A 144,179-nucleotide genomic window follows, 5' to 3' on the forward strand; every position below is an offset into this window, starting at 1 on the left:
AGCCTTGTGATGGATGTAAGTAATTCTATCTCTGGCACAAATACTCTTAAGTTTGGTGATGTTGTGGGTGTTCTCCTAAGCGAGGAAATGCGAAGGAAAAGCATAGGAGAATCATCAAGTGCTGCACTATCAGTGGAAACAAGAGGAAGGCTTAAGGAGAGGTTCAAAAACCAAAAGGGTCGTGATCGCTCAAAGCGGAGCAAGTCACGCACAAAGTCAGTTCTTGAATGTTGGAACTGCGGCAAGAAGGGCCACGTCAAGAAGGATTGATGGTCCAAGAAGAAGAAGGAGACAGAGTCTCAAGACAACAAGCCAACATCGGAGGCCAATGTGGCAGGTAAAGTAGAGCAAGATGCTCTAATTCTCTCATTAGACAATGTGTCTAATTCCTGGATAGTAGATTCCAGGGCTTCATTCCATGCGACACCACACAAGCAACATTTCCAAGACTACACCAAAGGTAATTTTGGGTATGTATACTTGGGAGATGATGAAGCTTGTGAGATTGTCGGCAAAGCTACAGTTTCTGTCAAAACTGCTAACGGAAATGAATGGAAGCTTAAAGATGTTAGGCATGTTCCTTCTCTTCGCAAAAATTTGATCTCTACAGGACAATTGGACGATGAAGGTCACAACATTGCATTCGGAAACAAACGGTGGAAGATCTCAAAGGGATCTTTGGTGGTTGCCAAGGGTGAAAAAGTCGGTACACTTTACTTGTGTACTGTTAGCACGCAACCTTCAACTTGTGCAGCAACTACAGAAGTTGACAGTGCGGTGTGGCACTACCGACTTGGGCATATGAGTGCCAAAGGAATGCAAATCCTTCAAACAAAGAAGCTTCTACCAGGTTTGAAAGAAGTGGACTTAGAGTTTTGTGAAGATTGTGTTTATGGTAAACAAAAGAGGGTAAAATTTCAAAAATCAGGAAATGAAAGAAAAAATAAAAAACTTGAGTTGGTTCATTCTGATGTTTGGGGTCCTGCAAGTACACCATCACTTGGTGGCTCATTGTACTATGTAACATTCATAGACGATGCGACTAGAAAAACATGGGTTTATGTCATGAAGAATAAATCCAATGTATTTTCCATATTTCAAAGGTGGAAAGCCTTTGTGGAGAATGAAACAGGTACCAAGGTTAAATACCTCAGATCCGACAATGGAGGCGAATATTGCAGCCAAGCTTTTGAAAGCTTTTGTGCTAGCAATGGCATGCGGAGGCAAAGGACAACCCCAAGGACACCTCAACAAAATGGGATTTCGGAAAGGATGAACAGGACAATCATGGAACGAGCACGAAGCATGCGGCTACATGCAGGCCTACCGCTTGAGCTTTGGGCGGAAGCTGTAAGTACGTCTGTGTACTTAATCAATCGGTCACCCTCAACGCCATTGGATGGGGGAGTTCCAGAAGAGGCATGGACAGGTAAACCGGTGAATTATGCATTTCTCAAAGTGTTTGGGTGTGAGGCTTTCATGCACATAGATAGAAGCCTAAGATCAAAGTTAGATGCAAAGTCCAAAAAGTGTTTCTTCATTGGCTATGGAGAAGAAGACTTTGGGTATCGCCTATGGAATCCTGAAGATGGTAAAATCTTAAGGAGTAGGGATGTAATTTTTAACGAACAAAATATGTACAAAGATTACTTGGAAAGAAAACAAACAAAAGAAACAGGTGATGAGTACATGGAGCTTGAGGACGGTGAAGACTCAAGGACTGCAAATGGTGACATTGTGCAACAACGTCAACCAAATGAGGAGCCTCAACCTATTCCCCGAAGATCTACAAGAGCAAGTAGACCTCCAGAAAGGTTTGTTCCTTCCTTCAACCATCTCTTAATCTCAGATTCTGGAGAGCCGGAATCATATGAAGAATCTATGCAACATGAATCCAAAGAAGAATGGACGAAGAGCATGCAAGTGGAGATGGACTCACTACATCGCAACCAAACATGGGAGTTGGTTGAGTTGCCTAAAGGTAAGCGGGCACTTCAAAACAAATGGGTGTACAAGCTAAAGGAAGAAGAAGGTGGGAAGAAAAGGTACAAGTCTAGGCTTGTAGTAAAAGGTTTTTCTCAAAAGAAAGGTATTGACTTCAATGAAATATATTCTCCTGTTGTAAAAATGAACTCAATTAGGCTTGTCTTAAGCCTTGTGGCTGCTCATGATCTAAATCTCGAGCAAATGGATGTAAATACGGCATTCCTTCACGGTGACTTAGAGGAGGAAATCTACATGCTTCAACCAAAGGGGTATGAAGTAAAAGGTAAGGAGAAAATGGTTTGCAGATTAAAGAAGAGCTTGTATGGTTTAAAGCAAGCATCAAGACAATGGTACTTGAAGTTTGATCGATGGATGTTGGATCATGGATTCACAAGATGCAACTCGGATCACTGCGTCCACACGAAGAATTTGGGAGATGGAAAATTCATCATCCTAATGTTGTATGTTGATGACATGTTGATTGCAAGTGCTAACATGCAGGACATCAAAGACCTAAAAGAGGAGCTGTCCAAATCTTTTTCAATGAAAGATTTAGGTATTGCAAAGAGGATACTTGGTATGAAGATATCAAGGGACAGGACGAAGAAGACAATAAAGCTATCTCAAGAAGATTACATCAAGAAGGTACTAGAAAGGTTTGCAATGCAAAATGAAAAACCAGTTTCTACACCTTTGGCTGGTTATTTTAAACTAACGAAGGATATGTGTCCAAAGACACAAGAGGAGATAGCCTATATGTCTAAAGTTCCATATGCTACAGCGGTAGGTTCTCTAATGTATGCTATGGTCTGGACAAGGCCAGACATTGCACATGCAGTGGGAGTTGTGAGTAGGTTCATGGACAACCCAGGTAAAGAGCATTGGCAAGCTGTGAAGTGGATACTTAGGTATCTAAAAGGGACAACAACAAATGCTTTGTATTTTGAAGGAACTGATATTTTTCTAGAAGGGTATGCTGATGCAGATATGGCAGGTGACAAAGATACTCGAAGGAGCACTACTGGCTATGTGTTTACGGTTGGAGGCACAGCAGTAAGCTGGGCTTCAAAGCTGCAGAAAGTGGTTTCACTTTCTACCACGGAAGCAGAGTATGTAGCAATGACGGAGGCAAGCAAAGAATTCTGTGGCTTCACAGATTCTTAGAAGAGCTTGGATTCAAACAAGACAATTGTGTCTTGTACAGTGATAGCCAAAGGGCTATCCATCTTGCTAAGAACTCAGCCTTTCATTCAAGGACAAAGCACATTGAGGTGAGATATCACTTCATACGCACTCTTTTGGAAGAGGGACAACTACAGCTAGGAAAGGTGCATACAAGTGAAAATCCTGCAGACATGTTTACAAAGGTGGTCAACAAGGAGAAGTTGAGCTTTTGCTCATCTTCAATGGGCATTCAAGGATAAGAAGCCAGAATGGAAAGCAGTCACAGGTTTGGTTTGGAGATCAGTCTCCAAGTGGGAGATTGTTAACTATGGAGCCTGATTTACCCTTGTAATTTTCTGTGGTAAAAGCGCACATTTGTAAGGCCCCCATTATGAGGAGAAGCCATCGTGCGTGAAGGAAAATCACTCACCGGAAACCAAAATTTTCACGGATAACAATCAGAGGCAACTTTAAAGGCCGGAATATTCTTTTTCGCCGGAATATTATGGCCGGACGGCGGCCGGAAAGTGGTCGGAAAACAACCGGTCGGTTGGCCGGTGGCCGAATTTAAAAGCGGAATTGTCTTCTCAAGGGCGGCCACACATGGGCGGATTGGAGGGTCCGATTTGGACTTATTCGCACAAGGGCGGCTACACATGGCTGTCTCTCATAAGAGAGGGCAGCCCTTTGGCCTATAAAAGGAGGCCATTTCTACACACATTTTATAGTGTGAAGTTGATGCAACAAGGTGAGTGTGAGGTGGTGAGAGTGAAGCAAAGCGGGAGCTCCATTAAGGGTATAATCCCTTTGTAAACTACTTCTTGTTTTGAAGTACTAAAGCCATTGAATGGCTGCTTTCCCGTGGACGTAGCCCACATTGGGTGAACCACGTATATCGTGTGTACTCTCTCTCTCTCTCTCTACTCTACAATCTCGTGTATATAAATCTGTCTCTCTCCATTAAGTAATCTACTCAATTATCTATTTAGCTACGTCTTATTTCCTAACACAACTAAAGTGGATGCAATACAGAGGATGAAGAAATTATGCGTAAATATCACGGAGGTGTTCTAGGTGCATGTGTCTTCTATCTCATATGGATTCCACATTATGCACATGTCACAGATCCTCTTTCTCAATTGCTAAGGAAGAACCAAAGGGTTCAATGGAATGATGTACATGTAAAAGCTATGAGAAAGTTGAAGCAATTGTTGTTGTCTTCACGAACTTTGAGGAAGATTGACTATGAGTGTGGAAGATCGGTGATTGTGACAGTGGACACTAGTCCAACGGGAATTGGATGGGCAGCAGGACAAGATGATGAAGAGAAACACAGGTATGTGGTGAGGTTTGGGGACAAGGTTTTAAACTCTCGTCAAAGACCATATCCAGAGGTCAAAAGGGAGTTATGGGGGGTGGTTACAACATTAAAGTGTGACAAAGAGTACTTCATTGGAGCATCTGTAGTTGTGGAGACTGATTTCTTACCACTTTTAGGGATGATTGCAAGCTGCTCTACTCTTGATATTGCCATGCTTAGGTGGATTTCTTATATAAATTCCTTGAACCCAGAATTGAATCACATTGCAGGAAAAGATAATGCAATGGTAGATATGCTTTCAAGGGCAAGATATGAAGATGAGGATGATATGATTGATGAGGAAGAAGATGTGGGCACAAAATTCTACACCATTTCTCATGCAAAGTGTGATGATATATGCATTGATGAATGATTGCTCATAGGTCGCTACCTGAGTACTTTACAAAAGCAAGATGATTGGACTGAATCAGAATTCAAAAGGATCAGAAAGAAATCATATGGATTCTTCTTGAGGGATGGCTACTTATGGAAACATCTTAAAAGAAGAGATGGGACTCCATTACGAGTAGTATGTGATAAGCCTACTCAGCTCAAAGTTATCAAAGAGCTTCATGAAAGCCTATATGTTGAACATCGAGGTGTATGGGCTACTTTTTTCAAAGTGAAAGAGAGATATTGGTGGAAAGGCATGTATAAGGATATAGCAGATTTTGTGGAGTCTTGTGCCACATGCCAAATGTATTCCAATGTACGCCATCGTGATGGATGGCATCCTACATACCCATTAGCCATGCACTATAAATGGGTTGTTGATCTAGTCAAAATGTCTTTAGGACTTTGGCAGATGAGATACTGGGTACTTGCACAAGAAGACTTGACAAACCAAGTGGAAGGACGTGCATTGAGGACAAAAACTACAGAAGCTGTTTGTAAATTTTTACTTAAAGATGTAATTTGTCGCTACGGCTGTGTGGAAAAGATAGTTGCTGATAGAGGTGAGTTAGATGCACATGAAGCAAGGATTTCTTGAATTGGTATCAAGCTAGCCCTGACTTGTACTTATAATTCAGAGGGAAATGGGAAAAGTGAAAGTGGACATCCTCCTATTGTCAAAGCTTTGGCTAAGGCATGCAAAGGTAGAATGTGTGAATGGCCAAGGTTGCTACCATATGCTTTATAGGTTGATCGTACAACTCATAGCTCAGTGACTGGTTACATGACTACTGAATTGATGTATGGTCAGAAGCCAGGCATGCCAATTGAGAATATAGTTCCTACTTGGAACATGTTACTTTGGGAAGATGGTGTAAGTAGGGAAATCTACTTGCTTTGCGCATAAAACAATTGGAAAGAAGACAGGAACACATAAACATTGCAAAAGCTCGATTGAAGGATGCAAGACTAAAGAATAAAGATAGGTTTAATAAAAGACATAGGCTTCAACCAAATCCTATTGAAGAGGGTGATTGGGTCCTAATGTACGACAATAGCTTTGACAACCAACACACCACACAAAGAAAACTTGCAAAAAGGTGGTTTGACCCCTATGTTGTCAAACATGTGCATGGAAATGCTACATATACTTTGAGGGAGCTCGATGGAGCAGAGCTTAAAATTCCCATAGTAGGAAAAAGAATCAAGATGTTCAAGAGGAGACATGATAATGATCCTTTTGATTCACAACAAGATGATGATGAAAAACCTAATGACATTGCTACAGATGAGGATGAAGAAGCAAAGGATGATCTTCCAGACTTTGCAGAAGATGAAAATGACATCCAAATATTTGTGGATCTTAATGAAGATTAACCTACCTAGGAAAAATGTTGCCACATGCCGAAGGATGTGCAGGTTCAGAGAGGTTGGATGTCGTGCCGTGACACGTACATAGTGTGAAATAAAAACATTCACCCCACTTTTGACACTTCTCGATGCATAGAAAGAAAAGCAATAATGTACACATCGTGATATATGCTAAAGCGGCGACTACAGTCGCTATCATGTACATACCTATGCGAGGAGTCGTGGCCCTAGATGTGGCGCACTTGCGTGCTTTTCCACTTGACAAGATGCTTAATTTGGTTTGATAATGTACATAGTCCAAGTTTTTCATGGTGGCACACTCATATCGCCTATAAAGCGTGATGCGGACAAAAACTGCCAAAAATAGCAGCTAATAAACGCCGTTACAGAATTGCATGGAAAGTGACCCAAAATGGTATATTGATGAAAAATGATATCTATGCTTTTTATGCTTATGCGAGTGATCCCACAAATTTAAGGATTTTTCTAACTTCGTTTGGTATTTTTCACATAAAAAATAGCATTTTTGGATCAGAAATTAGCTAAAAATGACATAGTTTTTGTCCAAAGTGGCAAAATGGCCCAAAAATTGACACATCAACTCATATTTCCGTGGGGAAGAGAGAGAGGGCTTCTTCTTAGAGAAAAACCTGCAATTTTGCACTACTGTTAAATAGCTTCCATGGTTGCCCAATCTATGTGTGCTGCAGTCCCTCCTCTTCGCAATCTTGTATCTGAGCTTGTGAGGGAGTGAATTAAGGTTTCCCCTTATTAAAATGGTGTGTGGGCTTCACTTTAAAAGCTCATAAATCTCTGCAAAATCAAAAAATTGTCGTCATGAAGGTGGAAGCTCAAGCATTCCTTTCGACTGTTTGATGTTACGACTATGTAATTGGAGGCGAGGCTATATGATACCATGAAAGAGGTTTGGGTTTTGATTGAGAATTGTGCTTGTATGAGCATTGAGGTTTCATGGCTGAAACTTCAGTGTTTTTAAATGATCTTTTAAAGTGCAATTGAACATGATTTGGTGATCCTCTCATCATAATTTCGACTACGAAAACAAGCAAACTCCAAGCACGATAGGAAAGAGGGTTTGTGACTTTGCTGTCACGAACGCTCTTAAATTTTCAGTCACCCCTTAGAAAGAGGGTTGGTGATTCTCCACTAACGCTTTTCAGAGTGTTTGTGACTCTCATCACGAACTCTCACAGCCATAGGTTTTGCACCTTTCCAACTAGACCGCACACATTCCGAAAGCGTTCGGTCAGGCAGGGTTGCCCTCTTGTTCCTTCTCTCTTCATGTTCTATGTTGAGGCGATGAGAAGATTCTTGACTTCTCATCAGGTGGCCTACCTCTGGCCTTGAGCTCCCTATTAGGGAAGATGAGCTTCTTGATGATGAGTTTGTTGATGACTCAGCCTTGTACTTGGAGAGCCAGGAGGCCAATTTGCACAGGTGTCAACAAGATCTCGAGGTGTTATGTTGGGCATCAGGTGCACTGATCAACTGGAGGAAGACAGTTACTTTCTAGGTTGGCAATGCTCCGAGTGGTCGCCAGGTGTGAGTTTCACATGGATTCCCCCAAGGACTGCCGTTCGCCACTTGGGCTGTTAGGTAGGCCTCGACTTGTCTCCTGAGCATCCGACTGCTCCTCTCCTCTTGTCCATCAAGAGGAAGTTGCTACATTGGAGCTCAACAAGGCTCTCTTTGGCAGGCAAAGTTGAAGTGTCCAACCAGGTGTTGGTGTCTACTATGTGGTACATTACATCTTGTTGGATCTTCTCGAGTTCCAGTATCAGCCAATTGGAGAGGCTGATTTGGTCAGGCGTGAAGTCAGTCAACCCAAGCCAAAGTAGCCTAGCAGGTCACCACTCTGCCATGTTCTCAAAGTGGTGGTGGGGGGCGGGGGGGGGGATTATAGACTCAGCACAACAAGAGATCCCTTCTTGGGAAGTTTGTTGTTAGAAGACTGCTTCCAAGGGAGGAGCCCTGAAAGGAGTTGTTACTTCAGCGGTTGAGAGCATGAGTGCATCATGCAAGAGGCCCTTGGAGTCCATCCATTAGGTCGATCTTTATAGAGATGCACAGAGTTGTTCTAAGCAGGAGACTAGAGGATTGATTTGCCATAAGTCTGCTTCGCTCTTGGGAGTAGCTGCGGAGTGGCCTGGAGCAACACCAGCCCACATGCATGGAGGAGCGTTTGCGACACAGCGCCTTGTTTGGAACCCCATGGTAGCACTCAGAGAGGCCACTTGGTTGGTAGTAGGCCTCATGTTTCTTGGGGTCCCATGGCAAGGGGTCCAACATGCACTTTAGGCGACTAGCTGCAGTTTTCAGCTTTGGTAGAGGAGATTCAGAGCATCCAGCTCCATCCATGGCATGAGAGGGGTGCAGAGCATGTGCCAAGACATCACAGAAGCCTTACCAGCTGAGTGGCTCACTCCTCCACAGACACTAGCTCCCAGATGGATGGGGGCCTTCATGCGACCTGAGTTCCTCATTGCAATTGGCGCTTGCTCAGAGTCTGTACCCTCCATGTTTTTCAAGATCCAAGGCGAGGGTCGACTACACAGAGTCTCAGTAGAGGCTCCACAAGTTGGAGAGTGTTGTTTCAAAGGATATGACTGCAATGGGACCCTGGAGAGTGGGACCCTGGAGAGTGGTTTTAAAGAGACCCCTTCTCTTCATCCGACCACCCTAGGATCCCTTTCTTTCAGTACACCGTTCGACTGGCACGTTACACACTAGCATCACGAAGAGAGGCTCATCCTACTGCAACACTTAATTGGCAGGAGGAGGGTCTCACAACTGAGTTCTTGTCAGACTTTTGGGCACAATTGTGGGACTCCAGACAAGCGAGGCGAGCCACTTTGTTTCAATGGCTAGTTACACACAGAGCTACAACAATTGGGAGTTGGCTAGTGCACATTGAATTTTCAACAGCCAGTGCAACTTGTGGTCGGTCACCCCTTGGAGAGTCAAAGACATTGTCTATGGGACTGCCCCATGGCACAACAAGTTTGGCTTCAGGTTCTTCGTCTGATGCCGGCTCTCTCCACAACCCAACAGTACACTTGGATAGAGCGAGAGCAGCATTACATGTGATGGTGCCAATTATATCATGAGATACGGGGAATGGTTTCATTCTCTTCAAAAAGGGATTTATGCCTTAGCCTTACGTGATGGATTACACTAACCAAAGATGCCTTGGGCTATTCTTGTTGGAGCTTCTCAAGTACAAACATGCTTTATTATGGAGTTCTACGTGCTCTAGCAAAGGGCCCACTCAGAGACGGGTGAAATTTCTTTCAAAGCAGCAACTCCAACAAGACCCCAAGATATAAACTCTCCTAGAGAGCCATAAAGATTAGTAGATCTCAGGATCCTCGTACCTCTCACAAAAGTCACCAACAAATTATCATCATCACACCCAAGCAATTAGTGACAGACAGAGCAGCTCCTACAAGATTCTTTCCAACGGAGATTGACATCATGATGTAACGGCCATGAGAGAGTTCATGTAGTGATCCTTATATGGGCAGCTCAGTGAGGAGATTGGGCTTTGGCACATAGACCACAAGCTCCTCAAACCAGCTCACTCTATTGAGGAGCTCACTAAGGAGATCATGCTTTGGCATATAGACCACCAGCTCACACAATTGACACATATATCATTTTAGCATTTGTTACTTTGGCCGTCTGCATTTTTTGTATACTGGACATTTGGATCATGTGACAACATGTAATTTTCTAGTCTCGTAGGTCTTTTACGCCTTTTGTGGGCGTAAATAAACATTCCACCGCTCATGTCAGTCTATTTTAGTTTGTAGCAAGTTTATTTTGAGCACTTACGAGGAGACACACGTGTACATAGTTCTGTCTCATAGGCCGACTTCAGCATTCAGAAGACGTTGATAAAGCCCCCCCCCCCCCCCCCCCCCCCCCCCCCCCCCACACACACACACTTACAAGCCCAAAACTTTGTTATCAAGTTACAATGTGGAAAGCTTTCATTGACTCATACGATCTAAGGAAGCATGCCTAATATTAATGTGAATTCCTATGAAAATCTGGGGGTAAAAAGGCACTTTCTGCAAGATCAATTGCACGGCCCAGACCAGCCGCTTTATTAACACATTCATTGTACTCATCTTCTGGATTACTATCAGCCACTATTCCAGCTCCAGCTTGCAAGTGCACCACCCACTCTCGTCGGTTATGGATGTCTCCATATGTGTACATTGTATCATATCGTGCAGAGGTAGGGAAAACCATTGTTCTGAGGGCAAGAGCGATGTCCATATCCCCAGTGAATGAAATTCCCCCAATGCCACCACTGTATGGACCACGCCGTGTCTTCTCCAATTCATCTATCAGCTCCATTGCTCTCACCTGGTAAAGGACCCCAAATTACCATAACCATCAACCAAAAAAGTTTGTGACCCTTCAAATTACATAAAAATCAACCGAAGGTCCGTATACAATTAATATGGGAAAAGCTCGGAAAGATACACAATGAGATCATGGGAAAAATACCCATACAACCACAAGATACATCAAAGGATAAGATACTCAATTATGAAGTGGTGAAGAAGCTCTATCTGGCAGTCGGAAGCAACATGGGGGGAAAAAATAAACAAAAAAAGGCTCACTTATTGCTCCCCCCCGCAAAAAAAAAAATCAATAAAAGAAGAATTTAAAACCTCACAAAAAAGGGATTCTTTTTTAATGTGCTAAATGAATCACAGAGATTACAATGCAAGTTACCTCAAGGCTCGCAATCACACAGCCACTAATCACTTAGCTTAACAGACACCCCCTTCCCTCAAAATAATCCAAAGACATAAGCAAAAACTGACCTTTGGAGCCCCACTGACTGTTCCTACTGGCAATGCTGCCTGAAGCACGTCCCAGGATGTCAAATCATCCTGAATCTCACCACTTACCTGTAAAATGTATGATTGAGCATGAAATGCATGTGTGCTCATCAATCAGAGTGCCAGCACTCTTTAGATTGCACACGTTTTGTTAAAAATAAAAATCTATAGGTGCTACAAGAATAAATTAAGTGCCAGCAACACACTTTTTGGCCTACATAAGGCCTCAGTATAGCACGGAGCTCTGGGGAGCCATTGTGGACCACTGGATAGAGCTTGTCAATTAGTGCCACATAAGGCCTTGGCAATGCAGGGAGCAATTGTGGACAGTTGAATAGAGCGTGTCAATTAGTGCCACATGGCAAGTTAATGATGGCAAACCCTACATAAGGCCTTAGTAAAGGATGGAGCTCTGGGGAGCAATTGTGGATTAGTGTCACATGGCAAGTTTAATGACGGCAAAGCATTTTTCTGCCTTTTTCTTGCAAGAGGGGTATTAACTAAGCATCGACTAATGTATACGTAGAAATATGTTGTCCTATTTCTATAAAGAGAGATGTTGACTACTGGGTTACACACTAAGTCTCTTGCTCATCATCTTCTGTAGGCCAATGTGACTTTTCTCCTTGTTAGACTGCACACACGTTTACTCAAATGTTCAAGGAAGACGACCAATGACTCTAAGCTTTTGGGATTCGTAGCATACCGTGGAGCTGATGTGCATGACATGAGAATACCGTTCAACGTCCATAAGCCTCTCAACCTTCACAGAGCCAGCCTTAGCAACCTGGAAACAACAATATGATCACCCACTTAACAAAAAAAATGTCCTGTGTTTGGATGAGGCTTGAAGGTACAGCATGCTCTCGTACATTCAGTACCTTCCCAACATCATTTCTGCCCAAGTCCACCAGCATCACATGCTCGGCGCACTCCTTTTCATCCTTCAGCAACTCCTCCTCTAGTCTTAGGTCTTCTTCTCGATTTTTTCCTCGTCGCCTTGTTCCGGCAAGAGGTCTGTTAATAATCTTCCCCTGTGAAAGTGAAAAGTTAATTGCTTCCTGCTTTTAGGCCTGTGATTTGGCTGTTCTTTTCAAGAGCCGCGGTATACTTCTTGACTGCGTGAAATAGTGAACCTTGTTCTTGCTCCTATCTAAACCATAATTGAAAGGTATAAGTGGAACACAGACTTGTGTGCTTGTGGCGTGTTGATTGTGTGTGTGTTTTCGAGGGAAGGGCGAGGGGGCGGTGCGGATCTTTCTTGGCTTTTGTAGTGTGCAGGGGTTTAGACTTTTCCCCTCTACAGGAATAAAACTAGTCTGTGTCTACTGAACTGGTTTATGGCTTATGTCTGTTTTTGCAGGCGTAATCGAGGGCGATTGCCACTTATAGTGCAGAATACAGGTCATTCCAAATATAGCATTGCAAAGCAGTTTGACATGCTCAAGAAAGAGCAAAATTCAGGAATAAGCACAACTGCCCATCGAGATGATTTTCACTTGGCATGTTTGCCATAGATGGGACAACAAAGATTATAAAATGCATCATGCTAATCTAAGGAAATAGAAGGTGATTCCACAAGATCATGAACTGAGCAGTTTGGTTCACTTTATTTGCAGGTGATATTTCAGTAGAAATTTAGTGCAGTTTTATCAAAATTGTCATAAATTGCTTATAACTACTTAGAAAATATAGATTTTGCATACGTTTTATGATTTGTGAATGGAAATACACTTATTTTGACAAGAACTTAAATTGTGCAACTTAGTTACAAAAAACTCAATTATTGAAAATACTGACAGAGCCAATTTTTGGCATTTCAAAGCCTCTTTTCCCAAGATGATGAGGTTCTTGTGAAACATCTATAGGTCAACCAAGCATTTTTCAAGGTCTCGCATCTTGGATATCAAACTCATTTTAGATATTTTGCGTTGCAAAAATTTATTGCAAAGCCAACATTCTTACAAAAAACCAATGAAAGTGTGCTTAAAGTTTCCTCAAATGCATCCAAATGAAGTGCTTGTACATATATAACTAGTATGAATAAGAAAGTTTAATGACAGACTCAATTTTGAGGCTTATTTCTCATTATATAAAAATGAGAATTTCAAAATGTGTAGTTTTGAGGATTTGATGTAATTTACCAAATGTAGCTTAGTTAAACATCGAATACTAATACCTTAAGTAATGAATTGATAGATTTGATACATAAATAACATAAAAGACTGTAAAGTTGCATGAAAGACATGTTTTACCTTGTCAAGAATTGAATTCACAAAAGTTGTGTATCGATCCCACACAACTTCCCCTATTTAATTCAAGTCAAAGAAAAAAATTTCTTTTTGCATGAAACTTTCAAAAATATGAAGCACAAACATAAGTAGCTAACATGGATTATTGCATGTATCTTGTTTATTTTTTTGCTATGGTTGAGTGACTAGAACAAGAATACTACTACTACAACTAGAATCCATCCTCATCTGCACTTTGGATGTCGAGAGAGTGAGTGAGAGGAAAACTGCACTCCCTCCCCAAGGTGGTACTGCTACCTAGGGTGAGTGGGGGATGGATCAGACAGAGTGTGAAGTATTCGATTCTCCTGAACCAGTGTTTCATTTGCAGACAGATGGGCCATTTGGCAAAGGCATGTCCTCGCAGGAGACCTCAACCCACAGCACATGCACAGCCTCCCAAGGCTGAGCATGCCAAGCAGCCAGATACACAGGACGCACAGGCTGGTACATCGACAGAGACCAGTGATCAGACAGCTGACGGTTGGCAGCAGGTGCCTGGCCGCCGCCGAGACAGGAAGGGCTCGCCCCACTGCTCCCCCTGGTGGCTGACCTTTTGTAGCTCAGTTGCACTGAGTTCCGACTGGGAACCGTTTTGACCCCCTTTAGCAGGACCTGCCTGAGGAGGCCCCGTCCGCTTCAGTTCCTCCACCACCGCCTCCTCCTCCCTCAGACGCTGCCGCTCCGCCTCCTCCCTCCCCCCCCCTCCTCCACCTTCGCCTCCCGCCCCTCCTTTCTCCTCGATGGGGCCCACAGCCTCATCTCTCGACCCTTCTTCCGCCTTAAGACGCAGGGTATTGGACACGCTTCTGCCGCGAGGCGTACTCTTGGTAGTGCTTTCGCTACGAGCCGTGTGACTCAAGTTCGCTACGAGCTGTGTGACTCGAGAGGGACAGCCCCACCTGAGGCCGCCTTTTTTGGTGCACACTTCTCCCTTTGCAGTCCTCCCTAGAGGTCTAACTAGCTTCGACATTTACAGACGCTGGGACTTCTTCGACTACAGCTTCACTCGGTTTCTAGGTGACTCTTCTCCTGACTTGGAGGAGGCCAGCTTTCGAGTCCACGTCCTCTTTCTTGTAGCTAGAGGTAGCGAGACCCTAGACACAGCGGTGGGTTTCTCCTTTCCGATGTGTGGTAGGGATTACACAGAGTGGACCCAGCACAGTCCTTGACTGGCTCCAGATTCAGGCGACTGAGTTCTCACACCACACAGGGGACTTAGTGGTGACAGATCTGGTGCAGACACTTTGGCCTCTTGCCAAGTTCAGTGTGACGCTTCCAGATGCAGCGGGTTGCATGCACATTGTGGTGCATTTGTTTGCTGACACTCATTGACCTCCTTGTTATGTATTTGTGCATGAGGATTCTTGGACAAAGGATGTAGCTCTTCGGGCTGCACGCTCGGCTTGGGCCTGGGCGGGACAGTCACTTCTTGCGCGCTTGTCTAGAGGTCATTTGGATGCGGATTAGTCTCCATCCAAACCGGCCTCAAAGATAGCGAGCGAGGTTGACTGCTGCGACAGCATCTATTTCTCTCACTGACTCCATGAGGATCATCTCATGGAATGTGCAGGGATTAGGAGGGCCCCAGTTTTCGCGTCAGAGGGTTCGGCTGCGTCAAGAGTTGCAAAGATGCCTTGTGGGTGGTGAGCTTGACATTCTTATGTTACAGGAGCATCATCTTTGTGAGAGCCGCATTCGGCGATGTGGTCAGATGTTGCATGGTCACTATGAGACGTTTTGGTCAGCTCCTTTTGGACCTAGAGGCATCCAGGGTGGGGTATGTATGACCATTGCGGATTCTTTGCAACAAGCCATTGTGGGTAGAGGGATTATTGTGCCAGGCAGGGCTCAGTGGATTATTATGCACGTTCAGGGTTGCCTCATGGGCTTCCTGAACATCTACGCGCCCAATGTGGCGAGCGTACGTGCAGTGTTGTGGGCCAATATTGTAGAGTCTCTGCCGCAGGCAGAGCAATGGTGCATTGGGGGAGACTTCAACATGTTGGAGGACCAGCTGATAGGATTGGAGGTAGCCATACTACTGTGCATGGAGATGAGTTGGCAGCTTGGGAGAGGTTATGTATGACTCTATGGGTTTCAGATGTGTGACAGCATTCTAGCTTTGTGAGGCTACTTGACAGCCTGGCCTTCTCTCGTTTGGACCGTAGAGTGGGAGGAGTGAATCTATCTCGGATAGATCGCTTCTACACTAGTGATCACTTTTGTGGACTTGGGTGGGACTGTTGGCATTTTGGCTGGGACTTCCTTTTCGGACCATGCACCAGTGATCCTCACAGTGACTGATAGGCTGAGGAGGGGAACCATGATGCTATGCATCCTTGAGAGGGTCTTGCTGGACTCTGCACTCAAAGAGCGAGTGGAGGCTCTTTGGACAGAGAGCTTAGACATGCAAGATTCTCCTGCTGATAGAGTGGCCTCAGGACTTGCTCAGCTTAGTCGACTCTTTCTTCAAGAGTCTTCGGCTCGCCTGGCCGCAGCGAGAGAGGAGGAGCAATGTCTCCGACGGGGCGTTGCTTCCCTACAAAGGATGCAGGAGCAGTATCCAGACAATCCTTGGTTGGAGGAGCAGTTGCAGCAGGCTCGTCATCAGCACAGAGGAGAGGCGCCATGAGTTTGCTTTCCATTGACAAGCATCTCAGTGGACCCAGGTAGGTGACAGAGTGACAGGAGCTTTCTTTGAGGCAGTGGGACCCCAGTATACGCATGCCAAGGTCAGTCAGTTGAGGAGGCCCGACGGGTCAGTTGCTTTAGAGCCAGAGGATATGCGTACAGTTGCTACTGACTTCTACCGAGATCTACTGTCTGCAGAGCCTCAGTTAGAGCGCCAGGATGCATGCAGAGAGAAGGTGTGGGCACAGATGCCTTGTCTTGTGACAGAGGAGATGTGCCAGAGGCTTGAGCTTCCTCTTCAGCTAGAGGAGCTACACGAGGCTCTTAGCGCACTCCCCCGTGGTAGCCGTCCTGGTGAGGATGGTTTGACTCCCAGCTTTTTCTTGGAGTACTAGGACTTGCTTAGCTCAGATCTCGCAGACCATCCAGGTGTCCCTTTCTTTCAGTACACTGTTCGACTGGGACGACACATACTGGCAACGCAGAGAGAGGCTCGTCCTGCTGCACCACCTCATTGGCATGAGGAGGGTCTCACAGTTGAGTCCTTGGCAGCTTTTTGGGAGAGGTTGTGGGACTCCAAACAGCCGAGGCGAGTCACTTTGTTCCAGTGGCTGGTTGCACACCGAGCTACAGCAATTGGGAGCTGGCTTGTACATAGTGGTCTCTCGGCAGCATGTGCAACTTGTGACCATCTTGTGGAGAGTCAGCGTCACTGTCTTTGGGACTGTCCTTTGGCACAGCAGGTTTGGCTTCGTGTTCTTCAGCTGATGCCAGCTCTTTCCACTGGTCGACAGTACACTTGGGGGGCAACTGCTTGGTCCACTCTCACGGGCCCAACACTTCAGTTTGAGCTATCCTCCACCAGCAGGATGATAGTGATGCAGGGGGGTCGACCTACACTCCAGCCTGCTATTCAGAGCTTACGCCACAGGAGTGGTGCAGTGAGAGAGAGGAGTGTTGGGAGCTCATCTGCGGCCTGACACTCTGGTTCATCTAGCGGGCACGTTGCTTCCGCATCTTCGAGGCTCGCCATGTACCACCAGTAGAGACTGTTCGGGATCTTTCGCTAGAGCTGATCCATACTCTCAGAGGACAGTTCGAGAGACTCAGGGCAGCTCCGACCGCATGCGGGAGCGCAAAGAGGCTTTCCTTCGACTCTGGCGCCCTGGGCCTTTCTTCACCATGTTCCAGGGTGTGCTCAGATGGCACTACCGACCACCTCTGTGGATTTTCCCTCCTCCCATCTCTTGATTTAGCCTCATTGTACTTATGTTGTTTTTCCATTAGGAGAGTCTCCCACATGATTGTTGTAGCCCTCTCTTGTAGAGGTGGTTGTAGCCCTATGGGCAGTTTCATTAACTAATAGAAGGATCTTTTTCTCGGAAAAAAAAAACTTTTCTATCACCTAAGCGAGGTATATCGGTTATCCCGTTTCCCTCTGGAGTAAGAGGTCTTGAGTTCAAGACTTGTCGGATAGAGCTATGGGGAATGTTCTTACGACGTTAAAATTTCTCCTCTATTCTTCTTCTTCTACCCACAAGGCACGCTTCCATAGCATTGCAGTCTTCATATGCCATTTATTAAGAGGCTTCAAGGGATTGACCTTTGGATCAGGATTTTGCAAATGACTTGCATTATGATGCTATGCTCTTGGAGATGTCACCGATTTGGCGGCTGCCCATTACTGTGGGCAGGTTTGATCATCCTATTGAATGCATTTGATATGCTTGCTGAATTTTTGCAGGAGCTTTTGACAGAGTATTTAATGCTTGGAAGCTGCAGGAGCTGGAGGTGATAGCTGGGGCGCCTAGGGAAGATGAGCTTCTGGTGCTCAATAGCCCAAAATAGCAGCAGCGGAAACATACTAGCACTCGATGCAAGGCACGAGCCAGGGTGACCCTCTAACTCGCAATGCGACACTTGGTGACACATGCAAGGCAACTGGAGCTCATGCATGAGCAGGTGGCAGCTCATGCAAGGCAAGTGGAATTCATGCATATCAAGTGGCGGTTCATGCAAGGCAAGTGGACACTTAGATAGTTCATGCATGGCAGGTGGCCACACATGCATGGCAAGCGGACACACATGCAAGGCATGCATTCGAGTTTCATGGGACTGTGAAGTAAATTATTCGCTATACCCGACTCTACAAGAATTATCTCAAGTGCACCTGCAGTGCACATGCACAAGCATCTGATAATTTTGTTGTTTACTCAGAAAGAACTATGTGAGGTGAGCCATAAGCAGCCCAAAATAAGAGAACGCATCTCCATTGGCTAAAATCTGAAATTTACACCAATCCCTTATGTGAAGAATTTTGGCACCTTGGCATAATTTTAATAGTTGACTGCACTTTTTATATTTCAATATTTTGTTAGAATGTTTTCGATATTTGAAAGCACTCTCTGATGAATTGTGCCAACCTTCAGAAGTAAAAAATTAATAGATATAGAGCAAGGCCCATCTGGAAAAAGCATACCTTCTTTATCCGTGTCAGTATCTCTGGACTAGAAGCAACTAGAATACAACCTCGGGTCTGTAATCACCATTAAAATTAGAGAATACAGATAAGTAACTCATAACATGATAAATAAAGGAAAAAATTACCCATAAGCTTGTATGTACCTGCAAATAAATCATGTAGGGGCTTGGATTGACAACACGCAATGCTCTATATACCTCAAAAGGATCAGCATATGTACGACGCTCAAATCTCTGACTTAGGACTATTTGAAATATATCCCCAGCAAGTATATGGTCTTTTGCTTTGTGAATGGCTGTGATATACTCATCCTTGGTCATATTAGACTGATTTATTGCTGAACCGTACTTGCCAATGGCCATGTCAATGGAGCCGGGGAATAATTTTGGCCTGGATACGAGTGTACCAACAAAAGTTATGCGTAAACGCCACATATTCTATCTGTAGATGTCATAACATGAATGAACTGTGTAGCTGCACTTGGATGTGCTTAATTGGCATAAGCTAACATCTTCATTAAAGGAACATGGAGTCAATAAAAGCCACATCATGTCAAACAAGATCTGCAAAAGTTTATACTTACATATTAGTGTTCTGCAATCGTGCTACCAAATTATCAAGCTGTTTCAGTCCATTGGCATACGCGTCTTCCAAGGAGCTAAAATGTTCGGTACAGACCCAATGCAGTATGTAAACAATCTATACGCAAAATTTGCAAATGGTATAAAGAAACAACCTAAGGAGAAACAAAAGCAGAGAAACAATTTTCCTACTTACCTTCGAAACATGATCAAAAACAACGACATCTTTATAAAGACCCAAATGAATGTCGGGAAGAGACCTATCATCAAAAGGAGCCTTTTCAACAGGCAGCTTCTTTTTTTCCGCATACCTCACTGTATCATAGGAGAAAAACCCTACCCAACCACCTGCAAATGAAATTGGTCAAATCTGTCATAAAGTGGCAATCATGAAAGACATTTTCCAGCAACAAGACACATAATTGCCTCGGGATGTGAGATTTTCTGTGCATTGTGGGACAACTAAAATGAAGGATCTTTCAATTGCTCAGAAAAGAAAGAAACTATAACATGCTACATAGTGCGTTATGAAAACAATCAGAAGTAGCTAATATAGTGCAGCTATCACCTTCAGTTTACCAAAAATAGATTGACCTTAACATCTTTTAGCTAGCACTAATACAATAGCAAATGCAAACTTACCACAAAAAACGTTAGGAAGCCCCTCACTTGCTGCCACTTTCCAATTTGAGGCAATTTCATATGGTGCTTTCATAGGATCCTCCATCAGTCGCTCAGTCCTAGATCCCCTTTCATGATTCAAAATTATAACCAGTTCGCCCTTGGCAATGACTTCTATTGCAGGTTGTGCTCCCAGCATGCTATAGCGACCCTGAAAACGTTGAGGTCACAAACTTGTATCAATGTAGTCAATGGCCACTTGGCATGTCCTTGATTGTTCTTGTTGGATTTACATCTTTAGCAAGGCCCTACACTATGCAAAGTTCAAATTATTACCACATTGTTACCAGTGTCACTATTCTCAACCGATTCAAGTAAAAAGCTTGGAGCTTCACGATCGTCTTCTTTTACAAGGCATCGATACGCGGAGACAGGAGTCAAATGATCTGAAAAGATGCGTCTAAACAAAGGCACAAGATTCCCCTTGTGAGAAGCCTCCTTGAACTTGTCAAACTCTGAAAATGGCATCAACAAGAAGCATTAAGAGAAACCAAAAGCAAAAGAATTGGCAATGTATGCCTCTACAATTGTTACTACATGCTTCTACTTGATTTTCAAGAGCTAAATTGAAACTGGTGGTGCAAGGGATAATTTGTATGTTTTCTCATTGATTATGAGAAGGAAACTGAATGAAAATGCTTGATATGAAAACACAATAGAGCACCATTAGAAAAGAAGTCTAGCTTCTACAAATGCAATTGTCCTAGGAATGATGAGGAGCGTTTCTCAAACAAGACCAATGTCTCCTAAGTGGAGAGGTGGGAATAAGTCAGATGAGTGCGCTGCTAGGAGGCTGGGGATAAAGCAGACACCTCTAAAGAAGTAGAGAAACTGTAACAATGTCAGTCTTTTTCAATAATTAATTTATTTAATAGAAAATAATTATTTAATTAGTTGTGTGCACACCAGAATAGAACTAGTAGTTCTAAGGCTTAGGTGTGCCTAAATGCGAGCTAGAGCACCTCAGGGAGACCCTAGCACAAATATACCCTGAAGCCACAGTGATTGGAAAATCGGGCCTTCAAAAGGGGTAGACAACAGCCTCAGATTTTAAGGCTCAAAAAAATTACGCACGTCAATGCGAGCAAAGGAATGAGATGGGGTCCTTAGAACAGTGATCCTGAGGCCTGGATTATTTTTAATAAGGCCTTAGGATAAGCCAGTTTAATCAAGTTTAATTATTTGTGCCCGGGCCAAATGGCCGGACAAGTGTGAACAGGTGATGGAGAAGCAACGTCGGTATGGCGTTGTGTCGGGGAGCATCTGAGGTTTTCATAAGTAGCATTCATGTGTTCAGTTGTGAGTGAATTGCACATTTTATTAATGACCTAAGAACTTTTAAAAGTTAAAAGTTGAATGATTTTTAAGTCTTAAAGTAAGTGTGCCACTTTGCATACTTACCCATGCAAGAACTCTCTCTCTCTCTCTCTCTCTCTCTCTCTCTCTCTCTCTCTCTCTCTCTCTCTCTCTCTCTCTTCCTGCTGGCTACATAAGAGCAGCACCTCTCTGACTTGAGAGGTTAGCAGAGCTCCTACCCCTCCCCCACCCATTGTGAGTATGCTCTACACGATGGAGCTCTCGAATAGAGCTTTAGAGTAGCCTCTTGTAACACGTGGTAGCTATGAGCTCCCATTGTCTAGAACAAGGACTCTCACAGCCATAGCCACCTTCCTGAGAAGTTTCGTCCCAAGAAGTTGCAGCAGACGCTCATTCCCTAGAGCGTAGTGGCTGTAAACTCTCTGTTTTCAGCCCCTAATCCCCTCTACTAGGGTGAATTTCAGCAGAGCATTCATAGAATCTCATTCTTCTCTACCTACCCTACGTATACACAAATTCTGGTGCAATTCCATCCCGAAAAAGGCCTTCGCATAAGTTAGACTTTCAGGTTATGTACAGAATATTACAGCAAGCGTGTGTGTGTGTGTGCGCGTTTTGCGTGTTTCTTCCTTGTGTTCATTGCAAGAATGATTACGTATGAAGGTAAACAGTTAGCGGAAGGTAGACTCTTATCTTTGAGAGCTTCCGAGGAGGTTTGTGGAAAATAGACTCTCATTTTAGAGAGCTTCCAAAATCTCACAAAAGAGGGGAAACTCCTCTTAGCAATTAGAGAGTAGTTCACTCACTCTCTCAATCAGAAGCAGCAAAAGAACAAAGAAAGAATAGAGGACGGGCGTTTGCCCCGTATCTATGCATGTAAAGATTCTCCGTTAGTAATAAAGATATTCGCTTTATGGGGAGGGACCAACCAATCTTCTGGTCCCCAATGATGTGTCAAGCTCTTCTCTCTCATTTCAATTCTCTTGAGTTTATGAATTGCACTTAAAAGTTGATTGACGACTCTAGGCAAACTGTAGAAATGGAAGGACGTGAGATAGAATTAGCTCTCCTCCAGCAACAAGTGGTGGCACAGGGCGAGCCTCAAAGATGCGGAAACAGCGGGCCCGCCAGATGAACCAGAGTGTCAGGCCACTAATGAGCTCCCAACACTCCTCTCTCTCACTGCACCACTCCTGTGGAGTAAGCTCTGTAGCAGGCTGGAGTGTAGGTCACCCCCCCTGCATCACTATCATCCTACTGGTGGAAGATAGCTCAAACTGAAGTGCCGGGCCCGTGAGGGTGGACCAAGCCGCTGCCCCCCAAGTGTACTGTCGAGCCGTGGAGAGAGCAGGCATCAGCCAAAGAACTCGTAGCCACACCTACTGGGCCGAGGGACAGTCCCAAAGACAGTGACGCTGACTCTCCACCAAATGGTCACAAGCTGCACATGCGGCTGAGAGACCACTATGCACTAGCCAGCTCCCTACTGCTGTAGCTGTGTGCGCGACCAGCCACTGAAACAAGGTGACTCGCCTCGACTGTCTGGAGTCCCACAACCTCTCCCAAAAGGCTGCCAAGAACTCGACTGTGAGACCCTCCTCCTGCCAATGACGTGCTGCAGCGGGGCGGGCCTCTCTCTGTGCTACTAGTATATGACATCCCAGTCGAACAGTGTACTGAAAGAACGGGACTCCTCGGTGGTCTGCAGAAGAGAAGGGGTCCCTCCATAGCCACTCACCAGGATCCCACTGTACTCGTGCCAGTGGAAAACACTCCCAAGCCCACAGTCTCCAGTGTCCAGTCTCAAGAGCTGCTGGGTCAAGGTCTCTAACGCAAGTCCTCCCACATATGCCCACTACTCGGATCCTCTGAAAACAGCACTCTGCTACCTGCGGGTGTCACAAGACGGGCACCACGTGCCAATAGAAAAGAACAGACTGAATAGACTTTTAGCACTTCAATAACAATTGAATTGAAAGAGAGAGACAACACGCGACACGGAGTGGCAGAATTCCACCCTAAAGAGTATTGGCCCCAAACCTTGGCGCCCCTTTCGGTATTTCTTTATATTACTGCCGATTCACAAAGTACAATAGCCGAGGAGCACCTACTCTGCATTCTGCACGCTAAAAAGTGCCAGAGAGGGCCCCCAAGGCTCTATTTAAAGGTCCAAAGCCTAAAAGCATCAAATATGAAAAGCTGACCCCAAAAAATCACTTTCCTAAAATTTCGGGATTTTCCTAAAAATCCGCCGCGAATTCCGGGACGTCTATACAAGTGCCACATCATCATATTTTGATGTGCAGAGTCTTTTGAGTGTGTTCGGCTTTATTTTTTAAGCCTTTATGTCACTTGGGGCCCCACGAACGGGGTCCCCATAAGTTGGTAGGACTTCTTCTTCTGTTGCTTGTTCTTCTTAGGGTTTATAGAATTAGGGTTTGCAAGTTTTAGGGTTAGGGTTTCCAGAATTAGGGTTTGCAAGTTTTAGGGTTAGGGTTTTTGGCAGAAATTAGGGCAGCCACATCATCTGTAAGATGGCTCTATTCTTTAGGCTTTGACACGTCAGTAGTTTGTTACAGCGGGGCCTCTACTGCAACTCGTTGTAGTCATCCCCCACCCTGCAGCTCGAAGAACAGGGTTGGGACAGTCTCTGAGCAGGCCCTGACTGAGATGAGAACCTCCGGTCGTGTGAAGGCTCCCATCCACTGGGGTGCTAATGGCTCGAGAGGCGTGAGCCACTCAGCTGGAACTGACTCTGCGATGTCCTGACACATGCTCTGCACCCCTCTCATGCCCTGTAGGCTGGAACCCCTGTACCTCCTCTGACAAACCTGTGAACTCTAGCCAGTCACCTAGCCAGTTAGAGAACGAAATTGTTCCACAATATGTGGATAAGTTTTGGGACGTTCTCTTGAAAGTTACCCCATTCAAGAAGATTAAAGATTCAGAGAAGATGAGGAAGTTTGAAGCTGGGTTGCATGAAGCCTTGCAGAAGGCTATAAAGCTTTACCCACGAGGCAAAACCTGCTTTTCTTGTTTTTTCTCCGCTTTTTCTAATTCTCTGCAGTTAGGGGACGACGAATTGTTGGAACTCTTTGAAGACAAAGAAAAATTTGGGTCATCTATTACATGAAAAGCATTAATCTAAAAGCATTTGGAGCCGCTTGTTTTTTCTAACGCTTGCTGCATGTTGTGCTTGCCCACCCCTCACCCTCCCCGCAGCCCTCGCGCTGCCCTGCCCTTCCTCTTCCGTCCCACGCGCTGATCCCACCATCCCTCCCGCTGCTGCCCGCTTGCCCTCAGCCCGCCATCCCCTTCACCTGCTATCCCTCAGCCCCGCTGCCCGCCCACCCCCTTTGCGCACCATGCATTGCCCCTTCCCCCCCTTTAGGCCTCACTCTATTTAGCCTCGACAATGGTGATTCTTGGACATTACTCGCCAGAGATTCTCAGAGGGTTGTCTTCACTCGGCCCGTTTCCATCACAGCAGCAGACACAGATGGAGGCTCATGCTCCACCCCAGAGGAACTCTCAAGAAGCCCCCTCGCCCAACCCTGCATAGCCCACCATCCGACTTGCTCTTTCACCGACAGAGCAAGCGAACCTTGCAGCAGAGGTGGAGCGTCTCCAAGCGACCTCCGTCATCTGTAAGATCATCGGCACCCAACCTAGCAGAGGAGAGCTGTGTGATCTCCTTCAGGCCCACCTCTTAGCAGATGTGGGCAAGATCCTCGACATTCGGCTTCTCGGACGTGGCTACTACCAGATAGAGACCCCGAGATGGCGTCCAAGGTCATTGCGATGAGTCCCTTTGAGCACTTCGAGCTCATTTTCAATAGTGGTGCCATGGTTTCGACCCAGCTACCGATGTTCTTGTCGAGGAGGCAGACCTTCCCATCTGAGTCTGCTTCCAAGGCAGTACCTGCCGCTCCTTTCCAGGATTGGCTCAGAGATTGGGATTGTCCTGGAGACACCTCGTACGGCAGCCTCTGTAGCTGCCAAGGCAGATGGCATACCCACAGTACACGTTCTGGTTCGGAATATCCACACTCTCCTGAGGGTCATTCTACTACCTCGGGTGAATGGTGGTTGGCTCCGCCAGAGTGTGGAGTATTCGGGCCTCCCGAATCAGTGCTTCATTTGTCGACAAATGGGCCATCTTGCAAAGGCCTATCCACGGAGGAGGCCTCGACCTTCACCTCAGACTTAGCAGGAGGCTGGCCACCATCAGCAGACAGAGACACAGGGTACTCAGGAAAATTCACCCTCCGAGCCTAGGGCCCACGCAGAGGAGGGATGGCAGCAGGTCCATGGTCGGCGTCGACAGGGGCCACCACGTCAACCTAGCCCTCCGGGTGGTCGCCAGGCTCCAAGCCAACAGTAGTGGGTTCCCACAGGAAACCGTTTCGATCCTCTTCAGCAGCACGAGGCCCCGGCTCCACCCTCCACCTCAACCTCACCACCGACAACCCCTCCTCCCCCTGAGTCCTCCGCCCCTCCCTCCTCGCCTCCATCCTCTTTCCTGCCTCCCCCCATCCCCCACGTTGCTCCCCGCCCCCCCCTCCTCCATCCCCACCCACTAGCTCCCTTGCTTCCACATCTCCTCCTACTCCTACCCCACCGCCAACCCATGGGGCACGACCTTCCTCAGCTGCTAGGAGATCTCTTCGCAACGCACTTGCCACGAGTCACTTGACGAAAGAGAGACTGCCTTTCTTGCAAACCTCACTTCTAGTGCAGACGTCTCTCCATTTGCAACAGTTCCTCGTGGACTGACGAGCTTCGACATCCGCCGTAGGTGGGACTTCTTTGCCTACGACTTCACACGATTTCTCGGTCACTCTTCACCAGAATTTGAGGCGGCTTGTTTCAAAGTTCATGTAATGTTCGTTACAGGTAGAGGGATAGAGGCCCTGGACACAACAATTGGCTTCTCTTTTCCCTTATGTGGCAAGACCAGTCTGAGTGGACTCTGAACTCAGTGATGAATTGGTTGCAGGCCTAGGCCCTCCAGTTCTCTCACCACATGGGAGACTTGGGGGTTACAGATCTTGTACAGACTTTGTGGCCGTTGGCCAAGTTCTCAGTGACACCTCCAGACTGTTAGGTGCAGCGGAATGAATGTTTGAACTTTGCTCAAGATGAGTGCTCCGAACTCTGCTCAAGGTTCCTTTTACTTACGGAAGAGAGAGCCTTCCGTTCCTTTAGTGAGAGAGTGCAATGGACACAAACAAAGTGAATGGACACTATCAATGGAAGTGCATGAGACTGAGAGATAGAGAAGAGAATACGACACCAAAGATGTTGTAAAACCCTCCTCCGAAGACCCCACTCTCTATGGCGAGAGCGGTCTACTTATGATTGCACAAATCTCTACAATGCTTGGACTTGCCGACGATGTCGACGAGGATGAGGACGACGACGAGACGGGCTGAAATCTGGAAACGTTAAGGGCTGAAATCTGCAAATCTTGTATCTGCTGAATTCTGACTCTATGTCGTCGAGGACGACGATGCGACGACGACGCAGATGCTGAAATCTACGTTTTCCGGGCTGAATCTGTAAACCTTGCGGAATCTGACCGTGCTACGAGGATCTACTGCGGGAAGGTGAGGTCTGCGAGGTTCGGGGGTTGTTCTACTGTGTCTAAAGGCTGAAAACTGAAAATGCTGATGCTTCTTGGTGTTCCATTGCGGTGAAACTGCAAAACGCTATGCTGATGCAAAAACGCTAGGGCTGAAAACTGTCTTTTGCTGCTTCCGGTGGCCTTGCAATGCCAAACGCTAGGCTGATCTGCTGTGGTCTGGTCGCCAAGCTGATGCAAAAGCAAAACGCTAGGCTGATCTTGTCCAAAACGCTAGGTCATTGCTGGGGATGCAAAAACGCAGGCCATCTGGGGGTGTCCTGCTGAGAAGTTGCCTATTGAACAAGGTGCTCCTGTTGCCTCTTCTGCCAGAAAGTGTTAGCGCTAGGTTTGCTTATATACAAACTTAGCAAAATTGCCCTACCTACTTTCCAACAAAAGTCACTTAAAAATAATAAGTGAAAAATGTCAAAAATAGGGAAAATAGGTCTATGCACTATAAAAATGCTATCGATGGGATCTGACTGGAATCTGATGGTCATGTTGTGTGCAACCAGAGGATATGCATCTAATCTAAGTGTCTGGACATGCACGGTCTGCGAACAGACTCACAAAAGTGCCAGATCACTTTCTACTCTAGACTGACTTGAGTGAACTGAACCTTGGTCATGCTGTAGCTTGTCCACGGACACATAGGGCTGGATGTGTCACGTGACATCCCCTCCTTTTCAAAGTGAGGTACTGGTACCGAACTGTATGGCGTCGAGGGAGATCGCCAATAGCATCCGGAATCCTAAGAGGGGCTCTTCGCCGGCCCACTCTGATGTGTGGGTCGTGCGGTACTTGAACTTCATAAAGGTCTGCAACGCTTGCTTCTTTGGGACGCGCCGGAAGCGACGCAAAGTCATATGTGTCTCCTTCGACGCTTCAACTTCGTCTAGAGTCATGCTTCTTCCTTCTTCAAGAATCTCCATGGTTGAAAATTCTTGAAACCACTTCCAACACAAAAACATGAACATACCTATTCCATGTAAAGTGAGTGGAGAAAATCTCGTCTTCTCAAAAGACTGTGCATGCAATGTAGATGAACAAATAGACGGAGTGCCAACCCATTCATCCAAGACATGCAAACAATGAGATCGAATCTTTTCTTTCTGACCTAAATCAATCAACTGTGGCAATTCACAACAGAAATGCCGATGCTTGGTGGTCATACTTTCATGTGCTTTCTCGACAGCTGTCGTGCCAAGGAAGAGAGATAGAATGTGACTTCCTTAAATGCATACTTTTCAGCTTTTCATGAATAATCCGCATATATCCGTGCTCATTCATGAGTGAAACGTGCTCAACGTACAATATGTCATGCCTAGGAAAAGGGATCACATAAAGACGCTGACTAAAATACAAGAAACGATCACGAATGAAACACTCGTACAATGCGTGCTGACTAATCATGCGAACACATAATACTTCCTGTGAGGGTTCTTTAGACCTAGGCTCGAGAACCAAGATTGGTTCTTTGTGTTTGATCGAATCTTCCTATGGGGGTTCTGTGGACCTCGACTCAAGAGCCAAGATCGGTTTTTCGTGAATGATCGAATCTGCAATGAGGTTAGGTTCACTAGAGAAAGTATCAACTAACACATCATCCTTCTGAACAATCACATCATCTTCATGCAAACCATCATGCTCGTGAGAAATCACATCTTGATCATGCAAATCATCATGCTTTTCATTGTCATGCAATGCTTCATGCTTGTCATTGTCATTGAAATCATCATGCTTATCATTATCATTCAATTCATCATGCTTGTCACTATCATTCAAATATTGTGTGTCTTGCTTTGGAGAAGAAGAGACTAAGAGAGTCTCCTTTTCCCAAATCTCTTGCATCTGTGCCTGAACTTGAGAAAAGAGTCGCAACATCTCTTGCATTCTTGCTTTGTTCTCGCAATCAAATCTTGTTTGTCTTTCTTTGTTCTCGCGCTCGTGCTCACGGTCTATGGCTTCCATTTTTGCGTCGTATTCACGATCTATGGCTGCCATACTTTCTTCGTAGGCCTTTCTTTCTGCTTCTCTTGCTTCGCGTTCGAACTTGTTGTCCATAAACAACTGCGTCAACTCCTTCATAGGAGTTGGTGCAATCCTTGGCGTAGATGGGAAAGGCGGAGGGTCGGAAAAACCTCCTGGTGGGGAAAATTCTTCTTCGCCTCTCCAAGTGGAAGCATCGTCATGAGTCCCAAGCTACTTGGGAGTCAGCTAGATCGCTAAGGAATCGTTTTCCTACTCTTATAACCGAGGATATTGCTGAGGACAGCAATTAAAAATAAGGGGGGAAGCGTTACGTCCCTAGACATCTGGATGGACGCCTGTAGCCATGTCCGGCTAGTGTGAACATGGCCCATTGGTTATGAAGTCCTATAAATAGGACTTGAGTCTCATTTATGAGACATCTAGTGTGATCACCACACTTGGATTCTTGACCCTTGGCAGCTTTGGCCGTCATAGTTACCCGGAACGGGAAATCAGAACGGGGAATGGGAAACGGCAACGTGCATGAAATGCCATTCCCTGTTTCTGATACTCACGTTTGAAACACGGAACAAGGATCCGGAACGGGAAATTGGGATGGGAACGGAGAACGCAAACCTAAAAATGGCCATTCCCTGTTACTATGTTGCCCGCACACCCGTATTGGTGTGGGCACGGTGGTATGGGACACCGGCCCTTGTGGCAGAGGCTAGCTCGCTTGGCTGCATGCTCCCAAGCTTGGGGGTGAGCCCGTATTGGCTCTATGGCTGGGAGATGAGCCTGATGTCCACTCACAATGTGTGTCTAGGTGTGAGTTTGGCTTGTGTCATGTCATGTTTGCGAGATTGGATCCGACGAGGGACTAACATTGAGGAGGAGGCCGAGTTGTCTATTTCGATCTGCTTCCTAGGCCTGAGGAGAGAGTATCTCCCTTTACTTCCCACGATTGGTTCCATGTTCAGGACGGTTCTGGAGTCACCGCACATTGCAGCTTCCGTTCGCACACTGCAGCTTTCGTTGTGGCCAAGGCCGCAGGCTTGCCTACTGTGCGGGTTCTTGTTTGCGACACACACTCCCTCCCGAAGGTGATAATGTTGCCTTGGGTGAGTGGAGGTTGGATCAGACAGAGTGTGGAGTATTCGGGTCTCTCGAACCAGTGTTTCATTTGCAAATAGATGGGCCACGTAGCGAAGGCCTGTCCTCGCAGGAGATCTCGACCCACAGCACCTGCGCAGCCTCCCAAGGCCGAGCAAACCCAGCAGACAAATACCTAGGACACACAGGCTGGTACCTCGATAGAGGCCAGCAATCAGCCTTCTGATGGTTGACAACAAGTGCCTGGCTGCCGTCGACAGGGACGGGCTCGCCACACTGCTCCCCTTGGTGGCCGACCTCCTGTAGCTCAACAGAATTGGGTTCCGACAGGGAATTGTTTTGACCCCCTTCAGCAGGACCCCCCCATGAGGAGGCTCTCTCCACCTCAGCTCCGCCGCCCTCACCACCTCCGCCCCCCTCCACCCTCAGATGCCTTCATTCTGCCTCCTCCGCCTCCCCCTCCCCCCTCCCTTAGTACTATCTCACACGGGCATGGGCAAGAAGGGATCAATGGCCCACGCCTTTTTCAGGGAGCGCGGGCATCGTGGGCCGGTGATCTCGCGGCATGAACCGAAATTACCAGTTTGCCCGAATCTACTAAAGCTGACCCCATTTACACAGCGACGGGTTTATCATAAAAGAAACCCTTCTCCCAATGCTTTCCACGAGCACACGCAAGTGAGGTGGTTAAGGTGATAGGCTTGCAAAGTGTCACGTGACACATCCCAACCCTATGTGTCCGTGGACAAGCTACACCACAGCAGGGTTCAATCAGTTCCTTCAAGTTAGATTAGCAGTGATCTCGCACTTTTGTGAGTCTATTCGTAGACCGTGCATGCCCAGTCACTTAGCATAGATGCATATCCTCTGGTTGCACACAGCATGATCATTGGAATTCCCATCAGAATCCATTAGCATCAGTTAGGGGAATTTTCCAGTGCATTTAGCCTATTTTCCTATTTATTGGGATTTTCACTTATTATTTTTAAGTGGCTTTCCTACAAAAGTAGGTAGGGCAATTTTTAAGTTAATATATAAGCAAACCCAAGTTAGCACTTTTTGGCAGAAGAGGCAGCAGGAGCTTCCCGCTCAACAGGCATCTTCTCAGCAGTACCCCCCTTATGACCCCGCGCCATCCTCCCACTCCCCTTAGCGTTTTCAATCCACAGCAGAACCTCAGCTTCATCAGCGTTTCCAGCCTTGGAATACCTGTAGATCCCAGCGTTTCCAGCCTTGGAATACCTGCAGATCCCAGCGTTTTCAGCAAACCCTAAAAACGCAGCAAACCCTAAAAAAATTCCAGCGTTTTGGGATCAGAAATTCCAGCGTTTTTGGATCAGAAATTCAGCAGTCGAAACACAGGTTTTCAGCCTTAGCAAAGGTAGCAGATCAGCCCAAAAAGGTTGCAGATGGTTCCCCATTTTCAGCCATAAGAACACAGCCCAAAACAGTCATTTTCAGCCACCGAAACAGTCCCAGAAATTCAGCATCAAGAAGATCCCAGATTTCAGCCATCGTCGTCGTCGTCATCGTCATCGTCATCGTCATCGTCATCGTCGTCGTCGTCGTCATCGTCATCGTCATCGTCATCGTCATCGTCGTCGTCGTCATCGGCATAGACCAAGTTGCATAGTCCATTGCATACGCATTGTATCTCTTCTCTCAGTCTCATTCACTTGCACGCACAATATCCACTCACTTTGTTCGTGATCATAGCATTCTCCATAAGACGGAAAGCTCTCTCTTTCCCTATGAACTAAAAAGGAACCTTGAGCAATAAAGATCACTAATCTTGAGAAAATACTACATTCATTCCGCTGCACCTAACACAAAGGTGGCGTCCGGGGTTCAAGTCCGGGAGATGAGAGGGGGGCGGGAGACGGCGGCGCCCGAATTTACAAGTTTTGGTGCACCCGAATCACCTGTTTTCCCGAATTTACACAAGTCACATCGGACAGCTCATATCGTACCCGATCCCGAAATGGGTGTGGTCCATTGATCCCCTCTTGCCCATGCATGTGTGAGTCTTGAGATAGTGAGGAGGCTCCCCCTCCTCCACCCTCACCCCCACCTCCCGCTCCTTCTCTCTCCCTGGTGGGGCCCTCAGCCTCGTCTCCCGACCCATCCCACACTCCTCCTCAGACGTAGGGGATTGAACACACATCTGCAGCAAGACGATCTCTTGGTTGTGCTTTCGCTACGAATCGAATGGCTCGTGAGGGACAGCCTCATCTAAGGCCGCCACTTATGGTTCAGACCTCTCCTTTTGCAACAATCCCTTAGGGGTTGACCAACTTTGACATTTGCAGACGATGAGACTTCTTCGATTATAGCTTCACACGCTTTCTAGGCGATTCTTCTCCCGACCTGGAGGATACTTGCTTTCGAGTCCACGTCCTCTTTCTAGCAGCCCAAGGCACTAAGGGCCCCATAGTCAAAAGGGACGCGTCCTGAGGAGTGGGAACGAGGCTCAAATGGACTTTTAGTGTAAAAAAGAGGACGAGAAGGCAAGTAGGGACGGAAAAGTGGGGACGGAAAAAGAGGCTCAAATGAACTTTTAGTGTAAAAAAGAGGACGAGAAGGCAAGTAGGGACGGAAAAGTGGGGACGGGAAGCCCAAAAATGGGCGTCCCCTATGACTATGACTGAGGCTCTGGATACAGCGATAGGCTTCTTCTTTTAGTTGTGCGGCAAGGATCCTACAAAGTGGACCATGCACACAATTCTTGATTGGCTCTTGGTCCAAGCCATTGAGTTCTCACACCACACAGGGGACCTAGGGGTGACAGATTTGGTACAAACACTTTGGCCCTTAGCCAAGTTCAGCGTGACGCCAACGGGTGCAGCAGGTTGCAAGCACATTATGGTGCATTTGTTTGCTGACACACAGAGCCCCCCTTGCTATGTATTTGTACATGAGGATTCCTTAACAGAGGATGTAGCCCTAAGGGCTGTACGCTCGGCTTGGGCTTGGATAGGACAGTCATTTTAGACGCGGTTGTCTAGAGCATAGTTACCTGGAACGGGAAAGGGGAACGGGAACGGGAAGGTCCGGAACGGGACGGGAACGGGGAGGAGGAGGGAGGGCCGGAACGAGAATGGGGCCAGAACGGTCGACTAAAGTAAGGTTTGCATTACCTCCATTTAGCTTAGTCCCAAATCAACTCCTAAACAACCCCAAAACTATCCCCAAATCTTCCCCAAACCTACCCTCAAACTGCCCCAAATATGTCTCCCAAACAGCCCCAAATCTGCCCCAAATGCCTACTTTTGTGCGTTCTGCCATTCCACCTCACGTTTTGTCTAGTTCCCCCTCGTACATCCTGTTCCAGAACGGTGTTCCGTTCCCGACTCCGTTTCGGCAACAGGACTTGTCCGGAACGCCATTTTGGAACGTTTGGGCTACGTTTCGCCCGTTCCCTGGTACACTGGTCTAGAGGTCATTCGGATGTGGATTACTCCCCATCCAAACCGGCCTCAAAGATAGCGAGGTTGGCTGTTGTTGCAACATCTGTTTTTTCTCACCGACTCCATGAGGATCGTCTCATGGAGTGTGCAGGGATTAGGAGGGCCCCAGTTTCAGTGTCAGAGGGGTCGGTTGCGTCAAGAGCTTCAGCGATGCCTTATGGGTGGTGAGATTGACGTTCTTATGCTACAGGAGCATCATTGTGTGAGAGCTGCATTAGACGATGTGGTCAGATTTTGCATGGTTGCTATGAGACATTTTGGTCAGCTGCATTTGGACCTGGAGGTATCCAGGGAGGGGTATGTATGACTATTGCGGATTCTTGGCAGCATGCCATTGTGGGCAGAGGTATTCTTGTGCCAGGTAGAGCTCAATGGATTACTATACAAGTCCAGGGGTGCCTCATGGGTTTCCGGAACATATATGTGGCCAATGTGGCAAGTGCACGAGCAGAGTTTTGGTCTCATGTTGTTGAGTCTTTACCGCATGCAGAGCAGTGGTGTGTTGGGGGGGACTTCAACATGATGGACGACCCCTCTGACATGATTGGAGGTGGCCATGCTACGATGCACGGGGCTGAGTTGGCAGCTTGGGAGTGACTATGTATGACTATGAGGGTTTCTGATGTTTGGCAACACTCGGGTTTTGTGAGACCCCCAGACAACCTATCTTTCTCTCGCTCCGACCGCAGGGTAGGAGGAGTGAATCTAGCTCGGATAGATCGCTTCTACGCCAACGACCACATTTGTGACATGGGGGGATCTGTTCGCATCCTAGCAAGGACTACATTTTTTGACCACGCGCCAGTGATTCTCATGTGACAGACAGACAGTGGAGGGGGGGTGATGCTACGCATCCCCGAGAGGATCTTGCTGGATCCAAAGCTCAGAGAGCGAGTGGAGGCACTTCGAACAGAGTCTCGACATGCAGGAAACCCCTACTGGTAGAATGGCCTCTGGACTGCTGGCAGAGCTTAGTCGCTTCTTCCTTCAAGAGTTTGCAGCTCGCTTGGCTGCAGCCAAGGAGGGGAGAAGCGTCTTCAACGAGGCATTGTTTCCTTATAGAGGATGCAGGAGCAGCATCCAAACAGCCCCTAGTTGGAAGAGCAGATGCAGCAGGGTAGGCAGTGTGAGTGCGCGTGTGCGGAAGAGAGAGAGAGAGAGAGAGACCACAACACTTGTGTGGGAAAGGGGGAGATCAGCCCCCCATGACTACCAGAGCAAAAGACCCGTACAATCATCAGATGATAATGAAATGTGTACCCCCTGGCCCCATATATATGAGTGCCCAAGGTGGGCACCCAGCTCAACTAGGCAGTCGGCCCCAAACTCCAGCAGCCGGACAAGGTACAACTTGGACTATGGGTGGCCAGCCCGGAGACACTAGCCGTACAAGGAAGTGCCCTAGACCCGTGTGAAGCAGCAGAGTGGTGTAAATCTAACACCCCCTTACTGCACCTGATGTTGAACAAACCGCGTGAAGCAGAAGATGTGAGGCAAATGCAATGTCCACCAGAGAACAAGACTCCAGCAAACTCTACGAGTGTAGCAACAGTTCGGGGTGTCTGGACCGCCAAGAAATCTCCATGGTGTGATGCCATCACCAGCACTGTAGAAAACTGCTATACTCCGCTAATGCAATGTGAATGTACTGCGTGAAGGTCTTGAATTGAGTGTAAAAACAACTCCTTGTCGTAATAGAAGTGCCAATAGACCTGCAAGTGTCATGCCTAATAGGATTTGTGGTGTCTGTAGTCAAACCGTAGGAGAAAATAGGGAAGCCCAAGAACCATCATGAGAATGACGGGAAGCTTGTCATTGCATGAACCTGCAACTCAAGGTGGCCAGGTGGCTAAGCTGTGAAAAAACTCCAGGAAGGCCAAATGTGGCAATCTGCGTTGTAAACTCCTCTGAAACAAGGAAAGCCAGACTAAACAGTCTGCACTGTAGAAACTACCGTAAGTTGCAGCCGTCACCAATAGACCACAGGACCACCACCGGATGGTGTCCTGTCAGTAGGTAGGGTAATCCAAGATGAGGGGAAAGCCTAACTCAACAATTTGCGTTGTGAAGGGCCTCTGAGAAGAGGTGTTATCAAACCAAGCTGTCTGCACCATAATCATCCTGTAAAAGTAGGGAAGCCAGACTAAGAAGTCCGCGTTGTGAAGAACCTCTAAGAAGAGGAGTGGTTGTCCAAGCCAACTTGCCTGTATCTCCTGCTTCCAATCCTCCACTGTCAACCAAAACCAAATCCGCGCCAACAACGCCACCAAACCGCAACTCGGTGTGGCTCTCAATGTGAATGAGCTGGGAGTGGTCTACTGTCCAGGTCGGGGGATAAGTCTGCTGTAAGGTTACCGAGGGTGAGTGTAAGAAACTCTGAAGGTAGCAATCCAAATGATTAGGAGTGTAGAAGAGCAACTGCACTACCATCCAAGCCAAGCTTCGGGTGACTCCGGATGTAGGTGCGGGATGCTTGATCTCCCGCATCTCGCGGGTAAACTCTCCAAGAGAGTCCAAAGGACCGAAGTCCCGCTCCATTTTGTAGATCCAAGCAATGAACATGTCCAAGAAAAGATCCAAGATCCTCTCCCTAAGTCCATGTAGATGCTCCTGTGTAAGCAAGTAATTTGACGTGTCGAGGTCAAGTGGTAAGTGTCTATCCACCCAAGATGGTGGTGTCTTCTCTAGGAATGTCGGAATCCCATATGCCATGAGCATGGTCATATCTCGAGTGAACTCCTCTGATGAGTGCATAGGTGTGTCCATAGCAAACCACAAGTCACCACCCCCTCTGGACTGCGCAACCGCCGAATGAGGGCTGGAATGAATGGATCTCCCAAGGATCGTTTGCCCATAGATGATCAAGCTGATATTGAAGATACCTGTACTACAACAGTCACTGAGAGACCGCATGCATCACCACCGGTCCTGGCAGGAGGTAACTTCATCCTTTGTGAAAAACACAAGCCAAGAGGATGTTGTCCACTCGTAAACGCAACGGCGAGGTGATGAAAACGCTGCTGTCCAAGATTTTCAGCATGCTCATACGCTCCCGGCAGGATCCGGAGCGGTGCAGAGGGTCTGCAATTGGTGGTGAATCAAAGTCACTGCCCCTGATGGGCTGTAAACAGAGAAAACAGCGGTATAACCTGGCTGTATACTGTATGAATGAAGAGGATCGGGCCGGTAAGGCACTGGACGCCGAATCGGTTGGGTGAGGACAAGACCGGGGTGGGCCAGAAGCAAACGCTGGCCTCCTCCTGCTGAAAACGCATGAGCAGCAGCCTGTAAGAAGAAGGCTCCAAAAACGCAGCTGCTCCCAAGGGAAAACGCATGGGCAGCAGAAAACGCTGATGGAGGAAGGATTTACCGGCGAGGAAAGAGCCTGAGAAGGCCAGCGCTAGGTGAGAAACTAGCAGATTTGCAGGTTCTTGCAGAAACGCAGGTTGAGAAGGTTTCCACGATGAAAAGCTCCATTTTTCTTCGCTTGCCTGGCTGATACAAAAACGTTGGCAGATTTTTGCATAAACGCTGGCTGATCCGGCCCTTGGGAGGATAAACCTGATGCAGATGATGCGCCTTGGACTCAATTGGCGAATGATACCATGTGAGAGTGCACGTGTGCGGAAGAGAGAGAGAGAGAGTAGAACACAACACCTGTGTGGGAAATTTGGGCGATCAACCCCTGATGACTACTAGAGCAGAAGACCCGTACAATGATCAGATGACAATGAAATGTGTACCCCCTTGGCCCCATATATATGCTGAAATGATTGTACTGTGCAAGAGAGGGTATGCAACTATGACCGGCCTGGCATGCACGTCCTGCTAGAGGCTCACAAAGTGCCAAGCTAGGTCCTACGCTAGGCTATGACTGATGCTAGACCATGGCAGAAGCATGTCCACGTGGGCGCAAGTGAAGTGTGCACGTGACAATTACATTGAGATGGGAAATTAACAACAGAATCTTTAACCCAGCAAACTGCAAGTTGCACATTGGAATCATGAGACAACGCATTGAATTCATTAGCTAAAAGCAAATTTACATCATAATCGATGGTCAGGGAAGAAGGAGATCCCTCGACCACATGGTACACACCATCAAGTTCAAAGAAAACTATATGTGATAGACAGAGAAGTTGTCTTATCGTAAAACCATTGCATCCCTAAAATGACATCTACATGCTCAAGGCCCATAATGCGAAAGTCCAAGACTTCGTGGTAACGCTGGATTTAGAGGTCGAGTCGCGGCACAACCTCAGTCCATTGATCGCTCTCAATTCCGCATAACGAACCACACACAGATGGTCTACGGGTAACGTGTTGAGCTTAAGTGTCTGTAACACACAAGAAGAAATAAAATTATGAGTAGAGCCGTTGTCAAATAAGACTATCACCGCTGTTAGAGTTACACCACCGTTGCTTCGCCATTTTGTACGGCTAGTGATTGTCCCGGGTTGGCCACCCATCGCACATCATGTAGATTGCATGGGCGGACACTTTTAGCACCTATCCGGTCGGTCATTTTCTGAGCCTGGCAGGGTGCACACATTTTTAGCCATTTTTGGGCTTTTATGTTTTTTGCACCAGTTACACATTTTTGCCCTACCTCAACCTAAGATTCTATAAATAGAATGCTTGGGTCTCGTAGTCATATAGATTGTGTATTGAGAGCATCATTTGCACAGCACTTGTGTTTTCTCTCTCTCTCTCCTCCCCTCCAGCGTTATCGGCACGCGTGGCTCACACTCTTTCTACTGCTCACTCTCACACGGTATCAGTCGCCAAGAACAAAGAATCTGCATCGATCTCTCCTCCTGAGGCTAGCGCTAGCACTTCTGCCGGTTTCCATCGCAGCGGAACTCCAACACGCTGATCATTGTTTTTCAGCCCTAACGTTTTTTGCAAGAACAGCAACGTTTTTGCACTTGCTGCCTTGATCTATATCGCTTTCCCTAACACTTCCCTCCTGCCGCCGCAGAACCGCACCAAATTGGCACCAAACATCTACTGGCGTTTTTGCAAACCCTAGCGTTTTTGGACACATCTGCGTTTTGCAAATCTTGCTGTAATTTTTTGCGTTTTGCTGGCGTTTTTGGTGATTTGCGGCGTTTTACAGAAAACGCTGATCTTGTGCACCTACGGGAGCGGCCAAGGAACACCCAGGAGTCTTCTACACTGCCTGGAACTTGCAGATCTACACCTTGGACAGGTATCTACACCCAATCGTCACCATTTTCGGTACTTATTACTTGCTGGTTTTTCTCTGTTTTCAGCCCCTCGACGGCCAAAAAGTACGAGAACCCTCTGACACTTTGCGACGCTCCCGCACCAATCGGTGGCGTACAAGCACGCTGAAAATCTCTATTACAGCAACGTTTTCAGCATCCTTTGCAACGTTTTTTTTTGGGCAGACAGCACGCTGTATTTTAACCTCTTGTGCGGTTGAACCAATCTCTTGCTCGTCAGGACACCATCCGGTGGTTGTCCGTGCAGCTATCTTGGACTGCTACAGCCTTGGAAACGGTACCTTCATTGACAACTTGCAATCTTATCGATCTACCTTTGGGACTTCTCTCTGAGCACGCGACATGTCGACTCCGAAGCAGAAGGGGTAACAACAACAGTCCCAGAAGGGGGCCACTACGTCTTCTGCGACTACGGCCACTTCCACTTCTGCGACTATGTCGGCATCTGCCAACGCTACATCTAACAATTATGCCCTCACCCAGTTTGCTGAGAAGAAGAAGTTGGATTTACACAACTATTATGTGTGGAGGACACGAGTCCGCACAATTATTGCCTACCATCGACTCTGGGAATGGTTGAATGATTTCACCCATTCGGCTACTCAGCCTTCCCTTCCCACTGCCACTCAGGCCCAGATCAACGAGTGGGTGGATTGGGACATACGAGTCTACACCTTTCTTATGATGAACCTCTCTAACCGCATCACGAAGGAAGTTTCCAAAGAGGAGCATGCACATCCATTGTGGAGACGGATTCTTGACCAGTTTGAGAAAACCTCGTTTGCCAGAAAGGTCACACTTGAACGGGAGTTGTACAACCTCCAATTCAAGGATTTCAACTCACTTGATGGGTTGACCCGCCGCATGCAAGAACTCTGGGACGACCTTGTCTCTGTCAGAGGCGACATTACCTCGGCACGCATGGCTGGCCTCTTACTATTCAAGCTTCCCCCACGCTTTGATCCCTATTTTCAAAGTTTGCTCACATCTGGACGTACCTCTTCTCCCACTTGGGACGAGATTCTCCCTTCCCTTGGACAGATTGAGGGGCACTCTGCATTCCGAACCAGAGGTGTTGTTGATGCAGGAGCTTTGATAGCTCAAGGAGGTAAGAAGAAAGGTAAAGGTAAGAAGAAGAAGAAGAACAAGGATATCGAATGTTACCATTGCCACAATAAAGGGCACAGAGAATCAGAATGCAAAAAGAAGAAGCGATACGAGGCCAACAGGGAGAAACAAACAGCCTCAACTCAGTTGTAGCCTCTCACGAGACGGCGGGGACCGCTCTTGTCGCGACGACGGACCACGCTCTTGCTACGTCGCAGTCAGGTACTTGGGTTGTTGACAGTGGAGCCACCACTCACATGACGGCCAGATTACCCTCTTTCGTTCTACCTCAGACCCGAAGTTCAGTTCAGTGGAGACGCTTTACATTCCGGACATGGCCTTCAACGTCCTCTCTGTGTCGAGTTTGGACTCTCAAGGAGCCGACATACACTTTGGGAGTGGCACAGTCACCATTTCTGATTATACGACAGGTACTATCCTTGCACATGGTGAGCGCGATGGTTCCCTATACCGCCTCACTGCTCTTCCTAGGACCACGGAGTCTTGTTCTTTTGATCCTCCATGCGAGCTGCCTTGGATTTGCCGTCATGCTTCAATTTCTTCTGCGAAAGGTCCGCTGACTGACTCGCGGCTGCAGAAGCATTTGAACGCTTGTTATTTGACGTGGAGGGACCACGGCGAGGAGTCTCCCCAGCCGTCGGGCCATCTCCAGAAGTCGCCAAGGTATTGTCATAGTTCTTGGCAAACTTGTAGATGTCCTCTAGCAAAGTGACGGGATTCCGCAATACCTCATTCTGGTAAGCTGGCAGTAATCAAGGATTTCATCCACAAGACAAAAGCCTTGGAAAATCGGCAGGTTATACTGCAGATGCCTTATTCGCAACACCTTCAACAATCTCAAATGGCGTCTTCCCCGTCGAAGAGTGTATCGTGTTATTGTAGGCAAATTCCACCAAAGGTAAGTTCTTTTCCCATTGAGTCTTCTGATCCGAGATACAAGACTTCAATAAATCTAAAATCACTGAATTGGCAATCTCAAATTGCCCGTCAGTCTCCAAGTGGAACGATGACGAGAACTGCAACCGCGTGCCAATGTTCTCCCAAATTGCCTTCCAAAACAAACTCATAAATCTGGGGTCTATGTCGGAGACAATCGTCTCAGACGTGCCATGTAATCGGAAAATCATCGTGATCATTTTGTGTAATCGGGAGATCAAAAATGAAATCCATTTCAATACTTTCCCAGGGGCGGGTGGGTATGGGTAAAAGGGTGTAACAATCCTTGTGTCTTATGCCTGTCAAACTTGACCTTCTGGCATACTGCGGACAACTCTTCCACGTCCTTTTTTTGAGTCACGGCCAAAAGAAGTATCTCTCTACCCCTTTCATGGTGGTAGCAATGCCGCGGTGACCCGTAAAAGGTGGACAGTGGCATTCAGTCATCACCTTATCTCTCAACGGCTGTGTAACGCACAACATAGTCTTTTTCATCAAGTAGCCTTCCCCAAGGGAGTATCCAGCTACTGTCTCCCCATCCCGTATCCATGTGAAAATATCTGCAAATTCTGTATCTGTGGCATACTGATCGACCATATCCTCGAAGCTCCTATGATGTATCGCGGAAACAGCCAGAACCAACGGTTTCCGAGACAAAGCATCCGCCACCACATTCTTCTGTCCCTGCACATGGACAATCTGGAAGTGGAACTGTGACAAGATGTTCGCCCACCGCATTTGCTTTTCCGAAAGCTGCTTCTGTGACAAGAAGTAGCGCAAACTCTGATGGTCTGTAAAGACAGTAAAATCCGCTCCGAGTAAGTAATGCCGCCATTGAGTAAGAGCATGGATAACCGCCAAAAGCTCTTTCTCATAAATCTGTGCTGTCATCTTCGGCTTAGAGAACAAACGGCTCTCGTAAGCTATGACATGGCCTTCTTGCATCAAGACCGTACCCAGACTACGACCACAAGCATCACAATATAGTTCAAATGACTTCTGGAAGTCCGGCCAAGTCAAAATAGGTCCTGTAGTCAATTTCTCTTTCAATGTCCGAAAGGCAGTCACCTCTGTGGGTCCCCACGAAAAAGGTACTCCTTTCTGTGTCAAGGTATGCAAAGGGGAAGCAACCTTTGCAAACTTTCGTATGAACCGCCTGTAGTACGAACACAGTCCCAAGAAGCTTCTAACTTCATGGACATTCCTCAAATCGGGCCAATCACGGATAGTCTCTATCTTGGCCGGGTCCATTTGCACTCCTGCTGCCGACACAATGTGTCCTAAAAAGTGTATCTCTAGTAGGAAAAATTCACTTTTCTTTGCATTAATCACTAATGTGTGATCTCGTAATGCCTAAAAGACTTGAAGCAGATGATCTCTGTGTTCTGCTTCATTCTTGGAGAAAACAATGATGTCGTCAAAGAAAGTGCCAACAAATAGTCTGTACTCTCGAAAAATCCTGTCCATCATCCGGTTAAATGTCGTCGGAGCATTGGTTAAGCCAAAAGGCATCACCAAAAACTCAAATAACCCAAAAGTCGTCCGAAAAGCTGTCTTTTGGACATCTCTTGGCGCTATCCTGATCTGATGATATCCACTCTTCAGGTCAATCCTGCTAAAGCACGAGGATCCCTGTAACCTGTTGAGTATATCATCGATCCTAGGAATCGGAAATCTGTTCTTGATGGTGATTTCGTTGAGAGTGCTATAATCGATGCACATTCTCCAAGATCCGTCTTTCTTCAAAACCAACAACACTGAAGAGCAATACGGTGAAGTACTAGGTTGGACAAGACCCTTTTCCAAGAGGTCTTTCACTGGGTTCATAATCTTTTCATTCTGTACTCAGCTCACACGGTAAGGTGGCCGATTCGGTGGCGTGCTTCCAGGTATCAGATCAATGGTTTGATCTTCAGGCCCTCTGAAAAGCAATCGGCATGAGTGTGGAGAAAAATCATGGTGTTCTTTTGATCATGTCAAAACATATTCAACCTTTATCCATCGTTCAGTTCTCGCCCAAAAGAATGAGTAAGAAACTGAAGTTCATCAAGTACAATCTCTAAGCCCTTCATTTATCAAAGTCGCTTTCTTGGCCCGGTAGTCAACCACGGCATAGTTCTTGTGGTACCAAGGGATCTTGAGTAGAACGTCACTCGCGTGCCCTGAACACCCCTGTCATTGCAAACGAAGTTTGCCGATGCTTGGTGTAATGGCAACATCCCATTCGGGTGCCAGTCGAACTACCTCCGCGTGTGGCGTCAGTCTGTCGGGCGTAATTCCAAATCGAGCCGCCAATTCCAAGTGAAAAGAAGTTGGCCTTGGCTCCTTCAAAAGAGCTTCCTGATCCTTCACTTTGCCCCAAAAAGCGGCAAAGTTTGTACTTTCATTCATTAGATTCGGTGCAAGTTCCACGCCATGTGGTACCAGTTCTGTTTTTCTATCTGCCTTTTCTGCCACGCTCCTCAGCTGCTCTCGAACTCTCAGGCCTGTCGTCGTCTTTATCATTCTGTTCTTTCTGTGCCTTTTTAGGGCACTTCGCGGAGATATGTCCATGTTCCCCGCATCCAAAGCACTTCCCTCTCTGATGAAGCGAACTCTCTCCTCAAGAGTAAGCTTGGGTCGTGCATCCTTTTTCTCTGGGTTGCTCTTTTTCTTTCTACTTTCATTCCCAGAAGTCTGTTCGGTTGGTTGTGTCATGGCCTCATCTGTGGGGTAGGTCAGACTGTCAGAGTGAATGGCAAAGCCCCGCTTCGCATGACTCATCAACTCCTGAATAGAAGCTGACTTCTGTTCCAAGCAGTGATCTTGGATCTCTGTAGGTAGACCCAAGGTAAACCGCTCAATCTGTTCTCTGAACGAGATCTTCTTGAATGAAGAGGCGGGTAGAAAAGAGCTCCAGAATCTTTCAGAATAAGCATTGATTGTATCTTTCTTGGTCATCCGAAGATGGTTCCAAGCAGCTCGTATATCTCGTTCATATTCTTGCGTCAACCAAGAAGAAATAAAAAGCTTCTTAAATTTCAGCCATATAACTCGCGCAGTCTTGTTTAAAAGAAGCGTGGACCACCAAGTACGAACATTCCCCTTAAGGTAAGAGGTAGCTCTCCGAATCTTGGAGTGCTCTGAATAGCGTCCTCCCGCGAAAGCGATGTCAAACTGCTGTATAAAAGACAAAGCCTTCGAAGCATCTGAGTATCCTGAAAAGTATCAAACTTGATCGAGTGGCCACCTTCCTTAAACTCTCAGACTTTCTTGCTTTCATCTTCGAGAAAGTCATACTGGTTGGCTTTGTAAAAATTCTTCTTGTTCGCATAAAAGTTTCCATGATCAGAATCTGAGCTGTCTGTAGACAAGTCCTCAGTAGAACTGTCAGTCTCTGGGCGAGATGTAGCCTTCTTCTTGCCCTTTCCGAAGCTTTGTTTCTTGCTTCGCTTTTTACCTTTTCTGTCTTCTTCGCTCGAATCTGAAGAGCTAGAAGAACTGTCAAAAGAAGAAGAAGAAGTGGGTACTCCTTCAAATCGAACACGCTTCTTCTGTTTCTTTGCCTTGTCAAATGTCGAACGACGACCCAAATATCCCGGGAAGTCAGTGCCTTTCTTCTGCTTTTTGCCGTGCTTTTTGCACGTCGAAAAGGTGAGCAATCTGTGCATCAACCACGTTCTCTAGTTCCTTCTCCGTGTTTCTTGAGAGCGGGTTTCGGGAGTGGTGTTGTGGTTCTTTGCCACTCCATCTATACCTCTTCCAAAGAGGTCTGGTTCATATATTTTGCCATCTTCGGGTCCTTGGCAAAATTGAGCATCATCTTTGTTGCATCGCCAATCAATTGACGACGCTCCATCTCTCGTTGCTCCGCCTGAGTAGGCCGAGGCGGGCCATACTCTCTGTCTGAATTTTCGTTGTGATCCCAGCCCGCATCTCCACATGCCGAGGGAGTCGATTGATCATTGCCTGAAGCCATAGGTGCGCGGAAAAAAGATTTCGGGGATCGGATTTCCCGTAGAAGAGAAATCGGTTGTGCTTTGATACCACTGTAACAGACTTGGACACTCCAAGTCAAGAATCAACCGCGACAGCACCAAATAACCACTTCAAAACAATTCACATATCACAATAGATTTGCACTGGCCCGGTGGAGTTTCGTGCCTAGAGATATTGGCCCCAAAGACTGGCGTCCCTTTCGGTATTTCTTTTTATATTAATCAGATCAAAGTACAAGAGAGTGGCTAGGGTTTCACTCTCAGACTCTGCGTCCAGATGCCCTGAGAAGTGAGGCCCTCACCACTAATTTAAAGGTTACAAGGGATGCCCAAAAGCAGAGCCCCAAAAGCTTCAAATCAAAAGCAATTGCTCTCTCTCTCTCTCTCTCACAGAGAGTCAAAACTTGAAAGCAAAAGCATTCTCTCTCTCTTTCTCATTAGGTAGAGAAAAAGCAAAATTTGCGTCGCTGATTTTTCTAAAAAAAAATAAAATATATATGTTTTTTAATAAGCCTCCGCGATTTTCGAAAATTAGGGTTTTTGGCAAAAATTAGGGTTTGCAGGAATTTTAGGGTTTCTGGCAGAAATTAGGGTTTCTGCTGTCCGTAGCCACGTCATCACTTTGTCACATTAGCGTTTTCAGAATTCAGCCCGTCTCCTCATCGTCGTCGACCTCGTCGGCAAGTCCTAAGCATTGTAGAGATTTGTGCAATCAATAGTAGACCGCTCTCGCCATAGAGAGTGGAGCCTTCGGAGGAGGGTTTGACAACATTCTGGTGTCGTATTCTTCTCTCTCTATCTCTCAGTCTCAGCACCTTCATTCACAATGTTCACCACTTTGTTTGTGTCCATTGCACTCTCTCACTAAAGGAACGGAAGGCTCTCCCTTCCGTAAGTAAAAGGAACGTTGAGCACAGTTCGGAGCACTCATCTTGAGCAAAGTTAAACATTCACTTCCGCTGCACCTTACACTAACTTCTCCTTGCGAGGTGGGACCGCCTCCACCCAAGGAGAACGGTGAACCATCATCCACATGAGAATCGGTAGATGACATGGCATGATCGGGTAAAGTAACCGGCTGCGGTGTAGAGGGTACATGAACAGGAACAGGAACAGGAACAGGAACAGGAACAGGAACAGGAACAGGAACAGGAACAGGTGTAGGAGGTGGACGAGGAGGAGGTAAGAGTAGGTATAGGCTTGGATGCTGCCCCCTCTGCAGGTGTGTTGAAGAGCTCCATGAAAGTCACATCATGGCTAACTGTGGTGGTCTTGGCGTCAGGATCGCAAAGCCTGTATCTGTCAGACTCTTGTGAATAGCCTAGGAAGATGAGCTTCTTCGCCTTGAAGTCTAACTTTTGTCGCTTCTCCTTTGGCACATGGACAAAGGCCGGACACTCAAAAACTCGAAAGTGTGAGACCGAGGGCTTGCGCTCGTAGTAAGTCTGATAAGGAGTTATATCCTGCAAAGCATCGGTAGGAGAACGGTTCTGGATGTAAACTGCTGTATTGCACGCCTCTTCCCAATAGAAGCATGCGCAAGCATCGCACGAGCCATCTCCATGATAGTCGGATTCTTCCGCTCAACAACTCCGTTCTGGGAAGGAGTGTAAGGAGTAGTCAGCTGGTGTTGGATGCCCTCTGACTTGCACCACTGTGCAAAGTCCTTCGAGGTGAACTCACCCCCTCTGTCTGAGCGAACACACTTGATGTGCAAGTCCTTCTCCTTTTCAACCATCATCTTATAATTTTGAACGAAACTGAAGCCTCCGACTTGAGCTTTAGGAACCAAACCCAAGTGTACCTGCTGACATCATCCACATGCACAAGAAAAAACTGTGAGCCAGAAAATGGAGTGCTCATCGGGCCACATAGATCAATGTTTCGAATGCCACCAGACCGGCCACTTCTGCGGCGTGTCCAAAGCAAAAGAGGAAGCCATCTACCTCCGCACCGACGACTACTTCGGTAAACGTTGTCAATACTCTAGATACTTTGTCTTTTATTGATTCAAAGATATTTCAGCCCGGGTTGTCGCGTTAATAAGGCTGTATTTGGCCCGCACAATCTTCTCCACGTTAAAGGAGAGATCAATGGCCATGCGGTTGTGAGAGTGAGCAGCGGAAAGAGTGTGAGCCACACGCACCGATAACGCTGAAGAGAGAGAGAGAGAGAGAGAGAGAGAGAGAGAGAGAGAGAGAGAGAGAGAGAGAGAGAGAGAGACACAAGTGCTCTGCAAATGATGCTCTCAATACACAATCTGTATCACTACAAGACCCTAAGCATTCTATTTATAGGATCTTAGGTTGAGGTAGGGCAAATGCAAAAAACATAAAAGCCCAAAAATGGCTAAAAATGTGCACCCAGCCAGGCTCAGAAAATGACCCGCCGAACTGAAACCGGCCTGTGGGGCGGTAGGTGTTAGCTTTCACCCGAAAATCTTTACTTTAGACACACACAGAGAGAACGTGCAAAGGAAACCTGCAACGGGAATTAACAGTTAAGCACACACACGGCTCGGAAGCTAGCATGCCCCGAGCAGACGCCGACAACCTGTAGGCCCCAAAATTGGCGCCACTTTTGGTATTTCTTTATTCTTTAGGAGGGTAAATTACAAACAAGAGTCCTCGGAATCCTTTATCTGTATCGAGCTAGATACCACCTGTTTTGGCCAAATCTCGGCAGCATAACAACCCCAAAACTTGTGCGAAATCAATTCCCCTGCTAGAACTCTCTTTCAGTGGCATAAACCCTCTGAAGTCTGTCCAAAAACAGTAAATTCAGCTCGTTGTATTTACTGGTTTTTGCCTTGTTTTCAGCCCTAAACAGTCCCCGAACTGTCCTCTGCCAGTGGGGCACTACTTCCAATGTTTCTGGCGTCTGTATGGCTGAAAAACAGTCCATTTACAGCGCATAACCAGCGCTGAAAACGCACGTGTACCGTGAGGTTATGACCCTCACTGGTGCCTGCTTTGGAGTAGCAGTCAGCTACCCCTGTTCCTGCTCAAGGAGGCTCTTGCCTCAGCACAAAAGCATGAACCCACACAATTGTACATCAGTCAAATGGAGAGCCCTCTTGTGGGGCATCACATTACTGCACGTAGGGGAGAGAGAGCAATGTGTAGTGTGCAAGGCATCACTCCTAGCACCACACTGTACATAGAGTGGAAAGAAAGCACTCCATAGCTCTTAACCTGTGACAGGTTCTCAATGAAGCATCCCCCCATCATAAATCGAGCGCCCCCTCTTCTGCTCTTGACCTCTAATGCATGTGTGAACAAATAGATGCAAAAGGGGAAGATTTCCATGGCTACCAAAACCTGCGTATCGTTGAAAACGCAGCACAACAGCCATGTAAACACGCATCTGATGCCTTCCAATGCTGAACATGAGCTCCTTGGTCCTAGGTGAAGTCATGGGGAGCTCAAAAATGGAGAGAAATGACTAAAAATCACAGTCATCAGCCTCCAAAACTGCTCCAAAAAGTCAGTTACGAGTTTTGTTCTCCCAAACTCGGTAAATTGGCCAAAAAGTGCCACTTGGCGCTCATACATGCAATTGGTGCATCAGTTGACTTTGCAGCAGAGTAATAAAATGTTCCCCTTGTCATTCTAAAGCTAATGACGCGAACAGATTTCATGGCCCAAAATAGTAGTTCCCTAAATTTTAGGAGATGCTTCCATTGGGCTCCCACTGGTCATCTGAACATCAATGCCCACTGGGACTGCATCCCCACGTTGACTTTGTGCCTTTATTGAGTTCACTTCCTAGTATCCACCAACTTGCTAACTGCGACGGGGGGACCTACATGATCTTGCACTGAGCCTAGACATCCTCTTACTATACAAATTCCAGTGCCGACCCACTTCCCGTCCGCGGGTGAAACTACCGTTCACATTGGCCATACAATGTCCGACCATTTGCAACTTCAAAAGGAGGGTCTCAAAAATTAAACAAAAATCATTAGAAAGAAACCAACAACTAAGGTTAGCAGTTGCCACGTCCTCGTGACATACCCCCCTCTTGAAATCACAAGCGTCCTCGATTGCATACCATAAATACATGCCACTGATGATCTTGTGTTGTTAGCACTCTTTCATCATCGCATGTATCCGCAAGAAAGGTCGTAACACATAGATACAAATGACTTAATGAGACCTTCATACTTTTGTCATTTCCATCTATTACATTGAATTCATATGTACATATAATGTGCTAGCTCTATCATTATCCCTCCTTTGCACACGTTGGGTTGGGGCATGAGTAGGCTGTAACCCAAAGACCTCAAGGTAAAGCTGCAATACATTTGGTGACTCTGACAGTTCATGCTCTTCCATCCACTTTCCTCCATAGGTGGATAGTTCTTGAACTTCACCACATAGCATTTTGCAACCTGTCCCTTAACTTTTTACCTGTGCAAGAGGCTCTTGCCTCTGCAAACGAGCATAATTCCACAACACTGTGACGTACCACCCACGACCAAGTAAGCTCAAATTTCAAGATGATTGTCATAGAATCCAAGCAATCGCCTCAGAGAATCGGGGAGCAGCGTGTCACCTGGCAGACCCACGTCACTCCCACAGGAGATCTAGTGGCCAATCTCCCACCATAAGACCTCTCCCTATCTCATCTTGGTCCATACTTGCAGACCCTAAAAACGCAGCACAAAATCAGCCCTAATTTGACCACTTTTTGGCAGGGCGAACATACGGAATTTCCTGTCTGTCTTGTGAAGAGGAACCTTCTTCCATAATGCCCTTCCCTTTGTCGGCCATAGTATAATCCTGCGTTCCTGTACTCTATGTCTTTACTCGAAACAACCGAGGCTCACTTCTTGAGGAAAAAGTGATTGATATCCTGGCAATGGAACCTTGAAACCGGCCTGTGGGACAGTAGGTGTTGGCTTTCACCCGAAATTCTTTACTTTAGACACACACAGAGAGAACGTGCAAAGGGAACCTGCAACGGGAATTAACAGTTAAGTACACACACGGCTCGGAAGCTAGAATGCCCCGAGCAGACGCCGACAACTTGTAGGCCCCAAAATTAGCGCCCCTTTCGGTATTTCTTTATCTCTAGGAGGGTAAATTACAAAGAAGAGTCCTGGGAATCCTTTATCTGTATCGAGCTAGATACCACCTGTTTTGGCCAAATCTCGGCAGCATAACAACCCCAAAACTTGTGCGAAATCAATTCCCCTGCTAGAACTCTCTTTCAGTGGCATAAACCCTCTGAAGTCTGCCCAAAAACAGTAAATTCAGCTCGTTGTATTTATTGGTTTTTGCCTTGTTTTCAGCCCTAAACAGACCCCGAACTGTCCTCTGCCAGTGGGGCACTACTTCCAATGTTTCTAGCGTCTGTATAGCTGAAAAACAGTCCATTTACAGCGCATAACCAGCGCTGAAAACGCACGTGTACCGTGAGGTTATGACCCTCACTGGTGCCTGCTTTGGAGTAGCAATCAGCTACCCCTGTTCCTGCTCAAGGAGGCTCTTGCCTCAGCACAAAAGCATGAACCCACACAGTTGTACATCAGTCAAATGGAGAGCCCTCTTGTGGGGCATCACATTACTGCACGTAGGGGAGAGAGAGCAATGTGTAGTGTGCAAGGCATCACTCCTAGCACCACACTGTACATAGAGTGGAAAGAAAGCACTCCATAGCTCTTAACCTGTGACAGGTTCTCAATGAAGCATCCCCCCATCATAAATCGAGCGCCCCCTCTTCTGCTCTTGACCTGTAATGCATGTGTGAACAAATAGATGCAAAAGGGGAAGATTTCCATGGCTACCAAAACCTACGTATCGTTGAAATTGCAGCACAACAGCCATGTAAACACGTATCTGATGCCTTCCAATGCTGAACATGAGCTCCTTGGTCCTAGGTGAAGTCATGGGGAGCTCAAAAATGGAGAGAAATGACTGAAAATCACAGTCATGAGCCTCCAAAACTGCTCCAAAAAGTCAGTTACGAGTTTTGTTCTCCCAAACTCGGTAAATTGGTCAAAAAGTGCCACTTGGCGCTCATACATGCAACTGGTGCATCAGTTGACTTTGCAGCAGAGTAATAAAATGTTCCCCTTGTCATTCTGAAGCTAATGACGCGAACAGATTTCATGGCCCAAAATAGTAGTTCCCTAAATTTTAGGAGATGCTTCCGTTGGGCTCCCACTGGTCATTCGAACATCAATGCCCACTGGGACTGCATCCCCACCTTGACTTTGTGCCTTTATTGAGTTCACTTCCTAGTATCCACCAACTTGCTAACTGCGACGGGGGGACCTACATGATCTTGCACTGAGCCTAGACATCCTCTTACTATACAAATTCCAGTGCCGACCCACTTCCCGTCTGCGGGTGAAACTACCGTTCACATTGGCCATACAATGTCCGACCATTTGCAACTTCAAAAAGAGGGTCTCAAAAATTAAACAAAAATCATTAGAAAGAAACCAACAACTAAGGTTAGCAGTTGCCACGTCCTCGTGACATACCCCCCTCTTGAAATCACAAGCGTCCTCGATTGCATACCATAAATACATGCCACTGATGATCTTGTGTTGTTAGCACTCTTTCATCATCGCATGTATCCGCAAGAAAGGTCGTAACACATAGATACAAATGACTTAATGAGACCTTCATACTTTTGTCATTTCCATCTATTACATTGAATTCATATGTACATATAATGTGCTAGCTCTATCATTATCCCTCCTTTGCACACGTTGGGTTGGGGCATAAGTAGGCTGTAACCCAAAGACCTCCAGGTAAAGCTGCAATACATTTGGTGACTGTGACAATTCATGCTCTTCCATCCACTTTCCTCCATAGGTGGATAGTTCTTGAACTTCACCACATAGCATTTTGCAACCTGTCCGTTAACTTTTTACCTGTGCAAGAGGCTCTTGCCTCTGCAAACGAGCATAATTCCACAATACTGTGACGTACCACCCACGACCAAGTAAGCTCAAATTTCAAGATGATTGTCATAGAATCCAAGCAATCGCCTCAGAGAATCGGGGAGCAGCGTGTCACCTGGCAGACCCACGTCACTCCCACAGGAGATCTAGTGGCCAATCTCCCACCATAAGACCTCTCCCTATCTCATCTTGGTCCATACTTGCAGACCCTAAAAACGCAGCACAAAATCAGCCCTAATTTGACCACTTTTTGGCAGGGCGAACATGCGGAATTTCCTATCTGTCTTGTGAAGAGGAACCCTCTTCCATAATGCCCTTCCCTTTGTCGGCCATAGTATAATCCTGCGTTCCTGTACTCTGTGTCTTTACTCGAAACAACCAAGGCTCACTTCTTGAGGAAAAAGTGATTGATATCCTGGCAATGGAACCTTGAAACCGGCCCGTGGGACAGTAGGCTTTGGCTTTCACCCGAAATTCTTTACTTGAGACACACACAGAGAGAACGTACAAAGGGAACCTGCAACGGGAATTAACAGTTAAGTACACACACGGCTCGGAAGCTAGAATGCCCCGAGCAGACGCCGACAACCTGTAGGCCCCAAAATTGGCGCCACTTTCGGTATTTCTTTATCTTTAGGAGGGTAAATTACAAAGAAGAGTCCTGGGAATCCTTTATCTGTATCGAGCTAGATACCACCTGTTTTGGCCAAATTTCGGCAGCATAAGAATCCCAAAACTTATGCGAAATCGATTCCCCTGCTAGAACTCTCTTTCAGTGGCATAAACCCTCTGAAGTCTGCCCAAAAACAGTGAATTCAGCTGGTTGTATTTATTGGTTTTTGCCTTGTTTTCAGCCCTAAACAGTCCCCGAACTGTCCTCTGCCAGTGGGGGACTACTTCCAATGTTTCTGGCGTCTGTATGGCTGAAAAACAGTCCATTTACAGCGCATAACCAGCGCTGAAAACGCACGTGTACCGTGAGGTTATGACCCTCACTGGTGCCTGCTTTGGAGTAGCAGTCAGGGGTATGCTTTGGAGTAGCAGTCAGCTACCCCTGTTCCTGCTCAAAGAGGCTCTTGCCTCAGCACAAAAGCATGAACCCACACAGTTGTACATCAGTCAAATGGAGAGCCCTCTTGTGGGGCATCACATTACTGCACGTAGGGGAGAGAGAGCAATGTGTAGTGTGCAAGGCATCACTCCTAGCACCACACTGTACATAGAGTGGAAAGAAAGCACTCCATAGCTCTTAACCTGTGACAGGTTCTCAATGAAGCATCCCCCCATCATAAATCGAGCGCCCCCTCTTCTGCTCTTGACCTGTAATGCATGTGTGAACAAATAGATGCAAAAGGGGAAGATTTCCATGGCTACCAAAACCTGCGTATCGTTGAAAACGCAGCACAACAGCCATGTAAACACGCATCTGATGCCTTCCAATGCTGAACATGAGCTCCTTGGTCCTAGGTGAAGTCATGGGGAGCTCAAAAATGGAGAGAAATGACTGAAAATCACAGTCATCAGCCTCCAAAACTGCTCCAAAAAGTCAGTTACGAGGTTTGTTCTCCCAAACTCGGTAAATTGGCCAAAAAGTGCCACTTGGCGCTCCTCCATGCAATTGGTGCATCAGTTGACTTTGCAGCAGAGTAATAAAATGTTCCCCTTGTCATTCTGAAGCTAATGACGCGAACAGATTTCATGGCCCAAAATAGTAGTTCCCTAAATTTTAGGAGATGCTTCCGTTGGGCTCCCACTGGTCATCTGAACATCAATGCCCACTAGGATTGCATCCCCACCTTGACTTTGTGCCTTTATTGAGTTCACTTCCTAGTATCCACCAACTTGCTAACTGCGACGGGGGGACCTACATGATCTTGCACTGAGCCTAGACATCCTCTTACTATACAAATTCCAGTGCCGACCCACTTCCCGTCCGCGGGTGAAACTACCGTTCACATTGGCCATACAATGTCCGACCATTTGCAACTTCAAAAGGAGGGTCTCAAAAATTAAACAAAAATCATTAGAAAGAAACCAACAACTAAGGTTAGCAGTTGCCACGTCCTCCTGACATACCCCCCTCTTAAAATCACAAGCGTCCTCGATTGCATACCATAAATACATGCCACTGATGATCTTGTGTTGTTAGCACTCTTTCATCATCGCATGTATCCGCAAGAAAGGTCGTAACACATAGATACAAATGACTTAATGAGACCTTCATACTTTTGTCATTTCCATCTATTACATTGAATTCATATGTACATATAATGTGCTAGCTCTATCATTATCCCTCTTTTGCACACGTTGGGTTGGGGCATAAGTAGGCTGTAACCCAAAGACCTCAAGGTAAAGCTGCAATACATTTGGTGACTGTGACAGTTCATGCTCTTCCATCCACTTTCCTCCATAGGTGGATAGTTCTTGAACTTCACCACATAGCATTTTGCAACCTGTCCCTTAACTTTTTACCTGTGCAAGAGGCTCTTGCCTCTGCAAACGAGCATAATTCCACAACACTGTGACGTACCACCCACGACCAAGTAAGCTCAAATTTCAAGATGATTGTCATAGAATCCAAGCAATCGCCTCAGAGAATCGGGGAGCAGCGTGTCACCTGGCAGACCCACGTCACTCCCACAGGAGATCTAGTGGCCAATCTCCCACCATAAGACCTCTCCCTATCTCATCTTGGTTCATACTTGCAGACCCTAAAAACGCAGCACAAAATCAGCCCTAATTTGACCACTTTTTGGCAGGGCGAACATACGGAATTTCCTGTCTGTCTTGTGAAGAGGAACCCTCTTCCATAATGCCCTTCCCTTTGTCGGCCATAGTATAATCCTGCGTTCCTGTACTCTGTGTCTTTACTCGAAACAACCAAGGCTCACTTCTTGAGGAAAAAGTGATTGATATCCTGGCAATGGAACCTTGAAACCGGCCCGTGGGACAGTAGGCTTTGGCTTTCACCCGAAATTCTTTACTTTAGACACACACAGAGAGAACGTGCAAAGGGAACCTGCAACGGGAATTAACAGTTAAGTACACACACGGCTCGGAAGCTAGAATGCCCCGAGCAGACGCCGACAACCTGTAGGCCCCAAAATTGGCGCCACTTTCGGTATTTCTTTATTCTTTAGGAGGGTAAATTACAAAGAAGAGTCCTGGGAATCCTTTATCTGTATCGAGCTAGATACCACCTATTTTGGCCAAATTTCGGTAGCATAACAACCCCAAAACTTGCGCGAAACCAATTCCCCTGCTGGAACTCTCTTTCACTGGCATAAACCCTCTGATTTCTGCCCAAAAATAGTAAATTCAGCTCGCTGTATTTACTGGTTTTTGCCCTGTTTTCAGCCCTAAACAGTCCCCGAGCTGTTCTTTGCCAGTGGGACACTATTCCCAATGTTTCTGGCGTCCGTATGACTGAAAAACAGTCAATCTACAGCGCATAACCAGCGCTGAAAACGCACCTGTACGGCGAGGTTATGACCCTCACCGGTGCTTGCTTTGGAGTAGCAGTCAGCTACCCCTGTTCCTGCTCAAGGAGGCTCTTGCCTCAACACAAAAGCATGAACCCACACAGCTGTACATCAGTCAAATGAAGAGCCCTCTTGTGGGGCATCACATTACTGCATGTAGGGGAGAGAGAGAGCAATGTATAGTGTGCAAGGCATCACTCCTAGCACCACATTGTACATAGAGTGGAAAGAAAGCACTCCATAGCTCTTAACGTGTGACAGGTTCTCAATGAAGCATCCCCCCAGCATAAATCGAGCGCCGCCTCTTCTGCGCTTGACCTGTAATGCATCTGTGAACAAATAGATTCAAAAGGAGAAGATTTCCATGGCTGCCAAAACCTGCGTATCGCTGAAAACGCAGCAAAACAGCCCTATAAACACACATCTGATGCCTTCCAATGCTGAAAATGAGCTCCTTGGTCCTAGGTAAAGTCATGGGGAGCTCAAAAATGGAGAGAAATGACTGAAAATCAGAGTCATAAGCCTCCAAAACTGCTCCAAAAAGTGAATTACGAGTTCTGTTCTCCCAAACTTGGTAAATTGGCCAAAAAGTGCCCCTTGGCGCTCATACATGTAATTTCCCCGCATTGGGCTTCCTGCTTAAAAATCTCTCAACTGGTCTATCAGTTGACTTTGCAGTAGAGTAATAAAATGTTCCCCTTGTCATTCTGAAGCTAATGACGCGAACAGATTTCATGGCCCAAAATAGCAATTTCCTAAATTTTAGGAGATGCTTCCTTTGGGCTCCCACTGGTTATCTCACCCAGTGTGACATAAAAATGCGTTTCATGCGGATGAAACCCCGCAACCCCGAAACCTATGAAACATTTTGCCGAAACGCATGAAACGGACAGGCATTTTTTATGAAACGTTTAAAATTGGGGCTTTTTTTTCAGAAACTTTATTCAATAGAAGTACTTTGCTAAATGAATCAATGATGCATCATGTATGATTCATGTAAACTAGTGGCTGTGTTTTAACTTTCATCAATACTGAACATCTCTTTGATCGTGCTCGCTTGATGTCGCTTCTAAGCAGTGAGCACTGAGCAGTGAGCACGTCTCTCTCTCTCTCTCTCTCTCTCTCTCTCTCTCTCTCTCTCTCTCTCTCTCTCTCTCTCTCTCTCTTGTGGACATTAAAGTCTAGAGTCATGTGTGCTACATTATATACATATTTATCATATTTTATTAATATATAATTTAATGTCGTTTATGAAACCTGTTTCATGTTTTTGACGCTATGAAACGAAACGTTTCAAAACCTCGAAACCCCGTAACGACCGAAACCACGAAACGTTTCATGTCACATTGATCTCACCATCAATGCCCACTGGGACCGCATCCAAAAATGCAATATAGCCGAGCTGTCGGGTACTTTCCTTTGGTGACCCCACCTTGACTTTGTGCCTTTATTGAGTTCACTTCCTAGTATCCACCAACTGGCTAAGTGCGACGGGGGGACCTACATGATCTTGCACTGAGCCTAGACATCCTCTTACTATACGAATTCCAGTGCCGACCCACTTCCCGTCTGCGGGTGAAACTACCGTTCACATTGGCCATACAATGTCCGACCATTTGCAACTTCAAAAAGAGGGTCTCAAAAATTAAACAGAAATCATTGGAAATAAACCAACAACTAAGGTTAGCAGTTGCCACGTCCTCGTGACACGAACACGTGCTAAAAGTATCCGCCCTTGCAATCTACATGATGTGCGATGGGTGGCCAACCCGGGACAATCACTAGTCGTACAAAATGGCGAAGCAACGGTGGTGTAACACTCCCTCTCAACACCGGATGTTGAGACAACACAGAGGAGTCGAAGGTGAGAAGCCAAATCCCGCTAAGGTACATCCTTCGTGAAGATGTCTGCTGCATTGTTCGCTGTAGGAACATACTCCAAATGAAGATCTCTAGCCAAAACCCGCTCCCGAACATAGTGGTACTGCACCTCAATGTGCTTTTTCCGAGCGTGAAAGATAGGGTTCTTGGCAATAGCAATGCAACTATGATTGTCGCACAAAAGACGAGTCGTAGCAGTCTGGGGAAAACACAACTCTTCCAGTAATCTCCGTAGCCATATGGCCTCACAAGCAACATAGCAAGCTGCTCTGTACTCCGCCTCTGTAGAAGATAGCGCAACGGTGGATTGTCGCTTATTGCTCCATGAAATGGGTCCCGAGCCGAGTGTAAAAACTACTCCTGTAGTAGAGCGTCGAGTATCTGGATTTCTTGCCCAATCTGAATCGCACCAACCAAGTAAGGTGCAACGCTTGGAGCAACCATAGAACACACCATGGTCCAAGGTGTTGTTGATGTACCGCAAAGTACGCTCGGCACACTGCCAATGTCGCTGACGAGGTCGGGTGTTGAAGGAACTGAGGACAGAAACTGTGTAACAGATGTCTGGTCGAGAATAAATCAGCCATACAAGGCAGCCAACAACATTCCTGTACTGCTCCAAGTCAATCCGTGGGGAAAGATTGTGAAGCGATACGTTCTCTCCGGGCTCGAGAGGAGTGTCAATCAGTTTGCAGCGTGTCATCTGGAATCTCTCCATGATAGAATTCGCATACTTCCGTTGAGAAAAGAAGATGCCGTCTGGTGTCTAAAAAATCTGGAATCCAAGAAAATAGTAAAGAAACCCAAGATCAGTCATCACGAAACTTGTCTCCATAGCTTTCATGATCGACTTGATCCTGCTGGTCTAAGAGCCTGTGAAAATGAGATCGTCCACATAGACAATCACTATCGCAACCAAAGAGCCATCAGAGACAACATAACAATTGGAATCTGATGAGGTACGCCATAACCCCAGCTTCATGAGAAACTATTTAAGTGTGAGGTACCACTGTCGTCCAGCTTGCTTCAGTCCATACAATGCTTTCCACAACTGATAGACCCAATTCTCCTTGCTTGGTATACGAACTCCAGGAGGTTGCTCCACATAAACTTCTTTATCCAAATCTCCATTCAAAAACGCACTTTTAACATCCATATGGAAGGTAGACGAACCAAAGTTGGTTGCGAGAGCAAACACTGTGCGTATGGCAGTCATGCGAGCGGTGGGAGCAAAGGTCTCGCAAAGTCCACACCTGGTCGGTGTGTGAAACCCCGAGCAACAAGTCTCGCCTTGTGTTTGTCGAGGGAACCATTGGCCTTGTACTTTGCCTTGAAAATCCATTTCGTAGAAACCACCTTTTGCTTGTTGGGGCTGGGAACCAAAGTCCAGGTTTTATTCGGCTCGATAGCGTCCATCTGTGTCTGCATGGCACGCTTCCAACAATCATGCTGGAGTGCTTCCTCCACCGAGGAAGGCTCAACTGCTGAAGCCTGAATCTGAGACATGACTGCAAAGTTCACGAACTCTGCGCCATCATAAACTTGACTGTCCTTGAGGCGTGTAGAATGTCGAGGCTGTCCAGAGTCTGGGGAGTCTGGTAACTTCGTGACTCCAGAGGAAGAAACCGTAGAGTAGAGCCAACCAGGAACTAACTGTCGCGTGCACATCTAATCTATGTGTACGTGGACAAGCTACTTCATGACATGGGTTCAGTTCAGTTTAGTCAGCCTAGCTTAGGAAGTGTTCTCGCACTTTTGTTAGTCTGTTCGCTGACCGTGCATGTCCGGGCACTTAGAGTAGATGCATATCCTTTGGTTGCACACAGCATGATCATCAGATTTCCATCAAAACCCATTAGGAGCATTTTTACAGTGCATAGACCTATTTTCCCTATTTTAGCCAATGTTCACTTATTATTTTTAAGTGACTTTTGTTGGGAAACTAGGTAGGGCAATTTAGCAAGCCAGTATATAAGAAACCCTAGCGCTAGCACTTTCTGGCAGAAGAGGCAGCAGGGACCTGACATCCAACAGTGCACCTGCTCAGCAAGACCTCCCCCCAGCGGATGACTTAGCGTTTTCAGCCAAGAACAGCCAGCGTTTTCTTCAAGTGCAGATTCAGCCCAGCGTTTTGCATTTGCAGCAGCCTGACGACAACAAGACACAACAGATCACTAGCGTTTTTGCATCAAGTACCAGACCAGACCTAGCGTTTTTGGATCAGCAAAGCCACACAGCGTTTTGCAGATTCTCCACGACAAGAGCATCATTAGCACCAGCGGTTTCAGTTTTCAGCAGTCAAACTCCGCAGTAAAATCCCCAAACCTCGCATATCTCACCTTCCCACAGCAAATCCTCACCACACGGTCAGATCCAACACAATTTGCAGATTCAACGCGAAAAATGCAGATTTCAGCATCTGCGTTTTCAGCGCGTCGTCGTCGCATCGTCGTCACCGACATCGTCACCGACATAGAGTCAGAATTCAGCAGATAAAGATTTGCAGATTTCAGCCATTAGCGTTTTCAAAATTCAGCACGTCTCGTCGTCCTCATCGTTGTCGACCTCGTCGGCAAGTCCAAAGCATTGTAGAGATTTGTGCAATCAATAGTAGACCGCTCTCGCCATAGAGAGTGGGGCCTTCGGAGGAGGGTTTGACAACATTCTAGTGTCATATTCTTCTCTTTCTATCTCTTAGTCTCAGTACCTTCATTCACAGTGTTCACCACTTTGTTTGTGTCCATTGCACTCTCTCACTAAAGGAACGGGAGGCTCTTCCTTCTGTAAGTAAAAGGAACCTTGAGCACAATTTGGAGCACTCATATGGAGCAAAGTTCAACATTCACTTTCGCTGCACCTTACATTGGTATCAGAGCTTTGACAGTGTTCTGTATCACTCAAGGAAAGAACCACAAGAACCACTTTTTTTTTTTGCTTGTTGCGATCGCACGTAACCCAAGACCTCTTGGGCGTGTCGCTTCCTTATCGTGTTTTTGAAGCGTGAGAGGAAACCCAAGAAAGAAGGGCTTGTCCAGCCTTCACTCATTGAGAGCGGATTGTGCACTTAGCGGCCGGCCAATCAACATTAGGTGGGAAAAAGCAACCTTGGTGTGAGCGCAAGGCCGCCAAGGGGTGCGCCCGCAGGGAAGAGTATAGCTCGGGGAAGAGAAGATCCTTCTCTAACACAGATAACAAGCTAAAGAAGAACCTCAAGACCCTCAAGAACCTCAAGACTCCAGAACCTCAAGAACCAAGGCCCACAAGAACCCAAGTTCCTCGTGAACTTACGAACCCGAGACTTCAGTGGATGGTCATCACCCGAAGCGGAATGGATACTTCGCATGAAGGTGGTGAGCATGGGAGTGGCGAAGAAGAGTTTTCCCCACCCCCCCTTCCCCATCTACGCCAAGGATTGCACTAACTTCTGTGGAGGCTTTTGACAAGATGATGATGGACATGAAGTTAGAACGCGAAGCAAGAAAAGCAGAAAGAAAGGCAGAACACAACGAAAGAATGGCAGCCATAGCACGTGAGCGTGAGCACACACGCTTGGTGGCCGCAAAAATACGAGCAGAAATGGATTGCAAGCACCAACAATGACAAGTAGAATTGGCTCGCGAGCGCGAAGAAAGACGGTTAGCCTTTGAGCGTGAGCGCGAACAAGCGCTTGGCGGCCGAAGACAGAAGGGTAGCCTTGGAGCGTGAGCATGAGCAAGCGCGCTTGGCGGCCGAACAGAGAGCCCAACACATGCAAGAGTTGTTGTAACTCTTTTTTAGTATGCAGGCACCGATTGCAAAGTATTAGGAAAAGGAGACTCTCAGTTTCTTCTTTTCCAAAGCATGACACACATGAGTTGCATGATAATGACAAGCATGATGAATTGCATGAGCAAGATGTGATTATTCACGAGCATGACGAATTGCATGATAATGATAAGCATGATGATTTGCAGGATAAAGATGTGATTGTTCACAAGGATGATGGTTTAGTTGATGCTTTTTCTAGCGAAGCTAACCTCGTTGCAGTTTTGATCAATCACGAAGAACCGATCTTGGCTCTCGAGCCTAGGTCCAAAGAACCCCCACAAGAAGTATTATGTGTTCGAATGATTAGTCAACACGCATTGTTCGAGTGTTTCATTCGTGATTCTTTCCTGTATTTTAGTCACCGTCCTTATGTGATCCCTTTTTATAGGCATGACATATTGTACGTTGAACACGATTCATTCATGAATGAGCACGGATGTATGCGGATTACTCATGACAAGAAGAAATGCTTGCATTCAAGGCATTCACATTCCATGTCTCTTCCTTGGCATGACACAGTATCCGAAAGAGCACAAGAAAGATTGAGCATCAAGCATTGGCATTTCCATTGTGTTTTGCCACAGTTGATTGACTTAGATCAGAAAGTCAAGATTCGACCCCATTGTTTGCGTGTGTTTGATGAACGGTTTGACACTCAGTCTTTATGTTCATCTACATTGCATGCACAGTCTTTCAAGAAGACTATAATTTTTGGAGTCACTTTACGTGGAATGGGTATGTTCATGTTTTTGTGTTGGAAGTGGTTTCAGGAATTTTCATCCTCGGAGATTCTTGAAGAAGGTAGACGCATGACTATAGACGAAGTTGAAGGATTGAAGGAGCCACAGATGACTTTGAGTCGCTTTCGACGCGACCCAAAGAAGCAAGCGTTGCAAACCTTTATGAAGTTCAAGTATCGCACGGCCCACACATCAGAGTGGGCCGGTGAAGAGTCCTTTCCAAGATTCCAGATGTTGTTGGCGATCTCCCTCGACGCCATACAGTTCGGTACCAGTACCTCACTTTGAAAAGGAGGGGATTTCACGTACACATCTATTCCTATGTATACGTGGACAGGCTACTTCATGACATGGGTTCAGTTCAATTCAGTCAGCCTAGCTTAAGAAGTGTTCTGGCACTTTTGTGAGTTTGTTCGCAGACCGTGCATGTCCACGCACTTAGAGTAGATGCATATCCTTTGGTTGCACACAACATGATCATCAGATTTCCATCAAAATCCATCAAGAGCATTTTTATAGTGCATAGACCTATTTTCCCTATTTTAGCCAATGTTCACTTATTATTTTTAAGTGACTTTTGTTGGGAAACTGGGTAGGGCAATTTAGCAAGCCAGTATATAAGAAACCCTAGCGCTAGCACTTTCTGGCAGAAGAGGCAGCAGGGACCTGACATCCAACAGTGCACCTTCTCAGCAAGACCCCCCCGGGCGGATGACTTAGTGTTTTCAGCCAAGAACAGCCAACGTTTTCTTCAAGTGCAGATTCAGCCCAACGTTTTGCATTTGCAACAGCCTAGCGACAACAAGACACAACAGATCACTAGCGTTTTTGCATCAAGTACCACATCAGCCCTAGCGTTTTTGGATCAGCAGAGCCACACAGCGTTTGGCAAATTCTCCGCGACAAGACCATCATTAGCACTAGCTTTTTCAGTTTTCAGCAGTCAGACTCTGTAGTAGAACCCCCAAACCTCGTAGATTCACCTTCCCACAGCAGATCCTCGCCGCACGGTCAGATCCAGCGCAGTTTGCAGATTCAGCCCGGAAAACCTAGATTTCAGCATCTGCGTTTTCAGCGCGTCGTCGTCGCATCGTCGTCATCAACATCGTCACCGACATAGAGTCAGAATTCAGCAGATTTCAGCCATTAGCTGTAACAGACTTGGACACTCCAAGTCAGGAATCAACCGCGACAGCACCAAATAACCACTTCAAAACAATTCACAGATCACAATAGATTTGCACTGGCCCGGCAGAGTTCCGTGCCTAGAGATATTGGCCCCAAAGACTGGCGTCCCTTTCGGTATTTCTTTTTATATTAATCAGATCAAAGTACAAGAGAGTGGCTAGGGTTTCACTCTCAGACTCTGCGTCCAGATGCCCTGAGAAGTGAGGCCCTCACCACTAATTTAAGGTTACAAGGGATGCCCAAAAGCTTCAAATCAAAAGCAATTGCTCTCTCTCTCTCACAGAGGCAAAACTTGAAAGCAAAAGCATTCTCTCTCTCTCTTTCTCATTAGGTAGAGAAAAAGCAAAATTTGCGTCGCTCATCTTTTTAAAAAATTTTATTTTTTTTTTATTTTTTATAATAAGCCTCCGCGATTTCCGGAAATTAGGGTTTTTGGCAAAAATTAGGGTTTGCAGAAATTTTAGGGTTTCTGTTGTCCGTAGCCACGTCATCACTTAGTGACATACCCCCCTCTTGAAAGCATTGTAATCGACCGCACTTACGCCTGCAAAACCGACAAAATCCATAAACCGTCTTAGCAGACACTGACTGTTAGTACCTACGTACTAGGAACACACGTCTAGCACATGTACAAAATCGACAGTCACATCACAGGACATTCAACATTCATTCGGATCTTAGACCATGATTTATCGGCAATGTAGCTAGCAATCACATCTAGGTCCAATCGGGACCTCATCGATGTCCGATTGACTAACCCCTATTGCAACCATGTCTATTCGAGATCAATCAGACCAAAATGCTGCAGTCATTTCGTCTGTCAGTTCCTGCACTCACAAGAAGTCAAGAACAAATCAGTATGATAATCAAGAATTCCATTTCATAAAGTCATCCAGCAGAATACTGTCAGCTATCAGTATCCCTGAAGCTCAAAGAGACATCAGTGACTTTAGTATCAAAATCGAGGCATCTGTTGACAAAGGAGTGGAGTAACTCCCCTCTTGTGCATCCCACTGCACCAGATCTCCGGCCAAGCTGAATTTCTGGGTTCCGTTTGGAGTAGACTATGCTAAACCAAAACATCAAGGTAAAGTTTCACAGTCCGAGGAGTATCTGTTAGGTCCTCCTCCTCCATCCACTTCGCATCAAATGCAGGAAAGTTCTTGAACTTAACCAAGAACCGCCTTCGGACTTTACCTTTCTTCGTATCTAAATGTGCCAAAGTCTGTTCAGGAACAAGGGTCTCCTCGTTTTCTTCCACTGCGGGTTGCTCATCAGGCTCCCCATCATCAGGCACATCACCCTTAACAAGTTTCAAGAGACTCACATGAAATGCATTGTGAATCCTCCGAGTATCTAGCAGTTTCAATCGGAAGGAGACATCATTTATCTTTTCAGTTATCTGGAAAGGTCCGTAGTATCGCATAGTAAGCTTTGGAAAAAGCCTCTCCTTTCCCTTTTTCTTTCTTAGGCGTGCCTTCTCAAAAGTAAGAGCACCCAATCATCCTCCTTCAGTTTCAAGTCGCGACGATGGCGATCCGCTGCCTTTTTCTCTCGTTCTTGAGACTTCTGCAAAGTCTCGCGAACCTTGGCAAAAGCCGTATCCAGATCTCGCGTATATTCATCCGCTTCAAAGATCTTATCTTTTGTGCTCAGGCCTGTGAGTAAGCGTCCAAGGGGTTCTTACCCATCTCCAACTTGAACAGCTCCTTGAAGCACTCGAACTTATCGACTTGCACAAAGCGAGCGCGAAAGACCGTTTGGAAGTCTGCCCAAGTGGTTGGCTTAGGTCGTAACCCAGCTCACCACGCATATGCCTTGCCTTGGAGCATCATTTGTATCTAACTAATGCGCTGGGCATCCGTAAAATGATACAAATCAACGTAGGTCGTCCATTTGCCAACCATGAGTCGATGGCAGTCTCCTCACATTCCTTCTTTTCTCCTTTGAAGGGGTCGGGATGGAACTGAAGAGGTGAAGTGCTCACGACCGTGGGCGAAAACAGGACCTGCGTGGCACGTAACTCCCCAAGTTGCCTCTGCATCTCTGCTAATTGCTGCTGCAGTATAGTGACGAGAGATGTATCAAAGGCGGAAGTCGGGGGGGGGAAAAGAACCCTCGGGACGAAGCCCGTGCTTGTGTGTGGAATCGAGAGGAGAAAGAGGCGCCTACTCCATTGGTTGATGCGTGCTAGCGACGCCATTCTTGTGCGGAGAAGCGTCGTGTGGCGCCATGGCGCTTAGGTGAAGAAAGTATGCGGGAGTATGTAGCAGAGGATAACCTGGGAAAGACACCCAGGGCTCTTAAGTAAATAAGCAAAATAATAGAAAGAGAGAGAGAGAGAGAGAGAGAGAGAGAGATTTGTGCGCGAGAGAGCTCATGGTGACAGTCCCGTCACGCTCCCGCCCGCCGGCACACTTAAATAGAAGACCGGGGAAGATTAGCCGCCCTAGAGAACTGACCGCCTCAAGCAGGGAAGCTTCGCAAGAGGTTTCCCTTGATTTTACTCACTAAAGGTGTAAATTGCAGGTTTCACACCCTTTTTTAATGAAGGGCTTCCTTTTCATAAGTCGGACGGCCACTTTGGGTTTTGAAATCAATGGACGTTATGGGTAATTAAGAAAAAACCTATGAGCAAAAAACGTATGTGGTGTTAGCCGCCTGCAAATTTTCACCACCCAAAGATTGCGTGCGCCGCCCTTAGTCTGCCGACATGCCACCGCCCTTGCTTGCTGCTCTCGCGCAGCCCTGCCTCTTCTGAACCACGGTCCTGCAGCGCTGCCAAGCGGGCATCTCCCCCCACGCGCTGCTGGCCTGACCGCCAAGAGGGCATCTCCCCACGCGTGTTGCTGGCCTGACCGCCCCAACACGCTGGTCCTGAACCAGCCGCCTGCTGTTCCATTGATTTCCTTGCTGAATCAGCGCAGTGGTGCTGTTTGCTCAGTGTAGTTGGTGCAGAACCACCAGCCCCCAAGCTTCGAGTGCAGAGAACACCAGCGCAACCTGCTACGACCAGTACATGCCAACACGAGGCTAAAACTGTCTTCTCCTCTCTCCCATGACTACTAAACATACTCCAAAATAAACAAACACTCACCATGAGATACTTACGGAGGGTGCTGCCATGTCCTCGGAGTGGCAGCTCCCGAGGACACCCTCAAGCACACATAGCTTTCGGAGAGGGTAACAAAAAGACACACCATGCATCCATGTGACTGCCTCCAGCAATCAACATTCCACACACTAGAATCCATGAAAAGAATTCACCAGACTCCCACCACCAGCTGGCATGCGTCCCCTTGCCCTCCTCTCTCGTTAGTAGCGTCCCATACCACCCTATCCGAGAGTTGGGAGAGCCTGTCAAGCTGGGCCATCACGGCCCCATGAGCTCTAGTGGTTTTGTGCACGTCGCCATGTCGTGTATACGAGCAGGAAGGAGGCTATGATACCAATGTTAGTCCCTCGTCGGATCCAATCCTGCAAACATGACACGACACAAGCCAAACTCACACCTAGACACGTAGTGAGCGGACATCAGGCTCACCTCCCAGCCATAGAGCCAATACGGGCTCACCTCCGAGCCTGGAGCCTGGAGCCTGGAGCCTGCAGCCAAGCGGGCTAGCCTTTGCCACAAGGGCCGGTGTCTCATACCACCAAGCCCACACCAATACGGGCGTGCGGGCAAAGCTGCCGAGGGCCAAGAGTCCCAAGTGTGGTGATCACACCAGATGTCTCACAAATGAGACTCAAGTCCTATTTATAGGACTTCATAACCAAAGGGCCATGTTCACACTGGGCGGACATAACTGCAGGCGCCCATCTTGATGTATAGGGACGTAACACTCAAGCACATTTGTAGTAGGGTCGAAACCATGATGCCATCGTCTGAAGTAAGCTCAAGCTGCTCGGATACCAAGCTGGCTCATCGATATCACCTTGGCCGTCATCTCTCGAGACTCGAACTCTATCTGTTAGTATCCTCTCCCAAAGATCTGGACATCAGTGATCTTGCCCACATCGGAGAGGAGTGGGGCCTGAAGTAAATCTCGAACCTCGCCTCGACTGGGTCAAGTACCAATGATCTTGCAGATAATCAAGGTGGCTTGCAAGCGTTCCACCTCGGCTATCAAGCTCGCTTGCTCTTCTGGCGAAAGAGCAAGTTGAAGGGTCGACTCCGCGGTGTCAGGCGAGGGGACCACCTCAGAGGCCCCATTCTGTGTCTGCTGTTGGAAAGAAGAGGGTGTTGGTGTCGAGGCGATTACCAGGATGGTGAAAGAGAACAGCCTACAAGCAGGTGGAGGTCGACAAAAGAACGGAATCCGGGGAGTGAGGGGGTGGGTTGAGGGCAGGGGGCGGGTTGGGGCAGCAAGGGCGTGCGGGCGCAGGGGCAGGGAGATGTGGAGGAGGGGGGCGGGCTGGGACAACGAACGCGAGCAGGGAGAAGTGGAGGAGGGGGCGAGCTAGGGCAGCGATGGCGTGCGGACGCAGGGGCAGGGGGAGGGGGTAGCACGCGGGAGGGGGCTGGGACAGTGCGAGCTAAAGGGGGAGAGGTAGCGATGGCGTGGAGGGGGTGTGCGAAGGCGGCACCGAGCTCGATCTTGTATCCGAATAAACGCTCTCTTTATGAGGGAAGGAGCAAGAGACGGCTATAGCCTGTGCTCAAGGAATTCCAGATTTGAAATCCCAATTTATCTAATGAGCGGGTTTGCTCTGGGTCCAAGTTGACAAGTGAAGGAATCGTCTCATTGAGCGTGTTCGCTCTGAGAATCTTACGAAGGGAAGGAAATCTTCCGAGTTTATTGATGCTCTAACACAGCATGAATATTATATACACTTTTGAGTACATGGATAACACATGAAGATGCAAACCTTGCTGTCAAGGAGAATCGACTACCATTCGAATTTTTTTCTGCTAACCGGAATGAGAATCTCTATTTCAGATGTGTTCAGTTGCTCTGAGTTTCTCTACTGAGAACGGGTATTTTGATGGTCAATGATCATCAAGTACGCTGCCCACTGCAATAGAAAGTTATGGTTGTAGCATACACTTCTTCATAAGCAAGACAAGTATCATTGGCATAGTGCTAGTAAGAACATGAACTATTTTGTTCGTGCATGTAATGATCGGCCGGTTGTTCCAAGACGGAAAGAGACACCTTAATCACATATGGGAGAACATCCCTGAGAATTAAAGCGGGTTCGCTCTATTGTGAACCGAATTTGAACATACGTCCAGAAAAAGCTATGGCTAGAATCCTATTTGCCTAAGATTTTGCAAGCCGCAAGGAAGAGACGCCGATGGGCGTCAAGAAAGCACTGCTGGTCGTAACACCCGCAAGAGGAAAACGCGGAAAGAAGTGCCACCGTGCACAAGGTATCTCCGGATCGAAAGGCTCGGCCTACACAAAGGCCTAGAACATGAACTTTCTCTAGTGAGATGGTAGATTCTGTTTGCCGAAGGAGACATCCTCGCATGAGATTCATGCTCTATGATTTGGACATCCCCTATGCGGGAGGAATATATGACGTTTAATATCCTCAAGACTATACGCGCAAGTTTTCGTGCAAGTACAGATACCTAGATTGATTTCTAGGAAGATTATTCTTCTCGAGGTTGAGAAGGCAGAATTGAGTTATCAGATTCTCAGATTAAGAATCTTCTGATCAGTTGGAAAGACGCGAATGACAAGTTCTTCCGTGACTCGTAAGATTGATGATTGGTGAAGGATATCCTCGAGGTACTAGAGGAAAGACATGAACCGGTAATGTAAGTATTTAATTATTGAGTTTTTGTTTAATTTAATTTCTAAGTTCTCTTTTGAGAAAGGACCAGCTCAACTCACCATTGAGCAAGATCTCGAATATTTCCGGTTTCGCCCCAACAGTTCAGTTGGACCTTTGCAGTTGAGGAAAATTGTTTATAAGTGAGAGAGATGTTGCTAAAATGGCTTTATCTGACAGAAAAATAATTCTAAATGAATTATTGGATTTTAAGTGAGAGGGTTTTTCTCTCTGGAGACATCCGAGTACAGATATTTCTAGTGCATCATTCAGAGTAATGACGGCAGCACTGTGAACGGGAATATCTGTAAGGCCACCAAAAACGGGTACTTCTAATGCGTCACATCAGATGGGTGACAGGGAGCGTCGGGAAGAAGTATTCGACCATTCGGGAACGGACATCTCTGATGCGTCATAGGATGGGTGACGTAGAGCATCGCGAAGGAGATTATACAATAAGTTCGGTAGGAAAGGACTAGGTGATGGGTATTCCTGATGTGTCACAAGGTGGGGGTGATGGGGACATCGGAAAGGGAATATTCCATAGTCGGGAGGAAATTCTGAACTGTGTTAGGATTGTGCACAAGGATAAGCAACCACTTGAATGAAGATGAGTTCATAGGAAACTTTGAGGGAAAACAGTTGCTTTCTGAGAAAGCAGGTTGCTTTTCGGGAAAGCAAATGCTTCCCCGTGGGGAAGTCTATGTCTGCATTTCATCCGTGCATGTGGTTGCACCCAAGGACACCTAGGAAGTGCTGTGTATCCATTGTTTTCAGCTTATAAGGTTTTATCGAGCTTTTGGGCAGATTCATACTTTTTTTTTTTAAAGGCCGGCCACTCACTTAATAAGTGGGCAGCTCTCAATTAAAATAGGCCAAAACAAAATTCAGCGTTTTTTTTCTTGGCAGCCACGATCCTTCCCTCTCTCTTTGGCTGAATACCAGTGCTCTCTATGTTCCCCTCTCTGGCACCCCTCTCCCTCGTCTATTCCTACCGGCAACGTTGCCTCTATTCCCGCGGGTGGCTAGGAGCAATAAAAGCGAACCCTTCTCACACTCAGACACACAGACCAGCCAACGCTAGCAAGTACACTCTGCCGCTTTGGAGAAGCAAGAGAAGACCGGCGCTTGCCAGGAGAAGATGCTGCTGCAGATTTCAGCCGTGAAGTCGACGTTGCCGGTGATGCCCATGGTTGCCCCGAGCGTACCATATGTCGCCAAGACCCAGTGTGCGAGTTCCATCACGAAGAAGTGTGTACGAAGAGAGTTTCTATCGCGAAAAGTTGTTGTTTTTCTCTGTTTCAGTCCATAAACGTCATAGACGGGGCTGATTTACAAGGAACCCGAGAGCACACCTCTTCTGTGTGCAGGATTGGAAGAGAGAATTCTCTACAACGAGAACTTTTCCGGGAAATTGCTTTTTGAGAACCGAGCTACGTTTCGAGCGTCGAGATTATGAAGGTAATGATTTTCATGTTATGATCTCTGAGTATTTGATTGCAGTGTACTTCCTCTTCGTGAGGGAGTAGGAACAGAGGAAGGCACGAGCCTCTGAAGGAGAAACGCGCTCTGAGGAACTAGAACCAGATCAGCCCAAGGGTTTCGAACCCGAGATTGGGAAGTAGATTCACGAATCTGAGAGTGATAGACTCTCGATTTGGATCCGGAACTTAAGATTCTCAAGAAAGGACTTCGTGTCCGAGAAAGCAGAGTTATTCTGCGGGAAGAGGACTCTGGGAGCAGAGTCGAAAAAAGGTTTGCAGGGATGCCATGCCCTGAGTCTGGAAGGTGAGATCCAAAGTCAAGAACTTAGATTCTCGAGCATTCAGAATAAGGAACGGAAGTTCCTTGGAATAGGGATTTACCCTAGGAATAGGAATCCGAGGCTTCTCGGAACCATCAAATCATATTCTAGAATGAACGTGGTAATACATTCGGTTCAAGTGCTTGTATAGACTTCTCCTCAGTAATAAAGATACTATTACGGGGGGGACCAGCCTATCTTCTGGTCCCAGTACTGTGTCGATCTTCTCATTCCCTTTCTCTCTCTTTATTTCTCTCTATATCATCTAGCTTCAGTATCAAATGATAAATTCCATTTATCCAAGTATATTTTATATTGTTATGCGCTCCCGTTTGTGAAACACGATGCACATGATGCACTCACGGGTGAGCACAGAGGCATGAATACCACTTTAGAAAAGGTAGAAAGATTCCTTTTTTAGCCTAAAACGCAAAAAGATGTGTTCAAGTATGTCACACAGTGTTCCATTTGGCAAAAGATAAAAGCTCCTAGGAATAAGCAGCAAGGCGTCTTGCTACCGCTGCCTATTTTCGAAGGGCCGCTTCAAAACATTTCCATGGATTTTGTTACTAATCTTCCACCTAGTTTGCATTCAAGGAACACTCAGTGTCTAACCATTGTTGTTCGTCACAGCAAGTTTTGCATGTTGATTCCTTGTAAGGACACAGTGACAGCACAAGATGTAGCAAGTCTATTCATTAAGCACTGGTATCCCCTTTGTGGTTTACCAAAGTCGATTGTGTCACATAGGGATGTCAAGTTCACGTCTAATTTTTGGAAAGCACTTTTTGAAAACTTTGGCACCAAGTTGAATTTTTCATCCGCATTTCACCCATAGTCCGATGGTCAAATTGAAATCTACAATCAATTGGCTTTCAATCTTTTGAAGTCTTATGTGCATGATCAGCTGTCTCATTGGGAGCAGTATCTCACGTTAGTTCAAGCAACTTTGAATGACTCATATTCCAAAGCCATTGGTAGAATACCGTATGAGACAACATTTGGCCGTCCGTTTCAATCTTCGTTGACTCGATCCATCAGTCGATTGCATGATGCCAATGCTGAAAGCCAATCTTTGGATGAGATTACTGAGAGTGTGAAGCTTCGGCTAAGCAAGGCTCAGGAGTCTTATTCTCGTCAGGCTAACAAGCATCGTCAGGATGTTACTATCAAGAAAGGGGATTGAGTCTATGTTAAGATCATGAAACAACGTCTCAAGCAAGTAGGAAAGAAGTGTCCAAAGTTGTCTTTTCGTATATATGGTCCATTTCTAGTCATTAAAAAGATAAATGAGGTTTCTATGAAATTGCAGTTGCCTAACTCATGGTCAATGCACAACATTTTCCATGTCTCTTGGCTGAAGTTGTTTCAAAGAGACCCACCAAAGGACATTTCCAAAGAAGAAGAACCAGAGATCATCGATGAAGCAGAAGTCATGGAACCGGAGCAGATTTTGCTGCATCGGTTTCCCCATGGTTCAGAGAAGCAAGCACGAAAATTCCTTTTGAAGTTCTAAGATTGAGGAACCCACGAGGCAATATGGATTGATGAAGCATATTTCACAGATAACCCTGAGTTGTTGGCAGACTACATAGAAGCCATGCAACTCGGTATCCGTACCTCACCTTGAAAAGGGGGGGATGTCACATGCACATCTAACCCTATGTGCATGTAGACAAGTTGTTCCTACATCTAGGGTTTAGGTAGCCTAGGAAGTGTTATGGCAACCTTGTGAGCCTGTACACAGGCAGTGCATGTTTAGGCACTTAGAGTAGTTGCATACCCTCTGATTACACACCAAGCGATGTCACGTGCACATCTAACTTTATGTACATGTGGACAAGTTGTTCCTACTTCTAGGGTTTAGGTAGCCTAGGAAGTGTTATGGCAACCTTATGAGCCTGTACAGAGGCCGTGCATGTCCAGGCACTTAGAGTAGCTGCATGCCCTCTAATTGCACACCTAGCATGAGCATTTTTTACCACTACATGAACCCAGTTTGCACTACATGCGAACCATCACTTATAAGGTCATTTTATTATAATTGACTTTCTTTAAATAATCCAAATCGTGGAGGCTAGGAGTGCACTACTCGACCCAGGTGTTGGCACCTATAAAGGGAGGGCAAGGGGGTTGACATGTCAGCACTTTGTGACATAACACTCCTTAGAAGAAGAGTAATTGTCTTCAAGTAATCTCCTTTGATTACGCCTACAAAACAAATAGTGGACAATAAACCAGCTCAGTAGTAGACATCGACTCTATGCATACATGCCGCAACTATAACGCATGTCCTATGTGAAAGAGGAAACTCCTTCCTTGAAACTTTTAAGCTCCATTATACATAGTATAGATTATCTCAAAGGAACTTTGTAAGGAGAACTTTTACAAAATAGACTATATATTTTCCGTAGTTACAATCTATACTTTTACACTTAAAGCACTTGAGAATTTCTCAAGCGGTCATACCTTCTACGTCTCTCAAACGTGCATGTAGTCGACGAAGTCACCACCAAGCTTGCCAACCTTGCCTTTGTGGGCCAATTGTAGGCGACAGCCTCTTCCCTATGCATGCCCATGCTTGACGTTTTGCCAAAGATATCGTAGGCATCCGCAGTCGCAAGAGAGAGAGAGAGAGAGAGAGAGAGAGAGAGAGAGAGAGAGAGACGTCTAGGCTTCAGCAAGCACTATGTGTGTGTGAGAGAGACACATCTAGACTCCAATGAACGAGTGTGTGCTAGGTATTTTGCATCAATTACCACAATACTCTACTCACAAGTTTATCTCTATGATAAGGTTTCGAGATAAGTTGTTGTAAGGGTGCTACCAATATGGTAGCCGTTGCCCTTAGTAGGATCTCTGAGGTAAACACTCTTACATTTATTGAAATTTTGATTGACTTCTATCTTTCTCTCAAAGGGTGTTGCCAAAACAATCGTCACTTTGGTGCAATCTAGCAACAAGTCCAAGACAGAATACATAGCCCGAATGTAATGTGCAGCGAAAGTTAATGATGGTGTAAGCTCAGGATGAGTGATCAATGAGTGCTCAAAGTTCCTTTTACTCTAGAGGAAGGGAGAGCCTTCCTTGCTTAGAGAGAGAATGTGCAATGACCAAAACAAGAGAGTGGAATGCAAACTGTGAGTGAGAGTGCAAGAGAGTACTAGAGAGAGAGAGAGAGAAGAGACGACACCAGATGGGGTCCCAAAGCCCCCCCTCTCTAAGGCTAGAGAGGTATTTGCTTTAGATTGAACAAAGGTTTGGTACAATGCTTCTAGATGCTGTGGTACTTGACGACAATGATGTCGACGACGACGACAGCAAAGACTGAGGGCTGAAAATGAAATATGCTATGGCTGAGGCTGTCTGAAAACTGAGCGTTGTCCTAGGGCTGAATTCTGCAACTGTGCTGGCAAACAGCGACGGTGACGACGAGTCTATGCACAAACGTTGATGGCTGAAATCTGAAAATGCGGCTGAAACTGAAGGGGTTGGTGAGATCCAACGAGGAATTTGGTACAGGAAAGGTCTGGTACCGCGAGGCTAGAGGCTGATGTTCGAGGGCAAATGCCAAGGGCTGAAAACACTGATCTTGACTACTGAAAAACACTGATGCTTGGCTTCCAAACGCTAAGCCTGCTGTGGAAAAACTGCTAGAGGGCCTGCTGCTTTGTTGAGCATTGTGCTCTCTTCTGGTCTTCTGCTTCTTCACATGGCACCTCACAGCCCGGATGATGACGTGGTAGTATGGACCCAGGAATCGCGCCACCCGAGCTTTTAGGAATGCCAGTTTTGTTTTCGGAGCACCTGCTCTTTGCACAAGTTCTTTTGGGTGACTAGCTTTTGTTTCTGTTGCTTTTGGGCCTTTATGCCTTTAAATATGAGCCTTGGGGGTCAGGTTGCACATCTATGTACCTTGTGTGATCATGGAGAGAGAGAGCAAGGCAAGGCTAACCAGACAAGGGCTAGTAACACAAAACCCTTTAACTGTACTAAGAAAAAAATATTTCACTAAGTAGTTCGAGAATAAGTGATGTCAGAAGGCAAACGAAGAGAACCTGCAAGCTTGGAGACCTCATTGTCAGGTTTGCGCAACTTGCTCTTGTTGAAAGGGGTCTGCTCTACTTCAGCAAAGTGGGCACGAGCTGAAAAGCATCTGTTATGATGCCAACCCCCACATGTGTAACCGATCATTCCGTGTGATACCGATGTCTGCAATTTCCACGAGGCCATCAGGATCAAACCTGCTCGAGATTTTCAAAGAAAACCTTGACGCCCCTTATGTTGCTCCAGCATGCCGAGTCCTCATAACTGCATCAAATGCAATTTCACCATGACCTGCTAAACCAGGTGAAGTCTCACGTAGGCCTACAACAGGCTGTTAGGAAACGCTATGCTCATGGAGAGAAGTCTTTTCACCGGTGATAGTGTGCCAATTTCCAAAATGATACTGGACAAAAGGTCAAATGGTGGAGAAGGTAGGGAGGACTCGGAGTTTTTACTTGTAAACGAGGGTGCAAGAAATCAGAAGAACCCCCACACTAGGACGGGGTAACTGTTTCGAGTTACTCCCTGTTTTGTTAGATTTTTGAGTTGTTAACCCCCGCCCCCCCCCTCCCCCCCCTTTTTTAGTGTGGGTTTGTGAGACCTTGTCACTTCCACGTCAAATCAAGTCAAATAAGAATTACCCTCCCTGTGTGGGAGGCAAAATTTTTGGCTTTTTAAAAGAAACCCTTAGTGTTGTGTTGGGTTAGGGAGACTCCTTTCATTTCACATCCTAACATGTCTTTACTTTTCTTGAATTCTATTGTTTTCAGTTCATGATGGAGACTTACCTTTCATTCCACATCTGACATGTCTTTACTTTTCTTGAATTCTATTGTTTTAGAATGCTAAAGTGAAGCTTCACTTTGCATAAATTTTAGTAAATTTTACACACACACATGTTTTTTTTGCATTCTATTGTTTTAGAATGCTAAAGTGAAGCTTCACTTTACATAATTCTAATAAATTATATACACACACATATATATTAATTAGTTCTTTTTATTTCACGTTTCATTTCACAACTTCACATGGCTTTACATTTCTTGCACTTTATAGCTTGATTCCAGTCAGTGTTAACGTTCGAGAAAGTCTCTTTTATTAAGCGGTTGCTGATCGAGTTTCTTCCTCACAAAGAAGAAAATCAAAAATACTAGCAGAGATTTTGAGATTTGTAAAATTTTTGGACGACTTTCTCACATATTTCATTGGTTTTTCTTCCGTTTACCATGGTTTGCAGTTAGCTAGTCTCGATTTTCAATCGGCTCAAGACTAAGCTGAGGCAATCCTTTCCCAAACACTGATACCAGTTTAATTCAACCTAACAATTTTATAATTTTTTATTGTTTTTGAAAGCCGTCGTGATCCTTTCACTTGTTTCTCTATAGATATTTTGCTTCCTTCAATTTGTACTTTCTTTTAGTTTCAATATTGTTAAAAAATTTGTTAACACCAATTTTTCTACATAAATTGTTATACACATATTGCTATCCATTAGATGACAATTTACAAAATTAGTATCTAGGACATTGTTTGCTTCTACTAACCCAACCTTCTAAAACATGCAAATAATGCCAAGATCGAAGACAGTTGGCCCTTGGCTAGAAAACTATCAATACTCTCAAAGCCAAAAATCAGAGGGTTTCTCGCACTTTAGAAAAAAATGTGAGAATGCGCAAAAATAAGGTGGCACTATTGCAGTACAGAAAGAGCTAGGGTTTTACAGAATCCACATAGCAAAGAATGTTGAAAGCAGACATATGAAGGCTAAGCTTTGGAGGAGCCTAAGGAACTAGGCATTTTGACAAAACTATGAAAGAAAAAATTATAATATCATAAATAACATAAGGCCAAGATTTCAAAAAAATCCTTTAATAGCTCAAAACTCAAGTAGAAGTCCTTGGTGGTGTTTACTCAGGAGCATGGTTTTCTATTTGACTCATAGGCTCTCTAGCTTTTGCGAAGAGAAGGTTGATGGAGAGTTGACCAACTCTGGCATTGTTCTAGCTCTTGATAACTTTTTGACAGTCTCAAAATGGGCCTTTCTAAGAGCGGACTTAGGTTACGTGTATGAGTGCTTTTTGGAAACAACTTATAAGAAATATCAAGAGGAAGAAGTCCTAGATAGCTTGATTTGAGCCAGTCAACATGCAAAAGAGGACACAAAGGTGAACCTCCTTCATGAGTGTTGTTTCACACCAAAAAGATGACACGAGGAGCTAAATCCAATTGCCATGTAGCAACCTCATGAAGAAGATGCATGTGGTGAGGTCTTCATCAAACGACTAGTTCTCCAAAGCCATCTTTGAGTTGTTTTCCAATTGGTGATTCACCTCATCTGCATTAAATCAAACGTTGCCCTTTTTGTTTAGGAGTAGTGCCAGCAAATAAAAGTAACAATGGATGCATCAAAAAAAGATATCCTAAGTTTGTTTACGTAAAGAATTTTTTTTGCAACCCATGAGTATCCTTAGGGATTCTCCTCTCATTCAAAAAACAGCCTCTAAACAATAGGATTCACCCATTGGAGTGTGGACATGCATCTAAAGGGTAGGAAAAAGCAAACGTTGTATGTGCAACGTTAGTGTAATTGTACACCTACAAGAGGGCAGCCGAAGTGTTGGAGTGAAGGTTTTTACCACCTCATTCACTTGAGGCTTTCCTTGCATGGTTGTTATCCATAGCACATGGACACCCCATGGGATAGACAGGGCCATTTAGTGTTGAACATATATACAGTGCACTAATTCCTAGGCCTTTAACTAAGGTTTTTGGGGAGCATTCGAGGGTTTCCTAGGAGGAGGCACCAAGGGGCATGGGACGTTATAAAAGAAAGCTCTTATATTGTAATCTAGAGAATCAATGAATGATTGAATCATTGTGTCACTTTATGTCTCTCTCTCTGTCTCTTGTGTCATTTATTGTTGGAATTAGGGTTGCAGAGAAACACACACAGCTTGGAGAAGACGAAGGAAGCTCAAGGTACACAATAGAGAGTGTATTCCTTAGTGTGCAATGGAAAGATAGATAGTCCTAGAGTGATGGGCGTATATACAATGCACGGGGGAAAAAACCTCCTAAAGAGGGAAAAAATGCCCCGGCGGTCCTAGTGTGTTCACACACATCACTACCACATGTATATGGTAACAAATCCCCCCTGGAGTGATGCGGTGAACGAGAGCTGGCACATGAGTAAAGGGAAGTGCCATGCCCTGAGGACAGGATCAGTCCACAAAAGGGAGTAAGCCCAAAGCTTTGCGGAAAGCTTCAAGCTTCTCACGAGACAATGCCTTTGTGAAAAGATCTGCAAGGTTGTCCTGTGTTGGCACATAAGCCAAGCTGATCTCTCCTGCTGAGAGCCTCTCCCTGACATAGTGGTAATGCACCTCAATGTGCTTTGTGCGAGCATGAAAAACTGGGTTCCTCGCAACTGCCAATGCGCTCTGACTGTCAGTGTAGATAGTGTTGGCAGTGTCCTGTCCAACACCCAAGTCAGCCATAAGGCGTCTGAGCCATACACACTCAACCGTAGCTGTGAAGACTGCCCTGTACTCAGCCTCACAACTCGAAGTGGCCACAGTAGGTTGCTTCTTGCTCAACCATGATATACATGAACTGCCAAGCATGAAACAAAAACCACTTGTGGACACTCGCGTGTCAAAACAACCAGCCCAATCTGAGTCCGAAAAAGCATGTAAGTCTGGCGGCAATGATCCCCCCTTGGGATAAAACAAGCCAAGATGTAAAGTGCCACTAAGGTAGCGGAAAATCCTCTTGACAGCCTGCCAATGCTTAGACCCTGGGCTATGCATAAATCTGCTGACCTGCGAGACTGCAAACTGAATATCTGGCCTCGTGTTGCATACATAAATGAGGCAGCCAACAGCAGTTTGGTAAAGAGTGACATCAGCAGGATCGCCAGCATCATGTAGACTCAACTTCAAACCTGTTTCCATGGGAGTGGCAATAGGTTTGCAATCCTCAAGTCCAAACTTACATAGCAATGTCTCTATGTAACTTTTCTGACACAAGGCAATACCACCATCACACTGCTTAAACTGTATACCCAAGTAATGATGCAACAGCCCCAAATCTTTCATCTTGAAAGTAGCATTCAAATCAGCCTTAAATTCAGCAATATGTCTCTCATTTGGTCCAGTGATCAGCAAATCATCAACATAAAGAACCACAATGAGAAATACATCATCCTCACGCTTTACATACAATGTGCTTTCTGTTGGACTGTTACGAAAGCCTCGTTTAACCAAATGAGTGTCAGCTTTCTCATACCAAGCACGAGGAGATTGCTTCAACCCATACAAAGCCTTCTTACATTTGCACACTTTGTCCTCTTGTCCTTTTATGACAAAACCGCGAGGCTGCGTTACATAAACTTCCTCAAATATGTCACCATTCAAGAAAGCAGTAACAATGTCTGATTGATGTACATCCCAACCAAAATGAGCTGCCAATGCACATAGAAAACGCACAGTAGTCATACGACAAGTGGGAGCAAAAGTCTCTTCATAATCTATGCCTTTTTGTTGTGCATAACCCTTTGCAACAAGTCGAGCCTTATGGCGATCGATCTCACCATCCGGCTTGCGTTTCAACTTGTAAACCCACTTGGTACCAATGGCCTTTTTGCCAGGAGGCAAATCACATAAAGTCCATGTGTCATTCTCTATAAGTGCATCATATTCTGATTTCATGGCAGCAATCCAATTTTCTGAATTCTGTGCTTCATCAAAAGACAGAGGCTCCTCAACATCATGTAAACTAGACACAGCCAAAGCATAACAATCTGATGCATAAGATGCATGGCGAGAGCCTGAACGAGTACGACTAGATAAAGGTGCATCCAATTTACTATCACGCAAAGTGTGCACCAGCCATTTTGGCATACCTCTAGCCTGCTCATTTTCAGCCCTTTCCTCATCAAGTACATCATGTACATCTGCATCAGTAATAGGCTGTTCTAAAACATTTTCAGAAACCCCCATAGGCTGTACATTTGCCTCATTGGAACTTACATTCGTATTTCCACCACTGAAAAGAGGCAACAAAGTGTCATAAATGTCCTGTGAGCTTACATTACTGTCTCTAGTACATGACAGCAAGGGTTGAACAGAATCTTCCACAAACACTACATCCCGTGAAACCAAAATACGTTTTGTTTGCGGATGATACAACCTATAACCTTTGCTTTCAGCACTATAACCAACAAAAATACATTTGACAGCCTTATCATCCAATTTTCTGCGCTGCACTTGTGGCACCAAAGCATATGCCAAACAGCCAAAAACACGCATGTGCTCAATAGAAGGTTTTCTATCATGCCATGCTTCATATGGAGTAATAGACTGCAAAGCTTTCGTAGGACACCTGTTAAGTACATAAGTGGCACACATGATGGCCTCAAGCCAAAAAGAATGCGGCAAAGCTTGACTTTTGACCATACATCGTGCCATTTCCGTTAGTGACCTATTTTTCCTCTCAGCAACACCATTTTGCTGAGGTGTATAAGGCACTGTACATTGGTGTTTTATCCCACGACTAGCCAGAAATGCATTAAATTCATGAGACATATACTCCCCCCCTCGATCGGAACGGAGGGTGCCCATAGTACATTTTGAGACATTTTCAGCCATAGCCAAAAATTGTTTGAAGCACATAAAAACTTCGGACTTTGCTTTAAGCGGAAATACCCATGCATGCCTGGAGTAATCATCAATGAAAGTCACGAAGTACAGGTAATTGCCCAAGGACGGAGTTTGCATGGGCCCACAAACGTCACTATGCACAAGCTGCAACCTGCATGTGGCCCTAACTGAACCATCCTTTGGAAACTTAGAACGCTGCATTTTACCCAGAATACAGCCTTCACAAACATGTTTGATAGGTGCTTCAAGAGGCGGCAAAGAAGCAACCATATCAGATTTCTGCAAACGCAGCAAACTGGCAAAATTCAGATGACCAAAACGTGCATGCCAAAGTTTTGCATCTGAAATAGCCCTTGAATCTGCAACAGCATTTGCAAAATTTTGTCCACACTTGTCATACAAAGTGAGCTTATACAGCCCACGGCACAAAAGCCCAGATGCAACAATTTCATCACCAAAACTGAGATCATGAACTGTACATCTGTCATCCACAAATTTGACTACAAGTCCAAGTCTAGCAAGTGCGGATACAGACAAGAGATTCTTCTTGATCCCAGGTACATAAAGTGCATCAACAAGTGTGAAGGAACTGCCATTAGCAGCAGTGAGCACAATCTTTCCAACTCCCTGAACTGGATAAGAGGCGTTGTTGGCACAAGTGACTGAATTCCCATGAGGGACAGACTCGAGAGAGGTAAACAATTCACGATGTGAGGTAATGTGCTTTGTAGCACCACTGTCGAAATACCACACATGTGAATCTGCAGCAACTGACAAGCATGCATCATGGACAGCAGGATTGTAAGTGCACTCTGCGCTAAAAGCCCATTCTGCATCAACATCAGCATCACAATCTCCTTTCACAGAAGACTCAACAATGGCTGCATTTGTAGTGGAACCAGCATTTGCAGTGGAACCACCCTCTTTCTTCTTAGCCTCTTTGGCCTTCAACTTAGGACACGACTTGATCAAGTGATCATTGGCTTTACAATAATGGCAACGCATCTTCTTTTTGCCCTTATCACCAGAATTGCCAGACGAAGTGCTGCCAGCAAAAGCATTAGGAACAGAAATTTTGCCACTCGCAGCAGAACCATAAGAAGTGGCTGCATTACTGTTACCACCCTTTCTTTGAGAAGCAATAAAAGCCTGTTCAACTGCACGCTGCCTAGTCCTGTTTTTTCTAGAAAGTGACTCTTGCAACAGCAATGTGCATAATGCATCAAACTTGACAACTTCAGGATTTCCTTGGGTCATCAGTCTCCAAGTACTAGCAAAAGTCTGGTAGGAATCTGGTAAGGCATCAAGAACAGTCTGCACAAGGGAACTGTCAGAAATGACTTCACCTGCAGAAATGAGTTGCTCATTGATATCCTTGACACTAGCAAGGAAAGTGTCCATATCATCTTCCTCATGCATAATCTTCGACTCTAGCTCTTTACGCAGCAAAGCAATTTTAGCCTCATTGCGGCTTGCATAAAGACCTGCTAGAATATCCCAAGCCTGTTTTGCAGATTTTGCTGAACGGATGTGAGGAATAATGGTGCGCTTCACAGACAACGCAATCAATGCATGAGCCTGCGCATCCTTAACATCCCAACGAGCTTGTTCTGCTGTAGGCAAAACAACTCTAACAGCTGCAATCCTTGCAGCAAGACCTGCAACATCCTCAATATCGCCTACATCTTCAGAACCAGGACGTACATCAATGCCCTGCACAATGTTCCAGACACCTTTTGACACAAGAACGTGTTGCATCATATAAGCCCACATAGGGTAGTTGTCCCCATCCAACCTGTCCTCAGCAGCAAACATCTTGAACACATCTGTGTTGTTGTTGTCAGCCATGGTAAATGCTGCACCTGATGTGAAAACTGCCCGAAAATAGGAGAAATGGAGCGGGAACAACTTGTGCTATATAGCACAAACCGTAGAAGACTATAAGGAACCTGTTATGCAGAAAACGGCACTGACAGAAAATCTGCACAAAATGACGAAATAACCTGTGCAGTACTGCCCGTAGTGGAAACGGAGGCCGAAATGAGCCCAAATCAAAATTCTGAGCAGACCGAGCTCTTCGAGCTTAGCCAAAAAATTTGTCGACCTGCGAACGCTTGCCAAAGCTCACTGAAATCGGAGAAAGTGAGCAGGCGTGTGCTGGAGCAGCTGGCGACTAAGCCCGGGAGGACGTGACCTGCTCTGATACCAATTGTTGGAATTAGGGTTGCAGAGAAACACACACAGCTTGGAGAAGACGAAGGAAGCTCAAGGTACACAATAGAGAGTGTATTCCTTAGTGTGCAATGGAAAGATAGATAGCCCTAGAGTGATGGGCGTATATACAATGCACGGGGGAAAAAACCTCCTAAAGAGGGAAAAAATGCCCCGGCAGTCCTAGTGTGTTCACACACATCACTACCACATGTATATGGTAACATTTATCCCACACCCTCTCTAACCGCCATCTTTCTCTCTCTCTTTTACACATGGCGATAATGTTGTGTATCTCTATATAGGGATGGATGTCACTTTGACTTCTCGAGAGTGATGGTGAGTTGGTTACAACAGCGGGATGAAGAGTCTTCATCTATGTGGAACGAGTTCAAATCCACTTTTGTTCCAAACTTTTGCACAGGCAAAAGAGTCTCGTCTCCTCCCACTACGAGCATCGAACCTACGATGGGGCGCATCCAACACAGAGGCATAACCACTAGGGTATTATCCTCATATCATCATTTAATGTTCTAAACATAAGATTAATGTAAAGTCATTATTTTGTGTTGGTTGTGAGGGCATCATAAAGGCACCGTCTGCAACGATTTCTGCAACAAGTATCGAGCGCATGGGTGGTATACACTGTGCTGCCCTTCGCACTATTTGGCAGAGGGGTTTTCAAATGGGATCAACAGTGGGGGTCATTCGAGCTTTCGGATGCGTTTTTGTAAATTTGGGGTGAAAAGTAAATTCATGCCAACACATGAATTCGGGCTAGTAGGTAAATTCGGGTCCGCACCTTGAGCCTCGAACCCACGACCTCCCTCGTGCGATGCATGTGCTTTAACCACCACGCCCGCAAAATGGCCATAGATGGGAGAAATGCTACAATAAGACATTTATTCAATGTGATCATGAAGACCACAAAGCATGGCATTGCTCATTAAATATTTTGGAGCAATATTATATTCCTGAACATGACATTGTACACAAAGGATTGCGTAAACCCAAGGCGTGGGCAGTCAAATTTGTTGACGCAATAGAGAAAGCATATGTATGGTTTTACAAGCATGGAGGGGAAACACACAAATCTTGTTTGCATTTGTATCTCATCAAAGAGTTGCAAAATAACACTCAAAATTTGCTCAAGTTGCTTTATAAGCGGAGATTTCTTAAAAAATTGTTGAGAGCATGGCGTAGCATTGCAGAAGAGGGGTTTAAAGGTTATTCTAGTCAAGAAAATGAGGACGATAATGATGAACATGGGAATGGTAGGAATGGGATGGAGATTGAAGCGACGAGAGAGGACCCTATGAGACAAGAGAGCCAAGGAGAGTCCCCGAGTAGCCCCATACTCACATCTTGCACCATCAACCAAAGCATTGTGGGTCAAATTCCATCTATTGTTTATGGCAAATTGCATCATTTTGATGTTAAATGATGATGATGGCATGGATTTGTTTGTTGATTATCATGTGATGGATCAAGAAATTAATTTATGCAACTCTAAAGTAAATGAACCCTTTGATGAACTTTGTGATGAAACTGAAGAAAAATGAAAATGATCTCTCACTTCTTGATGATGAAGAAAATGAGGAGCTATTGTGAATTCTCTTGCATTGGAAGATGTCTCACACGAAATTGAAGCGGTGACTAGCCCAAATGAGGTGCTTCATGATGAAATTTTCAAGCAAAAAAATGTGGTGTGTGAACCAACTAATTCACAAATTCATGGTATGTTGAATGAATATTTTTGAGGCAATGTTGTGTGATGGGATATGTGTACTTATCCACACCATTGATGCCTATGTAAAGCATAATGGGCCTTGTATGCTTATCCATGCTAGGAAAGGTGACGATGTTGTGATTTTGAGCAAACTTATGCTTATTTTTTGCATGATAATGCAAAGATCTTATGCCTTTTTCTCATTGTAAGCCTGGAATGAGATGTTGTTTGTCAAGCATGGTGTCTTAAAGTCCAAATTGCATCAAGGAAGAATAAAGTTTCTCTTTGCACAAATCACATGCTACTAATGCTTTTGGATGTTGATGTGCCTCTTGAATGCATAGCTTTACAAATAGGAGCCAAAGAGCACAATGCTTTTGAAGAAGTATGTGTTGAAGCAAAGGAGTTTTTGTTGAAGAATGTTCATACTTGTTTGCAAAACAATAAAGCTTATTTTGAAGTGATTGGTTCAAAGATGGAATCTACTCAATGGAGTGGGGATTTTCTCATTAATTTATGGTTTCTACAAGTTTTTTTTTGTATGTGCTCTCATGGATGATGATTTATTTGATGGGTTCCTAGCCCTGGCATGTTGCCAATAAATGGTGCACTTGTATTTACACTTTTGGTGGGAAGCATACTATACCCGGTTTGGTGATTGTAATGAAATATATTGCTTTAGGAAATGTATAAGTGCATCTTCGATTAAGTTCCAGGCATTGTACTTTGCATTTTCTAAATGCTTGGGGGGGGGGGGGGGGGGGGGCGGTGTCTTATGGTCTAAAATGTTGTATATGTGTACCTTGGAGTAGACTCCAGGTATTGCACTCTGCATCATGGTATTTTATGAGCATTGAGTTTTTGGAACAAGGGATTTTGTGGGATTCTAGTCCGAATTTTGGAAAAATTCTCCCACCGAGTGTTCCGGGTGTTGAACCATAGTATATACAGCACACTAATCCCTAGGCCTAGGCCTTTAACTAAGGTTTTGGGGGAACATTCATGGGTTGCCTAGGAGGAGGCACCAAGGGCATGAGGATGTTATAAAATAAAGCTCTTATATTGTAATTTAGAGAATCAATGAATGATTGAATCATTGTGTCACTTCATGTCTCTCCCTCGCACGTCATCTCTCCCACACCCTCTCTCTAATTGCCATCTTTCTCTCTCTTCTACATTTAGAAGGGTCTACCTCATTAGGAGAGCCTTTAGAAGAAGGAACACCCAATAGTCCCAAAGCCTTCTCATCCTTTTCCCAATCGTTATCCCCAAGCCCAATTTGCACATGTATGGTGTTGAAGATAATGGAGATAATTATGCACCAAGAAGAAGCTAGAAGATTCATGATCTTGATGTTCCTCTCACTGGCAAGTGGGATGAGTTTGAGAAGGGCTAAAATCTTTATTCTTACCTTTATAGCACATTCATGATTGAAATACATATTTCACACACGATGTAGAATTATAAACCTATTATGTATTATGCTAACCTAGTGTTGCATCTAAGTGGTCGGTTAAGAAAAGATTTATCACTGGTAGTTGGAGGCCTTTCCCTTCTCGCTGAACTACTCAATGAAGCTTCATATGTAAGGGCTAACAATTGATGTTGAGTGTTCATTATTGAAGCGATGAGATTTTGATGCACTGTGAATGGACCCTCCATTTTCCCCTGAGGGTAAGGGGAATTGTTGAAGGCCGCATAGCTCTCCCATTGACTTTGGACATCTTAGACACGAGGTGTAGCCCCATCAAAATTGTTTCAACTCTTCGTTTAAAACATGAAATTTGTACCTATTGTGCTACAAGGAGCTCTCTCATTAGTGGTGCTCTTCATCAATGAAACTCTAGGGCGAATGACACATAAGCCTCATAAGTTTTAAACTCTTGTAAGGTGCTATTTCTAGCAAGGGATCCCTCTAGGTCACCATCACTCGCTATTGGAATGTCTTTGGTTGGCTCATTGGAGGTGAGCTTGTTCTTGTATTACCAACTTTTTTAATTGGTAAGCAAAAATTACTTTGACCACCAAACTACAATTCACACATCCTGAGAGCAGTATGGGAACTTTACAAAACTATGTGCTTATGAGTTGAGACTAGGAATGAAAATGTAAGGCTATTAGATCCTCTGATTGTTCATTCTTGCCTCATAAAGTGAGGGTTTCCACCAAAAATTGGGGGTGTAGCAGTTTTGGGCCACATGAGCACAAAATTAATGTTGGGTGCAACTTTTAACAACTTTTTCTCCCTCACACACACTCGTAAATGTATCCCCAAGGTAGCATAGTTTTCCAAACAAGAGTGCATATGTATTTGTGTCTATGTCTTCGTGTGTGAGAACAATTTGCATGGATAAGTAAGGCATGCTTACAGTGTTATAGAAACTCATATGATTCTCTTTCTCCATCTTTGATATGTTGTTATTAATATTGAGTATCTGTGGAATGGAATTTATTTATGATACATTAATTTATATGTAGTGTAAGCCAATATTATCGTCAGTTTGCTTCTTGAGATATAATGGATAATATTAGATGCACATGTTTATGACTCTATTATTGATAAAAGAGGCACCTCTATCTAAACACACACACTCTCTCTCTCTCTCTCTATTTTTGTAACTCTTTTGAAACTAATAAATAGGCTCACATGAATTTGTTTTGAGACTAGGCACCCTCTGTTGTATGTGGTTAACTACAATTAGGATAGCTGGAGCGTAATGCTTTAGTAATGTGTTGTCTTTCTATTTCTTTACTAACTGTGAGTTGATGACTTGTAAATTGGAATTTTGGGAGTTAAGGAGAAGGCGTCGGTAATAAATAAATTCCTCACCGACACTGCAAGAGGTCACTTGAATTCCGGCGCCACATTACAGGCGTCACTGGTGGGCGTCGGTATATGTGTGTGTATTTATGGAGGAAGCCAAGGTTTTCTAAAAAAATTCATTTTCAAAATTTCGACGCCTATTTCAGCAGGTGTTCCGACGCCTCTTCCGTTGGCTGTTCCGACGCCTATACCGATAGCTGTACCGTCGGTACCTGCAAAACAAAAACCGTGGGCTTTTTCTGCGCATTTCTACTAATTCTTGCGCCACATCTCAAGCTCTCCTCTTCACCCTCTCTCACAGATCTGCTGCGATACATGCCGTCGGAGGTGCTAATCTTGCTTGTGGGTTAGCGCATAACACTAAGGTAAGATTATTTTTATGTTTTCTTGTAGATTTAGGGTTTAGGGTTGAACTTTGTGTTTCTGTTTGTGTGTGCGTCTTTGCAGGTTCTACGACTTAGGCGACAACTTTCATTGCTCAAATAGGACTAATGTGAGTGCTCAAACCTTTAAATGCATATTAAGTTTATTTAAATTACTTTGTATTAAAATTAAAAAAAATTCATGCTTTAAAAGAAATTAGGATTTGCTATGTGAAATTTCATTTTAAATTATGAAAAAAAATTGTTTAAGTTTATGAAAAAATCTTGTTTTGAAGAAATTTTTTATTGAATTATGTCGTTTTTCAAATTATGTAGTTGATGGGGTTTATGTTTTAGGTTAAGTTTAAGTTATAAGTTAAGTTAGATTAGGTTAGTTTATGTTAAGTTAAGCTACGTTGTTATGTTAAGTTATACGTTAGGTTAGGTTAGGTTATCTTATACACTAAGTTAGATTAAGTTAAGCTATGTTAGGTTAAGTTATATTAGGTTAGGTTAGGTTAAGCTACGCTAAGTTAAGTTAGGTTATCTTATATGTTAGGTTAAGTTAAGTTACGGTAGGTTATGTTACGTTAAGTTAGGTAAAGCTACATTAGGTTAAGTTAGGTTGAGCTATCTTCGACAATACGGCAAGCTATAGAACTTACCCACAACGCATATTAAAAACAACACAATGGCATCCGTTCGTCAATATGGAAATCCATAAAGCTTACCCACAACACATATGCATTGTGGGCAAGCTCTATGGCTTTCCCTATTGCCCCCAACGGCTCACCATTTTGTTGTTTATATGTCTGCGAGCGGATTTCAAGTCCTAGAATAGCACCATGGCGAGCCGTTTGGCAATACGGCAAGCCATAAAGCTTGCTTACAATGCATATGCATTGTGGGCAAGCTTTATGGCTTGTCGTATTGCCAAATGGCTCGCCATGGTGTTGTCTATATGTTTGCAAGCGATTTTCAAGTGCCTAAATTACCTCGTGCCCCAAAAAACAACACAATGGCGATCCGTTTGGCAATACAGCAAGCCATAAAGCTTGCCCACAAGGCGTGTGCATTGTGGGCAAGCTCTATGGCTTGCCATATTTCCAACGGCTTGCAATGGTGTTGTCTATATGTCTGCGAGCGGTTTTCAGGCCATAAAATCGCTTCGCAACTCTAAACACAAACACAATGGTGAGCCGTTTGCCAAATTGGCCAGCCATAGAGCTTGCCCACATCGCATATGCATTGTGGGTAAGATCTATGGCTTGTCGTTTTGCTAAACGCCTCACCATTGTGTTGTTTTTATGTTAGGTTAGGTTATGTTAGGTTTAGGTTATATGTTAGATTAGGTTAGAGCTATCAACGGCATAATAATCGAGAAAATACAAACGGACTTCGAATATGACGCGTGTACTTCAAAAAACGCAATCAGACTTCGAAGTGACTCGTGTACTTCTAAAAATGCAAACGGACTTCGGTTAGGTTAGGTTATAGGTTAGGTAGATGTTATAAGATAGGTTTCATTAAGTTAAGTTAGGTATAGGTTTTACGTTAGGTTAGATTATATTATAGGTCAGGCATAATGATTATAGGCTAGGTTAGAGCTAGCGTCAAATTAATAGTAGTAAAAATGCAATCGGACTTTGAGGATGACTCGTGTACTTTTAAAAACGCAAACGGACTTCGGTTAGGTTAAATTATAGGTTAGGTAGATGTTATAAGTTAAGTTATATACATTAAGTTAAGTTAGGTATAGGTTTTATGTTAGGTTAGATTATAGGTTAGGCATAATGATTATAGGTTAGGTTAGAGCTAGCGTCAAATTAATAGTAGCAAAAACGGAATCGGACTTCGGGGATGACTCGTGTATTTTTAAAAACACAAATGGACTTCGGTTAGGTTAGGTTATAGGTTAGGTAGATGTTATAAGTTAGGTTATATACATTAAGTTAAGTTAGGTATAGGTTTTACGTTAGGTTAGATTATAGGTTAAACATAATGATTATAGGTTAGGTTAGGGCTATCATCAACTTAATAGTAGAAAAAACGCAATCGAACTTCGAAGATGACTCGTGTACTTCTAAAAACGCAAACGGACTTTGGTTAGGTTAGGTTATAGGTTAGGTTTAAGTTATAAGTTAGGTTAGGGTTATGTTATAAGTTAGGTTAGAGCTAACGTCAAATTAATAGTAGAAAAAACACAATCGAACTTCAAAGATGACTCGTGTACTTCTAAAAACGAAAACGGACTTCGGTTAGGTTAGGTTATAGGTTAGGTTTAGGTTACGTTAAGTTAGGTTAGGGTTATGTTATAGGTTAGGTTAGAGCTAGCGTCAAATTAATAGTAGAAAAAACGCAATCGGATTTCAAAAGTGCACACAGACGAAAGAACCTTAATATATAGTCATTGACCAATAAAGACGAGATTATTACCCTGTGGTCCTAATCTCCGTGCACCTCTAGACCGAGTGTGCGGGGATCAGGCCTAGCTAGAAAATGTGAGGTTGTTAGAGCTAGCACAAAATAGTTGAAAAAATACAATCGGACTTCAAAAGTGCACACAGACTTCAAGAACTTTAATATATAGTCATTGACCAATAAAGATGAGATTATTACCCTGTGGTCCTAATCTCCGTGCACCTCTAGACTGAGGTGCGCGGAGATCAGGCCTGGCTAGAGAGTGTGAGGTTGTTAAAGCTTGTAGTTATAACAACTAGAATGTTTTAATTATTTGTTGCATCATTGGTAGATAAAGTATGGACGATAGGATGGCGTGTCCTTGTGCGCATTGCAAGCATTAGATCTTTCAAAAATGAAAAATCTACGACCAACGCATACGCAATCACGGTCTCTTTCCGATAGAGCAAGTACAAGACCTACGTTATCGATCTCATGGTCTAGAGATTAAAGGTCAAAGTCCGCAAGTAGATATTGCTCCAACTTCATCCCAGAGAAGACGATTTTCAAACGAGCAGTCATCGACTGAGTCCTCCCAACCAATACAGGAAGCGGCATTTCAAGAAGTAGAGATGGAGCAGATGTTGGACACGTTCTTTGACATGGATTCCAACATAGAAGGCGACAACATTGAACACAGTATTGTGGACCAACCTCAGCCATCCCGTTCATATCGACGGCATGATAGCAACGACAAGGAGGGCGAGATGATGCAAAGTCTTGCACGCATGCCGCTCTACACTGGTGCAAAAATCTCAGTTCTCTGTACCGCATTGGCAATGCTTAATTTGCATTCTGTTGTCTACGGTTGGTCTGATGCCTCAACCACAGAGCTTTTCAGGTAAACATATTTATCCTAAGCATGGTAAATTGCAAATTACAGTTCATATAATGTGATCAAAGGGCTGATTTGTTCATGTAACGTCAGGTTGGTGAATGAGCAAATCTTGCCAGAAGGGAATCACATGCCCCCTACCCGTCCAGCCGCTAAAAAGCTTCTTACTAATTTGGGCTTGGATTATCAAAAAATACATGCATGTCCTAATGATTGTTTACTTTTTCGCAATGAGTATGCAAACTTGGAACAATGTCCCAATTGTGGATCAAACAGGTACAGAGAGGACACACAGGGAAAATTTATCCCAGCAAAGGTCCTTCGACACTTTCCTATCATTCCAAGAATAAAGAACATGTTCAGGTGCAAGTCCATAGCCTCTTTGATGACATGGCACTCAAATACTAGATTGACAGATGATGTTATGCGGGTACCTGTTGACTCTTGTGCATGGAAGCACATAGAGGAAAGTTGGCCTACATTTAAGAACAAGCCTTGAAGTATCCGCTTTGGTCTGGCAATGGACGGAGTAAACCCATTCGGATTACAGAGTTCATAATGGAGCACGTGGCCTATTTGTCTGGTTAATTATAATCTTCCTGTTACCATATACATGTGGTAGTGATGTGTGTGAACACACTAGGACCGCCAGGGCATTTTTTCCCTCTTTAGGAGGTTTTTTCCCCCGAGCATTGTATATACGCCCATCACTCTTGGGCTATCTATCTTTCCATTGCACACTAAGTAACACACTCTCTATTGTGTGCCTTGAGCTTCCTTCATCTTCTCCAAGCTGTGTGTGTTTCTCTGCAACCCTAATTCCAACTATTGATATCAGAGCAGGTTGCGTCCTCCCAAGCTTAGTCCCCAGCTGCTCCAGTACACGCCTGATCACTTTCTCCGATTTCAGTGAGCTTTGGCGAGCATTCGCAGGTCGACAAATATTTTGGGTAAGCTCGAAGAGCTTGGTCTGCTCAGATTTTTGATTTGGGCTCATTTCGGCCTCCGTTTCCACTACAAGTAGTACTGCATAGGCTATTTCATCATTTTGTGCAGAATTTTTGTCAGTGCCGTTCTCTGCATAACAGGTGCCTTATAGTCTTCTATGGTTTATGCTATATAGCACGTGTTGTTCTCGATCCATTTCTCCTATTTTTCGGCAGTTTCCACATCAGGTGCAGCATTTACCATGGCTGACAACAACAACACAGATGTGTTCAAGATGTTTGCTGCTGAGGACAGGTTGGATGGGGACAACTACCCTATGTGGGCTTATATGATGCAACATGTTCTTGTGTCAAAAGGCATCTGGAACATTGTGCAGGGCATTGATGTACCTCCTGGTTCTGAGGATATAGGCGATGTTAAGGATGTTGCAGGTCTTGTTGCAAGGATTGCTACTGTTAGATTTGTTTTGCCTACAACAGAACAAGCTCGTTGGGATGTAAAGGATGCGCAGGCTCATGCATTGATTGTGTTGTCTATGAAGCGCACCATTGTTCCTCACATCCGTTCAGCAAAATCTGCAAAACAGGCTTGGGATATTCTAGCAGGTCTTTATGCAAGCCGCAATGAGGCTAAAATTGCTTTGCTGCATAAAGAGCTGGAGTCGAAGATTATGCATGAGGAAGATGATATGGACACTTTCCTTGCTAGTGTCAAGGATATCAATGAGCAACTCATTTCTGCAGGTGAAGTCATTTCAGATAGTTCCCTAGTGCAGACTGTTCTTGATGCCTTACCAGATTCTTACCAGACTTTTTCTAGTACTTGGAGACTTATGACCCAAGGAAATCTAGAAGTTGTCAAGTTTGATGCATTATGCACATTGCTATTGCAAGAGTCACTGTCCAGAAAAAGCAGGACTAGGCAGCGTGCAGTTGAACAAGCTTTTATTGCTTCTCAAAGAAAGGGTGGTAACAACAATGTAGCCACTTCTTATGGTTCTGCTGCGAGTGGCAAAAATTCTGTTCCTAATGCTTCTGCTGGCAGCAATTCATATGGAAATTCTGGTGATAAGGGCAAAAAGAAGATGTGTTGCCATTATTGTAAAGCCAATGATCACTTGATCAAGTCGTGTCCTAAGTTGAAGGCCAAAGAGGCTAAGAAGAAAGAGGGTGGTTCCACTGCAAATGCTAGTTCCACTACAAATGCAGCCATTGTTGAGTCTTCTGTGAAAGGAGACTGTGTTGCTGATACTGATGCAGAATGGGCTTTTAGCGCAGAGTGCACTTACAATCTTGCTGTCCATGATGCATGCTTGTCAGTTGCTGCAGATTCAGATGTGTGGTATTTTGACAGGGGTTCTACAAAGCACATTACCTCACATCGTGAATTGTTTACCTCTCTCGAGTCTGTCCCTCATGGGAATTCAGTCACTTGTGCCAACAACGCCTCTTATCCAGTTCAGGGAGTTGGAAAGATTGTGCTCACTGCTACTAATGGCAGCTCCTTCACACTTGTTGATGCACTTTATGTACCTGGGATCAAGAAGAATCTCTTGTCTGTATCCGCACTTGCTAGACTTGGAGTTGTAGTCAAATTTGTGGATGACAGATGTACAGTTCATGATCTCAGTTTTGGTGATGAAATTGTTGCATCTGGGCTTTTGTGCTGTGGGCTGTATAAGCTCACTTTGTATGACAAGTATGGACAAAATTTTGCAAATGCGGTTGCAGATTCAAGGGCTATTTCATATGCAAAACCTTGGCATGCATGTTTTGGTCATCTGAATTTTGCCAGTTTGCTACGTTTGCAGAAATCTGATATGGTTGCTTCTTTGCCGCCTCTTGAAGCACCTGTCAAACATGTTTGTGAAGGCTGTATTCTAGGTAAAATGCAGCGTTCTAAGTTTCCAAAGGATGGTTCATCAGTTAGGGCCATATGCAGGTTGCAGCTTGTGCATAGTGATGTTTGTGGGCCCATGCAAACTCCATCGTTGGGCAATTACCTGTACTTCCTGACTTTCATTGATGATTACTCCAGGCATGCATGGGTATTTCCGCTTAAAGCGAAGTCCGAAGTTTTTATGTGCTTCAAACAATTTCTGGCTATGGCTGAAAATGTCTCGAAATGTACTATGGGCACCCTCCGTTCCGATCGAGGGGGGGAGTATATGTCTCATGAATTTAATGCATTTCTGGCTAGTCGGGGGATAAAACACCAATGTACAGTGCCTTAGACACCTCAGCAAAATGGTGTTCCTGAGAGGAAAAACAGGTCACTGACGGAAATGGCACGATGTATGGTCAAAAGTCAAGCTTTGGCGCATTCTTTTTGGCTTGAGGCCATCATGTATGCCACTTATGTACTTAACAGGTGTCCTACGAAAGCTTTGCAGTCTATTACTCCATATGAAGCATGGCATAATAGAAAGCCTTCTATTGAGCACATGCGTATTTTTGGCTGTTTGGCATATGCTTTGGTGCCACAAGTGCAGCGCAGAAAATTGGATGTTAAGGTTGTCAAATGTATTTTTGTTGGTTATAGTGCTGAAAGCAAAGGTTACAGGTTGTATCATTTGCAAACAAAACGTATTCTGGTTTCACGGGATGTAGTGTTTGTGGAAGATTCTGTTAAGCCCTTGTTGTCATGTACTAGAGACAGTAATGTAAGCTCACAGGACATTTATGACACTTTGTTGCCTCTTTTCAGTGGTGGAAATACAAATGTAAGTTCCAATGAGGCAAATATACAACCTATGGGGGTTTCTGAAAATGTTTTAGATCAGCCTATTACTGATGCAGATGTACATGATGTACTTGATGAGGAAAGGGCTGAAAATGAGCAGGCTAGAGGTATGTCAAAATGGCTGGTGCACACTTTGCGTGACAGTAAATTGGATGCACCTTTGTCTAGTCGTACTCGTTCAGGCTCTCGCCATGCATCTTATGCATCAGATTGTTATGCTTTGGCTGTGTCTAGCTTACATGATGTGGAGGAGCCTCTGTCTTTTGATGAAGCACAGAATTCAGAAAATTGGATGGCTGCCATGCAATCAGAATACGATGCACGTATAGAAAATGACACATGGACTTTATGTGATTTGCCTCCTGGCAAAAAGGCCATTGGTACGAAATGGGTTTACAAGTTGAAACGCAAGCCGGATGGTGAGATCGATCGCCATAAGGCTCGACTTGTTGCAAAGGGTTATGCACAACAAAAAGGCATAGATTATGAAGAGACTTTTGCTCCCACTTGTCGTATGACTTCTATGCATTTTATTTGTGCATTGGCAGCTCATTTTGGTTGGGATGTACATCAATCAGACATTGTTACTGCTTTCTTGAATGGTGACATATTTGAGGAAGTTTATGTAATGCAGCCTCGCGGTTTTGTCATAAAAGGACAAGAGGACAAAGTGTGCAAATATAAGAAGGCTTTGTATGGGTTGAAGCAATCTCCTTGTGCTTGGTATGAGAAAGCTGACACTCATTTGGTCAAATAAGGCTTTCGTAACAGTCCAACAGAAAGCACATTGTATGTAAAGCGTGAGGGTGATGTACTTCTCATTGTGGTTCTTTATGTTGATGATTTGCTGATGACTGGACCAAATGAGAGACATATTGCTGAATTTAAGGCTGATTTGAATGCTACTTTCAAGATGAAAGATTTGGGGCTGCCGCATCATTACTTGGGTATACAGTTTAAGCAGTGCGATGGTGGTATTGCCTCGTGTCAGAAAAGTTACATAGAAACATTGCTATACAAGTTTGGACTTGAGGATTGCAAACCTATTGACACTCCCATGGAAACAGGTTTGCAAGAGTCTCTTGTCCTCATTAGTGAATTTTTGGTCTCAATTTATCCAGAGATGCCCCGAATGTGGACTATTGAGGTCAATGTCAAGGTGACAGGGGACGAGCCACAGGGACAAGGCATCTTTAGGAAGATGGACATCACAATGCGAGAAAAGGTTATTAGATTTTGCCTTCTCAGCTCAGACATCATGTAAAAGTGGCTACAGAGGTACGAAGTGGAAAAGCAACAATGTTTGACAGATCGCCTTCAATTCAAGCGCAAGGTGGCAACTAGAAACCTTCCTTTTCCAGACCATCTTCAGAAATTGCTTGACTTTCCAACTGGGCGGTGGTTAGATGCAACACTCTCAGAGGCAAAGAGGAGTGGAGTGTTGATTACTGTAGAGGAAGAGGAGATGTCAAGGGGTTGCGATTGGCATGTACATTTCACAACTTCCTTTTCAAGATGTACATGAAAATTAGTTTGCTTTAATAACTTTTAGTCTGTTTCAATTTTGTGGCTGTAGTATCACAAATTGGAGCTTTGTGGTTGCATGGGAAGCACTTCAGCGTGCAACAGATCAACGAACAAAGGGTCACTTTCGACAATGGTGTTAGGGCAAGCTTTGTCCAAGAAAGTAGGAGTAGTGCTAGGGATGAGAATACAGAGACTGGCCAGCTTGAATAATTTGGCTACATCCAAAGACATCTTGAAGATTAGCTTTAGAAAGTTTGATATGTTTATCTTTGATGTCAAGTGGTTCAAAGTTATTACTAGCGGCCCTAATGCAACTGTATGCAAAGACAAGAATGGATTGATTCAAGTGAACTCTAGGCGGGTGTGGACAGATGTGCGGGATACATTCGTACTTCCGCAGCATTGTGAACAAGTTATGTTCATACACGATCCACTATGGATGAAGCTGATGAGAATGATCTGTCTAAACCCTGTTGGCTCTATGTCGTTCAAGTTGCTCCACGTAGCAACCAAGTGTGTGAAGGATTGGATGTTGAGCTTGAAGAGGTGATTCATGAATAGAGCCAGGACCGACTCCAACTTTAAGTTTAGATTTTGAGGTGGATGTCAGCATTGAGCAATTGTCTGAACCTAGAGATGAGGTGTCAAATAGTGAAGCTGATGCAGAGAGCAACGAAGAAGTAGAGTTCGACGACAAAGATGCAGAAGTACAGATTGAGATAGACATCTTTGGTGCATCAGATCTCATAGAGGATGAGAGATTAACTAATGACTTTTGCTAGGAAACCTTTTGCATGGCTCTTTTTATTAGTCTACGATACACTTTAGATTTTGGTCATTTATGTAGCAGTTTCGTTGATTTGTTTCATTTGTGTAGCAGTTTTATTGATTTGTTGTTTGTATTGATTAAGCATTTCTTACGTAAACTAACGTATTTTGTGGGTTTTGTTTGTGTATGATTACCCATGGCCTATGACGATGAGCCCTACTCTCCTAGTTTTAGTTTTCCAGTCACTCCGGCCTGCATGTCACCTGAGTAGATGGGCTCGTTTTTGTCTCAGTTTACACCTGAGCAGATCGCCATGGCACAGTACCTTTGGGGTGCAAGGTGCAGGTACCTCTAGACCTACTACGGTCGACCCTACGCCCGAGACTAGTGTAGTCCCTACACCGAGTGGTCCCACACCGAGGTCTAGTGTGTCCCCCTACGCTTAGGACTTGTGTGCCCTGACGGGTGGTTCATCCTCGAGACGACGTCGTCGTCATTCTGGAGGTGGTGGTTGCTGTGGTAGCGGTTCTACCGATGCGTCCACACCACCGAGAGAGCGTCCACCACTCTCTTGAGTAGATAGTTCACCGATGGGCACACCACGTACACCTTGGGGATCACACGAGCATGATCCTAGCAAGGTGTACATGAGCAGGGATGGGGCTGTTGTGGCAGATAGGGTGGGAAAGGAAATGCGGCAGAGGATTCAACAACTCTGTATGATTCAGTTTGGTCATACAGTGATGGAGATTTTGGAAAATCTCAATCTTGAGAGAAAGAATTACATTATCGACACCATTCAGAGAGAGTACAGGCCGGCAAAGGGGTACGACAAGGTCTCAAACGCTTGGATTTTGAGCGTGGCGAGGTCCACAATGTCACACCGTCGGTTAGAGGCCAGAGAAAGATTCAACGACGGCGATCCCAAGCCGGCATGGTTGGACGCAGAGGAGTGGATTGGGATTGCACGAGAGACACAAGACAATCCCAATAGATTTCAGCAGTAGAGAGATGCAGCCAGAGCACGTTTGGAGTCTGTTGGAGCATCACATCTTGGGAGTGGAGGCTACGATACGCTTCGACATGAGTTTGTAAGTATTATACGTATGTGTTAGATTATTGATAGTATATAAGTTATTCGAATATTTATCTAATGATTAAACCATAATTTTGCAGGAAGTTGCCGTGAATCGCCTTCCGACACGCCAAGAGGAGAAGTATGGGTACAAGCATGGACTTGTGGCCCTTTTGACCCAGCTGGAGGAGGAGGGAGAGGACGTCGATTGGGAGGCATTACCATGAGGGATTCTCACTCAGTGACCTCTTGCATATGTACAGTTTTGTAGTACTTATATTTATGGTTTATGGTTATGTTTATGGTATGGTTAAGGTTTGACAGTCAACTTATGTTTATGGTTATGGTTGTGCAAGGTTATGGTTATGGTTATGGTTTTGGCAATCGTGCTATGGTTATGGTTATGGTTATGGTTTTGGCAATCGTGCTATGGTTATGGTTATGGTTATGGTTGTGCAAGGTTATGGTTATGGTTTTGGTTTTGGTTTTGGTTCAGGTGATGGTTATGGTTTTGCTATGATGGTATAGCAATCGTGCTATGGTTATGGTTTTGCTATGGTTATGGTTAAGCAAGGTTATGGTTATGGTTTTGGTTCAGGTGATGGTTATAGTTTTTCTATGATGGTATAGCAATTGTGTGATGGTTATAGTTATGGTATGGCACACAGGTTATGTTTATGGTTTTACAGTTTTCGACTCATGTTTTAATCATGTTAACAAGTTATGTTATTCTTACAATTTTGATAATTGCCATACACTCGCTAGTGGAAAAGGTATCGGTGCAGTTCTTATGCAAGATAATCATCCACTTACATTTGAAAGTCGTGAGTTTAAACCAGTTGAATCAAAATTTAGTACATATGACAAAGAGTTGACTGCTGTTGTGCATTCTTTGAAAATTTGGAAACACAATATAATGGGTACTGACTTAATAATTAAAACTGATGAGCAAAGTATCAAGAACTTATTATCTCAACCCCTAATAGATGATAGGCACATTAAGTGGGATGCTTTTATTCAAAGTTTTCAACCCAACATTCATCAGTACCAACATGGCAAAGAAAACGTTGTGGTTGAAGCTTTGAGTCGAAGACCCTCTCTTAACAAACTATCTATTATTACGGGAACTTTGTTTGATATTATGCATGATACTAATGCACAAGATGATGATTTTAAAATCACTTGGTTGCATATGCTTGAAAATTCAATGCTACCTTTCTTGAATACACTATACAAGAAAACTTCCTTTACTTCAAACAAAAATTGTGTGTCACAAAACCATTTCGTATTTTGCTCATTGAAGAATTACATAAACCACCTTATGTGGGACAGGTTTTGCTGCTACTTTTCAAAATTTATGTCGTGATTTTTATTGGCTTACTATGAACAGTGATGTTAAATAATATGTTTTATTTTGTTTGATTTACCAAAAAATTAAAGCAATAACATGCAAGAAATTAGGTCTGTTACACCCTCTCCCTATTCATGAGAGGCCTTGGGAACACATTTCTATGGACCTTGTTACTCGTTTGCGACTCACTGCTCACAAAAATGACATGAGTTGGATTGTTATAGATCATTTCTCTAAGCAAGCATATTTTATCTTGTGTAAGAAAACTCTCACTATGCATCAAGCTACACTTCTCTTTTTAGAATGTTTTTTCTCATCATGGTTTGCCAAAAGTAATCATATTTGATAGAGATTCTAAATTTTGTAGTGCCTTTTGGACTACAATTTTTGAAAATCTTGACACTACACTTGATTTCACTTATCCATTCCATCCCGAGTCTAATGGTCGAACAGAAGTCACTAATCGCACTAATATTGATTTATTAAAAGCTTATGTGTCTTCCCAACCCAAGAAGTGGGGTGATTACCTGCATATTCTTACAATTTTCTTTTAACAACATCACTCACTCTGCCACAGGTAAATCTCCATTTGAGATTGTGTATGGTCACTCTCTTCCTACTTTTGCTTCAAGAGTTTTTAACATTGTGCTTGCTACTAATACTTTCATTGCAAACTTTCATGAAATTTATGAAAGTGTACACTTTGCTATTAAGCATTCACAAGAATTGTACACTAAGCAGACTAATAAGCACCGCAAAGCACATGAATTTAAATAAGAAGATTATGTTATGCTTTGAATTGAAAAGAGAAGAATTAAAAGTGTTGATTCAAATGTTTTTGTCAAGCTTGGTCCTCGTTTTATGGTCTATTCAATTTTATGGCTGTGATTAATGATGTTTCATTTTGTTTAGAATTACCTTCACACTGACACATTCACAATACATTTCATATTAGTTTATTACAACCCTTCTGAGAACCCTTACCTACACATCATATATATGAGGAACCACCCACACTTCTAGATCAAGAAGAGCAACTCCTCCCTGACCAAACAATTGATCATGAAACCACCATTACACGCACTATCATGGTTTATAATTGTTATCTTTTGACTTTTAAAGGCCACCCTAGAGAAGATGCTAAATAGATTCTTGAAATTTTTTTCCGAAAATTCCCAGATCTTCTCCACACATTTCATCACTCACGGTCCAGTTGATTCTGTATTGAGCAATTGGGTGTAGTTGCTATCCCTGGAGGGAGAGATGTTACAAAATTAGGCACCATCTTGTTGTATGTGGTTAACTACAATTGGGATAGCTGGAGCGTAACGGTGAGTTGATGACTTGTAGATTGGAATTCTGGGAGTCAAGGAAAAGGCATCGGTAATAAATAAATTCCTCGACCATTTTATATTTGCACCATGATTTATATCATTTATCAATAAGCCACTATGGTTGCTTTGTAAATAGGATAGTGAAAACTTACCCTACAAGGGTCATACAATAAGTGATATGCTTCACCCATAAACTAAAGTGGAACTAAGTATAAAAGAGGGCCCTTCAATTTGGCACCAATAAGTAATATCAAATATTAAACACCTCTTTTGGATTTTGGGGCTACACTCTTTAGACCATTGATTTGCAAGATTCCTCTCTCTCTCTCTCTCATGCTATGTTATTCTATGATGTGTACTCTCTAATCTTGTTTGCATCATCTTCCCCTTGAAATCTTTCACTATCAATTCAATGCTAGGTGTGTACCTGTGGTGTCATAGTCTAGGTGCATGTGTACTTGGAAATTGGGAGAGATGGTGAGAGGTTGAAGTGTAAGTGTGCAAGCAAAATTGGAGTTGGAAGCAACCGTTCTCCCTGTGCGCGTATGTCGCACATGTCAATGCAAGGAACTCGTCGATACACCGTGTGCGAGCCACAAATGGCTCCAAGCACACAACAAGCCTAAACTAGTAAGCTCAAAGAAGGCGATGGTGTGTCACTCACCGCTCTACGCTTGCTTCGTGGAGGATTCCTCACCGCGAAGAAGAAGGAGCCGCCGCTTCGCCGTGCTCAACCGCTTTGCCGCCGCCGTGCCATTGTCGCAATGCTCGATCGCACACACTCTCTCTCACGCATACACACACACAAGAAGAAGAAGAAGAAGAAGAAGAAGAAGAAGAAGAAGAAGAAGAAGATGGAGATGGAGCAAGAGCACTCTCCTATTGCACAAATGAGAGAATGAGTGAATTTTAGGTTTAGTTGACTTTTATATGAGCTCGCCCCATTCACACTTGGATGCCCATGCTTAACCAACTAATCCCTTGAATGTTCCAGTTAGAGTGCGCCTCTCATCGGCGATCACTCTTACCCTTTTCCTATTGGACCGACAAGCCCGGTCCCTGACTCTACCAAATAAATAATACAATGTCCGCCGTAGGTTACAACGTCTGTCGTAGGTGATATGGTGTCCGTGAGCCGTGAGGGTTAACATGCCCCCCTTCCTAATGTAGATTCCGTCCTCGGAAGCTATTGAGTTGAAGCTCGTTCGTCGAGGTGGAAGAGCATTTGAGATGAATGTCCTTAGCCTTCTTCAGTCACTGTAAAATCAAACAACATTGGCACAGTAATTGCATTCTCATAAGGGATTAAAAATCATATGCAGTTTTAGGCAGACAAATTGATTGGTAACAGAATTTTAAACAATTTGTCAGCAATAAAAATTAAATTACAATATAATCAAATGCATAAACAGATGTAAAGGTAAAAAATTAAACAAGTCTGGGGTCGCTAATTTAATGGTCGAAAGGCACTAGAGATCGACTATTAATACCATGTGTAAGCTTCTTAATTTTCTCTGGTCAATTAAGTTGTTTAATCGCGAGAGCCAAGTATTTCATGTTCGAGGGCTGACTAGAGGCTATACCTAGAAGACCTTGTAGTTAAGCTACGATAAAAGGAATTTCTCATGAAATCATCGCCTGACTGATTACCTTTACTTTGACCACCCAAAGTCTTTTCACAGTGATTCAATTTTTATGTGTGTGCTTATTTCGTATGCCTTGGGTTTTTGCTTTTCAAGGAAAAGCGCCCACACTAGGAACCTCTAGGGCGCTAGTACCATACGCGATACATGTGAGTGAAGTACCAAATCAAGCTGAGATTTCTCTTCCAGCTTAAGATTTTACATTGTGGCACTTTGATTTGTTTTTGTTTGTTCGTTTTTAGCATTTTAATTTTGTAACTTTGGGGGGTCATATAACATCGTTACCCTCCCCAGGCTCATCACACTAGTAAACTCCCTTTATAATACTTAAGCTAAAGGTCAATAGGGACTAAGCCCACTAGAAAGCCCTAGTACATTTCACACAATGCTGCCTAAATCGGATTAAGAACCTAAGTAACCATTGATTATTAGGAAGGCATTCCCCATGGTATTAAGAGAAGATCTCTAACACCTAGCTTGGTCAAACTAGCTTAGTCGGATTGCTTGATTTTTAAACCTAGACAAGTGATTATGACAAAAAAATACATTGATTTAATGTTTGATACTAAGCAAATGCGATGAATATTATGCTACCAATCACAATTAAAGCAGACAAACATAGATGCAAAAAAGATAAGGGACAATGCTAATGGACAAGAAACACCTGTTTGTGTTGATGATCGTGCTTGATTTGAAAAGTGGATGAGAGAAAGATTCTGTGAAGGTCCAAATCCTAACCACAACAACATGTTCCTGTACACACAAGGAAACACAAAGAATACCTCTAGGAGGCACATTAGTGGGAAGAAATAACTTTGCTAATCACTCAACTCTAAAACAGAAACACTCCTATCGTACTAATCCTACCTACCCAACATCACTCGAGTGATGAGGATCAAAGGTGTTTTATGGCATAGGTTTCTATTTCAGTGTACCGGATGCGAATGTGTAGGTATGAGTCAATGTTTTGACTTTTATTGTGCACACTTGTTTTCTAATTGCTTTTTGCTCTTTATTTTTTAATTTTTTTTATTGTGAGTATAAGGCTTTATATATACATTCCCTAAGATTTGGTGTTTGAGAGGTCAGGGAGGAAGGTTGAGAGGGAAGCAAGTGAATGATGATTGTCAGCAAACACTCCCCCCTTCCTTGGGTAGATCATACCGTTTGAAATGAGCTTGTCACCCTTTGAAACCAATTGTTCCAGATGGTAATAGGTGGGGATTTTTGCCAGTAGTTTTCTATTACCTTAGGTGTCTCGTCGAGTTGCAAGGGTGGTAAGGTACTCTCCCAGGATCGAACTTGAAGTGGTTCATCAGGTGATTCTTGAACACTAGGAGGTGTGCATTCCTTTGTAGCTTTATGGAGGTCCACTATTGTAGGTGGAGGATGTGGAGAAGCTTTTACCTCTATGGATGCCTTACATGAGGAGCTAGAAGCTTCATGGGACTCCCCCCTTCCTGAGCTAGGTGGAACAAATCGTTCTTTCTTCGATACCCAAACTAGCTCTGGAGCGGGTGTGTAACATTCTATAATTTTTTTCTTTTCGTGATTGTCAATTTGTTTTGGAGCTACAGGATTGGGCTTACATGGGTCAGGTGAGAGGTAAGAATACAATCTACGTTTTGGCACCCAGATTTGATCATTTCCTTGATAGTAGCCTTGGGCTTCCAATAGTTTTTTAGGAATCCAACGCCACGTTTCCTTACATTTTTTGGAGCGAGTGGGACGTTTCTTACAAGGCTTCTGTTTTTTAGCACTAGCTATGGTCGCTAAAGAAGCTTTAGGGACCCACTTGTATGTTTGCTTTGTTATATTAGGCTGAGTCTTGTCAGAAGCTATATGTATTGCTTCTAGCATATTTAAGGGTACGAGCGGTGACATTTCATCCCCCTCAGGTGTTACCCATGTCGTCCCCCTATTTCCCCAAGTGTCTATGGTTGCTGCTAGGTGGACCCAATCCACATTGTCCGACTCAGTCATCCTAGGTAGTACATCCATATAAGGAGAATCTTCCCCAACATCAGTGTCCGCTTTACATGTATAACAATACTGCAATGGGGCCGAGTGAACTGTGGTGTCAGATCTATGATCAATTATAAACCTATTTCCTAGAGGATGTGCTTGACCAATAACAAGATCCACTCGAATGACAGAATCTTAGAACTGCAGGTAGACATGGTTCTTTGACCAGTCATGCACCATTTTTGCTTCCCTCATGAAAGAACGTCCTAAGATCATCTCCGATGCCATAGTGTGTTTGGAGAAATCCATAACAATGAAGGTAATCCTTATTTTATATCCAAAGACCTTGATCTTGAGATCTTCTAGCATCCCAATAGGTTTAACAATAGACCCATTGGCTATCTTCACTACTATGGTTGTGGTCGCAAGGTGAGGTCTTCCCATAGTTTCCCAGCAATTTTTAATCACAATGCTAATACAGAGCCACCATCAAGGATTCCCTTCACAGTTAATCCCTTAGTAGTGATTGGTATGGTCACATTGGATTCATCACCCTCAAAGTATTGTCCCAACTTGTTAACAGGTATTTCTATAACAAGTTTCTCATCTAGGTTGGGTTGTGGATCTAAGTTTTCCTCCTCTATTGGCATCTCTCCAGCTCCATCCATCTGTGCAAATTGTGGTAGCCCAAACTTTAGTTCTCCATTGAGGAAGGCTCGAAGAGCTGAGACTAGCTCAGGGTCTTTATATAGTTTGGACATGATGGTGGTTCTAACTTCTGAAGACATGAAATCCATCAATTTGGCAATGTTTAACGGCACCACTTCATTCCCTTGATGTGGGGAAGATGGGTTATCCATTTCTTCAATAGGATCAAGTAGTCCATCTGTAAACATTCTTTCCATCAAGAAGCGAGTACGCCCACTTTCCCATGACTTTAAGTCACTTTCTTCTTGGATGACACTAGGTGTGGCTAAGGGTCTATGGTCTTGGTGAGGTTGTTGTTGCGTAGGGAACACGGTGTCTGTAATCTGGATCTACCTAGGTGTTGGTTCTAGATCCCTTTGGGTATCTTTTACCAAACTCCTTAATTGCTTGACTCGCTCAATCTCCTCTGTAGGGTTTGGATAAGTTCCTATCTTCTTCTTGGATCCTGGCCATTGTGGCTCATGAAGATCTTCCTTGTTAGTTTCTATCTTAGTGGTCGTTTTGGTCTCTATGGTTTCTCCTGAATCAGAATCCTCTTTAGCGTCATTCATATATACGGGGTCGTCACCAATCCCTATGTTGATTTTTGAACTGGGGTCTGACTTCACTGCTTTTTGCGATCTCTTCCTTCGTGTTTTCTTCTTTTTCTGAGATTGGGAAATTGATGCCATGTCTGTTTCCTCAAGAATATAATTTTGTTTTTGGAGCATCGATCGTGTGAGTACATTTACTGGTACCACATGTGTACTTTGTGATGGCTCCTCGATAACTTCAATCAAGTTTAATGGCGTGATCTTCGATGCATTTGGATTATTTGGACATTGGGCAATCAAATGATCTATGCCACATTGATTACACATGAGTATCGGAATTGTAGACGTGCTCGCTTGATTGGTTTGCATTAGTGTGGCGTTCTTATGTAGCCTAATAGGACACTCGGCTACACGATGTGGACCTCCACATTCATAGCATTGAAGAGGTGGTCTCTTAGCAGTGTAATTGATATTTTGGCCTCTTGCCGCAAGAGCAGCTACTTGATATACAGGTTTGACTTGTCCCCAATAGTCCTCCATGTAGTATTGTGGACTTTCTTCAAGCACATCCATCCCATAGGCGATATTAGGATCTATATCTTCCTCACAGCCTTCCAAACAAGAAATAGATGACTCACAACCCACTTGATTCATAGAAGTGATTCTCGGATGTGGTGACTGAGGTCCTAGCACTGGAGGTGGTAAGGGTGTTGTTTGAACAACATTTTGGGCCCTAGGGACCATGTGTTGTGCTGTTTGTTCAAGAGGTGGGGCCGGCATCAATGCAGGCACTCGAGGTGTGTTTGTCCATGCTAAGGTTGGTCTATTGGCCATCGCGCGCTTAAATACTATGCAATCCTTAGCTTGATGACCATACCTTCCACATGCATTGCAGTTCCCATTGAATTTTACTCTAAAAGTAGGGCATTCACTAGTACTATGCGGTCCATAGCATAGTGAGCACCATTGCTGCTCCCTTCTTGGATACATATGATTTTTTTGTGGAGCACGATTGTCTCTAAGACTCTCTTGAATAGCCTTGGTGAGATCTACTAAAGTCATCTCAGATATCTTTGGCTCCTTAGCAATAGGCTTTAGGGTCATTGGCCGATGCCCTGATGCTTGCGAGCTAATAGATTTAGTCTCAACAGACACTCTTTCTCCTTGACTCATTAAACTATCCTCCAATTGGATCGCATTGGTGGTGACTGCTTCCCAAGTGGTGATACCTCTAATGACTAGGCCATTGTAGATATCCTCATGTCATAATCCCCTAATGAATCTATCAAGCAATTGGTTATTGTTGAAGCGCTCATTTGGATTACAATAAGAATTCAAATTCTTCAAGCGACTTATCAAGTCTCTCACCGACTCTCCTTCCTCTCGTTGGGCTTTCTGGAGCTGAGAGGCTACACCTCAAAGCACTCCCTCTCGTATGTATTCTTTTAAGAAGAGTCTCCTAAGAGTAGGGTAAATCGTTTTTTCTTCCACCCTTAGGGTTCTATACCAATCCCCAGCCTTTCCACTTAAGGTTAGGCTTAAAGCATTGCTCTTATGTAGGTCATTGTGTTCTCCTAGAGAATCGCATATTTTTTCAAATACTTCGATATGCTTTCTCACATCCCCGTCTCCACTAAATTTTTGTGTGAGCTTGGCTATTTGAACTGCCTTACTTCTAGGCTCTCTATCAGGCGCGTTACGCATATTCTCAACAATAGATCGACCAATAGCTTGAGCAAATGTTGCCAAGTCACCTAAATGAGCAGGCACCGTGGGTGAAGGCACTCCAGAGACTACATGTGGAGTAGGTATTGGCATTGGGATTGGCACATAGGAAGCCCTTGGGTTCCATGTTGGGTACGATGTTGTGCCATGTGGTGGTCCATAGTTCATATGGGTGGCCCTAGGCATAGCAGACGTCGGATGTGACATGCTAATGCTAGCCGGTATAGTCCCATGGAAATAAGAACTTGGGTGTTGTGGTTGTGGAGCATAGGTAGTTGAAACAATGGGAGGGGTAGGAACTACATGAGTTCGTGGACCCATAGGTGCATACGATTGGTACACACTTGTAGGTACTGTTGCAGGCATTGAGCTACCATGTAGTGGTGCTTTACTAACAAATGAGGTCCATGGCGTGTTTCTCGGCATGCCCATCATTGGGGTAGACATGGTAGACGTGGTGTCATCAAGGGAAAGATGAGCTAGACTTGGAAAGGTGAAGCTATCACTTGTGGGCTTAGATTGCACTGAGACCCCTGGAGAAACAACATATGGGGGATCCATCTGACTTACCGAGGGAGTCTCCATTTGCGATAAGGTCGGTTGTTTAGCCTTCCCTGTATCCAAGAATCTCATGAGACCCGTTGAAGGCATGTTGATCCCCTTGTTCTGTCTCTCTAACTCAATGACCCTATGGATGACCTCACAAACTCTTTGTTGTTGATCCTCTACACTAGTAGCACCCATTGTGGATTGTAGGACATCTAACCAACCCACATGATAGGTGTGACTTGTGTATAGGTCGGTCAGAGTCTCTGTTTGTAATTCGTACTCCCAGTTCTCATTTAAGAACACTCCATCTAGAATTGAGGTGCTAGGGGTGTCCTTTGAGCTAGATGCAATGTTGATTTCTAAGGGTTGGCCCTTAGCGGTTGCTAAATTAGGAGCACTTGATTGCTCTCTTAGCAAGGATATTGACATAGCAGCTTTCGCTTTTAACTCTCTTGGTTGCTCCGCCTTACATAAGCTCTCGACTTCCTTTTCCCTCGCTGCAAGGATATATCGCTCAACCTCTTGCACTTCGGCAAGGCTTCTACCATCGGGTAATATGACCTTGGAGGGAAATAACTCTGAAGAGTCAGGAGGTGCAGTGAATGAAGTATTCACGTGCACATTCTCTAACGGTATAGGGTCTACGTTTGTCACGAATGGAGAATTTACTTCCCCACCCCCCTCATTTACATCATTAGCTCCATGTTCGGAGCGAGTGGCTCTACTAAAGGTTTCCTTCAGGCGGCTAAGCATGCTCGGCCCGGACCGAGGACCCATGGCATGCATGTCTTGGCTCGAGCTATCGGGATTAGGCATTGGGAAACCCTCCATGACGTCGTAGTTAGAGCAAGAGTCACTAGCCGCTATGTTCGGGTCTTGGTTTGTACTACCTTGGGTCCCCGCAGAGGGCTCGGAACCTAAAGTAGGTGGATATTGAGAACTTGTGTAAGTCGAAATTCTCTCTAGTTGCTCCGTCTCTAGCACACGGCCAGAGCGCAGATGCATGTGCCTTTGGCACCCTACAAACGTTGGCGAATAACCTCGAAGGTTAACCGCTTACCTTTTTTAAGCGTACGTTTTCACTCGTGTTTTTTACGTTTTTAATGTTTTTTTAATGTTTTTTAATGTTTTTTAATGTTTGATTTTTTTAATTGAAGTGTGTGATAGCTCGAAATGAGCGTATCACTTAGAGGGTTGGTGTGTGCTTTACAGCACAATTTTCAGGTATCTTACGTTCCGTTGGTCCTCAAAAAATCGATTTTTAGCTACGTGTGAAGCTAAAATTCGTTCTTTAAAATAGCGACTGAGGCCTAGGCCTGAGCGTGAGCTTGGGCTTGGGTCTGGGCTTGGGTGTGGGAGATATTCCCGATCTCGGTCCTACCTTTAAATTTTTTAACTAATTTTTTTAAATTTTTTTGATTTTTTTTTAATAATAAAAGGATAAGGTCGCCGCGGCCTGCGCGAGAGCACACACACACTCTATCTACCTACTTCTAACTAATACACCTACTGTTACACACTAACACACTCTATTAGCTCTCACAGATCTACTTCCTACTTACTGTACACAGAAAACTAACAACCGTAATACAACACAATACCTTTGAAAACTCCATAAACAAAGAAAACTAACAACCTTAATACATAGAGAATAAACACAATACCTTTGAAAACTCCATTAACAAAAAAAATACACAGTACAAACCAAATCCTTCTTCTCAACACACACACACTCCTTCCCTACCTTTCCTACAATTGAAATTGCACCACAAAAGAAGCACAGAGTGCCATTCAAGCTTAGTGTATGGCAATCCCCGACAGCGGTGCTAAAAATGTGCACATATGTCGCATGTGTCAATGCAAGGAACTTGCCGATACACCGTGTGCGAGCCACAAATGGCTCCAAGCACACAACAAGCCTAAACTAGTAAGCTCAAAGAAGGCGATGGTGTGTCACTCACCGCTCTACGCTTGCTTCGTGGAGGATTCCTCGCCGCGAAGAAGAAGGAGCCGCCCCTTTGCCGCGCTCAACCGCTTCGCCGCCGCCATGCCGTCGTCGCAATGCTCGATCGCACACTCTCTCTCTCTCTCTCACGCATACACACACACAAGGAGATGAAGAAGAAGAAGATGGAGATGGAGCAAGAGCACTCTTCTATTGCACAAATGAGAGAATGGGTGAATTTTAGGTTTAGTTGACTTTTATATGAGCTCGCCCCATTCACACTTGGGCGCCCATGCTTAGCCAACTAATCCCTTGAATGTTCCAGTTAGAGTGCGCCTCTCATCGGCGATCACTCTTACCCTTTTCCTATTGGACCGACAAGCCCGGTCCCTGACTCTACCAAATAAATAATACAATGTCTGCCGTAGGTTACAATGTCCGTCGTAGGTGATATGGTGTCCGTGAGCCGTGACGGTTAACACTCCCCCTCTACTCCCAACTGAATTTTCTAAGGAAACCACATAGGGGGGAGTAACTTAATGGCCCCGATTTTGTGTTGATATTTCTCCTCTCTTCTCCTTCTTTAATATTATTTCTTACATGCATGTGTAGTACTCCGCTCTAGGAGGTGTACAGAATTTTGTGTGTGTGTGTGTGTGTGTGTGTGTGTGTGTGCATGCACACACATGTGTATATATTTATATCCCTTGTTGAATTTTGTACACAAGGGAGTCTCCAAATATGCAGGATTATTAGTTTCCTCTCTCATATGTATTCTTTTTGTGTTTTTCAAGGCTGCTATGTATCTCGCTTCTCTAGTGGTATCAATACGTAGATTATGCTCTTGATGATGTGGCTTGGACATGGGGATTGATGTGACTATCAAAGCATGGGATACATTTTATTTCAAAATATTGTGACTATAGAGACCTTTGCAAAACCAAGAGATTGAGCTAAGCTTTCTTTATACAATATCTTAGTATCAATGTTTAAATATGCAATTTAAAAAATTTATAGAGCCTGCAGGAAGGTAAATCTATTGTTTTTGTGGTTTGTGAAAAAACTAGATATATATCAAGTAATGAGAGAAGAAAAATAGTCTAATTTTACAACTATTTTCACGTGGTGAAGCATGGCATGTGCTAACCCATGATGCTGTCATTATGCTTTCGTGCATATGTTTAGTCATGGGCCGGGCTTGTCTATCCAAGAGGTTTATAGTAAAAGGCTGGTGATCGGCGATGAAAGACGCACCATACCCACTTAGCACTAACTGACAAAATATGGGTTCTCGTATGTGAAAAGGACGGCAAGCCCTAGATAAGAAATAAACTAGGGTTTTCAGGGGATTCTGAATGCGCAAGCTTTGCTCTGGCTTCACCTCTTCTTGCCTGTCTGAGAGAGAGAGAGAGAGAGAGAGAGAGAGAGAGAGAGAGAGAGAGAGAGAGAGAGAGAGAGAGAGAGAGAGAGAGAGAGAGATAGATATGTACATATTATAAGGAGTGGTACAAGCTCTCCATCACCATCTCCATAAGAGCTTCTGTTTTGTTCGGGAAAAGAAGAAGAAGAACACTTTCTCTTTGATTGCTTACTATATTCTCTTCTCTTTTCACGGTGTAAGTACTCTTCATCGACTTCGTGGTGAAAGCCCCCACATACCTCTTATCACCACTCTCTTGTGGCAAGCAAGAAGACTTCCGACCATCCGTAATCTCAATAATGATAAGAAGCTCTAAACTCCATAGTCATCATCTCTTTCTCTCTCTACATTGTTTCTGAGAAGTACCCTCTCAATGGTTGCTTTTACTCAAAACTTTCAGTAAACTTGCTGATGAATGTATTTGGATCACCGATATCACTTTGTGAGTGCAAGTTATCAACCGTTCAAGTTGTACGGGGGTAGCTTTGCATGTAGAGGTGCTACCAAGCGAGAGTACTATATGGAGTTGTGAGTTTGATGAGCGGATAGAATATGTTTTATTGTTTGTTTTGGTGATTTGATTTCAAATGTTTAAGGTTCATAAACTTATATGGGGATATATGGTTGGCCAACCCGAACCGCACGGGAAAATATGGATAAATTGGCTTTCTTTTTGTGTCACAATTGTTTGCATAAACCTAAGTGATGTGATAAGATGTTAGTCTATGCTATGTGTCTGAGTTTGATGCATTTCTTTGAGGTTAAACACTTTCTTTTTCATGTCAAGCATGCATCCAAAAATAGAAAAAAAAATTCTAACACATAAGCAAAGTTATGGCATATGTTTGATCAAAGTGGTGGAGCTGTTTTGCATTATGATTGGGTTAATATGATGATGTCATATGTGTCAGATTTACACCACTCTGCTGCTACACACAGGTCTAGGGCACTTCCTTGTATGGCTAGTGTCTCCGAGCTGGTCACCCATAACATAGGTTGTACCTTGTTTGGCCGCCTGAGTTTGAGACTGACTGCCTACTTGAGTTGGGTACCCACCTTGGGCACTCATATATATGGGGCCAGGGGGGTACACATTTCATTATCATCTAATCATTGCACGGGTCCTCTTGCTCTGGTAGTCAATGGGGGGCTGATCGCCCCCTCTTCCTACACCAACATTTTGTGTTGTGATCTCTCTCTCTCTCTCTCTCTCTCTCTCTCTCTCTCTCTCTCTCTCTCTCTCCCCCCCCCCCCCCCCCCCCCCCCCCGCACACGTGCACTCTCACATGGTATCAGTAGCTTTAGGCTCTCCATGGTCTTGGTGCATCACCCGCATAAGGTAATCCTCTCAAAGGCTGGATCAGTCAGCTTTTTTGCAAATAGCCAGCATTGGGGAGTGCATTCTACAACGATCAGCCCTAACAATTAGTCTTTAGAGCATTTTATGTTACCATATACATGTGGTAGTGATGTGTGTGAACACACTACGACCGTCGTGGCATTTTTTCCCTCTTTAGGAGGTTTTTTCCCCCGTGCATTGTATATACGCCCATCACTCTAGGGCTATCTACCTTTCCATTGCACACTAAGTAACACACTCTCTATTGTGTGCCTTGAGCTTCCTTCGTCTTCTCCAAGCTGTGTGTGTCTCTCTGCAACCCTAATGCCAACAATTGGTATCAGAGCAAATTGCGTCCTCCCAGGCTTAGTCGCCAGCTGCTCCAGTACACACCTGCTCACTTTCTTCGATTTCAGTGAGCTTTGGCGAGCGTTCGCAGGTCGACAAATATTTTGGGAAAGCTCGTAGAGCTTAGTCTGCTCAGATTTCTGATTCGGGCTCATTTCGGCCTCCGTTTCCACTATAGGTAGTACTGCATAGACTATTTTGTCATTTTGTGCAAAATTTCTGTCCGTGCCGTTTTTTGCAAAACAGGTGCCTTGCAGTCTTCTACGGTTTGTGCTATATAGCACGTGTTGTTCCCGCTCCGTTTCTCCTATTTTCGGGCAATTTTCAATCAGGTGCAGCATTTACCATGGCTAACAACAACAACACAGATGTGTTCAAGATGTTTGCTACTGAGGACAGGTTGGATGGGGACAATTAATCTATGTGGGATTATATGATGCAACACGTTCTTGTGTCAAAGGGCATCTGGAATATTGTGCAGGGCATTGATGTACGTCGTGGTTCTGAGGATGTAGGCGATGTTGAGGATGTTGCAAGTCTTGTTGCAAGGATTGCAGCTATTAGAGTTATTTTGCCTATGGTAGAACAAGCTTGTTGGGATGTTAAGGATGTGCAGGCTCATGAATTGATTGCATTGACAAAAGCCCAGATGCAACAATTTCATCACCAAAACTGAGATCATGAACTGTACATCTGTCATCCACAAATTTGACTACAACTCCAAGTCTAGCAAGTGCGGATACAGACAAGAGATTCTTCTTGATCCCAGGTACATAAAGTGCATCAACAAGTGTGAAGGAGGTGCCATTAGCATCAGTGAGCACAATCTTTCCAACTCCCTGAACTGGATGAGAGGCATTGTTGGCACAAGTGACTGAATTCCCATGAGGGACTGACTCGAGAGAGGTAAACAATTCACAATGTGAGGTAATGTGCTTTGTAGCACCACTGTCGAAATACCACACATGTGAATCTGCAACAACTGACAAGCATGCATCATGGACAGCAGGATTGTAAGTGCACTCTGCGCTAAAATCCCATTCTGCATCAACATCAGCAACACAGTCTCCTTCCATAGAAGACTCAACAATGGATGCATTTGTAGTGGAACCAGCATTTGTAGTGGAACCACCCTCCTTCTTCTTAGCCTCTTTGACCTTCAACTTAGGACATGACTTGATCAAGTGATCATTGGCTTTACAATAATGGCAACGCATCTTCTTTTTGCCCTTATCACCAGAATTGACAGACGAAGTGCTGCCAGTAGAAGCATTAGGAACATAAGTTTTGCCACTCGCAACAGAACCATAAGAACTGGCTGCATTGCTGTTACCACCCTTTCTTTGAGAAGCAATAAAAGCCTGTTCAACTGCACGTTACCTAGTCCTGTTTTTTCTGGAAAGTGACTCTTGCAACAGCAATGTGCATAATGCATCAAACTTGACAACTTCAGGATTTCCTTGGGTCATAAGTTTCCAAGTACTAGCAAAAGTCTGGTAAGGCATCAAGAACAGTCTGCACAAGGGAACTGTCTAAAATGACTTCACCTACATAAATAAGTTGCTCATTGATATCCTTTACACCAACAAGAAAAGTGTCCATATCATCGTCCTCATGCATAATCTTTGACTCCAGCTCTTTACGTAGCAAAGCAATTTTAGCCTCATTGCGGCTTGCATAAAGACCTGCTAGAATATCCAAAGCCTGTTTTGCAGATTTTGTTGAACGGATGTGAGGAACAATGGTGCGCTTAAAGTGAAGTCCAAAGTTTTTATGTGCTTCAAACAATTTCTGGCTATGGCTGAAAATGTCCCGAAATGTACTATGGGCACCCTCCGTTCTGATCGAGGGAGGGAGTATATGTCTCAATAATTTAATGCATTTCTAGCTAGTCGTGGGATAAAACACCAATGCATAGTGCCTTATACACCTCAACAAAATGGTGTTGCTGAGAGGAAAAATAGGTCACTGACGGAAATGGCACGATGTAGGGTCAAAAGTCAAGCTTTGCCGCATTCTTTTTGGCTTGAGGCCATCATGTGTGCTACTTATGTACTTAACAGGTGTCCTACGAAAGCTTTGTAGTCTATTACTCCATATGAAGCATGGCATGATAGAAAGCCTTCTATTGAGCACATGCGTGTTTTTGGCTGTTTGGCATATGCTTTGGTGCCACAAGTGCAGTGCAGAAAATTGGATGATAAGGTTGTCAAATGTATTTTTGTTGGTTATAGTGCTCAAAGCAAAGGTTACAAGTTGTATCATCCGCAAACAAAACGTATTCTGGTTTCACGGGATGTAGTGTTTGTGGAAGATTCTGTTCAGCCCTTGCTGTCATGAACTAGAGACACTAATGTAAGCTCGCAGGACATTTATGACACTTTATTGCCTCTTTTCAGTGGTGGAAATACGAATGTAAGTTCTAATGAGGCAAATGTACAGCCTATGGGGGTTTCTGAAAATGTTTTAGAACAGCCTATTACTGATGCAGATGTACATGATGTACTTGATGAAGAAAGGGTTGAAAATGAGCAGGCTAGAGGTATGCCAAAATGGCTGGTGCACACTTTGCGTGACAGTAAATTGGATGCACCTTTGTCTAGTCGTACTCGTTCAGGCTCTCTCCATGCATCTTATCCATCAGATTGTTATGCTTTGGCTGTGTCTAGCTTACATGATGTTGAGGAGCCTCTGTCATTTGATGAAGCACAGAATTCAAAACATTGGATGTCTGCCATGCAATCACAATATGATGCACTTATAGAGAATTACACATGGACTTTATGTGATTTGCCTCCTGGCAAAAAGGCTATTGGTACGAAGTGGGTTTACAAGTTGAAACGCAAGCCGGATGGTGGGATTGATCGCCATAAGGTTCGACTTGTTGCAAAGGGTTATGCACAACAAAAAGGCATTGACTATGAAGAGACTTTTGCTCCCACTTGTCGTATGACTACTGTGCATTTTCTATGTGCATTGGTAGCTCATTTTGGTTGGCATGGACATCAATCAGACATTGTTACTGCTTTCTTGAATGGTGACATATTTGAGGAAGTTTATGTAACGCAGGCTCGCGGTTTTGTCATAAAAGGACAAGAGGACAAAGTGTGCAAATGTAAGAAGGCTTTGTATGGGTTGAAGCAATCTCCTCATGCTTGGTATTAGAAAGTTGACACTCATTTGGTTAAACAAGGCTTTCGTAACAGTCCAATAGAAAGCACATTGTATGTAAAGCGTGAGGGTGATGTACTTCTCATTGTGGTTCTTTATGTCAATGATTTGCTGATCACTGGACGAAATGAGAGACATATTGCTGAATTTAAGGCTGATTTGAATGCTACTTTCAAGATGAAAGATTTGGGGCTGTTGCATCATTACTTGGGTATACAGTTTAAGCAGTGTGATGGTGGTATTTCCTTGTGTCAGAAAAGTTACATAGAGACATTGCTATGTAAGTTTGGACTTGAGGATTGCAAACCTATTGCCACTCCCATGGAAACAGGTTTGAAGTTGAGTTTGCATGATGCTGGCAATCCTGCTGATGTCACTCTTTACCAAATTGCTGTTGGCTGCCGCATTTATGTATGCAACACAAGGCCGGATATTCAGGTTGCAGTCTCACACGTCAGCAAATTTATGCATAGCCCAGGGTCTAAGCATTGGCATGCTGTCAAGAGGATTTTTCGATACCTGAGTGGCACTTTACATCTTGGCTTGTTTTATCCCAAGGGGGGATCATTGCCACCAGACTTACATGCTTTTTCGGACTCATATTGGGCTGGTTGTTTTGACACGCGAGTGTCCACAAGTGGTTTTTGTTTCATGCTTGGCAAATCATGTATATCATGGTTGAGCAAGAAGCAACCTACTGTGGCCACTTCGAGTTGTGAGGCTGAGTATAGGGCAGTCTTCACATCTACGGTTGAGTGTGTATGGCTCAGACGCCTTATGGCTGATTTAGGTGTTGGACAGGACACTGCCAACACTATCAACACTGACAGTCTGAGCGCATTGGCAGTTGCGAGGAACCCAATTTTTCATGCTCGCACAAAGCACATTGAGGTGCATTACCACTATGTCAGGGAGAGGCTCTCAGCAGGACAAATCAGCTTGGCTTATGTGCCAACACAGGACAACCTTGCAGATCTTTTCACAAAGGCATTGTCTCATGAGAAGCTTGAAGCTTTTCGCAAAGCTTTGGGCTTACTCCCCTTTGTGGACTGATCATGTCGTTAGGGCATGGCACTTCCCTTTACTCATGTGCCAGCTCTCATTCACCGCATCACTCCAGGGGGGTTTTGTTACGATATACATGTGGTAGTGATGTGTGTGAACACACTAGGACTGCCGGGGCATTTTTTCCCTCTTAAGGAGGTTTTTTCCCCCGTGCATTGTATATATCCCCATCACTCTAGAGCTATCTACCTTTCCATTGCACACTAAGTAACACACTCTCTATTGTGTGCCTTCAGCTTCCTTTGTCTTCTCCAAGCTGTGTGTGTCTCTTTGCAACCCTAATTCCAAAATTTTCATCATGGAAAACTCTTCAAAATGCAAGTGATCATCAGCACCCCCTCAACGTTTTCACCTCAGCCCTAGTGTTTGGAGATTCAACAACATTATTGGGACAACTGGCTGTGTTTTTAGGAAGGACAACAATGTTTCTTCCTCACGAGTCTCTACGATCCTATTCTACTTGCATTTTTAGCAGTGGGGAGACCCATCGTCTGCATTCGGCAAAATTACCTCTCCATCCCCTATCCTCCCATTACCTTGACATCAGATAGGCATTTGCCTCTTCTAGAGCAAAAAGTCTCGTTGCTGCATTTTCCAAATTTGTTGCGTTTTCCTCAACATATGAGGTGAGGATCCCAGATCTTGCTTACCCTACCTGGCTTGGCATCTGGTGCCTTGTCAGCCCGTATCCTCTCCATTTTTATTGGATTTCAATCATCAATTCTTGTTGTTTTCTCTATTGCTAGCCCACTTGGGGTTGTGCCATGGATACACCATCCTTCTCAGACCCTCTGCACCGCTCTGCACCCTGTCGAGAGCATACGAGCACGCTAAAAATCGCTAGATGACATAGTTTTCATCACCTTGTAGTTGCATTTATGGGTGGTCAGCAGCCCCATGGTTTGAGTTTTTCATAGAGGATGAAGTTACCTCCTACAGGACACCATCTAGTGGTGGTCCATGCCGTCTCTCAGTGAGTGCTGCAGTACACAGTATCTTTAACATCGGCGTGATCATCTATGGGCGTATGATCCTTGGGAGATCCATTGATTCTAGCCATCATTCGGTGGTTGCACACTCCAGAGGGGGTGGTGACTTGTGGTTTTCTATGGACACACGTATGCACTCATTAGAGGAGTTCACACGAGATATGGCCATGCTCATGGCATATGGGATTTTGGCATTCCCAGCCCCGTGAGATGCGGGAGATCAGGCATCATCACGTGGCATCATCCGAAGTAGTATATACATCACTCTCATAATATGATGTATGGACCCTTATGGATGGATTTGGATGTCTCATGTGCATGCATATACTACTTTCCACCCTTCTAGGTCAAAACTAGCTCTATGTGTAAGGAGGGTGAGGTGAGGTCATAGTATACCACTTCTGCACGATTAAACATTATCTAAATTGGATTTTGAAGTTATGTTTAGGACTTCTTTTACACATAAAAATTTCACTTTTAAAGGGCCATGTGTGTTTGCTCAGGTTGGTTGCAGTGTGTATGGTCAAATTCCAAGTATTGGAGTTGGTTCAGTGAGGAATATGGTATGTGGCAAGGGGTTGAGATCCCTCATGGATTATGGTTGTGATTTTGAGTGTGGAAGCCAGTGTGGATCTTGGATCATTTTTTTGGTTGGGATATTCTGCCTAAATGATGTCGAAACTTTTGCAGCCATGTTATATGCTAAAGTGGTTTTTCAAGTTGGATGTGCATCACCTTGAATTTCATGGAGAGCTTCCCCAAATGATGGGATTAAATTATGGTTTTCTATATTGGGTTCAAATATGAAGTGTTTTTAATGGTTTTATGGTGGACGTGTACGTGTAGAGATCCTACAGAGTCTGACTGCTTGAAAAGGATTGTTTGTGCATATGAAAGATGCTATTTTGATTGGACTCATATGTTATGTTTCTCATGACAATGTCACTACAAGATTAGGATGATCTACATTGCTTGACCTTAGATGAAAGGGTTGATGACTTGGGGCTTTGCCTCATTGGGGGTGTTTCCTAGGTCTTCTTCTTATTTGTTAGGCCCATCTACACAGCTAGTGTGTTAAGGGTTGAACGAAGTACACAGATAACATGTTGGGGATCTTGCCTTAGCTTTGCCTAAACACTCGATGTTGGCATCGAAGAGACATGTCACATAAACTGGTATGGGTGGTGTTGATTTCCTACCACCTAGTGGTATTTGGAATCCTTTCAAAGCTTGGGTTCATGCAAGGAGGCAAAGCGACCTCAACTTATGTCTGGCTCAGGTAAGTTGGATGTGTTCTAACTCGCTCCATGTGAAGTAAAATTCTCTCTGTCTGTAGTAGGAGCAAAAGTGGATGGGTGGACCGGTCAATCCCTACATAGGGTCCAATGCTTCTACTATTCGTTTATATTTTGAAGTTATGGTATACCTAGATTTTTGTACTTGCATTAATTTATGATTGCCTGTTTCATTTAGATGGGGCATTTAAAGATTCTCTTTTGTCATTCTCTCGTCATTCTTGTGTGTCTTTGTGCACTATATTTTACCCCCCCCCCCCCCCCGCTCTCTCTCTCTCTCTCTCTCTCTCTCTCTCTCTCTCTCTCTCTCTCTCCCTCTGTGTGCAATGTGGTGTACACATAAATTCACTCTCCACTTGGTCATCTTCTTGAGTACGCTTCATTCATACGACACATTTAGGGGTAGCACTAGTTGCTAGGTACCATGGCTTAAACTCCATGCTAGGTAGAGCACTGAGATCTCCTCCCCTATGTAAATGCTTCCACAAATCTGATATATATTGATTTTTATATAAGTGTAAATGGTACAATTTTCATATAGACCCTTGGGGAGGGGTATCTCTCACCTGGTATCAAAGGCTAGGGTTATGGGAATAGCCTAAATCTTGATAATGGTTGGGTTAGTCATGCATCATGAACGCTTCAAGCATGTTGTTTGAGAAAGAATATTGTATTCATGAGCATTTATGAGTGACATTGATTGGTGATACGTGCTTGATTTGTCTTCTTGTGTGGATTTGCATGGTATTGGGTTACAATAAATTTATCATAGTGTCATATAAGTGTGTTAAGGATTTTTGAATGCTTGTTTTATAGCTAACAATGGCTCCTAAGGTGACTTTTGATTAGTTTACCAAAAAGGATAGGAGGTTTTGATGATGGTACAACTGAGTTCCAATGTCTCATAGCTAGATTTTATCTTCTAACTAGGTATAAATGATTACCTATTCCTTAAAAAATTATGGTTTAAACTTTTTCCTCTCGCCCACCCTTTTGGCCTTTAATGTAGGAAGATTAATATATTGTCCACCATTTACTTTTCATATAGATTACCGAGTATAGGATTTTGAACTTGACATGACGAAGTAATCAATCATGCATCTTAGAGGAAATGGAGTGGATGCTAATCCCAATGTCCCCATTGCATCTCAATCGACTATATTGTGACATCAATGCTATGCTTTGAAAGTCACAACATGGGAACTTTAGTGGAGAAGGCAAATATGTAGGCAAGGTTCTTGATGATTGGATTAAGTGTATGGATGATTACTTTGACTTAGCTCATTTGTTTGTCAAGAACAAAGCTATCATTTCCAAGTTTAACCTTGAAAAGACGGCCAAGCATTGGTGGATGTTATTGCAAGATGAGAATAATGTCAATCCAAACACAACATCTTGGGATTGTCTTAAAACAAAGTTAAAGAGGAACCATCAAAACAAGGTATATCATTTAGACTGCATGAATAAGTTTCTTGATTGTACTCAAGGAACCAGATATCTGAGTCATACTATCAGCATTTCTTGACCCTTGTCAAGTATGCTCCAGGTAGAATGACTCATGAAGTCAAAGTAGCACATTTTGTATCACGTTTAAATAATCCTTTGAAGACTAGACTCCGAAGTTTGCGACTTACAAATTTTGCAAATGTTCTTGAGGCAAGTAAGCCAATTGAGTTTAAAATATCAAATAGTAGTAAAAGACCTTGACTAAAGGATGAGTCTAGGTCTTCACATTTTCAAACTTGAGAAGCCATTTTATGTAGGAAAGCAGTAAGAGATCACCTTTGCTTCAATTGTTTTAAGGCTGACCATGTGTCTTGAGATTGTTTGTTTAATGATCCAAAAGACTATGAACGTGTAAGGCAAGATGATGCTGAAAGTACAGACACTAATAGAAACTTCAAAAATCCGTAGCTAATACAACACAATAGAAGTTGTAACAAGACCAGATGCCACAACAAAACCAAGGGAATTTCCAGCCTGAGACAAGATATGGACCAACCAACAACAATAGACCAACTTGTTTAAAAGAAAATCAACAACCTCAAGGAGTAAATCAAACGAACAGAACTCAGAATGCTCAAGGTAGAGGAAATCCATCAAATGTTCGTATCCATGCAACCAATGCAGATCAAGGAGAAAATGAAGAACTTTCAGTGCCTTTTGGACTTTCTCATGCTCCAACATTATTTCATACTATAGCAACCAAAATCTCAGGATCATAAGTGAATATCTTATGGAATAGTCAATTTAGATTATATTTATAAGGAGTTTTTAACCTACTTATTTGATCTTCATGTCGAGGTGAGGACACCTCAAATTATTTCAAGTGTGGGAGGATGTAAGATCCTCGATTTTTGGGTCTCTTTTAAAAATAAGAAAAATAAATTTCAATGTTCACTTCTTAAAGTTTTGGTCCAGAATGCTTGTTGGACGATGTAAAATTTTAAAATGAAAAGCAACGTCATTTTCATGTTCCAGTAGGTTAGACAGACATTTGGTTCAATTTTGAATTTTTTAAAAGATTTTTCTTGCTTTTTGGTGAAAAGCAAGGCCGGATCCTTAATCTACAAGTCATGAGGATGCTATAGTTATGTTTGTAAAAATCTACTTTTTGAGCGCTATTTTTAGCTTTTCATGATTTTCGGTGCTTTTTGGTAAAAAGCAAGTCCGTTTTCTTATTCAGGTGGACAAGATGAACCCTTGGTTCAATTTTAGAAAATTCTGCTTTTCATAAAATACTTTTTATGCTATTTTTATCTTTTCATGGTTTTTAGCTTTTTAACTTTTCTTGGATCTAAACCGAAAAATAATATTTTTAGTCACCATTGGGTATAAAAACGGCCATACGGTGAAGAAACGGGATTAAAACAAGATTTTTATGAAAAATATTTTTATGAAAAGAGGCACCATAAATATGTCGGGGCACTACAAAAAAGTCATAATTACACCAGAGCATTAGGGTGCAACCTAATTCAGTTACACTCTCATTAGTTACTGTGATACTATTTTTATTGCAGCAAAAGTTGAAGGGTAAGGCCATAGTTGATTGTAAAAATAAAGATCCTTGTTATTAGAAAATATCGGAGTCTTTTTCCAAAAGCCAGATCTATTTCTAGTAGAAGAGAGAGGGCGCCTAGTTTTGTAGTCTATTGTGAATATTTTCTATGACCATGTTTGAACATGGCACTGGTACCTTGTCACTTTTGAAATATTTTAGTATAGATGTTGAAATTCAAAGAGAGAGTGGAGCGGGCCTCCCCGTGTGACAGTGGGCTCACTGACGATTGGGTCAACCAAGTAAAGAGGATACCTATTGAAAATCCAAGGAGACTTTAAAGATCTATCTCATAGCTAGGATAACCAATTTATCACACTTAGGTGAGTTAATTTCCATGCCAAGAAATCTAGGATAAGCAAGTTATCACACTTAGATGAGTTAATTGCCATGACAATAAAGCACTAGGATCCCAAACAACCAAAACTTATTTTAATCACCATCTCAATTTCCTAGAACCAAACGACAAAATCCTTCATAATTTTGTAGGCTAGACTTTGCTTTCAAGTTGGATACCACTCCCTGGTGTTTGTGGGAGGTGACAAGATGTTTATTTAAGGCACATGACAATATGTTTTTCTATGCTGTTACTGTATCTACTAGTAGATTTTTTTTTTTTGTTGATTGTTCCTATTTGCTACGCAACTGCAAAGTTTTTTCACAAATACAACTCAATTTCTTGAGTTATTTTGTAGCCAAGATTTGTTTTTTTGCCCCTCTAATGTTGTTGCTATCCATTGGATCTTGTAGATGATATATTTGCCTTGTTGATCATCAAAAAGAACATGAAACTCATAAAAAAGACAAAACCTTCCTGTCAACAAAAATGATATCCTTCCCCATAGCAATTTTATAAGAGAATAAGTAAAGAACCTTGTCTTTGCTTAATTCTTTTGAGTAGGGTTCTTTGCATAAAAAATAAGAGACTACTCCCTCGCTCTCATGCTTGTAAATTCCCACATTCTCATTATAGGTAGACACCCTAGTTGTTTTTTTATCATACATAAAAAGAGCTCCAGCTCAATCAATTTTTGGAGGCGGCTCTTGAGCCTCTGAGACCATTTTTCCTGTTGCCACATTCTCTCCATATCTGTTGTAATCCTTAGGGTTACTAACTATCAGATAGTGGTTCCCCTTTTTGTCTCGGAATCTATCTCCGTCATCATAGAGCTTGGAGAACACTCCAAACCGATAGGAACAGTTTACAAGGAGCTCCTCTACTAAGTTATCAGTGCCACCAATTGCATCTACTACCGCACGACTATAGGTACATATTATACAGAGTGGTGTAATCTCTAAATCATCATCTCCATAAGAGCTTCTCTCTCGTTCGTGGGAAGAAGAAGAAGAAGAACACTCTGTCTTTGCTTGCTTACTATATTCTCTTCTCTTTTCACAATGTATGTGCTCTTGATCGACTTCGTGGCAAAAACCTCTACGTAGATCTCATCACTGCTCTTTTGTGGAAAATCAAGAAGCCTTTTGACCACCGGTTATCACTTCTTAATCATGGTAAGAAGCTCTAATTTCTAAACTCCATAGCCATCATCTCTTTCTCTCTCTACTTTGTTTTTGAGTAACTACCCTCTCGATGGTTGCTTTTTCCAATGCATAGGCATGTATGGGCTTGCCGAATGTCTATGAGGATGGTCCATGTTTGTTTCATCATGAGATATGCATATGTGTGTTTATGGTCACGGAGGTGCATAAAAAGAACCTTTGTTTCACGTCACGTAGACAGTAGGGACACTATTTTGATGATACCTCCTAAAACTCTATAAATCAAACGGGACCTTTGAACTAGAGATCAAACACATCATTTAAAACATTCTCCTTGTGTGTATCACATGAAAATTCCACACGAGTAAAGATCTATGGTAAAATTAGTGCATGCCCACTACAGAATCAATATTTTAGACCCTAAGCTCCTTAGAGAATTCAACAAATGACTCCCCACGCTCTAACATATGTAGCATGCACCCTTGCCCAATAAACTCGGAGGTGGGATTATCTCGTATGCCACATGGCACTGGCCACCCCAAGCTCATAGGCCTCAAAAGAACCACATGTGTTATATATAAACCTCTTTGTTTCCCATCAAATTGAAAGTGTTGCCATTTCCTGCTCTGGAACCCAATCTCCACTCTGTAAAGCCATTGTCGGAGCTCGTATTGCTGACTTCAATTCTTATGGAACTTGTCACTTTTTGAAACTCCGAGGCCCACTAACCCTCACTTCCAAAATTGGTATAAACTATATGTCACCACTTCTCAGGCAAATGCACCCTAACTTTAACAAGCAGTAACTTGGCAATCATGAGAATGATGGATGAGCCGTCAAGCCCTCTCAATGCCACATGTTGTGCTCTGCCTTCAAAACCTAGTCAAGGAAATAAATTTGTTACCATATACATGTGGTAGTGATGTGTGTGAACACACTTAGGACCATCGGGGCATTTTTTCCCTCACTAGGAGGTTTTTACCCGTGCATTGTATATACGCCCATCACTCTAGGTCTATCTATCTCTATCTTTCTATTGCACACTAAGTAAAACACTCTCTGTTGTGTTACTTGAGATTCCTTCATTTTCTCCAAGCTGTATGTGCGCGTATGTCGCATGTGTCAATGCAAGGAACTTACCGATACACCGTGTGCGAGCCACAAATGGCTCCAAGCACACAACAAGCCTAAAGTAGTAAGCTCAAAGAAGGCTATGGTGTGTCACTCACCGCTCTACGCTTGCTTCATGGAGGATTCCTCGCCGCGAAGAAGAAGGAGCCACCGCTTCGCCGCCGCCGTGCCGTCGTCGCAATGCTCGATCGCACTCTCTCTCTCTCTCTCTCTCTCTCTCTCTCGCATACACACACACACAAGGAGATGAAGAAGAAGAAGAGGGAGATGGAGATGGAGCAAGAGCACTCTTCTATTGCACAAATGAGAGAATGCGTGGATTTTAGGTTTAGTTGACTTTTATATGAGCTCGCCCCATTCACACTTGGGCGCCCATGCTTAGCCAACTAATCCCTTGAAGGTTCCAGTTAGAGTGCGCCTCTCATCAACGATCACTCTTACCCTTTTCCTATTGGACCGACGAGCCTGGTACCTGACTCTACCAAATAAATAATACAATGTCCGCAGTAGGTTAGAACATCCGTCGTAGGTGATAGGATGTCTGTGAGCCGTTGAGGGTTAACATGCCCCCCTTCCTGATGTAGATTCCGTCCTTGGAAGCTATTAAGTTGAAGCTCGTTCGTCGAGGTGGAAGAGCATTTGAGATGAATGTCCTTAGCCTTCTTCAGTCACTGCAAAATCAAACAACATTGGCACAGTAATTGCGTTCTCATAAGCGATTAAAAAGCATATGCAGTTTTAGGTAGACAAATTGATTGGTAACAGAATTTTAAACAATTTGTCAGCAATAAACATTAAATTACAATATAATCAAATGCATAAACAGATGTAAAGGTAAAAAATTAAACAAGTCTGGGGTCGCTAATTTAACGGTCGAAAGGCACTAGAGATCGACTATTAATACCATGGGTAAGCTTCTTAATTTTCTCTGGTCAATTAAGTTGTTTAATCGTGAGAGCCAAGTATTTCATGTTCGAGGGCTGACTAGAGGCTATACCTAAAAGCCCTTGTAGTTAAGCTACGATAAAAGGAATTTCTCATGAAATCATCGCCTGACTGATTACCTTTTCTTTGACCACCCAAAGTCTTTTCACAGTGATTCAATTTTGATGTGTGTGCTTATTTTGTATGCCTTGGGTTTTTTGCTTTTCAAGGAAAAGCGCTCACACTGGGAACCTCTAGGACTCTAGTACCATAGGCGATACATGTGAGTGAAGTACCCAATCAAGCTGAGATTTGTCTTCCAACTTAAGATTTTACATTGTGGCACTTTGATTTTTTGTTTGTTTATTTTCATCATTTTAATTGTGTAACTTTGGGGGGTCATATAACACTGTTACCCTCCCCAGGCTCATCACACTAGTAAACTCCCTTTATAATACTTAAGCTAAAGGTCAATAGGGTCAAGCCCACTAGAAAGCCCTAGTACATTTCACACAATGCTGCCTAAATCGGATTAAGAACCTAAGTAACCATTGATTATTAGGAAGGCATTCCCCATGGTATTAAGAGAAGATCTCTAACACCTAGCTTGGTCAAACTAGCTTAGTCGGACTGCTTGATTTTTAAACCTAGACAAGTGCTTATGACAAAAATTACTTTGAATTTAACGTTTGGTATTAAGCAAATGCGTTGAATATCATGCTACCAATCACAATTAAAGCAGACAAACATGGATGCAGAAAGATAAGGGGCAATGCTAATGGACAAGAAACACCTGTTTGCGTTGATAATTTCACTTGATTTGAAGAGTGAGTCGAGATAAAGATTCCATGAAGGTCCAAATCCTAACCACAGCAACACGTTCCTGTACACACGCGGAAACACAAAGAATACCTCTAGGAGGCACATCAGTGGGAAAAAAGAACTTTGCTAATCACTCAACTCTAAAACAGAAACACTCCTATTGTATTAATCCTACCTACCCTCCATCACTTGAGTGATGAGGATCAAAGGTGTTTTATGACATAGGTTTCTGTTTCAGTGTACCAAATGTGAATGTGTAGGTCTGGGTCAAATGTTTTGACTTTTATTGTGCATACCATTTGCTTATTGCTCTTGCTCTTTATTTTTTTATTTTTTTTGTGAGTATAAGGCTTTATATATATACATTCCCTAAGATTGGTGATTGAGAGGTCAGGGAAACAAGGTTGAGAGGGGAGTGAGTGAATGATGACTGTCAGCAAACATTCCCGCCTTCCTTGGGTAGATCATATCGTTTGAAATGTGCTCGTCACCCTTTGAAACCAATTGCTCCAGTCGATAATAGGTGAGGATTTTTGCCAGTAGTTTTCTCTTACCTTAGGTGCCTCATCGAGTTGCAAGGGTGGTAAGGTACTCTCCCAGGATCGAACTTGAAGTGGTTCATCAGGTGATTCTTGAACACTAGGAAGTGTGGATTCCTTTGTAGCTTTATGGAGGTCCACTATTGTAGGTTGAGGCTGTGGAGAAGCTTTTACCTCTATGGATGCATTACATGAGGAGCTAGAAGCTTCATGGGACTCCCCCCTTCCTGAGCTAGGTGGAACAAATAGTTCTTTCTTCGGTACCCAGACTAGCTCTGGAGCCGGTGTGTAGCATTCCGTGATTTTTTCCTTTTCGTGATTGGCGATTCGTTTTGGAGCTACGCGATTGGGCTCACATGGGTCAGGTGACAGGTAAGAACACAATCTACGTTTTGGCACCCAGATTTGATCATTTCCTTGGTAGTACCCTTGGGCTTCCAATAGTTTTTCAGGAATCCAACGCCACGTTTCCTTACATTTTTTGGAGCGAGTGGGACGTTTCTTACAAGGCTTCTGTTTTTTAGCACTAGCTATGGTCGCTAAAGAAGCTTTAGGGACCCACTTGTATGTTTGCTTTGTTATATTAGGCTGAGTCTTGTCAGAAGCTATATGTATTGCTTCTAGCATATTTAAGGGTATGAGCGGTGACATTTCATCCCCCTCAGGTGTTACGCATGTCGTCCCCCTATTTCCCCAAGTGTCTATGGTTGCTGCTAGGTGGACCCAATCCACATTGTCCGACTCAGTCATCCTAGGTAGTACATCCATATAAGGAGAATCTTCCCCAACATCAGTGTCCGCTTTACACGTATAACAATACTGCAATGGGGCCGAGTGAACTGTGGTGTCAGATCTATGATCAATTATAAACCTATTTCCTAGAGGATGTGCTTGACCAATAACAAGATCCACTCGAATGACAGAATCTTAGAACTGCAGGTAGACATGGTTCTTTGACCAGTCATGCACCATTTTTGCTTCCCTCATGAAAGGACGTCCTAAGATCATCTCCGATGCCATAGTGTGTTTGGAGAAATCCATAACAATGAAGGTAATCCTTATTTTATATCCAAAGACCTTGATCTTGAGATCTTCTAGCATCCCAATAGGTTTAACAATAGACCCATTGGCTATCTTCACTACTATGGTTGTGGTCGCAAGGTGAGGTCTTCCCATAGTTTCCCATCAATTATTAGTCACAATGCTAATACAGAGCCACCATCAAGGATTCCCTTCACAGTTAATCCCTTAGTAGTGATTCGTATGGTCACATTGGATTCATCACCCTCAAAGTATTGTCCCAACTTGTTAACAGGTATTTCTATAACAAGATTCTCATCTAGGTTGGGTTGTGGATCTAAGTTTTCCTCCTCTATTGGCATCTCTCCAGCTCCATCCATCTGTGCAAATTGTGGTAGCCCAAACTTTAGTTCTCCATTGAGGAAGGCTCGAAGAGCTGAGACTAGCTCAGGGTCTTTATATAGTTTGGACATGATGGTGGTTCTAACTTCTGAAGACATGAAATCCATCAATTTGGCAATGTTTAATGGCACCTTTTGGCCTTGAGTCCCTTGACGTGGGGAAGATGGCATCTCCATTTCTTCGATAGGATCAGGTAGTCCCTCTTTAAACATTCTTTCCATCAATTAGTGATGGAGTACGCCCACTTTCCCATGACTTTAAGTCACTTTCTTCTTGGATGACACTAGGTATGTCCAAGGGTCTATGGACTTGGTGAGATTGTTGTTGCGTAGGGAACACGGTGTTTGTAATCTGGATCTTCCTAGGTGCTGGTTCTAGATCCCTTTGGGTATCATCTACCAAACTCCTTAATTGCTTGACTTGCTCAATGTCCTCTGTAGGGTTTGGGTAAGTTCCTATCTTCTTTTTGGATCCTGGCCATTGTGGCTCATGAAGATCTTCCTTGTTGGTTTCTATGTTAGTGGTCGTTTTGGTCTCCATGGTTTCACTTGAATCAGAATCTTCTTCAGCGTCGTTCATATATACGGGGTCGTCACCAATCCCTATGTTGGTCTTTAAATTGAGGTCTGCTTTCGTTGCTTTTTGCAATCTCTTTCTTCGTGTTTTCTTCTTTTTCTGAGATTGGGCAATTGATGCCGTGTCTCTTTCCTCAAGAATATAATTTTGTTTTTGGAGCATCGATCGCGTGAGTACATTTACTGGTACCATAGGTGTACTTTGTGATGGCTCCTCGGTAACTTCAATCAAGTTTAATGGCGTGATATTTGGTGCATTTGGATTATTTGGAGATTGGGCAATCAAATGATCTATGCCACATTGATTACACATGAGTATCGGCATTGTAGACGTGCTTGCTTGATTGGTTTGCATTAGTGTGGCGTTCTTTTGTAGCCTAATAGAACACTCGGCTACACGATGTGGACCTCCACACTCATAGCATTGAAGAGGTGGTCTCTTAGCGGTGTAATTGATATTTTGGCCTCTTGCCGCAAGAGCAGCTACTTGATATACAGGTTTGACTTGTCCCCAATAGTCCTCCATGTAGTATTGTGGACTTTCTTCAAGCACATCCATCCCATAAGTGATATTAGGATCTATATCTTCCTCATAGCCTTCCAAACAAGAAATAGATGACTCACAACCCACTTGATTCACAGAAGTGATTCTCGGATGTGGTGGTTGTGGTCCTAGCACTGGAGGTGGTAAGGGTGTTGTTTGAACAACATTTTGGGCCCTAGGGACCATGTGTTGTGTTGTTTGTTCAAGAGGTGGGGTCGGCATCAAGGCAGGCACTCGAGGTGTGTCTGTCCATGCTAAGGTTGGTCTATTGGACATCTCACGCTTAAATACTATGCAATCCTTAGCTTGATGACCATACCTCCCACATGCATTGCAGTTCCCATTGAATTTTACTCTAAAAGTAGGGCATTCACTGGTACTATGCAGTCCATAGCATACTGAGCACCATTGCTGCTCCCTTCTTGGATACATATGATTGTTTTGCGGAGCACGATTGTCTCTAAGACTCTCTTGAATAGCCTTGGTGAGATCTGCTAAAGTCATCTCATATATCTTTGGCTCCTTAGCAATAGTCTTTAGGGTCATTGGCTGATGCCCTAATGCTTGCGAGCTAATAGATTTAAGCTCAACAGGCACTCTTTCTCCTTGAATCATTAAATTATCTCATATGTGTGGCCCTAGGCGTAACAGACGTCGGATGTGACATGCTAATGCTAGCCGATATAGTCCCATGGAAATAAGAACTTGTGTATTGTGGTTGTGGAGCATAGGTAGTTGAAACAATGGGAGGGGTAGGGACTACATGAGTACGTGGACCCATAGGTGCATACGATTGGTTCGCACTTGTAGGTACTATTGCAGGCATTGAGCTACCATGTAGCGGTGCTTTACTAACAAACGGGGTCCACAACGTGTTTCTCAGCATGCCCATCATTGAGGTAGGAATGGTAGCCGTGGTGTCATCAAGGGAAAGATGAGCTAGACTTGGAAAAGTAAAGCTATCACTTGTGGGCTCAGATTGCATTGAGACCCCTGGCAAAACAACATATGGGGGATCAATGGGACTCACTGGGGGAGTCTCCATTTGTGATAGAGTGGGTTGTTTCCCTTTGCCCGTGTCTAAAAATCGTATAGGACCCGTCGAAGGTATGTTTATTCCTTGATTTTGCCTCTCGGACTGGATAATCCTATAGATGACATTGCAGATCATGTGTTGTTGTTCCTCTAGACTAGTGGCACTAGATGTGGATTGTACAACTTCTAACCAACCCACATGGTATGTGTAGCCCATGTATAGGTCGGTCAAAGTCTCCGTGTGTAGGTCATATTCCCAATTTTCATTGAGAAATACCCCGTCCAAACTTGGTGTACTAGAGGGTTGCCGTGAGGTGGATGCACTGTTGCTTCCCGTGTTTTGACTTTTAGTCACCGCTACCTTAGAGGCGACTTTGGAAGGTGGTAGCTCGGTAGGGCCCTCATTAAATGAGGTAGGTAGAATGTCCACGTGGACACTCTGAGGGAGTGTGGGGTCTACAGGAGATGTGAATGGTGATTCTACTTCCCCACCTCCTTCGTTTACTTCACTAGCTGTAGGTTCAAAGCGCGTAGCTCTACTAAAAGTTTCCATCAAATGGCTAAAAACACTAGTTCCAGGTTGTTGGGCCCAGCTAGGCACGGTTTCATTTGTTCCCCCGGGGCTTTGTGTAAGATGATATTCCATAATATCGTAGTCAGAGGAAGAGTCGCTAGCCGCTATATTTGGGTCCTGGGTTGCACTACCTTGGGTCCCTGCCGAGGGCGTAGACCCTAGCGTGGAAGTATAGTGAGTACCCCCATAAATCGAAGCACTAGCTAGTTGTTCGGACTCTAGCACACGACCAGAGCGTAGATACATGTGCTTTGGGTGACCTACAAGTGTCGGCAAGTACCCTCAAAGGTTACTTGCTTTGTTTTGTGGGTGTTTTGCACCCCGTTTTCTACTTGATTTTTTCTTGTTTTTGATGTTTTTTGAATGTTTTTTTAATGTTTGATTTTTTGATTGAAGTGTGTGATAGCTCGAAATGAGCGTATCACTTAAAGGGTCGCTGTGTGCTTTACAACACAATTTTCGGGCATCTGACGTTCTGTTGTTCCTCAAAAATCAATTTTTAGCTACGTGTGAAGCTAAAATTCGTTTTTTTTAAAGGCGACTAAGGCCTAGGCCTGAGCGTGAGCTTGGGTTTGGGTGTGGGCTTAAGTCTGGGAGATATTCCCGATCCCGGTCCTACCTTTAATTTTTTTTTATTTTTTATAATAAGGATAAGGTCGCCGCGGCCTGCACGAGAGCACACACACACTCTATCTACCTACTTCTAACTAATACACCTACTCTTACACACTAACACACTCTATTAACTCTCACTAATCTACTTCCTACTTACTGCACACAGAAAACTAACTACCTTAATACTAAGAGAATAAACACAGAACCTTTGAAATCTCCATTAACAAAGAAAACTAACTACCTTAATACATAGAGAATAAACACAGAACCTTTGAAAACTCCATTAACAAAAAAAACACACAGTATAACACCAAATCCCACTTCTCAACACACACACACACTCCTTCCTTGCCTTTCCTACAATAGAAATTGCACCACGGAGAAGCACAGAGTGCTACTCGAGCTTCATGTATGGAATTCCCCGGCAACGGCGCCAAAAATGTGCGGGTATGTCGCACGTGCCAATGCAAGAAACTTTCCGATACACCGTGTGCGAGCCAACAAATGGTTCCAAGCACACAACAAGCCTAAACTAGTAAGCTCAAAGAAGGCTATGGTGTGTCACTCACCGCTCTACGCTTGCTTCATGGAGGATTCCTCGCCGCGAAGAAGAAGGAGCCGCCGCTTCGTCGCGCTCAACCGCTTCGCCACCGCCGTGCCGTCGTCGCAATGCTCGATCGTACACACACTCTCTCTCTCTCATACACACACACACAAGGAGATGAGGAAGAAGAAGAGGGAGATGGAGATGGAGCAAGAGCACTCTTCTATTGCACAAATGAGAGAATGCATGGATTTTAGGTTTAGTTGACTTTTATATGAGCTCGCCCCATTCACACTTGGGCGCCCATGCTTAGCCAACTAATCCCTTGAAGGTTCCTGTTAGAGTGCACCTCTCATCAGCGATCACTCTTACCCTTTTCCTATTGGACCGACAAGCCCGGTACCTGACTCTACCAAAAAAATAATACAATGTCCGCCGTAGGTTAGAACATCCGTCGTAGGTGATAGGGTGTCCGTGATCCATTGAGGGTTAACACTGTGTGTGTTTTCTTGCAACCCTAATTTCAACAATTGGTATGAGAGCAGGTTGTGTCCTCCCGCGCTTAGTCGCCAGTAGCCCCAACACGCGTCTGCTCACTTTCTCCTATTTTTGTGAGCTTAAGCGAGCGTTTGCAGGTCAAATTTTTTTTCGGGAGAGCTCAAAGAGCCTGGTCTTTTCAAAATTTTGAATTGGGCTCATTTCGGCCTCCGTTTCCACTACAAGTAGTATTACACAGGCTATTTTGTCATTTTGTTGTTGTGCCATTTTTTGCATAACAGGTCCCTTACAGTCTTCTATGGTTTGTGCTGTATAGCATGTGTTGTTCTCGCTTTGTTTATCCTCTTTTTGGGCAATTTTCACATCAGGTGCAGGTATTTGTCATGACCGACAACAACATAGATGTGTTCAAGATGTTTGTTGCTGAGGACAGATTGGATAGGGACAATTACCCTATGTGGGCTTACATGATGCAACATGTTCTTGTGTCAAAGGGTGTCTAGAATATTGTGCAGGGCATTGGATGTACGTCCTGGTTCTGACGATGTAGGTGATGTTGAGGGTGTTGCAGGTCTTACTGCAAGGATTACTGCTGTTAGAGTTGTTTTGCCTACGATAGAACAAGCTCATTGGGATGTAAAAGATGCGGAGGCTCATGCATTGATTGTGTTGTATGTGAAGCGCACTATTACTCCTCACATTCGTTAAGGGAAATCTACAAAACAGGCTTGGGATATTCTAGATGGTCTTTATGCAAGTCGATATGAGGCAAAAATTGCATTGCTGCGTAAAGAGCTGGAGTCGAAGATTATGCATGAGGAAGATGATATGGACACTTTCCTTGATGGTGTCAATGATATCAACGAGCAACTTATTGTCATTTCAGATAGTTTCCTTGTGCAGACTATTCTTGATGCCTTGCCAGATTCTTACCATACTTTTGCTAATACTTGGAGACTTATGACCCAAGGAAATCCTGAAGTTGTCAAGTTTGATGCATTATGCACATTGCTGTTGCAAGAGTCACTTTCCAGAAAAAACAAGACTACATAGCGTGCAACTGAACATGCCTTTATTGCTGCTCAAAGAAAAGGTGGTAACAGTAATGTAGCCACTTCTCATGGTTCTTTTGCGAGTGGAAAATCACATGTTCCTAATGCTTATGCTGGCATCGATTTGACATTATTGTAAAGCTAATGATCACTCGACCAAGTAGTGTCCTAAGCTGAAGGCCAAAGAGGCTAAGAAGAAAGAGGTCTACAAATGCAGCTATTGTTGATTCTTCTGTGAAAGGAGATTGTGATGCTAATGTTGATGTAAAATGGGCTTTTAGTGCAGAGTGCACTTATAATCCTGCTATCCATGATGCATGCATGCTAGTTGCTGTAGATTCACATGTGTGGTATTTTGACAGTGTTGCTACAAAGCACAATACCTCACATCGTAATTTGTTCACCTCTCTTGAGTATATCCCTTATGGGAATTCAGATACTTGTGCCAACAATGCCTCTTATCCGATTCAGATATTTGGAAAGATTGTGCTTACTACTGCAAATGGAAGTTCTTTCACACTTGTTGATGCACTTTATGTATGTGGGATCAAGAAGAATCTTTTGTCTGTGTCTACACTTGCTAGACTTGGTCTTGTAGTCAAATTTGTGGATGACAGATGTACAATACATGATCACAGTTTTGGTCATGAAATTGTTGCATCTGGAATTTTATGCCATGGGCAGAATTTGCAAATGCAGTTGTGGATTCAAAGGCTATTTCAGATGCAAAACTTTGGCATGCACGTTTTGGTCATTTGAATTTTGCCAGTTTGCTGCGTTTGCAGAAATATGATATGGTTGCTTCTTTGTCGCCTCTTGAAGCACCCATCAAACATGTATGCCAAAATGGCTGGTGCATACATTGTGTGGGTGACAATAAATTGGATGCACATTTGTCTAGTCTCACTCGTTCAAGCTCTTGCCATTCATCTTATGCATCAGATTGTTATGCTTTGACTGTGTCTAGCTTACATGATGTTGAGGAACCTCTGTCTTTTGATGAAGCACAAAATTCAAAAAATTGAATGGCTTCCATGTAATCAGAATATGATGCACTTATAGAGAATGCCACATGTAAGGCTCGACTTGTTGCAAAGGGTTATGCACAACAAAAAGGCATAGATTATGACGAGACTTTTGCTCCCACTTGTCGTATGCCTACTATGCATTTTCTATGTGCAATTGCAGCTCATTTTGGTTGGGATTTACATCCATCAGAGATTGTTATTGCTTTTTTGAATGGTGACATATTTGAGGAAATTTATGTAATGCAGCCTCGCAATTTTGTCAAGAAAGGACAAGAGGATAAAGTGTGCAAATGTAACAAAGCTTTGTATAGGTTGAAGCAATCTCCTTGTGCTTGATATGAGAAGGCTGACACTCATTTGGTCAAACGAGGCTTTCGTAATAGTCCAACAGAAAGCACATTGTATGTAAAGCATGAGGGTGATGTACTTCTCATTGTGGTTCTTTATGTGGATGATTTGTTGATCATTGGACCAAATGAGAGACATATTGTTGAATTTAAGGCTGATTTGAATGCTACTTTCAAGATGAAAGATTTGGGGATGTTGCATCATTACTTAGGTATACAATTTAAGCAGTGTAATGGTGGTATTTCCTTGTGTCAACAAAGTTACATAGAGACATTCCTATGTAATTTTGGACTTGAGGATTGCAAACCTATTGCCACTCCTATGGAAAGAAGTTTGAAATTGAGTCTTCATGATGCTGGTGATCCTCCAAATGTCACTCTTTATCAAATTGCTGTTGGTTGCCTCATTTATGTAGTCAATGCGAGGCCGAATATTCAATTTGCAATCTCATAGGTCAGCAAATTTATGCATAGCCCAAGGTCTAAGCATTGGCAAGCTGTCAAGAGGATTTTCCGCTACTTGAGTGGCACTTTACATAATGGTAAATGAGGGTAGTTAGTAGTTAATTCAGCCACACCTTGTAACCATCATACCCTTTTAAGGGTCCTATCCCATATCAAAAAGGTGTGGGACTTTTTATAACCCGAGAGTGTCGACAATCTATGGCATGATACACACTATTTTAAGCTTAAAAAAACTACCAGCAAGTGGTGAAGTGTGTGTGTGTGTGTGTGTGTGAGTGAGTGAGAGAGAGAGAGAGAGAGAGAGAGAGAGAGAGAGAGAGAGAGGGAGAGAGAGAGAGATGTTAAGTATGGAGCTTGATCTACCCCTTGTAAATTTTTGTGTTAAAAACGCACATTTGTAAGGCCCCCATTATGAGGAGAGGCCATCATGCGTGAAGAAAAATAACTCGCCGGAAAATAAAATCACTCGCCGGAAATCAAAATTTTCATGGCTGGAATATTCCCTTCCGTCGAAATATTATGGTCGGGATGACGATCGAAAAAAGTGGTCAGAAAACGATCAACCGGTTGGCCGGTTGGCCGGTGGCCGATAGTCAATGATTGGTGGTCGGTGGTCGAAAGTTAATGGCCGGTGGCCAAATTCAAAAGCGGGCTTGTCTTCTCAAGGGCGGCCACACATGGACGGATTGGAGGGTCCGATTTGGACTTATCTACACAAGGGCGGCTACACATGGCTGCCTCTCATGAGAGAGGGCATCCCTTTTGGCCTATAAAAGGAGGCTATTCTACACACATTTCATAGTGTGAAGTTGATGCAACAAGGTGGGTGTGAGGTGGTGAGAGTGAAGTAAGGCGGGAGCTCTATTAAGGGTATAATCTCTTTGTAACCTACTTCTTGTTTGAAGTACTAAAGCCATTAAGTGGCTGCTTTCCTGTGGATGTAGCCCACATTGGGTGAACCACGTATATCATGTGTACTCTCTCTCTCTCTCTCTCTCTCTCTCTCTCTCTCTCTCTCTCTCTCTCTCTCTCTCTGTCTCTACTCCATAATCTCTTCTGTGTGAAAATTATCTCTCTCCATTAAGTAATCTACTCAATTATCTACTTAGCTATGTCATATTTCCTAACAACTGGTATTAGAGCAAGGTTTTCTCGTAGCTAAATTATCTCAAGGAAAGGATTCCTTGAATTGAGTGCGAGTAATGGCGGAGGAAGGGAAGCTCAAGATCGAGAAGTTCAACGGCAAAAACTACCAACATTGGAAGATGCAGATTGAAGACTATCTCTACTAGAAGGACCTCTATTTGCTACTAGGTTGTCTTGCAAAGAAGCCCGCAATGATGGCAGATGAAGCATGGATTGTCCTTGATCAAAAGGCACTGAGAACAATCTGGTTAAGCTTGGCGTCAACGGTGGCCTTCAACGTTTTGGAGATGAAGACCACGGAGGATTTCATGAAGTCACTTGACGACTTCTACGAGAAACCATCGACATCCAATAAGGTATTTCTCATGAAGCGCTTGTTCAATCTAAAGATGGTAGAGAATGGTTCAGTTGCAGAACACCTAAATGACTTTAACACCAACATAAGTCAACTTCAATTGGTGAAAATAAATTTCAATGACGAAGTGCGAGCTCTCCTTATACTATCGTCGCTACCGGATAGTTGGGACAGTGTTCTGATGGCTGTAAGTAATTCTATTTCTGGCACAAATACTGCTAAGTTTGATGATGTTGTGGATGTTCTCCTAAGCAAGGAAAACAAAGGAGAAGCACAGGAGAATCATCAAGTGTTGCACTGTCAGTGGAAACAAGAGGAAGGCCTAAGGAGAGGTTCAAAACCAAAAGGGTTGTGATCGCTCAAGACAGAGCAAGTCATGCATAAAGTCAACTCTTGAATGTTGGAATTGCGGCAAGAAGGGCCACGTCAAGAAGGATTGCTGGTCGAAGAAGAAGAAGGAGTCGGAGTCTCAAGACAACAAGCCAACATTGAAGGCCAATGTGGAAGGTAAAGTAGAGCAAGATGCTCTAATTCTCTCATTAGACAATGTGTCTAATTCCTAGATAGTAGATTTCGGAGCTTCATTCCATGCAACACCACATAAGCAACATTTCCAAGATTACACCAAAGGTAATTTTGGGTATGTATACTTGGGAGATGATGAAGCTTGTGAGATTGTTGACAAAGATACAGTTTCTGTCAAAACTGCTAACGGAAATGAATGGAAGCTTAAAAATGTTAGGCATGTTCCTTCTCTTCACAAAAAAATGATATGTATAGGACAATTGGACGATGAAGGTCACAATATTGCATTGGGAAACAAACAGTGGAAGATCTCAAAGGGATCTTTGGTGGTTGCCAAAGGAGAAAAGGTTGGTACACTTTACTTGTGTACTGTTAGCACACAACCTTTAGCTTGTGTAACAACTACAAAAGTTGACAGTGCAGTGTGGCACTACCGGCTTGGGCATATGAGTGCCAAAGGAATGCAAATCCTTCAAACAAAGAATCTTCTACCAGGTTTGAAAGAAGTGGACTTAGAGTTCTGTGGAGATTGTGTTATGGTAAACAAAAGAGGGTAAAATTTCAAAATTGAAGAAATGAAAAAAAAAAAAACTTGAGGTGGTTCATTCTGATGTTTGGGGTCCTGCAAGTACACCATCACTCGGTGGCTCATTGTATTATGTAACATTCATAGACGATGCGACTAGGAAAACATGGTCATGAAGAATAAATCCGATGTGTTTTTCATATTTCAAAGGTGGAAAGCCTTTGTGGAGAATGAAATAGGTACAAAGGTTAAATGCCTCAGATCCGACAACGGAGGTGAATATTGCAGCCAAGATTTTGTGCTAGCAATGGCATTTGGAGGCAAAAGACAACCCCAAGGACACCTCAACAAAATGGGATTTTAGAAAGGATGAATAGGACAATCATGGATCGAGCACGAAGCATGCGGCTACATGCAGGCCTACCGCTTGAGCTTTGGGCGGAAGCCATAAGTACATCTGTGTACTTAATCAACCAGTCACCCTCAATGACATTGAATGGGGGAGTTCCAGAAGAGGCATGGACACGTAAACCGGTGGATTATGCATTTCTCAAACTGTTTGGGTGTGAGGCTTTCATGCACATAGATAGAAGCCTAAGATCAAAGCTAAGTGCAAAGTCCAAAAAGTGTTTCTTCATTGGCTATGGAGAAGGTGACTTTGGGTATCCCCTATGGAATCTTTAGGAGTAAGGATGTAATCTTCAATGAACAAAATATGTACAAAGATTACTTGGAAAGAAGAAAAACAAAAGAAACAGGTGAAGAGTACGTGGAGTTTGAGGATGGTGAAGACTCAAGGAGTGCAAACGGTGACAACGTGCAACAATGTCAACCAAATGAGGAGCCTCAGCCTATTCCCCAAAGATCCACAAGAGCAAGTAGACCTCTAGAAAGGTTTGTTCCTTCCTTCAACCATATCTTGATCTCAGATTCTGGAGAGCAGGAATCATACGAGGAAGCTATGAAACATGAATCCAAAGAAGAATGGATAAAGAGCATGCAAGTGGAGATGGATTCATTACATTGAAACCAAACATGGGAGTTAGTTGAGTTACCTAAAGGTAAGTGGGAACTTCAGAACAAATGGGTGTATAAGCTAAAGGAGGAAGAAGGTGGGAAGAAAAGGTACAAGTTTAGGTTTGTGGTAAAAGGGTTTTCTCAAAATAAAGGTATTGACTTCAATGAAATATTTTCTCCTGTTGTAAAAATGAACTCAATTAATCTTGTCTTAAGCCTTGTGGCTGCTCATGATCTAAATCTTGAGCAAATGGATGTAAATACGGCATTCCCTCACAGTGACTTAGAGAGGAAATTTACATGCTTCAACCAAAGGGCTATGAAGTAAAAGGTAAGGAGAAAATGGTTTGCAGATTAAAGAAGAGCTTGTATGGTTTAAAGAAAGCATCAGGACATTGGTACTTGAAATTCGATCGATGGATGTTGGATCACGGATTCACAAGATGCAACTCAGATCACTGCGTCTACACAAAGAATTTGGAAGATGGGAAGTTCATCATCCTAATGTTGTATGTTGATGACATGTTGATTGTGAGTGCTAACATGCAGGATATCAAAGACCTAAAAGAGGAGCTGTCTAACTCTTTTTCAATGAAAGATTTAGGTGCTGCAAAGAGGATACTTGGTATGAAGATATCAAGGGATAGGACGAAGAAGACAATAAAGCTATCTCAAGAGGATTACATCAAGAAGGTAGTAGAAAGGTTTGCAATGCAAAATGCAAAAAATTGTTTCTACACCTTTGGCTGGTCACTTTAAACTAACCAAGGATATGTGTACAAAGATACAAGAAGAGATAGCCTATATGTCTAAAGTTCCATATGCTGTAGTGGTAGGTTCTCTTATGTATGCTATGGTCTAGACAAATCCAAACATTGCACATGCAGTGAGAGTTTTAAGTAGGTTGATTGCGAGCGCTAACATGCAGGACATCAAAGACCTAAAAGAGGAGCTGTCTAAATATTTTTCAATGAAAGATTTAGGTGCTGCAAACAGGATACTTAGTATGAAGATATCAAGGGATAGGATGAAGAAGACAATAAACTATCTCAAGAGGATTACATCAAGAAGGTACTAGAGAGGTTTGGAATGCAAAATGCAAAAACGGTTTCTACACCTTTGGCTGCCACTTTAAACTAACCAAGGATATGTGTCCAAAGACACAAGAAGAGATAGCCTATATGTCTAAAGTTCCATATGCTGCAGCGGTAGGTTCTCTTATGTATGCTATGGTCTGGACAAGCCAGACATTGCACATGCAGTGGGAGTTGTAAGTAGGTTGATTGCGAGTGCTAACATGCAAGACATCAAAGACTTAAAAGAGGAGCTGTTTAAATCTTTTTCAATGAAAGATTTAGGTGTTGCAAAGAGGATACTTGGTATGAATCAAGGGACAGGATGAAGAAGACAATAAAGCTATCTCAAAAGGATTACATCAAGAAGTTACTAGAAAGGTTTGCAATGCAAAAAGCAAAAACGGTTTCTACACCTTTGGCTGGTTACTTTAAACTAACCAAGGATATGTGTCCAAAGACACAAGAAGAGATAGCCTATATGTCTAAAGTTCTATATGTTGCAGCGGTAGGTTCTCTTATGTATGCTATGGTCTTGACAAGGCCAGACATTGCACATGCAGTGGGAGTTGTAAGTAGGGTCATGGACAACCCATGTAAAGAGCATTGGCAAGCTGTGAAGTAGGTATCTAAAAGGGACAACAACAAATGCTTTGTATTTTGGAGGAACTGATATTTTTCTAACAAACAAACCAAGCACCACCTAGCGAGTCAACAAAACCAACCAAGTCAACAAAGCAATTCTAGAAAGTTAAAGAGTTATGCCAAGCACAAAGAAATCAGCTTTGGATTTGGATCCTAGTGGCAACAACATAAGGCAAACAACAAGACCCTATGCCAAGTAAGGAGATGCAAAAAAAAAAAAAAAAAACAAGTAAGGCGGCCAAAACAACCCAAGCAAGTCATCAACACCGTTGGTCTAGTCAAATTTTTCTAGATGCCTATGAAAGCTCGTGTTACACTGCTCCAACAAAAGCTATATGGGCCCAAAAATATTGATCCACCCATCTTGAACGCATAATTTCCAATTCATCTAGAAGGACTCAGCAGACATAGGAGGGAGGAGACATGACAGCATGGAAAAAGGTTTTATATATATTACCAGGCACTGTCTTACAATGGTTTAAACCTTGTTGTGCTTTATTGCGACTTGATTTTTTCTAAAAATGCTAAGTAATGCCTTAAAAGTAAGTAAAGGGGGATCAGATCATGTTAAGGCCAAAAGTAACCCCATACTCTTTTATATACTCCATACATAAGAGTTTTTGTATTTTGTTTTAATTATATGGTCAAGTTTTGGTCAAAAATTGAGAAAGGCTCAAAAATAGAACAATAATGGCTTGAACACTTTGTATATAGCAAGAAAGCTTATTTTCTTAGATAATAATAATTTACCTAATTTTGGGGTAATTTTTGGCTTGATTTTGCTAGATTTTGGGATTTACCATAGTTTTTAAAGTATATTTTTGGGTTTTTCTTTATAAAAATCTAATTTAAAAATTCCAAAAAAGAAATGGAGAATCTGAAGCCAAATGACAAAGTACCATAACAAAAGGGACTCACGGAAAAAGTTTGGAAGCAAATGGAAGACATCAAATGGAAGCAAATAAAAGGTAAACCTGTCGTATCTTGGACATGCAAAGTCCAAACGCGAAAATTGAAGATCCATGAAAAATCTAAGGATTAGACACTCCCCAAAAGATGAGACATAGAAGCATCTATAAGCTGGAAGAGAAAGAGAGCTATCAAGTCGACATGGACCACATTATAGGATCAAGAGCCTGTTTTCTAAACAAGTCCATTCAAGTGCAACACAGTCTCAGAGTCTTCAACTGTGTCTGGAAGTTACAAGAAAGGTAAAAGATGGGAGGCACCTCAAATGCCCAATTATTTCAACACTATTGCCTACACACCACAAAATGCCGATAGAGCTATCTCTAGGCTAGGAGTCAAGGACTTCCTCTCTGAGCCTATAGTTTGAGTCGATTATAGACATGCTCATGAATTAATAGCCACTCTCCAAAAGATAGATGAAGAGTAAATAATGGAAAAACTCACAAAAGATAATGGTGAAAGTTGACAGTTGAAATCACTCCAGACACCATAGCAAAAATCACCAAGCTACCCAAGGGAGAGCCGATAAAATCACAAGGCTATGTTGATGAGGATTTTAGTACCATGAAGTTGCATACATTTAGCAGTATCAAAGAAAGTAGGATAGAGCACTTACTAAGAGTTTTTCATCAGCATCTACACTTTGATAGACAAACCGGATATACCAGGCAAGACAAAAATCTAGCATCAACTCTACACAAGCAAGCAACTCAACACAGACATGTGCCTGTTGACCTAGCCATGTGGGGATTTGATTGGCTATTAGCAGCAGCCAAAAAGAAGCAATGGGCTAAGCAGTCTGGAATTCCATACCTAAGGGGAGCTGAATTTTTGACAAACATTGCAACTTATCTATTAGAGAAAGAGATTCATTAGAGGATGCCTCATATTCAAATGAATGGGCAAAAAATTTAGGTCAACCCAAGACAAAAAAGGTAGCGGCACCTTCTACATCAGCAAGGACCACAAGAGCAAATAAAATGACACAACCAAAGTATATTAGGGATGAAGGGCCACTAGATCTGAGTCAGTAGGATCAAACCCGATGAAAAAAAGATAGAGCTCCAGTAATAATTAGTTCCCACTACACAAGAAAGAAATCCAGCATCAGCATACGCTAAGAGAGTGGAGCAAAGAGAGTAGAGAGCTAAGGATGAACAAGAGAGAAAGAAAAAGGTTGAAGAAGAAATGAAGCAAAAACAAAGGGAGGTGGCCCAAAAGAGAAGAGATACAGATAAACTTAGAAAAGAAGACCGGGCCCAAAGTCTTTTGGGCATGATGAGGGCCAAGATCAAAGAAAAAACATGCCAAACATTAAAGAGACCATAAGAAGAAGAAGCAAAAAGGGAGGAGGCCAAACAAATCAAGACCCAAGAACAACATGAAGAAAGTGACTCCTCCAGAGAACTACAAACAAAGAGAAGACCTAATCACCAATAGACCACTACCACCACAACAGAAGAAGAATCCTTTGACAAAACTCAAGAATACAATGTCATAGAAATGGTGGACCAGATCTATCAGGAAGAGGAGCAGGAGAGGCGAGGGAAACAACAAGAAATTCAACAATAGAAAGAACCAAAGATACCAATCTCGGTGCCTACCAATCTGATTCTCATGTAGCCCCTCCCCACTGATATAAGCCTTCAATCAAAGCAGGCCATTCAAGTTCATACAGAAAGTACGAGGGTTGAGGTCCCATACGGACCCCTCACAGCTAAATAACATGCCAAAAATATACTCCAAAATTTGTTGGATGCAAGCTATAGTCTAGAAGAGGCTTAGGCTACGGCATACTTTTTGATGTCCTTCATAAAACATCCTTGCCCAGAGTCAAAAACACCCGAACATGCTACATGAGAAGATGATCAGTCAGAGGGCTAGCAAGAACGAAAGAAAACCCCATGACAACTAATCAAGAACATGAAATAAAAAATGAATAGGTACACGAAGGAGTAAATCAACTTGAAGGCTTGTTAAAAATACAAGAAAACCTTTGGATGTCTGGTTTACCTATTTTATAAAAAATTCAATGGCAATAGATTCTCCATGTAGCTACAAAGATAGAAGAAATGGGGAGAAAGCACGAGAGGGCAAGACTGAAATCCTTGCCCAGACACTCCCTTAAGGAAGCTCCACATGGAGATAGATCAAAGCACATGATAGAGATGACTGCTCCACTGAAAATCACACTTATCAAGAAAGATGATATCAAGGAGTTTGTCCCCAAAACCACCACAAACATGTCACAAATTGTTGCCCATGGACTACTCATTCATGAATCAATGAGCAATATGGCCAAGGCAGCATTGATATCTAAGCTGTTTGAGGATCTACACATGGAAATCATGAAGATAACTCTCAAATATGAGAGAGAAGAAGAGAACAACGCTTATCTCAACCTAGCAGTGGTCATCATACAACAAGAGATGGACAAAATGAGGAGTAAAAACAAAGAGTTGGTTGAGAGCA

General features: G+C 44.0%; 1 protein-coding gene across 1 annotated transcript; it reads right to left on the reverse strand.

The window, feature by feature from the left end:
* Positions 1–10,247: 10,247 nt before the first annotated feature.
* LOC147436053 (anthranilate synthase alpha subunit 1, chloroplastic-like) lies at positions 10,248–74,721 on the reverse strand. Its single transcript, XM_086488953.1, has 11 exons — positions 74,268–74,721; positions 20,100–20,278; positions 19,785–19,974; positions 19,339–19,490; positions 19,145–19,260; positions 18,705–18,951; positions 18,559–18,615; positions 12,036–12,188; positions 11,861–11,941; positions 11,137–11,223; positions 10,248–10,669 (listed from the first exon to the last, which is right to left on the reverse strand). The coding sequence occupies exons 1-11, from the start codon at positions 74,440–74,442 to the stop codon at positions 10,325–10,327; spliced, it is 1,782 nt and encodes a 593-aa protein (XP_086345079.1). The 5' UTR covers positions 74,443–74,721; the 3' UTR covers positions 10,248–10,324.
* Between the last annotated feature and the right edge of the window lie 69,458 nt (positions 74,722–144,179).

This window comes from Adiantum capillus-veneris, chromosome 18, assembly GCF_014529385.1.
Source record: "Adiantum capillus-veneris isolate H3 chromosome 18, ASM1452938v2, whole genome shotgun sequence".
In the NCBI taxonomy this organism is placed as follows: Eukaryota; Viridiplantae; Streptophyta; class Polypodiopsida; order Polypodiales; family Pteridaceae; genus Adiantum; species Adiantum capillus-veneris.

Bases quoted from the DNA above. Each gene is read 5' to 3' on its own strand.
- LOC147436053 (XM_086488953.1), bottom strand. From the start codon at position 74,442: ATGGCCTCGTGGAAATTGCAGACATCGGTATCACACGGAATGATCGGT. The intron at 19,491-19,784 runs GTAAGTTTGCAT...TTTCATTTGCAG, and splicing joins GCTTCCTAACGTTTTTTGTG to GTGGTTGGGTAGGGTTTTTC. The intron at 11,224-11,860 runs GTATGCTACGAA...TACATTTTACAG, and splicing joins TCATGCACATCAGCTCCACG to GTAAGTGGTGAGATTCAGGA.